This window comes from Equus asinus, chromosome 7 (genome assembly GCF_041296235.1).
Source record: "Equus asinus isolate D_3611 breed Donkey chromosome 7, EquAss-T2T_v2, whole genome shotgun sequence".
Lineage (NCBI taxonomy): Eukaryota > Metazoa > Chordata > Mammalia > Perissodactyla > Equidae > Equus > Equus asinus.
This window is the reverse complement of record NC_091796.1, coordinates 70,618,307-70,762,485: the sequence shown is the minus strand read 5'-3', so window position 1 is coordinate 70,762,485 and position 144,179 is coordinate 70,618,307. Positions and strand designations below refer to the sequence as shown.

Genomic DNA, 144,179 nt, shown 5'->3' with positions numbered 1-144,179 from the left:
TGAAAACTACCTAGATGCCCATCAACAGTAGAACAGATAAAGAGTTTGTCATACATTCACACAATGAGGTACTCCACAGCAAGGACAATTAACACACTACAGTTACATGCAACAATATGGAGGAATCTCACAAATATAAGGTTGAATGAAAGCAGACAGACAAAATAATTTACATATTGTATGGTTTCATTTATAGTAAACACAAAAGCAGGCAGATCTATGCTGCTAGAAGTCAGGATAGTGTTTACTCTTAGGGAGGGGTAGTGACTGGAAGGGAGCATAAAAGTGGCTTCTGGAGTACTGGCAAAGTTCTGTTTCTCGATTTTGGTGTTGGTGACATGGCTGTATTTAGTTTGTAAAAATTCATTGAGCTGTGCATTTATAATATGTCCTTTGTGTATGCATATTATTCTTCAATAAAATTTTAAATTAAGCCCATATGACTCTCATATACTTGGAAATTTAAAAGCACTTACTAAGTAACTCATAAATAAGAGCATAGTCAAAATGGAAATTTGTAAATGCCTAGAACTGCCAGAAAGAAAATACTAAATCAAAATTCATGAGATAGAGCAAAAGCAGAGGAAAATGTCTTGTTTTAGAATGTTTACAGTATAAAGGAGGGAAGGCAGAAAATTAATGAGCTAAACATCCAACTTAAGACAACAAAAGATCAGTAGAATAAACTCAAAGAAACTAGAAGAGAAATAAAGATAAGAGCAGATATTCATGGAATAGAAAAAATAAGGATAAAATAGAGAAGATCAACAAAGCTAGAAGTTGGTTCTTTGGAAAGACTAATAAAATAGACAAACCTTTTGCAAGATTGATCATGAGGAAAAAGGTAAAACAAATAAGTAAACAATATTAATAATGAAAAAGATATACATAGTGCATTTTCAGCAGAAATTAAAAAGATAAGAGGAAGCTATGAACGACTTCATGCCAATAAATTTGCAAATGTAGATAAAATAGACAATTTCCTAGAAACATATAACTTGCCGATACTGATTTAAGAAGCAATAGAAAGCCTGAAGAATACTTAAGAAATAGCATAACCCCCTGCCCTCAGCTGCATGCAGAGGGTGCTCCCTGCAGGCTGCCACAGTGGGCATGCATGTGGTGTGTAGCCCCGAGTTCTGGCTGGACACCAATCCAGTGCCTGTACAACCCAGTTGATATAAGCTGTGATGCTGAAGTCCAGATAGGTGATAGGTTGCACTTTGGACTAACGTGGTGTCATAGGAGGCTCCTGAATTCCCCCTCCTCCCACTGATGCAGTGAATGTACAGCTACACAAGGAGCAACTCTCTGAGAGAAATCCAGAAGCTAGGTGAGTGACTCCTACACAACAGCAACTGAGAAAATAGCCACATCAAGTAGGAAAGGCCGAGACGTGCTCTTTCCATATACCCAACCCCCAGCACAGCACCATACAATAGGGAAGGAACCCCCAACTCCAAGCTTCTCTCTGAGGAGCAAAGGGTTTGGACCACATATCTAGTGCCCCAAGTTTTATGGCTGCCACCCAAGGGATGGGTCCCCAAATCACCTAGCTCTGATAGGCAACAGGGCTTGCATTCACAAGTCCCATGGGACCAAAGCAAACAAAGAAGCAATTTTGAAATGGGCACATGAGCCAAACCCCTGTGGCTATATATCCAGGCTCAGTGCAGAAAGAGGTGGCAAAAACACCCATCTCCCAGTTTCTCCCTGTAAGGGATTTGACTACATACTTTACAAGTTGCTGCCTGAGGGTCAAGCTTCTAATCAGTCTGCATCTAGATACTAACTGTGATCCTCCCCTTTTGGACACTGATGGGTCTTGGCATACCTTCAACTACTGGAAGCCAGTAAAAACAAAGACAGCAGATTAAACAATCACAAAAGTTTGAAAGGCAACAAGGAGCTTGGGCTGGGCTGATTGATGAGGCTCATCTCCTACATAGAGACCAGTCTATCAAGACCAAAGGAGGCGGCTGGTTCTCATATGCAGAAACCAACACAGAGAGTAAAGGAAAATAGGGAATGTATTCCAAACAAAAGAACAAGATAAATCTTCAGAAACCAATCTTAATGAAACGAAGAAAAGTGATCTACCTGATCGAGAGTTCAAAATAATTGAAATAAAGATGCTCATTGAGGTCAGGAGATCAATGAATGAACAAAGTGAGAGTCTCAACAGAGAAATAGAAAATATAAAAGAGTACCAAACAGAAATCATAGAGCTGAAGAATACAATAACTAAACTGAAAAAATTCAATAGATGGATTCGACATCAGATTAGATCAACCAGAAGAAAGGATCAGTGAACTCAAAGACTGGGCAGTGGAATGCAATCAATCGGAGAAGCAAAGAGGAAGAAGAAAGGAAAAGAGTGATGATAACTTAAGAGACTTATGGAACACCATCAAGTGGACCAATATATGCATTATAGAGCTCTCACAAGGAGAAGAGAGAGAGAAAGGGGCAGAAAGCTTATTTAAAGAAATAATAACTTAAAACTTCCCTAACCTGGGGAAAAGGAAGAGACATCCAGATCTAAAAAACTTAAGAAGCACTAAATAAGAGAGTCACACTGACAGACATTATAATTAAATTATCAAAAGTTAAAGACAAAGAGAGAATCTTAAAAGCAACAAGAGAAAAGCAACTTGTTACATACAAAGGAATCTCCATAAGACCATTAGTGGATTTTTCAGCAGAAATCTTGCAGGCTAGAGGGAGTGGGATGATATATTCAAAGTACTGAGAGAAAAAACTGCCAACAATACTCTATTTGGCAAAGAAGTCTTTCAGAATCGAAAGAGAGATAAAGAGTTTCCCAGACAAACAAAAGCTGGAGTTCATCACTATTAGTCCAGCCTTACAAGAAATGTTAAAAGGAATTCTTTCAGCTAAAGTGAAAGGATGCAAATTAGTAACAGGAAAACATATGAAAGTATAAAATACACTATAAAGGTAAATATGGTGGTTAAATTCAGAAAACACTAACATTGTAATGGTGGTGGGTAAATCACTTATTACTCTAGTATAAAGGTTAAAAGACAAAAATATTAAAAATAACTATAGCTACCATAATTTATTAATGGATATACAACATAAAAAGATATAAAGTTTGATGTCAAAAACATAAAGTGTGGGAGGGAGGAGTGTAAAAATGTAGAGCTTTTGTATGTATTCAAGGTTAAGTTGTCATCAGCTTAAAATAGACTGTTGTAACTATAAGATATTTTATGTAAGCCTCATGGTAACCACAAAGCAGAAACCTATAGCAGATATACAAAAAATAAAGAGAAAGGAATCTAAACATACCACTACAGAAAATCATCAGATAACAAGGAAAAAAGCAAGAGAGGAAGAAAAGAACAATAGACAGAAAACAAATAACAAAATGACAATAGTAAATAAGTCCATACCTATCTACAGCTACTTTAAATGTAAATAGACTAAATTCTCTAATCAAAAGACACAGAAAGGTTGATTGGTTAAAAAAACAAAACCTAACTATATGCAGTCTACAAGAGACTCACTTCAGCTTTAGGGACACACACAGACTGAAAATGAAGGGATGGAAAATGATATCCCATACAAATGGAAACCAAAAGAAAGCAGGGACAGCTACACTTATATCAGACTATTATAAAATAGACTTTAAGCCTAAGAAACAAAGAAGGTCATTATATAACGATAAAGGGGTCAATTCATCAGGAGGATATAATAATTGTAAATATTTATCCACTCATTATTGGAGCCCCTAAATATATACAGCAAATATTAACAGATCTGAAGGGAGAAATTGGCAACAATAAAATAGTAGTGGGGCACTTCAACATCCCACTTTCAACATTGGATAGATCATTCAGACAGAAAATCAACAAAGAAACATTGGATTTAAACTACATGTCAGACCAGACAAACCTAGCAGACATATACAGAATATTCTATCCAACAGCAGCAGGATACATACTCTTCTTAAGTGCACAGGGAATGTTCTCCAGGACAGATCGTGTTAGGCCACAAAACATGTCTTAATAAATTTAAGAAGACTGAAATATCATGCGTGTTTTGCAGCCACAATGGTATGAAACTAGAAATCAATTACAAGAAGACTGGAAAATTCACAAATATATGGAGATTAAACAACATACATCTGAACAACCAATAGGTAAAATAAGAAACTAAAAGGAAAATAAAAAAATATCTTGAGACAAATGAAAATGGAAACACAACGTACTGAAATTTGTGGGATGTAGCAAAAGCAGTTCTAAAAGGGAAATTTATAGCCATAGACGCCTGCATCGAGAAAAAAAGAAAGGCCTCAAATAAACAACCTAACTTTACACTGCAAGGAACTTACAAACTATGCCCAAAGTTAGTAGATTGAAAGAAATGGCAAAGATTAGAGTGGAAATAAATTAAATTGAGATTAGAAAGACAACAGAAAAAAAATCAATGAAACTGGTTTCTTAAAAAGATAAACTTGACAAATCTTTAGCTGGACTAACCTAGAAAAAAAGAGAAGACTAAAGTAACCAAAATGAGAAATTAAAAAGGAGACATTTTAACTGATAATGCAGAAATACTAAGGATTACAAAAAACTATTATGGACAATATGGACAATTAGATGACAACAAATTAGATAACCCAGAAGAAATGGATAAATTTCTAGAAACATACAACCTACCAAGACTGAATCTTGAAGAAACAGAAAATCTGTTCAGACGAATTGCTAGTAAGGAGATTGAATCAGTAATCAAAAACCTCCCAACAAAGAAAAGTCCAGGACCAGATGGCTTTACTGGTAAATTTTACCAAATATTTAAGAAGAATTAATGCCAATCCTTCTCAAACTCTTCCAAAAAAAAGGAGAGGAGGAAGTGTTCTCAATCATTTTACAAGGCCACCATTACCCTGACACCAAAGCCAGACAGGGGCACTACAAGAAGAGAAAATTACAGGCCAATATCCTTGATAAACATAGATGCAAAATCCTCAACAAAATATTAGCAAACTGAATTTAACAGACCATCAAAAGGATCATACACCATGATCACGCAGGATTTATTCTTAGGATGGAAGAGTGGTTCCACATACACAAATAAATCAATGTGATACACCACATCAACAACATGAAAGCCAAAAATTATATGATCCTCTCAATAGATGAAGTAAAAGCACTTGATAAAATTCAACATCCTTTTATGGTAAAAACTCTCAATAAATTGGGTATAGAAGGAATGCTTCTCAACATAATAAAGGCCATATATGACAAGCCCACAGCTAACATCATTCTCAATGGTGAAAAGCCTGAAAATTTTTCCTCTAAGTTCAGGAACAAGAGAAGGATGCTCACCATCAGCACTTTTATTCAGCATAGTACTGAAAGACCTAGCCAGAGCAATTAGGCAAGAAAAATAAATAAAAGGCATCCAAATTAGAAAGGAAGAAATAAAATGGTCTCTGTTTGCAAATGACATAATCTTATAGGTAGAAAACCCTAAAGGCACCATCAAAAAACTGTTAGAACTAATAAATGAATTCAGTAAAGTTGCAGGATACAAAATTAATACACAAAAATCATTTGCGTGTCTATATATTAAGAGAAAACTATCTGAAAAAGAAATAGAGGAAAACACTTCCATTTACGATAGCATCAAAAACACTAAAAAACTTAGGAATAAATTTAAGCAAGGAGGTTAAAGATCTGTACACTGAAATCTATAAGATATTAATGAAAGAAATTGAAGAAGACACAAACAAATGGAAAGATGTCCTGTGTTTGTGGGTGGAAGAATTATTACTGTTAAAATGTCCATACTACCCATAAGCAATCGACACATTCAATGCCATCCTTATAAAAATTCCAATGACGGGGCCAGCCCCGTGGCCGAGTGGTTAAGTTCGTGTGCTCTACTTCGGTGCCCCCCGGTTTTGCCGATTCGGATCCTGTGTTCGGACATGGCACTGCTCATCAGGTCATGTTGAGGCAATGTGCCATATAGCAGAACCAGAGGCACTCACAACTAGAATATACAACCATGTATTGGGGGGCTTTAGGGAGGAGAAGAGAAGAAAATAAAAAGATTGGCAACAGATGTTAGCGCAGGTGCCAATCTTAAAAAATAAAATTCCAATGGCATTTTTCATGGAAATAGAGAAAACAATCGTATGCCAATCTTTAAAAAAAAAAAGAAAAAACAATCCTAAAATTTGTATGGAACCAAAAGACCCTGAATAGCCAAAGCAATCCTGAGAAAGAACAAAGCTGGAGGCATCACACTTCCTAACTTCAAAATATATTACAAAGCTGTAGTAATTAAGACAGTATGGTACTGGCATAAAAACAGACACATAGATCAATGGAACATTAGAGATTCCAGAAATAAACCCAAGTATTTACGGTCAATTAATTTATGACAGAGAAGTTAAGAATATACAATGGGAAAAGGATAATCTCTTCAACAAATGTGTTGGTAAAACTGGGCAGCCATATGCAGAAGAATAAAACTGGACCCCTATCTTATACCACGCACAAAAATCAACTCAAAACAAATTATAGATTTGAATGTACGACCTGAAACCATGAAACTCCTAGAAGAAAACATAGGCAGTAAGCTCCGTGACATCTTGGCAATAGTTTTCTGATTTGACGCCAAAAGCAAAGGCAACAAAAGCAAAAATAAATCAATGGGACTATATCAAAACTAAAAACCTTCTGTACAGCAAAGGGAATCATTAAGAAAATGAAAAGGCAATCTATAGAATGAGAGAAAATATTTGAAAATCATATATCTGTTAAGGCATTAATATCCAAAATATATAAAGAACTCATACAACTCAATAGGAAAAAAACCAAAGAATCCGATTTTAAAAAATGAGCAGAGGAACTAAATACACATTTTCCCCAAAGAAGACATACAAATAGCCAACAGGAACAATGAAAAGGTGCTCAGTAGCACTAATCATCAGGGAAATGCAAATCAAAATCACTGTGTAATATTAGCTTACACCTGTCTATTTCAAAAAGACAAGAGATAGGGGCCACCCCAATGGTGTAGTGGTTAAGTTCCTGTGCTCCACTTTGGTGGCCAGGGGTTTGCAGGTTCAGATCCCAGGCGCAGACCTAGCACCACTTGTCAAACCATGCTGTGGCAGCATCCCACATAAAATAGAGGAAGATTGGTACAGATGTTAGCTCAGGAACAATCTTCCCCAAGCAAAAAGAGGAAGATTGGCAATGGATGTCAGTTGAGGGCCAATCTTCCTCACACACACACACACACACACACACAAAGACAAGAGATAACAAACGCTGGTGAGAATGTGGAGAAATGGGAACTGTTGTGTATGTTGGTGGGAATGTAAAATGGTATAGCCACTATGGAAAACAGTATAGAGGTTCCTCAAGAAATTTATAAAAATAGAATTACCATATGATCCAGCAATCCCACTTCTGGGTATATATCCAAAGGAAATGAAATCAGGATCTGAAAAACTTGTACACACTCTCATGTTCACTGCAGTATTATTCACAATAGCCAAGGTATGGAAACAACCTAAGCATCTATGGAAGGATGAATGGATAAAGAAAAGGTGATTTATAGCTCGAGTTTGACCTACAGCTGCCCAGGAGACGATGGCCATCCCAGCGGTGTCCAGGCTGTCCTGGCAGGTGCGATGCTTCAGTACATCTGTGGCCAGGCCATTTGCCAAGCTTATGAGGCCACCTGTTCAGATATTGTATCAAAGGTCACTATGCCACTGAGCTTTATTCTGCTGCATCTAAACAGAATAAACTGGAACAAGTAGAAAAGGAATTGTTGAAAGTAGCACAAATCTTGAAGGAACCTCGAATGGCTGCTTCTATTATGAATCCCTACATAAAGCATTCCATTAAAGTGAAAAGCCTAAATGACATGACAGCCAAAGAGAGGGTTTTCTCCCCTCATGTCCAACCTGATAATTTCCTTACTGAAAAGGTCGCTTGAGCAATACCCCTGCAGTCATTTCTGCCTTTTCTACCATAATGAGCATCCCCCAGGGAGAAGTACCTTGCACAGCTACCACTGCATCTCCTTTAGATGAAGCCACTCTTCCTGAATTACAAACAGTCCTGAAGAGCTTCCTAAGTAAAGGCCAAGTACTGAAATTGGAAGTTAAAACTGATCCATCAATCATGGGTGAAATGGTTATCTGTATTGAAGAGAAATATGTTGATATGTCTGCAAAAACCAAGATTCAGAAGCTGAGCAGGGCTATGCAGCAGATTTTCTGAAAGTCTTGATTTTATGTCAGTGAATATTCTTAAACTTCAGCAGTAACAAAATACTTCCTGAACAGAAAAAAAGAAACAGGAAAAGAAAAGGTAATTTATATATGTATATAATGGAATATTATTTAGCCTTAAAAAATAATTGAATCCTGCCATTTGCAACAACATGGATGGACCTGGAGGGTGTTATGCTAAGTGAAATAAGCCAGGCAAAGACAAATATTGTGTGGTATCACTTATACGTAGAATCTAAAAAAACGCTGAATTCATAGAACACAAAGCAAAAGGATAGAAAAAGACACATTGGACAGAAGCCACGTGAAAACTAGTGTGGCCATGTTACTGTCAGATAGAATGGACTTGAAGACAAACAGTTCTTTTAGGGATGGGGAGGGTGATAGTATTATGAACACACAATGATTTTATACATGTATGCACTGAATAAAATAGCCTCAAAACATAGGAAGCAAGTCTACAGAAAAAAATAGATACAGAAGTCCATCGTCATGTGGGAGATTTCAAGTGACTGCTTCTAATTTTTGTTAGATCAAGCAGACAAGGAGCAGCGAGATATAGATAAACCTGACAGCACAATTGACTCAATCTAATGCACAAACATAGAGTTCTGTGGCCAACAATTAGAGATTACACATTTTTATTAAGCACTTTAGTAATATTTTCAAAATTATTCATGCACTAGGCCATTAAGAAAGCCTCAATAAATTCGAAAGACTAATTATCATGTACACCATGACCTCTCGACACAATGCGCTTGTTAGAAGTTAATTACAAAAACATAAAAAATTTAAGTCCCTGCATATTTCAAAATCTATAAAACACTTTGCTAAATAACTTAGCTTTTTTTTTAAAGTGAAAACTTCAAAGAATACCTAGAAATGAATAGTGATTAGAAAACTGTGGGATACAGGAAAAATTATGCTTCTGGAAAATTTAGCAAAGCCTGAAAATTGATGAGATAAATATCTGTTTTAAGATATTGATAAAAGAGTAACAGAATATATCCAAATAAAATAGAAGGAAAATAAAATAAAAATGAAATAGAAAGCAAAGATTCAATATAGACCAACAAAACCAAAGTTGATTTTTCAAAACAACTAACAATATAAACAAACCACCGACAAGATTTATTAAGAGGAGAAGGAAAAAGATGTAATCTTATGAATGAAAATGGGAACATAACTATAATAAAGTAGAGTTTAAAAAGTTAGAGAACAATGGGGCCAGCCCGTGGCTGAGTGGTTAAGTTCGTGTGCTTAGCTTCAGCGGCCCAGACCTACCTGGTCTGGCCTGGCACAGACCTACACACTGCTCATCAAGCCATGCTGTGGCAGCATCCCACCCAGAACAACTAGAATGACCTACAACTAGGATATACAACTATGTACTGGAGCTTTGGGGAGGAAAACAACAAAAAAAAGGAGGATTAGCAACAGATGTTAGCTCAGGGCCAATCTTCCTCACCAAAAAGCATACCTTTAAAAAAAAATTAGAGAACCCTACCAACAACTCTGTGCCAATAATTTTGCAAATGTAGGTGAGAAGGACAAAACCCTGGGGGAAAATTTACCAGAAGAAATAAAAGGCTTGAATAGTTCTCTTTTTTTTTTTTAAAGATTGGCACCTGAGCTAACATCTGTTGCCAATCTCTTTTTTTTCTTCTTCTTCTCCCCAAAGCCCCCCAGTACATAGCTGTGTATTCTAGTTGTAGGTCCTTCTGATTGTGCTATGTGGGACACTGCCTCAGCATGGCTTGATGACAGTGCTAGGTCCACACCTAGGAGCCGAACGTGCAAAACCCTGGGCCGCCAAAGCAGAGCGCCAAACATAACCACTAGGCCACGGGGCCAGGCCCTGGCTTGAATAGTCTTATGCTATTACCGTCATTGAAGTAATTGAGACAATAGTTAAAATCTTCCCACAGAGAAAACATTGATAGTTTTATAGGAAATTCCTGGGAAATTTTTAAAGAACAGATAAAATATGCAAATTATTTAGCACAATAGAAAAAGAGAGGGTACTACCCAATTTGTTCTATGGGGTCAATATAACTTTCAAAATAAAACCAGAAACACATATGGGAAAGACAAATTACAGGCCCATTTCACTAATCAACAAAAATACAATAATCCTAAACAAAATATTAGCAAATTGAAAAAACTATAAAAAAAAATATACTGTAATCAAGTTGGATTTATCCCTGCTATGCAAGGATGGTTTAACAAATGTGGGAAAACTCACTACATTCATACATTAAAAGATAATAATCCATATGATCATCTCAAAAGTTGCAGAAAAAGCATTTGTTATTAAAAATAAACACTTAATAACTAGAAATGGAAAGGGACCTCTTTATCCTGATAAAAATGTTTATCAAATAGCCAGCACAAATGATTCAAAATTGGGAAACATTAGAAGCAGTCCCTTTAAAATCAGAAATGAGAGAAGTAGGCACATCATCATGATGTTGTAATCCACATTGCATTGGGGAGGGGGCGTCCAAGCCAGTGTAATAAGACAATGAAGAGACAAGGGAGGAATAAAGACTGGCTTCAGCTAGTAGAATATGGCAAAAGTGACTTTCTGGGACTTCGAAGCCCAACCCTTAAGAAAGCTAGCTACTTCCATGGCCCGCCTCTAGGAGTCCAGCCCCTGTAAAATGTCCAGCTCCCCTACTAGAGACAGGAGACATAACATGGAGAGGCTGCATGGAGAGAGAGAGGCCTGAAACTGAAGGAATGGAGAAATACAGCCAATAAGAACTGGGGCCCCACAAATATGACCCTAGTAGGCCATTCCAGCCAGCCCCCAGCCACTTGAGCCATCCTAGCTGAGGCTCCAGATGTGTGAGGAAAGACACCATCTTGGATATTTCAGTCCCAGCAGACATCAAGCAGGAAAGAGATAAACTGTTTCTGTTCTACTCTGATCCATGCTCCAGAGACCCACAGTCTCATAAGCAGGATATAATGGTTATTGGTTTAAGCCACTAAGCTTTGAGGTAGTTATGCAGTAACTTATTTGATATTTGAGACACCAGGAGTCTAAGTCTATACAAACACTTAAGCTCCATGAGATATAGGATGTGTGTGGTACATATACGAGGGAGAAATGCTTGAGGCCTTTTATCTGAACTCTTGCTATAGAAAAGTTTTCATTTGGTTGACAATTTGTATGCTATAATATGGATTGTGTGGCAGACAGATGCCAAGGTGACCCCCAATGATTCCCACCTCCCAGTGTTCATGCCCTTGTGTAATCCCCTTTCTTGTAGGCAGGATTTGTGACTTGCTCCTAACATGTATAGTCATGCGTGCATAACAATGGTTTGGTCAACAGTGGACTGCATGTACAACAGTGGTCCCATAAGATTAGTACCATATAGCCTAGATATGTGGTAGGCTATAGCATCTAGGTTTGTGTAAGTACACTCTGTGATGTTCGCACAATGATGAAATTGCCTAACGACATTTCTCAGAACATATCCCTGACTGTATATAAAAAGGATGTCCCTTTTTCACTGCCATGATTACGTTATGTTATGTTGTGAAGGTCATGGGATGTCACTCCTGTGATTATGTGACATTGTATAAGATTGCATTTTAGCAGACTGGAGCTAGAGATCCTCCTTACTGGATGAATAACAGCCATATTGAGAAGCCCACATGAGTAGCCTCTAGGACCTGAGGGAGGCTTCCAGTCAATAGCTAGCAAAAATCTGTGGCCCCCAGTCCTATAGTCACAAGGAAATGAAGTGTGCCAACAATATGAAGAGCTTGAAAGTGGATTCTTGCCCAGTTGAGCCTCCAAATGAGAATGCAGGCTGGCCAATGCCTTGATTGCAAGCTTGTGAGACTCTGAGCAGAGGATCCAGTCAAGCTGTGCCTGGACTCCTGATCCATGGAAACTGCGAGATAATGAATGTGTGGTGTTCTAAGGCACTAAATTTGTGGTAATTTGTCACATAGCAGTAGAACACAAATATGGGAAAGTTTGTGTTGGGTTGAGTATTCATGGAGCATCACTTATGTGTCCAGCAAAGTAGAGCATTATCAGAGGTTGTACTAGATTTTATACATTACTTCACTCACAGGATATAGCTGGTGGTCATCAATATGCCTCCCGATTTTGATTTAGAATTGAAGAAAATAGTGAAAATAAATGATTCATTGCAGTGGGTTGAAACTTTGGAATTGAGTTCTGGTGGGAGTTGGTATAATGTTAATGTGTTTTTTGTTTGTTTGTGGGTTTTGTTTGTTTGTTTATTTGGTGCTTAGTGCATAAACAGTTGAGTAAGGCACTTGCATGGACCCTTCTGAGGTTCTGTGATGGCTTACCTCTTTCTGATTTTCCATGTCTCCATGCTCCAGAACCGAGAGGGATTTTTATATTCTGGCCCATGACATAGTGGATGCAGAAACCCATACCTTCCTGGTTTCCACCAGAAAGCCACTAACATCAAGTGTTTCATGGCTTTTTGGAGGAGTGTGAGGAGTAATACCCTCTTATTGAGAGTTTGGAGAGAATCCAAGTGGGGAGTCACGATGTGCAATGCCCTGTCCAACATCATCTTACCGGCTCTTCTCCTTTCTTCCTCTCAGTCTCTCCCTGTCTGCTTTAGGAGCAAGTAAATACTTCCTCCCCTCCTCTCTTGCAGGGCAGTTCTGCCCTCCTTCAGGTCCACTCAAGAGCTTAGCTTCCAACTGAACGGACTAATCAAGAGATTTCTTCCAATTAAATATTTTGTGTGTGGCAGACTCTGCCACTCGGCTACCCAATATCTGTTTATTCCTTTTCCTTACCAACAGAATCCAGACAAAATATTGGCTTTCCAAGAGCCAATAAGATGTATGTAGGCTGTATGAGGCTTTCAGGAAAACTACGATTTCCTATGTAAAGGGACAGACTCAGCTGGCAGTACCCTTCTGCTCTTTCCCCTTCTTCCTGCCTGGACAGACACGGTGATTCACAGGGTGGCAGCCGTCTTGTAACCTTGGCGGTGGATGGCAGCACAGGAAAACAGCAGGACTACCTAGAGACTTTGTTGAGCTGCTTCACTTGCCCTGGTTATCACCCTCTGGACCTATTGTCATGAGAGAGAACAAAACCTCACATTTAACTAAGCCACCGTTGATTGGGTTTCTGTTACACCATCCTGGCTAATACAGAGCTCTTCCTGAAGGGCTTTCTGAGGAGTTTACTTTCCTTTCTAATTGTATTTTTATGTTTTCTGAGGGGTTTATTTTAAACAACTCAAATAAAACTGGGCCTTTTTGCTGCTTCCTCATGCATGGTGATTTATGTCAAAGGAACATGAATCTGGCTTTCAAAAGCAGTGACGGTGTTCACGGGAGCCTCCTGAGCATGGGGAGAATTGCCGCATACAGCTGACAGCAAAACTCCCCCCAGTCCTTTTACAAACTCACTCTCTAAAGTCACACACTAAGCTACGTTTCTCCCCTTCCCTCTTTGCTAACTCCTCCTCGAAACTCTCTCCACCTCTTTCATCCTCTTCCTTCTGCCTTTGAGTTGAATGTTTTCTTCAAGAGAAACTTCACGCCACTGCTTTGACATGAACAGGCACGATACAGAAATCAATCTGCCCCCTTCTCTTAATTTTTCAGCTTTACCTATTAGCCCTGGAAATGAATCAAAGAATCCATGTGCAGTCACAGACCTGTCCTTGGAAGGCAACCGAGGAAGAGAATTGTGAATAGGGACACTTGAATATTTTCCCCCATATATTAGTGTGTGTGTATATATATATGTGTGTGTGTGTATATACATATACACAAATATATCTATGTATGTATATTTGTCAGTGTTCTCCAGAGATCAGAACCAATAGGATTGATTGATTGGTTGGTTGATTGATTGATTATAAGAAACTGGCTCAAGCACTTGTGGAGGCTGAGAAGTCCCAAGACCTGCAGTTGGCAAGCTGGAGCCCCAGGAGAGCAGAGGATATAGTTCTAGTCTGGTGGCTCAAGATGAAAGAAGAGTCAATATTTCAGTTTGAGTTCAAAGGCAGAAAAAAACTGATGTCCCAACTCTCAGGAAGTCAGGCAGTCAGGCAGGAGGAGCTCCCCTTTATTCAATGGAGCGTCAGCCTTTTTGTTCTATTCAGGCCTTCAACTGATTGGGTGAAGCCCACCCATGCTGGGAGGGGCAATCTGCTTTACTCAGCCTACTGATTCAAATGCTAATCTACCCAGAAAGACCCTCACAGACAGAACCAGAATAATGTTTGACCAAATGTCTGGGCACCCCATGGCCCAGTCGAGACAGCACATGAAAATAACTCTCATGTCCCATCACACTTGTATCTCTCATACAGTTCTCCACAATGCGGGCCAACTCTCCACCCTTACTCCCTTCACACTAGGCTATTGGTTCCACATCCTGGAGTAGACTCTTTCCTCCCCAGCTTTCTCCCCTTCAAACCTCTGTTCATCCTTTAAGACTTAATTCACATGTCACTTTTGTCCTTTAAGACTTAGTTCACACGTCACTTCCTCTGTAAGGTCTTCCTCTGTTCCCCCAATCGACACAATTGCTGCCTCTTTTCTGCATGCCCAGCCCTTTGTGTGACTCTCAGCCAGGTACTTTCCACAGGTGACTTGTGTTGCCTTCATGTCTGTGCCTGAAATGTCTGTGTCCCGTAAGTGCTCACTAAAGAGCTGAGGGTATGATTGACATGGTGGGAAAGGGTCAGTGATGTCATGTTTGCATAGAAACGATAGCAATGATTATAATTTGGCATGTGAACTACTATTTTCACTTTATTAAGAGAGACACTGTAGTTGGAAATAAGTTTTAAAATAGAAACGTTGATCACAACACTACAAATAGTTAATCATAAAAAGCCCCAACTGCGTCCTGGGCAATACTCTAAATGCTTTACATATGTCACCTTATTTATTCATCACATCAATGCTATGAGGTAAGTCTTAATAACTCTGTTTTACAAATGAAGAAACTGAGGCAGAGAGGGGCAAAGTAACTTGGCAAGGTTGCTAAGATAGTTGGTATGGAGCTGGAGTTTGAACCCGGGCGTAAGTGTGTAACACCCACATGCTCACTGGGCAGAGGCAGGAGTGTGTGACGCTCCAGGAGGAAAGCAGCCCACATGTAATCTATTATACACCTTCCCTCCGCCCCACCCCACCCCCGACAGCATTCCTTGTATTCTTGCCCAACAACCAAGGTGGGTTTTTTTTTGCTCCTTTTCTCCTGTTTTCTCTTTAAAAAATACTATTAATTATTATAATAAAAATCTTTCTGAAAAAGCAACACCAGGCACCACATGCATCCCAAGTCTGGTTTTTGTTACAGGTCTGCTCCCCACATGTGCTTCTCACCAGGAGCATGAAGTCACGGTGCCCTTCTTGTGACACGATGCAGTTGGCTATGTTTTGTGGTTGGTGCTGCCAACCTCTGGATTAAATAATAAAGAGCCAATTGTATATTTCAGGGCTATTATACCATTTAATCAGGATTTGCAAAAAATTGCATAGAGTAATGGAATCTGCAAATGTATTTCTAATTAATGCTATTTTCATTTCACTAAAGTAAAAACACATTATGTGGATTATCAAGGAAGGACTATCCTAATTTTTCTTCTCTAGAAATGAGCAGTTTTCCATCCAGAGTCTCCCTCCTCGATACCAAAAATTCTATGTTATTATAATTTCTTATTGGAAAAAGTGAGATTGATCAAGTCTAATAAAATACATATAAAAAGATAAAAATATATAAAAACTAAATAAATAATAGGATGGTGCCCACATTACCATATATAAACACACTTTAAGTTGCATACATTGCAATATAAGGAAAAGCTACTGAAATGATGTAAGTATTCTCATAATTTAGTTCCCTTCTCAGGAGTTTTCTCACAGGAATCTTGTAAAATGTGCTATTGGAGGGATGGACATTTACCTTGGAGGAAAATGAACCATCAGCACCTAAGTAGTCACTATCTATAAATCATGGTGTTTTCAGAACAAAATCACAGTTCTTTCTCGATTTTTTTGATAAGCAAACGAAATTGAAGAAAATAACCATTTCTCACAAAGCTCTTTTTGATGGAAGAGCACATAAATAGGGTATTTAAATGTGAAAATGTGGAAGTTTTCCAGATGATTGCTCGGTACCAGACTTGTCCATGTGCTGCCGTCTTTGGGGCCAAGAAGCTGAACTTGTGAGTGTTTTGCTTTGAGGGAACAGAATGAGCTGTAGCAGCAAACCACCTATCATGAAACAGCTTGGGGAAGGCTTCCAGAGAAAACAGGAGATGTCTGCTGTGTATTTAGAAATGCTTTTTCCCAGATATGGAAGGGACATTACTCGCAAACCCAAAATATTTTGGAAGACAAGTCATTGGCTCATATCCACTTAATTAGGACATTTCAGGAGAACTTACCCTGGTTGGCGTAGAAAAGAACTTCTATTTCATAAAAGTCTGATGTTCCAGTCAGAAGAAAAGATGTCCCTTCTGCCTTTTAAATTCTTTCTGGCGACTTGATTCATTAATTCAGACTATTTTGAGAGAGAAGAATTAGAGCTATAGAATTAGAATAAACCTTTCTGGGGCCAAATTCGGATTGACCTTGGGCAAGTCATTTACCATTTGGGTCTGGGTTTTTTCCCCACTCCTGCATTTAAGTAAGCTGGATTGGATCCCAGATTTACTGGTCTGGTAGAAGAGGAAAATGTGTCCTTGGCTGGAGAAGTAGAAGGTGATGTGGTAATTTGATGTTTTATTTTTAGCTATTAAAGACTTGTTTTCTTAATCAGAAAGTTAGGATGGTGACATGTATTTGTCAAGAATTTGATCAATGAATGAGAAACAACGACAGACATGCAATTACTGCTTCTCTGGCTTTCTTCTCTCAAGGATCATAAGGACAAACCTGCCTCTAATTATATGTCACTTAGATATGGCACTTTTCATTAGAGGATGTCAAAGTGTTTTGCAAACATGAATTAAGACTTGCAGCTTCCCTGTGAAGTGAATATGATTGTTTTCCTGGTACACAGAGCAGCAAACTGAGACACAGAACACTAGAAGCTGCCCAAGATTACCCTGCTGAACAGCGGCCTGAAGAATCCAAGGGACTGTTGTAAATTACTTGCTCTAATCTGCAACAAAGTGATAATATGGTCCCCTGGCGGAGGTCAAGTAATTAAGCAACTTTTGAAGGAAGGCCAGTGAACATTAGTGTCACTGGCTAAAGGTCTCAGACCATGGCAATGTTTACCTTCTATGTAGAAATGAAGGCAACCCCATTGAAGTGAGGCAGGGAAAGTCACCATGAGACTGGCCGCGTCTTCTATTCCGAGTTACAGACTTCGTTCCTACCTGGTATGTCGGGTAGATTCTAGGGCATTAGGTGGAGCTTGTAAAAGCAGGGTTTCTGAGGAACGGGGATACTCTCCAAGGTATGACTGTCGATTCCACTGGGAGTTTCAGGGTCTAAGTGGAGCTGGCTAAGGGTTGGATAAATGATCTCTCTGCAGCCTAACTTCACTTTTCACAAAAGAACCAAAAATCTGAATCACCCCAGAGACTGCTGGAATAATCTCTGAATGCTTTCGTAGGATTATTAAACCCTATTTTTACAGGTTCTTAGCATGGGAAGATTTTGCTCTCATGAGTGTTCACTTGGTGGCCATGTGGCGAAGAGTGTGACAGACAAAAAAATAGCAGTTAGGGTGGAATTTATTTTGTCCTCCCTCTTATTGCCTCACTCCTGGACCACTGCCTCCTCATTAATTTTGTCACATTCAGTTGTTCCTTCTGCAGTCCAGCCTGTGCACCGCTTCCAGATCGGTCGAAAGCACTGCTTGCATGGTACGTCTCTTCTCAGAAATCTCTCGTGGCTCTTCATTGCACGACATCAACAGTAACAGCAACAAATAGAAGCCAAGTCATTAATTATGGGTAGACATTGTGCTAAGGACTTTACATTCCTTATTTTTATTGAATTCCAAGTATTTCTGTGTAATTTTGAAGACCCCTCCAAAATTGGATCCTACCCTCTGTTTCCAATGGTATTTTCCCCTCTCCTAATATGAACTCTCAGCTCTGGTGAGACTGTGTCTCATTTCTGTGCCCATCTCCACCCCTGCCCTGAATGCCATTCTCATCATCCTTGGCTCATTCTGTTTCCCACTCACTGAATGGGCCCACTTTCCTCTGCCCATTCAATTTATCTTTCAAGGAGCAGCTTGAGTCCCACTTCGGAGCTTCCATCGACAATTCTATTTTCCTTCTACATGCTATTCGCTGTTGTTGTATTATATAATTATCACTCAATTACTGGCAAATCTATTTTCTGATAGACCATCAGGACACATTGAGTACCAATGTGCAAGATGTTCCTTGACCCCTCCATTTTCTCTTGGATCATCATCTCCTTCTAGACTTGACTTCTATCTCACGCAGGATAGACTAAGTTATGCTGCAGTAATAGATAAGCCTCAAGTCTTAGTGGTTTATGAGAACACAGGTTTATTTGTTACCTACAATATACATCTATTGTGAGCTGGCTGGAGCCTCTGCTCCATGTCTCCTTGTTCTCGGACTCAGGCTGAGGGAGGAGCAACATCTGGAGCATTGCCTAAGGCAGTGACAGGGCAAAAAGATGTGGCTAACAGTGAACTAGCTCTCGAAGCCAGACTCATGTCTCCTGCTCATTTTTAATCGGCCGAAACAAGTTACAGGGCCATGGCTGATTTCAAGGAGTGCAGGGAAGTACAATTCTACCATGTGCCTGACAGAAGGGAAACCAGAATGCTTGCCAGAAACTCTGCTGATAGTACGACTTCCTCTTCTGTAGAGCCAAGACCAGTTGTTTTCAAACTTTTTGACACTAACCCCTTGAGAACTACCTTTTATATCACAACTCAATATACAATACATATATGCATATGCTTAACTGAGACAAAAATTACCAAAAGTGATTTACTCTGTTATTTTTTTGTTCCATTCCATTTAACTTCATTTTTTAAAAGTGCTGGATATCATCCACTAAATTGATTTTATGATCCACCGATGAATTGTGACCTGGGATTTGAACAACATTGGCCTAGAAACCATGAGCCCAGCACCCTCAACCCTTTCTCACTGAAATCCCAAACCATACGTCCACCTTCTCTATCTCTATACCCATGCGGCCAAGTACTGCTGGTGAGAAATCATACACTTATGAATACTCCATGCAGGTTGGAGACAGTACATTTGTAGAAGTCTGATCCCCAGAATTGTGCAGTTTCGTCCAGCAGCTCTTTATATGTCCTATCCCATTACCCTCTTCTCTCTGCAAATGCCTCAACACACGCATATAATTGAGGCCATTTAGGGGCATGCTCCTTCAACTTCTCACCTCACGTGTGTAACCTTATCAATATCTGCATTCTCTCTCACTGCCTTCCATCTGGTCTCAGAGAAGGAGGTGCTGCACGATGACAACTTAAGTGCTCTTACCATTGATTCAGGTGTTCATCTGCTTCCTCCGGGAGCAGTTCTTTGTTATTGGGCTTGCATTCTAATCGTCCTGCCTGTTCCCTGTCTTTCTGGCTGCTGGAATACCTTAGGTAACATATTGTTTTTCTCTTTGGTTCATCTGGGGCTTAAGCCTGATTGCTGGTATATTCTTAAATGGCAGGAATTCTGCAGGAAGTGCACGCAAATAGATCTTTGGCCCTGCACCTAGCGCTTACTGAGGCACCTCTCTGCCTTCCTAGCTTGGAGGTCAGGGAAGATTAACCTTACCATTGGCTCTGTCCTAGCTTTTGGGGGTCAGAAAGACCAGCATACTCAAATGTGGGGTCAAGATTGGCTATCCTCAGCAGCCATAGTTTGCTGAATGCCATTCTCTTCCCAGTATCCACTGCCTCTGGTCCTCACCCCTAAGTCCAGTTCACAGGGAAGGAAGCCCCACACCAGGTCACTCCCCTGGGAGCCTCCATGGTTATGGCCACAGCTATACCCAGTTGCCTGAAGGTCCCAGCAGCCCTGTGACTCAGGAGAGGCCGAGAGCTTGTGGGAATGAACAGGAAGAAGCTCCTTCAGGACGCCCTTTCCGGGGATCCAGACAGCTATTGTGTCTCTAGTTACCTCCTTATTGATCTCTTTCACTTATTGCCAACCTTCTCAAAAAATAAACTATACCTCTTTTCTCCCTTTCCTATCTCACATTTGCTTTCAAAACGACTGCAATGAAACATTGGTCCCACCACTTCCTTGAAACTGGTTTGGCAAAGATGACCATTGACCTCCTAATTGCCACATCCATTGGAATCTTATTCTCCACGTAACCTGGGTAAATTACTGCCCTCAATCTTCGTTTCCTCACCTGAAAATGAGAATAATCATATTAACTGCTCAAGGTTTTTTATAGTTTAAATGAGATAAAGCATGTAAGACATTTGGCACAGTGCTTGACATATATTACCACATAAACCTTAACTATTGCTGTTTCTCCCCAAACTCACTCCTCCTCTTGTTTTTTCTTTGTGACAGCTGCATGGTCTACTAGCCACCTAAGCCGGAAACTTGGGAGTCGTTTTAAGCCTTAATCCTATTTGTTGTTGATTTTACCTCCACAAAATCTAAGATGTCCACTCTTTTTTCTTACATCCACTGCTACTGCCTTAGTTCACACTCTAATCTTCTCTTACCTGACTGTCTCTTAATTTGTCTCCCTGGTTCAGATCCTGTCCCCATTTCTCTGTTTTCTATACTACAACTTTAGTATTTGAAAACAAAATCCTTATCATGTTACTCTCCATCTTAAAACCATTCAAGGACTCCCCACTGTCTTCCTGATAAAGCCAAATCTCCTTTCACCATCCTCCATGGTCAGTTCTCCACTCAGACTTAATTCTCACCATGCCTTCCTTAGACACCATGTACCAGCATTATTATTGCTTGAAATTTCCAAGGCAATCTAGAATGTCCTTCCCCACTCTGTCAATCCAGGCCGCTTCTGCTTCACTTTCAACATTCAACTCAAGCATCACCGCCGCTATGAAGTCAGTCTTTCCTTACTTCTGACCTCCCCCTGGTCTCCTGTAGAACTGAACACTCCCTTCTTTGGGTTCTCGTGGACCCTTCTGTCCTTTAGGCACAGCATGTAAATTATGATTCTGGGTTACAAGCTCCTTGAGAGCAGGATACATATTCAAATCCCAGAGTCTGGTACAGTGTTTGACACGTTGTGGAACCTTGTGAATGTTTATCAAAAGAAAGAACAAATTCCTACAAATATATAATATAGACACATCATAGATATTCAAATGACCGATTATCTACCTATCTTTTCCCACTGTGATTTTTCAAAAAAATTCTCAAATTTTTTATTCTCAAAGTGTGGTCTCCCTGGACCAGCATCACCTGGAAATTTGTTAGAAAGGAAGATTCTTAGGCCCCATCCCACACTTCCTGAATCAGAAACTCTGGAGGTGGGGCTCAGCACAGTTTCAATAAGCCCTCCAGATAAGTTCCATGCATGCTAAAGTTTGAGAATCACTGCTCCAGACTAGTTTTTCTCAAATTCTGACTGTAAACCACCTGTATGAGAATCTCTTAGGCAGATTGTTGAAGCCAAAGATGCCATGCCCCAACCCAGAGTCTCCAGGTGCTTGAAATCGCTGTAGTTTCAACCTCGGCTGCACATTAGAAGTACCTGGGTGAGATTAAAAAAATAACCAGCGCTCTGACTTGATTCCAGAGACTGATTCTGTGGAACCCAGCACAGGTTATTTTAAAGTTCCCCAGGTGATCCAAGTGTACAGCCAGGGGAGGGGACTGCTGCCCTGTGCTCTATAAACAGGGCTCTGGGCCTGATGACTCGCCGTCTACTCCTAGCAGGGTGACCTGAGCAAGTTGCTCTGTTTCAGTTTCTTGTCTGTCATGAGGAGTAAATGAGGTAACATTTGCAAAGTGCTTAACACTGGGTCTAGCCCACAGCAAGCTCTTCGTAGATGTTAATTATATTTTCATGAACGAATAGAAAGCCCCATGATTCTTTATGCACACCAGCACTTAGGAGCCCTGGGGCTGGAGAGTATCCCTAGTCTCTGAAACCAGTTGGGTGCTAGCGGAATTACTTCGCTCTTCAGACAGCTTGATCAGGAGCCATGGAAAACTCTCAACTTTCAGGTGTGCTATTTCCTCCAGACACTCAGTCCTGTCTAATCCTGACGGTGGTGACAAAGTGCAGGGGTCCCTGCAGAGACACAACATTGGAGGTACTGTAAAAGTGGATATCATGACCTCTTGTTCACAAATGGTTCATTGTGTGTCTTTCTTTCCTAATAATTTCCAGTTCTTGTGGGTAGGGAGGGAACCTTCTATTTTGTCTTCCTATCACAGCGCCCAGCAGAGTAGTCGATGCACAGGAGACCCTAAACTTCACTAAAACGCGAGCTCCACACGTGCGGGTCTCAGTCCCACCTCGTGTAATCCTCATTAAGTTTTCTGAATTCCTTGCATCTTGATTTCCTCGTCTTGGAAAGAGAGGGAGTTAGTTATTTCAATTTACTTCCCAGGGCTGTTATGAAAAAAAAAATGTTCACATAGCACCTCAGTATGTCTAGTGTGCCTTTAATTTGCAAAAATTCAAAGAAACAGACAGTTTCCCTACAGCTGGTGCCGGAGCTCTGAGTATCTGTTTTAGGTTGACATTGCTGGTCTCACCAAGTATCTTAGTACAATCTTCCCTCGCCATAATATCTCCTTGTGAAGGGTCATTTTAATAGGAATTGTATAAATGCCCAATTATGAAAAAATCAAGTTTTTAGATACAGCTGCTTTTTAGGCCTCATTGTTGCCCTTTTATTTTCCTCTGTCTGAAATTCCAAAAGGCATCTATTCTATAAGATTTAATTGCTACCTTTAAAAAGGAAAATAATAATTAGTTACAGAAGTGCAGAGGGTCACTAAATCTCATATACTTTATGGACTAAGAGTATGTTGAACAGATGAAGATTCTGATTTTCATCTATGATGAAGTCCATGAATCTTGTTTCCAGGATATTGGTGTAGTTTCAGTAATCAGGGTTTCGTAATGCTGCCATCAACATGATTTGTATCATCGAACCCATTAGGGAATGATTGTCACTTTTGAAGAGTTTCGGTCTGAAAGCAGAATACTTTCAGAGAATACTCCCTCTGAACTGTTGTTAAAGCAGAACTTTGAGAGTCAGAAGCGGGCTGGAGTTATCTTCAAACACCTCTTCTAGCTGCAATTATGTTCTGTACCTTTCTCTGTCCTTACTTAAATGACAGAGCATTGTTCTTACATTTTTATATGTAGTTACTATAGTGTTTTCGGCAGCTGGTTTTCATTTTAGTTAAAATTAGTCACACTGTTTTCTGGCCTTGGAATTTGTAAGAGTTTTGGATGGAGACACTGTTCTTGGAAGCTGAGGCCTGTGTAATTTTGTTAGTGTTTTTGGCCTCCTGAATTCACTGCTGTGGTTCTCAACAGATGAAGGGTATGTGTAATTTCTTTGTTGTATCAGGCAACACTCTCTCCTGGGTGACTTTTAATAAATCAGTTTTATTTACTTTCTGAATGCAAGAGAATTGCATAGGACTCCCGGGAAGAAGGTGGGGTTATGACGAGTGCTCTTGGATTGTTTATCACTGTAAGATCCCCCCAAATACCTCTAATTGTGTGTTGATATAACATATAAGATATAATTTAGGTTTATGAGCACTTGTAGGATGATTCTGGCGTATGTGTTTGAGTGTTAGGGCTTGGATTACCTATTTAAGAAATTCTCATTTATATCATAATTTATCTTTCAGATAAATCAACTAGGAATCAATTTTCCACCATTGGAATTTCCAGTCACACCAATGTACCTTTGTATTTCAATGTTGGTTTAATTTCTTGTACTTGCTCAAATTCTATTAGTAAGGTTTGCAATTCAACCTGTAGAGTTAGTTGGAAAATACTTAATATTGATGTTATGGCTGATTTGTTTTCCCATCTAAAAATTCCAGTGAATCCGTTCATTTGTAAGACATTTGCTGAGTGTCTGCAGTGTGCCCACCCCCGTGCTAAAGGCTGGGATGTCCTGGGAATGCAGAGAGGGACAACAGTCTCTTCTCTCAGGAGCTCACAGTCAAGAGGGTGTCAGGTGAGTAGACGAATAGTCCAATTCAATTTGCTAAGGGCTGTCCTGGAGACTGTGTTCACAGCATACTCCCTGTAACAGCTGCTTCCTTCTTGCCAGAGAAAATCAGGGATGGTCTTTCTGGTCTTTCTCCAACTGTAGCCTCTCCTGAAAACTAGTGAAGACTCCAGGAGTCAGAACACAGAGGGATGTAAGCTTCCAGTGGGATCTCGAAACAAAACAAAAAGATTTTGCTCACGAGGTGGTGCTGCTGCTCTGTAGCAAGAACTGGCCGTCGCTCTTAGAGGCTGCTGGGGGTCTCCTATAATCTTTTAGCTTGTGCTGAAAAGCTGAGTTCTTCGGCTTTACCCTCCTCGGCCTTCTAGAGCTTTTAATTCTGGGGTGCGTTTACTTTCTGAATGAAAAGACCTCCTTCCTGTCTGAAGCGTTACTCATCTCCCATCTGACGAGGGAAGGCTTTTGCTTTCACTAAAAGTTATCACAGCTTTCCTAGGAGTGTTCTTGAGAAAATATAGTATTTACTATCCAAATGCACTGGATTTTTGTTTTGTTTTGTGATTTTGGTTAGCCTGACAAACTTTTGGAATGGCCTTAGCTGTTGAACTTTTCTGGAAGGGTGGAACGGCGGGGGAGGGGGAGGCCCCAAAGCACCGAATTGCGTTAGAGCCTTTTACAATTGCTGCAGTATTTCTGGTAAGAAAAGTTATTAGGTGTTTATGGATGTTTCAAAAGACCAAGGGAAAAAAAGCAGATTCCATGGTAAAATATCCACTTGGGGACTCTTAACACTCACAACAGAACCTAAGTTGGGAACGCTCAGGGGTGTGATCGGTGTAAAGCAGCAGTTGTTTCTAACATGGGGGCATTAGCTGCCTGTCGTCCAGGAGAAAGGGGCTGCCAAAGGGGCATTCCCAGAGGAGGACGGGTTGGCTTGGCCAGGTGGATCAGGAATACAGGTTTCTGTCCCACTGAGTCACACCCAACTTTTTCCCAAACAGGCAAAACCCAGCTCAGTTAATGGAGGACTCTCTCCTCATCGGCCTCCTCCAGGAAGTGGTGGGAAGCATGCTTATAGGAAGAGGTAAAAAATCAGAGTTGCACGAGGGCCACGAGAGGAAGGGTTCTAGGCTAATAATTTTGGGTTGCTGTTTTAGAATAAAATGATGTTTCCCCCGTCAGAGGTTTCTTTGACTCGGTTTTCGCAGGGCAGATGAGGGAGTGGCCTTAACCTGTCCACTCTCTCTTGGGATCCACCCAGGCCACATCTGCTGTTCAGAGTCTAGCACTTGGTCATGGGTTCCTTTAGTATTCAAGTTTTGGAATATTCTGGGGAGAAATTCTATAAGGTATGTTTAAAAGGTAATGAAAATTTTATCAGATATTCTTTTCAAAATATTGTTTTGCATAAGTGGTATGAATAAGGAAACCCAATTTTCATATCCTTTATCCTCTTGAGAACAAAGATGGTAAAAACAGAGTGTACTGCCACATAACGTCTCATGATCCTCTTTGTTCCTAAATCCACTGTATGTAATTTTAAATATATATATATTATGGTATATTATATAATGTACACGTAATGTATACATATTATATGAGACAATTATATAATACATTGTGCATGTGTGATGTATGCAACATTAATATATGTATAATGCATACTTTAATTATGCATTAATGTATGCAGCTGTTTTTTATTGTATATTGTGAGCCACAGCAAGCAATAAAAACACTACCACTTAGAAAAACTATGGGTTATATAAATCAGTAATTATATATTCTAAAGTTCAAATCAAATTAAATATTAATTTGGCACCTACTCTATGTAAAACTCTTTCCTAGTCACTATTTGAGAGACCCATATGTTCAGGACAAAATTATGAAAAATTAAATGAATCAGCCAATACCCAACTTATAAATGAATTGTGTTCTAAAAGTTTCTTTTAAATCTTTATTTGTAATTCAGAACACATTCCTATTAACAGGATCATATACAGCAATTACTTTCTCTGAGTCCCCAACAAAAGTTCAATTAAACCATGATGACTTTTATAATGACTCCAATCTGATTTCCGTGGCCTGGAGCGAAGGAGCCACGTGGTATAGAGATGACAAGGAAGTAGAGTTTTTCTGCTTTTATGAGGCAGAGTCAACTCTAGGCAAAATATTTTAAAATAAGGAAAATTTATATTTAGCCAATGCCAACTGCCATTTCTCCACCTTTCTCCCAAGGATCTAGGACCCCCATGCTATCCAAATGCTTCCCACCTTGTGGCTCCCCACTCAAGTCTAACACACTCCTAATATGCTCCATGTTCTGGAGTTACCCACCCCATCCACTGCATCTGGAATCACCCACTACATCCACTACACAGTGATTTGGGAAATACGGTCTTTGTACCACCCGCATCAGAATCAGCAGGGGTCCCACTCTGGACCTACTATGAATCAGAATATCCAAAGATGGGGACTGGGAATCGAACTGGATTTATAACAAACTCCTTGAATCACAGTTAGATTGGGCACCTCTGAAATGAAATCTCTCAGCCTTAAAAAAGGAGATTCTGCCATTTGCAATAATACAGGTGAATCTGGGGTGGGGAAGTGGGGAAGTGTTAGGAGATGTTGGTCAGAGGGTACAGAGTTGCAGCTATGTCAGATGAATAAGTCTAGAGATCGAATGTACAGCATGATGACTACAGTTAATAACACTGCACTAAAACCAGAAATTTGCTCAGACAGTAGATTTCAGGTACTTTCACCACACACAGAAAAGATGGAAATTATATGAGGCGATCTATATGTAAATTAGCTTGACTGTGGTAATCATTTTAATATATATATGTATATCAAAACATCACGTTGTACACTTTAAATATATCCAGTTTTCCCTATAAAGAAAGAAAGAACAATCATGAGGGGAAAAAAAGAAGAGCTGATAGTGTCAAGCAGTGTTTCTCCAGCTTTGGTGGGCATCAGCATGCCATGGTGGGCTGGGTAAAGCACAGATCATGGGCCTCACCCAGAGTTTCTCATTCAGTAGGTCTGGGGTGGGCTCCAGGATTTCCATTTCTAACAAGTTCCCAGGTGGCCTTCATGCTGCTGGTTTGAGGACCACACTTTGAGAACCATTGACTTATTATCTAAACTCTGTGGAATCCAGAGATACTTGCATTTTTAAAAGAGGATGCTTACTAACCCAAATGGATCTCAAGCAGTGGAGCGTTAGAAAATGAAAATGGGAAGGAGCAGAGGGTTTAGGACTGTCGGGTAGAGGCTGAGATATGTGTGTGTGTGTGTGTGTTGGGAGCGAGTTGGCATCTTGAGATCTAACAAAGAATCTGACTGGATTTTTTCCCCCTTAAATCAGTCCCTGTTTTTCACAGCTTCTTCTCTCTAATTTCTTGGAATCTAACCCTGGATCTTTCCCTAGCAGTCCCAACAGCAGTGATAATAAGAGGATTAGCCGGCTGAGCATAGGGGGTGCATGGAAGCTAGCCTCTTCTGGAAAGGTTCATTTCTGGGAATTGTCTAGTGTGCTCCATTTACTTAAATTTGCCAACATTAGAATTTTACTTTGGCCACCAGAGGGCTCTCCTAACATTCTATAGACAGGTACCGCCGCGGTGGAAGAGAGAAATAGACTGAATTGTTTGACAAAATTTGGCATTAGGGAGTTTCTACACTACTTTAATTATGGAGTTTTCCCTGAAATTGTAATGAGATTTAAAAATTACTAGTTGGTAAATAGAAGAGACAATGATAGATAAGAACAGTAAGTAAATGGTGGCTTGGATGTTTGAGCCTTTACTATGGATGTTGACAAATGGAATATGTAGTGTAGTAATTGCCAGATGTGTGGGGTAGGGATGTGAGAATTCATGAGGCTGGTTTGTTTTAAATTTATTTTTGTTTTTTACAGATTTCTTTTTTCTTCTTCTTCTCCCCAAGCCCCTCTGGTACCTAGTTGTATATTCTATTTGTAGGTCCTTCTGGCTCTGCTATGTGGGACGCCGCCTCAGCATGGCATGATGAGTGGATCCAAACCAGTGAAACCCTGGGTGGCCGAAGTGGAGCGCACAACCTTAACCACTTGGCCACGGGCCGGCCCAAATGTGTGAGATTTTTAAAGAGACTAACTGTTCCAACCTCAGGGGTCTTTTTGTTTTGTTTTGCTTTCTAGACCAAGAAGCTCTCATTCAGAGTGGATATTTCATAGGTAAGATGTTTCTTCTGTTGTGGGTGGGGATGTGAAGTGCAAGTCCCAAATGTCTCTACACACTGGTTCTGTAGATCAACCTTTTATTAATCTCAACAAAGTGAGGGAGCTTTCAAGGCAAATCAACTTGTTTAAATAGACAATAATATCGTTTCAGATTAGTTATTTGTGGGATTTTAGAGACACAATGAACGCCACATTGAGAAAAGATGGCATATTTCCTAGCCATTCCAAAGAGACTTGTTACTAAAAAATGCAGTAAAATGGTTTGGTTTAGTAAAGAGTTTCATGGGTGTGTGACCTGTGCAGTCGCAGGGGCCCTGCAGTTAGAAGGACCCCACACTTGGTTTAATGCTCTTCTGTTGTCATCTTGAAATCTTAATAATTTTTGAACAAGAGCCCCTCATTTTCACTTTGCACTGGACCCTGAAAATTACGTAGCTGATCCTGAATGGAATAGATGATTGTCCTCCATCTTCTTGCTCGGCTTTTCTTTTAGAAAAGTCGTTCTTGTCCTTGGTTGCACTTTAGAATCACCCGGGGAGTTTGTGAAAGTCCCAGTCCCCAGGCTGTCCTGATTACATCACAGTCTTCACAGGTGGATTCCAGGCACTGGGATTTAAACAAATTCCTTAGATGATTGCAATGTGCAGCCCAGGTTGAGAACCACTGTAAGTTTGGAGCCTAATGTCCAGAACCTTCCTTCCCTACCAATCTCCGGCCCCCCCCCCCCCCCACGGGGATTGCTCTTGCAGTTTAATGGGCTTGTAAAATTTTAGGTTCTTCACACAGGCTGTATGTGTTAGAAGAACAAAAATGTGTGAAATTTGAGCACTTTATATGATATGCTTTATTTTTATTACTCTTACTTTAAAGAGTTACAGAGAAAACCTTCTTTTTAAAACATAGGTCTAATCACCCTTGTATTCCCTTTAAAGTAGCAAATTAACATCCTCTGGAAAGAAAAACCTTGGATACTTAGTGAGATTAAAACTGAAGAGGGAAATACGCTGACTTTCCTCTCCTTTGCTGACGGCTGGATCTGCACTGAGCGCCTCGCCCTGGCTGCACCTGCATCAGGTTTCCTTCACTGCCTCTTTCTATCCGAAGGGTTTTTGGACACTAATTGTTTTTTCGTTATGAGTCACCTGTGGGCTTTGGCAATAATCTGGAAGCGTCTGGTCCCAATCCTTCTGGATTACAGGAATTGAAGTTCTCAATTAGAGACGTGGGGTCCTGCAAGGGCAAATCCTTTTAACCTCAATTCACCGGGGGCCTCATTTGTTTTGCTGCCTCCAACTTCTTGCTTCCTTACAAAACAGCACTCAAGGAATTGCTTTCTCCTTAGCATGTCTTCTCAAAGTTATATCTACATACAGGTAATTTAGGGATTAAGTCCAACCCTAGATACTTTACTTGAAGAGTTATATTAAATCTTTCCACTTGTTTAGCTTTGAATTGAGCATTGAACAGAGAAAGAGTCACTTAAAGGAAAGTAATTAAATGTTTAATGAAAATATTAGTAAGCTGAAACCCAAAGGGAGATGAGAAACAATAATCATTTGACTCTTGGAGCTCAGAGATACAGACCCACAGGGAGGCAGCGTTTTACTGCTATGCTTTATGGTCAAATTAGACATAAGAGATGACGGTGACGCTAAAGTTTGGAATAAAATATTTTGATATTAGACAGTTTCTCTTTAGCAAATAGTCACTGATAAGAGTACTCCAAAAAATTGACATACATAACTTCAAATTTGGAAAAGTGATTTTTTTCTTTACATATATCATTCTCTGAATTGTAACGTGTGTTTTTTTAGGTTTATAAAATATCATTTTATGAACACCCACTCAATATCAGATATGGTGCGGGGTACTCTACATACATTATCTCTAAACGTCAGAACAACCACAACAACACGGGAGGAATTATTGTCCCTTTTTAGAGATGAGGAAACTGAGCCTCGGAGAGGCTAAATGACTTTCTCCGGGTCACACAGCTGTAAAGTTCAGAACTGGAACCCTCAACTACCTTTCATCTCTAAACTCTTCCTCTTTCCACTATACCACACACTCTCTAGAAGTTCTAGGTATAAATTTTTTAGAAAATTGTGGTAAAATATACACAACTAAAATTTACCATTGAAACCATTTTAAATGGTATGATCCAGCGGCATCAAGCACATGCACATTGTTGTGCAATCATCATTACTATCCATTCCAAGAGTTTTTCTTTATCCCAAACTGAAATTCTGTACCCGTTAAACAGCAACTCCACATCACCCCACCCCTCAGCTCCTGGTGACCATCAGCAGACTTTCTGCCTCCATGACCTTGACTACCCTAGGTGCTCCCTATAAGTAAAATCATACAATATTTGCACTTTGAGTCTGGCCTATTTCACTCAGCATAATGTTTTCAAGATTCATCCATGTTGTAGCACATACCAGAATTTTATCTCTTTTAAGGCTGAATAATATTCCATTATAAGTATAGACCATATTGTATCTGTTTCATTGTTTGTTCATCCGTTGACAGACACTCGATTGTTTCCACCTTTTGGCTATTGTGAATAATGCTGCTTTGAACATTGATGTTCAAGATCCTGCTTTCAATTCTTTTGTGTATATACCTAGAGGTAGAGTTTCTGGATCATATGGTAATTCTAGGCTTAATTTTTTTGAGGAATCACCATACTGTCTTGAAGGCATAGAACCTTACATTAGGGCATTTGATTAAAAAAACAAATCCTCTACATCAAATGCTGAGGTGAAATTCAGCTTCTGAATGGACCAACAAGATGAGGCCTGTCTCCTTGGTTTGCGGGCTCTGATCCAGGCACAGAGTTAAGGGAGCAGGAAAGTCGTTGAGGGAGGACGTGGTGGGAAGAGATCTTCTTCCCCTCACTGTGGGCCCTTTACCAGCAAGTGGCTACCCACATCTGCCTGGCTCTTGCCCTGGGTATGCCAGCAAAGAGGAAGTTCTTTTGAAAGTATGCGCTTGCAGGGTAGGCTTATCTTTCTCAATAAAACTGAACCCAAACATCTCTGGACTCTGGAGGGAGCAAGGCCTAATCTCTGATCATTTTATTATTCAAATTACAGACATACAGAACCACCTGGCAACCACAGATATTGAGTAACCCCATTTATAAGCCAGTTGTCATATTTTCATATCGTAATAATGCTAATAGATACAGCTGCTGCCAGGCTTCTTTTTCTGTCGGGCCAGGCCAACTAAGAACCACTGGGAAAAAAAAAAAGTAGAACCAGCATTTGGCGGGGTGGATGTTGGTCAACTAATGATGACTTACTAGCAGATTCCAGCTATGTCTCTAACCCCTGTGTGTTAGTGTACATTTAATGGCATCCTATGAATTTGCCTTGGCAATAATTATTGTGTGCCCATGTTCAACTCCACAAACGTTTATTTTTCTCTGCTCTGTCCTACTATTTGGAGTAGAGGAAGAAAGAACTAAAGGGCACACCTATGATTACCCATGTACTCCATCCCAGACATTCCTCCCCATTTATACAACTGTAGAGCTGGAAGAGGATCATAGAATTTATCCAGCCCAATCTCTCTTTCTCAACTCAACTTCCTCAGTGCATTATAGAGGAAGAACCTGAGGCCCACAAAGATGGAGTTGTTGTGAACACAGTTAGAGATCTGGGTTTGAACTCCTACCTATGTGTGTGTATCTTAGGGTAATTTACTTAAGCTTTTGGAATCTCAGTTTCTTGTCCATGAAGATGAGCTTCAGAAACTCCCTTCATTCTGAAATATTCACTCCACTTGGCTTGTGTGATACCATACCTTTCAGCTTTTCTTTCTTTTTCTCTGGTTATTCATTCTCTCCTTTCCTGCTTGTCTCTTAAATATTGGAATTCTTAGAACTCTGCCTTGGGCCCTCTTGTCTTCTTATTCTGTCCTCTTTGTTTGAGCAATCTCATCCATCCCCATCCAAGGCTGGTAATCTCTACATATGTATCTCCTGACCTCCAAACCAATACACCCATTTGTCGGCGGGGTATCTCTGCAGGGATCCCGTAGGCACTTCAAACCCTACATGACCAAAACTGAGCTCAGGATCTTCCCCATGCCTGCTTCTTCTTCAGTATTTGCTATCTTAATAAAAGGTACCACAATTCACTGAGTTTTCCAAGTCAGAAACTGAGGGACCTTTTATATCCAATCAAATTACCAAGTCATGTGGCTTCTGCCTACTGACTATATCTGGTATCCATCTACATCTCCATCCCTACCAACACTTTACTGCCACCATCCTTGTTCAGATTGCCACCATTTCTTACCTAGACAACTACCATTGTCTCCTAAATGATCTTCCAGCTTCAAATCTCACTCCCCTCTGATCCATTCTCCACACTACACTCAGAGCAATCTATCACTCAGACACATCTTAAACAAAAGAACACCTCTATTTAAAAGCCTCCAGTGGGAGCCAGCCAGTGGCATAGTGGTTAGGCATGCTCTGCTTCGGCAGCCCAGGGTTTACAGGTTTGGATCCCAGGCATGGACCTACACACTGTTCATCAAGCCATGCTGTGGCAGCATCCCACATATAAAATAGAGGAAGATTAGCAAGATGTTAGCTTAGTGACAATCTTCCTCAGGCAAAAAGAGGAAGATTGGCAACAGATGTTAGCTGAGGGCCAATCTTCCCCGCCAAAAAACAAAACAAAACAAAAACCTATCCAATGAGGCTTCCAGTTGCCATTAGACAAAATCCAAATCTCTAAACCTGTGTAGGAGGGTGGAACATTTATTATCCTAACAACTGGAAATAGAATTTCTCTTATTACAGAGAAAATGGTCTTTGTTAAGAAAAATACTTCAGAGAACTACTGGGGGTGGGCTGAGAGAAGCTCTAATGACGTGAGAAGTCAGAAGCCAAGGTAAGAAAATAATTGTCAATCAAAACAAGTAGAAATATGAAGGTGGTGAAAGTCCTGAAAGTGAAGTGGTTGAGGACTTTGGAGAATCAGAATTCTAGTATTCACTTTAATTTTTACATTGCAATGTTATAACCCTCTCATAAGCTCTGTAAAATCTACCACTTACACAAATTACCTGGCTGTGTTGGTGATTGTGTGTGTGCATATGTGAGTGTGTGTGTAAGTGTAAGGAAAAGAAAGGGCTGGTCCCATGTCTTGGTAAACATTGTGGAAGAATAGGACTGGTACTCATTCGTGGCAGTGATAATCCTTTAACTGAATTAACAGGAATTCATGGTCAGCAATATAAACCTACTGAAATTCAATGGAATCCTGGGGAGGCTTTGGACTTTGTCCTGTGGAACAGGGTAGACCTGGCTCATCTACACCTTTATCTAGCTGACACTGGGTGGCACTTGATTACAGTATTTTCCGTTCTCTCTCCATTGCTTTCTTTTCAGACTCATCTCTCATTTTTCTTCCTCCTGGATTTTATACTCCAGGCATGCTAGACTTCTTCCATTTTCTCAAACGTGATATAAATCATCTCTAACTTCCTGCCTTTGCAAGCGAAGCACTGCTCTCCCCTTTTCTAACTGGGCTAACTTCATTTTTCTTGCAGATTGCAGCTTACATGTCCTTTTCTCTGGAAACTTTGCCTGATCTCTATCTAATCTGTTTACAAGGTAGGCTGCAGATAGATTAAGTACCTAACCTATATGAGAGAGGTAAAACTATAAAGTTAGTAGAAATAATATAGAAAAAATATCTTTATGGCCTAGGGTGGGGAAGCAAAAATCACAAGGGGAAACACTGATGAACTTGATTCTATCAAAATTATGTGTTTCATTCAACAAATAAAAGTATAGACAAAGGTAACAGGCATGACAGATTGAGAGAAAATACTTGTAGAGACCTACTATATGAATATATAAGCTACTTGTACAAGTCCACAAGGGAAGTACAGGAACTACAACAGAAAATGGGCCAAGGTTATGAACAAGCAATTCATGGAAAAGGAAACCCAAAAGGTGAACAAGCATGTGACGAGAGCTCGAACCTTAGTAAGGAGAAAAGTGGGCGTAAAATAATGAGGGGCGGTTTACATGCATCAAACAGGCAACACTTAGCTAGTTAGGCGAAGTCAAGTATTGTCAGGGCGTGAGGGTAGAGGGACCTTCATGCCCTGCCTAGCACCTTTTCAGGGAGCAATTTGGTGCTACCTGGTCAAATTAAGTGTGGCTAATACCTATGAGCCACCAGTTCCCGCCTACACATCTATTCCAGAGAACTCCCTCCACAGGTCCAAAAGGAAGCATGTTTGGGGATGTTAATTCTTTTTTTTTTTTTAAAGATTGGCACCTGGGCTAACAACTGTTGCCAATCTTTTTTTTTTCTTTTTTTTTTCTGCTTTATCTCCCCAACACCCACCCCGCCCCCGCCCCCGTACACAGTTGTATATCTTAGTTGCAGGTCCTTCTCGTTGTGGGATGTGGGACGCTGCCTCAACGTGGCCTGACGAGCGGTGCCATGTCTGCGCCCAGGGTCCAAACTCTGGGCCGCCGCAGCGGAGCGCGCGAACTTAACCACTTGGCCACGGAGCCGGCCCCGGGGGATGTTAATTCTTGAGTTATTTGTGTACTGGGAAACTGAGGGCAAATTAGGTGTCCACTGGACAAGTAGAAATGAAAAAAAAGAACGTGATAAGTGTTGACCCAGTGGTGTAGTGGTTAAGTTTGTGCACTCTGGTTCAGCAGCCCAGGGGTTTGTGGGTTTGGATCCCAGGTGTGGACCTACATATGGCTCATCAAACCATGCTGTGGCAGTGTCCCACATACAAAAAAATAGAGGAAGATTGGCACAGATGTTAGCTCAGTGACAATCTTCTTCAAGCAAAAAGAGTAAGATTGGCAATGCATATTAGCTTAGAGCCAACCTTCCTCACCAAAAAAAAAAAAATGTGTAGTAGATACATACTGTGGAATGCTACAAAGCCGTTAAGAAGCAATGAATTAGATGTTCATACAGCAATGTGGAAGGACCTTTAAACATGATGCTGAATGGAAAAGTAGGAAATAGGATAAGGTCAATAGCACAATACCACTTAAGAAAACTAAAACTATAAACTAAACACTACATGCTTTATAAAAACACATATCAAGGGACTTCCTGTTTCCAGTTCCACATATAAAGAGCTTGGAGATTTTCACTCCTTTCCTCACAACAACAAAAAAAGCTGAACAACTAAAAATCAACAACTCTGCTTAGATTCATCAGAGAATTGAGCTCACAGAATAGACAGCTGCCCCCAAACCACAGAGAGAGGTAGGGACCGAGAATCACTGCTTGACAGATGCAGAAGCCCACAGCTGAAGCTAGTGTTCGCAGAAACACATTACGTTTCAACTGAGAATTGCCAGGGGTTCAGTCTAGGGAGAGAAAAACTCCGAGGGGTCCCATCCGGGTCTTAGGGGTACTACACTTTCATGAGTTTTACCTCCAGAAGCCCCACCATGTTCTCAGGCTACAGACTGGAGAAAAACATCCCCTGGTGATTTTAGCAGGAGAAGAGGAAGAGTAACCATTTTGAAATGCTCCCAGGGCTCTCTCTTCTTCTTAACAAGTCCTGTGCTCAAGGGAAGCTATTTTACCAGAACCTAACCAACTGAGGTTTTATGAAAACCTAACCAGTCTCAGGGAAGGGAAATACCCAAATCCAGCCCACACTACCTTTTAACATGGGGGAAGAGAAATGCCCAACTCAGGCTCACCAAAAGACTGCCGCCTAATCATAGGACTATGGAATGCTTCCCCTCCACCAACACCTCAGTGGGGCTCCTGTATAACAACAGGATTACAGCTAAAAGAACTCAAAGTCCCAGACCCCATTTAAGGAGGGAGTCCTTAGAGAAAATGAAAGACAACAGGGGAGACAAAAACAAGGACACCAGAGGAAAGTTTAGCCTCTGACACCACAGCTACAGCAAACAGCAAACAGCCTAACTTCTAACCAGATAGGCTATGGGATACAAAACGGCACAGCCACCTAGGAAGACAGTTTGGTGGTTTCTCACAAAGTCAAGCATAGTCTTAACATACACTCCAGCAATTGTACTCCTAGATAACCCAAATGAGTTAAAAAAACTTGTGTCCACATAAAAACTTGCATACAGATATTTATAGTGGCTTTATTCATAATTAGCAAAACTTGAAATAATACAAGATGTCCTTCAATAGGTGAATGGATACACAAACTGTGGTATATTGGTACTATAGAATACTATTCAGTGATGAAATGCGCTAGCAAACCATGCAAAGACACAGAGGAAACTTAAATCTATATTACTAAGTGAAAGAAGCCAGTCTGCAAAGGCTACATACTGTGTGACTCCAACTATATGACATTCTGAAAAAGGTAAAACTATGGATACAGTCAAAAGATCAGTGGTTGCCAGGGGTTTCGGGCAAGGAGGAACGAATAGTTAGAGCACAGAGAATTTTTATGGCAGTGAAACTATGCTGAATGATAACGTAATGGTGGATATATGTTATAATGCATTTGTCACAACTCATAGGATATCCAACATAGTGTAATGTAAACTATGGACCTTAGTTAATAATAATGTGTCAATCTCGGTTTGTCAGTTGTAACAAATGTACCCACCAATGCAAGATGTTCTTAATAGAAGAAACTGAAACCAGGGGTGGGAGTAGGGGCGGAAAGAGGATATCTGGGAACTTTTCATACTTTCTGTTCAACTTTTCTGTAAACCTAAAAAGCCTCTAGGAAATAAAATCTATTATATTTTTTTAATGTCTTAAACACACACACACACACACACACACATACACACATGCAACATCCAGTACAGGGAAATGGAAAGACCAATATACTTGGGAGATTTTATTTTAAGCGCTTTCCACTTGGAGGTCCTGCAGTCGATCGTGATAACCTGGAAGATACTAAAGAGGCAGGTGGTGCCAAAGGACACCCCTTGCCCACTTGGTGAAGATAGATAACAATTTTGTATCCAAAATCTCTAGGAGAAGGGTTTCAAACCAAAAGCCGCCAGTGTCTGGGGGATTCCTTTAGAGGGGAGGGACAGGTAGGTGAGTGAGAATCAAATCTGTGGACCCAACCTGCATCCCTTGCGGTATGTGAAGATACGCCCATAGAGGAGTGAGAAAGTCCCCAAGACTCCGACCAGAGTCTGTGATAAAAAGATGATGGGATGATAAGAGACTGTCACATCCCTGGAGGCCGTTCTGCCACTTCCCAGTGATTGATATGCATCTTCAGAGCCAGAGGATTCTGCAACGGAACATGAGATTTGTGGCAACTAAAATCCACTCTTCTCCTCTTAGAATTGGTTCTCACTTGGAAACACTTTTAAAATACATTTTGATTTAATAACTGATTTTTAAAGTTTGCACATATATAATCCTGGATGTGGCACCTAGAGAAAAAAAATTAACTGCTTTTAATACTTTATTAGTAATAACTGATTAAATCTTCAACTCTCAAAAAAACCCCACCACCTGTGATTATAAAGACACACATCAAACACATTAGAATGGTTACCTACTGGCAGAGAGGGGAATGGGAGTAGGAATGGGAATAAAACGTCAAAATAAATCCAACCAGAGATGACCTTGCACAGACCAATGATAATGGTAAGTCCTGAACAGAGGATGATTCCCTTAACCCTCTATGATGGTTTTAAACAATTATCAGTGATTCTTATTTGGGGTGGAGGGGGGCATATCAGAATCTCTCAGGTGTGTTAGGGTGGATCAAAGGCTGAAGAGGAATGAATTAGATGGTCTTTCCAACTCCACACTTGTTCAAAGTAGTTTGATGTGGCGAAAAGAATGTTGGACCGAGAGTCAGAAGTGAGTTCTGCTTAGGCTACTGCAACAGCACAGGCATGAGATGAAAGCCAGGATCAGGCAAGTGACAGCAGCAGTGAGTACAAGAGATGCTTTGGAAGCAGAATTATTAAAATAGGAGGTATTATTGGGTGTGGGGGGGTGAAGAAGAGGAAGAAATCAAGGATGATTTCATAATTTCTGTTTAGAATAACAAGGAAGGTAGGGAATACAGGCAGAGAGGGACGCTTGTGAGCCCAGTCAAAGGGATTCAGTTTGGGTGTATTGAGACTGAGGTTTGTGGAGGTCAGGAAAATGCACCTCACAGAAGCTGATTAGCAAGGGCCCCAGGTTCTGGTGTGCTCTGACATCTATTGCGTCAATCAGGCCCAGGTCACGCCTCCCGGGGGGGGGGGGGTGTCCCAGCCAGTGACTGGGCGCGGTAGGAATACTGAACAGGCCCTCGAAGTCGATTTAGAATTTTCGTCCTTTAATCAGCAACATTGACTTGAGGACTCTCCATCAGCCCTGATGAAATTTCTTAAAGCTGCGGAGCAATCTGAGGCTCTTCCCCTCAACCTCCCCTCCTTCCTCCTCCCACAAAGGAGGGACTACTCTGACCGCTTCCTCCCGATTTTCTCTCACCAGTATTTGCCCCAGTTCATCTCTTCCGTGTCTAACCTCTTGCCGGCATCTGCTTCTCAGACAACCCGAACTAGCACAAGGTGTTACTGGGACATCCATTTGGAGACACCTAGGTGACAGTCACAAATATAGGTTGAGAGATTTGGAGAGGTTATATCACTTAGAGTGCAGGCAATAGAAAAACCAGCTCAAATAGTCTTAAACAAGAAGAAAATTGATAATCTCACTCAGCAGAAAGTCCATGGGTAGATGGTTTCTAGGCGTGGTGTGGTCAGGGCTCTGGCTCCATTTCTCTGAGACCATTTAGGTTCTTCCCAACTGTGTGTGTGGACTTTGTCCTCAGGCGTTGTATCAATCAAAAGCCTGCTCTTCCAGCCGCAGCTCGAACGTCTCACACTCGGGCAGGCTTCTCCAGTCAACCCAGGCAGAAGCCGTTTCCCTTTCTTTCAAGCTGGAATGTCTTAGTTCAGTCTTCTATAACACAAAACTGTAGACTGGCGGTTGTAAGCAACAACATCTATTTCTCACAGTTCTGAAGTCTGGAAAGTCCAAGATCAAGGCACTGGAAGATCCAGGGTCCAGTGAGAGCCTGCTTCCTGGCTTACCGATGGGCACCTTCTGTCTGCGTCCTCACTTGGCCTAGAGAATGATCAACCCTCTCGTGTCTCGTCTTCTAAGGGCACTGATCCCATTCATGAGGGCTCCACTCTGAGGACCTAATTGCCTCCCAAAGGCCCCAAATACCGTGACCCTGGAGATTAGGACTTCAACATAGGAATTTGGGGGACACAAATATTCAGTTCAACACTTGAATCTACTTGGTACCATTTTATTCTGCTCGTCAAGGTTAACTGTTTACATGGCTGCCTCCTCTAGACTGGAAGGGAAAGTAGAGACCATATTATCTTAACTTCTATCCCTATTTAGTGCTTTGCATATGGTTTGTATTTAGTGAGTATTTATCCAATTAAACTTACTGTCATTTCTTTGGATACAGAAATGGAAATGGAATCTGTGCTTGAATTTATTTAACACTTCAAAATAAGTTAGAAAAGTAGGTACAAAGAAAAAATTTGGAATTCATACATGGCACTTAGTCCATTAGATAGAGCAGCTCTGCACTGATGTTGATACACTGCAGGAAGATATAATGAGGACATAGGCAGACCAGTCAAGTACAACACTTGAAATTTGGGAATGATGCACATGGCTAATGAGTTCCAAGCTATGGTTTGCAGCATATGGACAGGATTTAGGAGTCCATCTGGATTATTTCCTGAAGGTTTTGACCTAATATGTTGCATCACCCAGAAAATCAAACAAACAAAAGTAAAAAGAAATAAAATTGTAAATATAGAGGTGAAAAATAGTAACACATCCTCACACTCAAAATGACAAGTGAAACAGAAAACATGATCCTACCTGTGCACAAACTCCTATCTGTTTGAATCTTGACAGGTGAATCTCAAATAAAGAACTAGAAAAGATGGTAAAGGCTGTAAATGATTAAGAGAATAAAAGAATTGCTGAGTGAAGACAGATTGACAATACAGAGCTCAGGTATAGAAATACAGTCTGAGAGAAAATGTAATCAAATAAGAGGCACTGTTTAGGATGAAAACAGAGCATTTCTATCAAATTCCAAAATTCAAAAACTTGGGGGTACACTTCAGTATTTGACAAAGCAATTTTAAACCCAGTAAGAAGAAACAACTTTTACACACTTTTTTATTTGGAGGAAGCTTGGCCCTGAGCTAACATCCGTGCCCATCTTCCTCTACTTCATATGTGGGACGCCTGCCACAGCATGGCTTGACAGGCGGTGCCATGTCCGCACACAAGATCCGAACTGGTGAACCCTGGGCCACTGAAGCGGAATGTGTGAAATTAACCGCTGCGCCACCGGGCCGGCCCCCAGAAACAAGTTTTTCCAACAAGCTGTTATTAAACTCAGTACTCCAAGAGGTGATATGGACTAAGAGTTGTATTAAATTCAGAGCTATTCAATTCACACCAAGTTATAAAACTTGGGCTGATTTAGAAATACACAGAATATTTTGAAGTTCATGTCAGGGGGAAACATTATGCTCATGCTTATTATGACCTTGGACTTCCAGCCTCCAGAACTGTGAGAAAATAAATGTCTGTTGCTTAAGTCCCCCAGTCTGTGGTATTTTGTTATAGTAGCCTGAGCAGACTAATACACCCACTAAGTGGGTCACTAAAATTAAGTGAAATAGTAGAATGTAGAGTCCATCAAAAAAATAGTATATTACCAAGGAGATAGATAGATATAGATATAGATACAGATAGTGAACATGTAGTGGCTGCTTAATATATGCTAGGCACTGTTTCATGTACTTTACATATAAAGATCCCTTTAATCTTTACAATCATGTAAGGTTGGTGCTATTACTAACTCCATTTTACAGATGGTGAAACTGAGGCCTCCCCCAAAATGAGTAATTTGCCTAACAGAGTTTCAAACTGACTCCAGATTGTGCTCCTAATCACTGAACATGGTATAAAACACTGCTGTTCAATAGAAATATGAAGTTAACCATGTACGTAATTTACATTTTTCTAGGAGCCACATTAAAAAAAGTAATGAGAAACAGGTAGAATTAATTTTAATAATATCTTTCATTTAACGCAGTGTATCTAAAATATTATCCTTTCAATGTGTATTTAAGATAAACAATTACTAACGAGACATTTTAATTCTTTCGTTAGTACTCAGTCTTCACACTTCAGTGCGTGTTTTAAACTTACAGCCCCTCTCAAGCTGAATTTGTATTACCTTTCAAGTACTCAATAGCCACGTGTGGCTGGTGCCCACTGTATTGGACAGCAAGTGTATACAAGGCAGAACAGCTTAGTAAGATGTCCGGACAAGACACTGCAAAGATCCTACTTTATATATGCCCATATAGTTGGAATTCTTCCAGTTTTTCACAAGGATGTCTTATTATCACAGTTCATTACTGGTTTTGTCTTGAGGTGGTTGCGGTTTTAAATTGCTCCTATTGGTATATTAATGAAAATATTTATAGAATTGCTGTTATTTTTTCTTGTGAATTTACGGCTGTTTGACATTCTGTTATTGTCAAGGCCTTTTTTCCCTGGAAAGTGGGATCACGTAGAGTAGGAGGACTTTCTGACTTTTTCTCCATCCAAATAGGTGAGATAGTTAGAAAAAAAGGAAAAGAAAACCACTGAGATAAATGGACCATTGGCTTGACCTAGACTAGCATTGTTTGTTTGTTTGTTTTTATAACAAGTAAGATACAATTGTAAATCAAACTAAAGGAATTTCTTTGACCATGACATAGAGTAATGCTGACCAGTTTACATAAGTCCATTATGTTGAATGCAGTGGAACTGTCAGTCGTCTCATGACCTTGCTATATTGGTTTGGTTTGGAAGCGTTTCTGAAGCGGTCTTTTCCCTAACATTATCCTAACTCTAGTCTTAGAGAGAAGTGGTTATTTTTAAACCAAGTGAAAAAGAACTTCATTATGTTATAATGGCTACATGCCTTCAAGACTTAAAAAAAAAAAAGATTTTAGATAATCTCCTTCTGTTTCACTATATACACATTTATTGTCTCTAGATTCCAAGGATAAGTGGATAAATGTGATGGTTCACATTTGCCCTATAACTAGTTAGAATTGGTTCTTTAAGGCAAACATTTCTACCCCTTTGCTTTAGCTCTACCAAAGGATCTGAGCTGAAGCAATCTTTTAAAATGGCTGTGATGCACTCAATGTTTTTGAAAGCAAAGCATCATGACCATTTAGATCCTTCATTGTTATTACGATGCATCCAGTGGCTCTTCTTGTAGAATTAATGCATGGAGGTTCTATTAAGTGTTCTCTGAATCCACTCATGAATAGGCCAATCTATTGTCCTCTCAACTAAGTATTCATATATAAGACTTGAAAAATATTCAGAAACATCGCCAATCAGGGAGGAAAAAAATCACCCAAGTCAGTTTAACAAGAAAGAGGTACTCTCTAGAGCTTCAGAGGGCTTCCCAAGGGAGGCAGAATAAATAGACTATCAGAAAAAACAGCCAGGAGCTTGGAGATCTGATAGTAGCCCTCCAAAATCCCCAAATGTTTGTCAGTTTAGAAAAGATCTGTTGGAGAAAAGATTAAGAAAAATAAACTGACTAGACTAATAAAAAAGGAGAAATAATATTGCAACCTTCAAATATATGAACTGTGTATTAGTCAGGAAGCCTGAATGCAAGTGAAAGAAGCCTAATTCAAACTAGTTTAAGTAAAAAAGAGACTTTTGGGGCCAGCCCCATGGCCCAGTGGTTAAATTCGCGCGCTCCGCTTCAGCGGCCCAGGGCTTTGCCGGTTGGGATCCTGGGTGCAGACTTGGCACCACTCATCAAGCCATGCTGAGCTGGTGTCCCACATAGCACAACCAGAGGCACTCATGACTAGAATATACAACTATGTTCTGGGGGTCTTTGGGGAGAAGAAGAAGGAAGGAAAGAAAAAGAAGATTGGCAACAGATGTTAGCTCAGGTGCCAATACTAAAATTAAAAAAAGGAGACTTTTATCTGTTCACATAACTGGGAAGTCTGATGGCCATCTGACCTTGGGCATGCCTGGGTCCAGGGTCTCAAATGATGCTTTCATGATTCTCTTTCCTTATCTGGCTCTCTGTTCTGCTCCTTTCTGCTTAGTTTTGTTCTTTTCTACTGTTTGTGGCATTTCTTCCCATGGCAGAAACATGGCCTCTGGCAATGCAGGTGTCGTTCCCCTACAGCTTCAGCTCCAAAGGGACAGAGAAAACTATCCCTTGGCCTCCAGTTGGGAAGTTTTCATGAATATTGATCCTTTGGGGGGATTACTTGCCAAACTGGCCACTCAGACCAGTCACTGTTTCCAGGGGCTGTTGTCCTGTGTCAGCTCAGCCCAGCTCCCACGCCTGCCCCTCAGTGGTGGTGGGGAGGGCAGGTAGGACACTGATTGGCAGCTCCACCAAATCCACACAGAATGGGGGAGAGGTGGTGTCTCAAACTGGAATAATGCAAAGATAAAAATAGTTATGTGTTTTCCAAAGCTATTGAAGAAAACATAAGTAGTTAAGGGTTCTAAGTGTTCTGGAAAAGCGCTTTTCGAATTTGGAGATTTTGTTGAATTAGTTTCCATTCAGTAGGTAGCTGAGATTCTGTATTCTAACAAGCTTCAGGGACCACCCTCGAGTAGCAGTATGATAGAAGACATTTGTAGATTGGGTATAATTTTATAGCATCCGGTCAGCAGAAAACTGAAGAAGGTAACCTATGTGAGGTTGAGTTTTGAAGGTTTTAGATTTAAATGTTTGAATTATTTTTCATCTGGAGCACTCTCAAGCAAATTGTGATGTTCTTTTGGGCCATCCTTTCTGTGATCTGTTAAGTGCTCTTGACTGGAAGGAGAACAATGATTAGCATGCTTGCCTTGAACATAGTTTTGAGAAATACTAAAGTAAGGTACATCTGGAATATGTTGTTCGCCTTAAGACATGATATAATGTGAGAAAGAGAAGGGTATGGGGCTAGGTCTGGGACTGTGGTCTGCAGTGGGATGACACACCCACAGGGCAAGGCTGGGGCTGAAGAGGACGCCTTGCTGTGGGCAGTGGAAAGAAGTCCAGCTGGGCAGAGCTTGGCTTTTAGGTGCTCAGGTGACTTGTAAGAGGGCTCCAGCCCCAGGACTGGAGTTTAGAGACAGTATTCAAGTAATGTGGGTGGGGTTGGGGGATGAGAATAGACACGGGCAAGAGCAAGGTAAAGAAACTGCGAGAGTGGGCAGATTATCAAGATGAGTATTTAAGGTACTAGAGCCAGGAAAAAAGCAAGGGCTTAGTTTTAGAAGCACAGTTGAACTCCATTACCAATTCTGAGGTCTGAGTTGGAAGACAGGCTCACTTGATGTCTATTCCATTAGTGCTGAGCTAGAGCTCTTCAGATCCCATACTGGAGGGAGCAGACGTCCTGGAGCTTGAGAGAGTGGAGGGATAAGGCCATGGGTCTCGATGAAAAGGGCCCAGGTACAAAGGAGGGATGTATGGATAGGAAATCAGGCAAGTTATTACAGTTGGAGAAAGTTCCGTGGCTTTCATGGGTAACTCTCTATTGTGATTTTGCAATTACTGAGTCTAGTCGTTGTTGATTAACTCACCAGTTGAGAAAGAAATGTGTTCTCTCCACGAGAGTGGTAGTGATAGTAAGCAGATAAACAGATTTGTAACCCAAAGTCTGTATAATTGCCCAGAGGTCCTGCAAAGAGGAGTCAGCCCAATCAGTCTATTGAATCTGAGACACTTAGTTTAAACTGTAATATTTCCTTTCAGCCTTTTGGTTAGTTGCAAAGGAACCTACCTAAGATACAGATTGAAAGCCTTACTAGTTTTTACCTCTTTGGCTTTATTTCTTAAAACAATAGGTTTGGGATCAAAAGGAGAAATCTGATTGGTTATCTACCCAGAGTGTAATACAAGTAACCAGAAATGTAATGTATTTGTCTTTAAAATTCAGGAATTTGGGGGCCGGCCCAGTGGCTGAGTGGTTAAGTTCGTGCGCTCTGCTTCAGCAGCCCCGTTGGGATTCCAGGTGCGGACGTGGCACCGCTTGTCAGGCCACGGTGAGGCGGTGTCCCACACAGCACAACCAGAGGCACTCACAACTAGAATCTACAGCTATGTACTCGGCGGCTTTGGGGAGAAGAAAAAATAAAGAAGATGGGCAGCAGTTGTTAGCTCAGGTGCCAATCTTGAAAAAAAAATTCAGGAATTTCTACACCCAAAATTTATAGAGCAAGGAGAGTCTCTAACAATGTATCAGAACGCATGAGGACTTTAGACTCCAAAGGGACACTTGTTTTCTTCTCTAATTCCAGCTTCAAAAGATCTGTCATTGCTTATGTGTGCACTGTTGAGTCTCTCTCCAGTTAGGACTGACTGGCAGTGAGCTCCTTTTGAAACTTGCTCTGAGATGGGGAGGGGCCCCAGGACTTCCCTCAAATTCTGACTCTGCATAATAAGGGGAGAAAAGAATCAGGAGTAGTCTTTATTGCCATATCTTACTCGAGATACAAAGTAGTCATGAGTCTTTGATTTCCTCGGAATAACTACTAACGCCTTTTAAAGAAGGACAGCAAAAGAAGCTATGCAGAAGACAATAGCAGTCATTCAATTTAAGAAGTTCAGAGGCAACAGTGTGTTGTATTTTGTGGCAGAGATTCAAGGGTGAGAAACTAGATTTTAAAGGATCCTAAAAAACATTGATTAGGGAATGCCACATTAATGAGTACATACAAATTAAAAAACAATATGCCCGTGGTGATTTATGGTGACTCAGCTAAAGCAATTTGGTAATCTTAATACAGGATGTTCTTTGATGTTCCCTCAGTTTCTTTCTTTCTTTCTTTCTTTTTTTTTTTGATGAGAGGAAATCAATTTAATGTTTTTCATTTAGGTGAATTAAAATTATGCAAAATTACTTACTTTTCTTGGTTTTTGCAGGTTGATTTAACAAATGAATAAACACACATCTATTTGACACTCTACCACTCACACCTGGAAGCACAAATGTGCTGGAGCCTTCCTATCATAAAGAATATATTGACTCCAGAATGGATGATGACATTTTTTACTTTTTATTTTGTGATAATTTTAGACACAGAAAATTTGCAAAAATAGTACAAAGATTTCATACATATGCTTCACCCAACTTCTGTTAATGTTAATTATTTCCAAAACCATTGTACAATGGAAAAACCAGGAAATTAACATTAGTACATTACTGTTATCTAAACTATGAACCTTATTGAAATTTCACCACTTTTTTCCCAATGGCTTTTTTTCTGTTTCAGGATCCAATCTGGGACCCCACATTGCCTTTAGTTGTGTGTCTCTTTAGTCTCTGCCGATCTGTGCCATTCTTTAGTCTTTCCTTGTCTTTCATAACCTTGATCCTTTTGAAGAATACTAGTTAGTTTGTAGAATGTCCCTCAATTTGGTTTGTATGGTGTATTTTCATGATGGGTTATACATTTTTGGCAAGAATATCATACAAGTCATCTTGTGTCCTTCTCAGGACATCATAACAGAGACACATGATGTTAATATGTCTTATTACTGGTGATGCTAACCTTGATCACATGGTTAAGTTTGTCATGTCAGGTTTCTTCACTGTAAAGTTGCTATTTTCCCTTTTGTAATTGATAACTACCTTGGGATACTTTGAGAGTGGGCTAATATTCTTTTTCTCTTCAAACTTTTGCCCACTGATTCTTGCACCCATATATGGATCTTGTCTGCAAAAATTATTGTTGCAGTATTTGCCTAATAGTGACTTTGTATTTCTTATTCTCTCTGCATTTATTAATTAGATGTATTCTGTAAGGAAGAGCTGTCCTTTCTTCCCCATTTATTTCTTTATTCAGCAATTTATATTAGTATGGACTCATGGATATTTATTTTACTCTATGGATTATAATCCAGTACTACGATTATTGGCTCAAATTGACCCAAATTTGGCCATTGCAGGACTCCTTTGGGTTGGCCTGCATCCTTTTGACTTGCCCTATCCTTTTTGAGAGCCTCCTTGTTTTCTGGTACCGTAAGATCATTCAGGCTTGTTCTGCCCCAGCTCTGAAATCTACCACTTCTCCAAGGAGCCCTGTTCCTTTTAGTGGCTTTTACCCTGAGGTCCTGCCCTAGGGAACAGGCTTTTGGGTGTGATGTCCTCATATATTCAGTTTTCTCTCTGACTTTGCCTTTGGAAGATGAATCCCCAGACATAATCTGTCCTGAGAAATAGCTAATGAACCTCTCCTGATGCTTTCATTGTACCCCGAGTTCCCCTCTGAACCATAGACTTTTTTTCCTTTGGCTCTTGGTATCTCCCAGGGACCTTTTCCTACTGTCTTATCTGGCCTGGGACCCATGCGTCCCCATATTGGAGCTTACTCTTTTGTTTACTGTATTGACTGACCCTGACATCTCAGGGCTCAGTTTCTACCAAACCCACATCTCACTAGGTGGCATAGTTGAATGCTATGGAGACCTAAACTTTCCAGCTACCTGTAACTGCCGATTAGACTGAAAGGTAGAGTAGGTGAACTTGTTTCTCTCTCTGGGCCTTGGGTAGAATGTAGCTTGAACTCTCACGGGTAAAGAGATCAAAGCACTCTCAGTGAGCGGATGGTCCAGGCAGGAAGAGCAGGCCAGGAGCTCTTCCAAGGACCGGGTGGTGGCTTAGTCCATGGGCTCTGAATAGTCACTTCCGGTTGCAGCTGTATTTCCTGCTTTATGCTTCCTTTCTGTTATCCTCTAACCCTTAAGTAAAATTTTATTCAGCAGTTGTGGCTTCACATTAGCTGCACCTCAGGGATTTTAGTGGAGAGTCTGCCCCACATGGGTGGAGGTGAAAAGGGGAGAACAGAATCTTTTTCCTTGAGGCCAGAGACGAAGTTACAGTGGGAGGATCGTAAGCAGAGACAGCTGTTCCCGGTGGCGTGGCAGTCTCATGCAGTAGCAGGAGCGTGGCATCATGACAAAGTGGTCATGGCAGAACAACGTAAGCACACTGTACCACAACCTTGGGAACTGTCAGGTGGTTTGCTTCAATCAAGCAGGAGTGTCTATTGTAATTTCCAAATTTATTGGAAGTGTGACCTGTGGCCTTATTTTGTAGTCATAGTTTGTTAAAGTCTGGAAGTTTGGGAAAGACTTATTAAAGCTTAATCTTGCTAGTTTGGGTCCAATATTTCAGAGCAGTAAGATCATCTTGAATTTTATTTCTATCATCCATCATATTAAGTATTCTTTTGTGTTATAATTCTGTTCATTTCAAAATGTGACTTTTTTTTAACCGTCCTCCAAGTCCAGAATAAAAATGTTGACTTAGGATGGTGACTATGGCACGGCACCGTGGTCCTCCCTGCGGTTACAGAACTATGGCTCATTCTATGGTTTCTAAAATCTACCCTTTTTCCCCTTTCTGAGCTAAGGAGATTATCTTCCCATTCCAAGATTCTGGCATCTCTCCCATTGTCCATTGATTAAGATTTCTGATAGTGACTCAGAGACCACCTCAGCAAGTTCCTTCTGGGTCTGAGAATTTAATTTAGCTGAGTTTAGAAATTTGAACTCATTTAACATGGCTAATTGCTCCTTTCTGATCTCTGCGTATTGGACAGTCATTTGCTGATAATTACTTAAACTGTTAAAAGCTGAAGAGATTTTTAGTGTGGGTAGAAAGGTGAAATATGTTATGTGCCCAATACATGTTGAATGAATGAATGTGTGATTATAGGATGATTGAATGTGTGGGTGGATTTCTGACCAGTTTGAGTACTTGCAATAGTGTTAGTGATACCGTTGGGGTGTCAACAGTGAAAGTACTTCTTCATGAGAAGAATGGAATTTCTGATTTATACAAGTTAAGATATTATAGTTTTACTAGTTACGATGTTAGAGATCAAATATCAAGCTGCTTCCTTGAGCTAGCAGAGATGCTATTTTAGCTAATCATAAACTAGTACCTAAGTAGATTGTGTCAAAAGACCTGACTTTCAACTTTTAAACCAGCAGAATGAAGTTAAGACTTTTTTTGTCTATAAACCTACTTAATTTTATTGCTGATTAGCATTATCCATCAGAGTGGTTTATATGATTTCATTTAGGTCATAAAATCTTTCAAGATATGGGAGTCCATAATTGAAAACAAAATAAATGGAATCCTTGGATAAAAGATTGGCAATGACTAGATAAAATCTCTGAAGTCTCTTTCTATCTAACATTTTACGTTTTTAAAATCAGTTTTATTGAGATATAATTTACATACAACAAAATTCAGCTGTCTGAAAGTATAAATTTCAATAAGTTCTAAGAAAAGGACCTTTTTTTTTACTGGAAAGAAAAACTCTAATTAGTAGATGAAGAATTCTTTTTCTGTTACCCTTTACTTTTTTATATGAAACAATTTTGTTTGAACACTTTGCATTTATCTTCAACATTAGAGCATTATCATCAGCAGAGGTGTTTGCTCCATTTGTCGAGAACTCTAACAGAATTTTCTGGGACGTGTCATTTTCATTTCTATATAACTGATTTGAGCTATCACACTTTTAAAACCAGAGCGTGGTGCTATCACTGCATGCACATTACATCAGGAAAGTAGGTTTTTCCTTTCATCTTGTAGGTGAATGATCTCCACAACAAAACCACTTTATTTAGTTATTTTATGCATTTAGTTTTAATTTAACTTTTTAATGGGCAATGATTTACCTGGTTAAAAAATTAAAATATACAAAGTATACAGTGAAAATCTCCCTCTCATCTCTGACCCCCATCTGCTCAGTTGCTCCCCCAAACTTGAAACTGCTGTTATAGTTCCTTGTATATCATTCCAGAGTTTATTTATTTAGATATGAGTATCTATCTACGAGACCTTAAATAAATATAAGGTCTCATTTTCCCACCTTTTAAAAATCTCTGGCACCCTTTAACATTCACCATCTTTCCCTAGCAATCAGTGGGCCATTCCTTCTTTGTTTTTTCTTTTGGGAAAAAAATATTTTTTTCTTAGAACTTCAGATTATTCAGACTAGAATTTCCTGAAATGAAACACAGAGATTCCAGATATCATTTACTTATGTTCATTCATCCATTTAATTCACTCATTCAGCAAAAATTATTTTCTGCTGTGTCTAAGATCCTGTACTCAGTTCTTAGAGAATTACAAAGATTAGGGATCTTGCCCTTGAAAAATATATAGTATAGTAGGAAATATAAGACATGAAGCTAAATAACTATGAAAGATGTACAAAATGCCACAGCAGTTCAGAGAAGGGAGAGATCAGTTAAATCCTATGGATCAAGGAAGTCTCTGGTAGGAAAATGGCCTTTGAGCTAAGCCGTGAAAGTTGGGTCCGTGTACCTGTGGAGATGGGGTGAGAGAAAAGGAAGAACTTCTGTGTAATATTTCAGCACTCCAGTTTGCAAGTGACAGAAATTCAAAGTAGCTTAAACAGAGAAAGAAAAAGTAGGAGGGTAATATATTAGCTTCTGTAACCAAGACCAGAAAAGATGAGGCTGGCGCTAGCTTCAATGCCAACAGCATACAAAGACTTTATTAGCTTTAGCTTTTTCTGTCTCTCCTTCCTCCATCCTGCTGCTTCTCCTCAAGGCTCCTTCTTGTAGCAGGTGATATGGCTGCCAATAACTTTGGCATCATATTCTTACTGCTCTCAATCCACAAGTGAAGAAAGAGTAGCCCATCTGCTTCCAATTCAGAAATTTTTGGAAAGGCCTGGCTCAGCTTGGTGGTAAGACTTGCTATGAGTTGGGGAGGGAGATATTGTGTTTGACACCCCACCAGGAAAACACTTAATTGGTTAGGAGCAATTTCCTAAGGGTGCTGCTACCAGAAGGAGGTAGGAAAATGTGCAGGACAGGCACACAGCATGGAGGTCCATGCTCACCTGCAGCGTGAGCAAAGGCATGAAGGCAGCAAATTGCAGGCGATGCTCTGAATACAGTGAGAAGCTCAGAGATGTTTCGGAAGCAGGGCTGGGGCTAGTGTGAGGGAAGCAAGGCATCTATGGTGCAAAATTTAAGGAGGTAATCACTGTCAGATGGCAACCTGAACTTGTAGGACTCTGAGAGAGAGTGCCTCCTTAAATTTTGTACTTAATGCACCTTGCTTGCCTCAAGCTAATCCTGGCCCTGGTTGGAAGGAAGGGATCCTCACCAGTATTGAAGATCAACAGGTTGAGCAGTTTGAGGACCAAGTAGGGTCTTTGACGGAACAGTTTTGATGGAACACTTTTGATGGAATGATGCAAGTAAAAGCCAGGTTGCAGGAGGTTAAGGAGTGAGTATATAATGAAGAAATGGAGGCAGAGAATGTAGCTGACTCTCTCACAAAGTTTAGTGGTGAAGGGAATGATAGAGAAGGAATTGCAACTTGAGGGAAAAGCTGGGGGCCCAGCAAGTTTATTTTACTTTATTTTATTTTTAGTATTGGTGATAGCTGACCCAAAAAGCAGTCGTCTACTTCCCTGGAATGACTTGATGGATTCCTGGCTCCCTTCCAACCAAAAATAATTTTCTACCAGCCTACTAGTGATGTCTGAATTGCTACCATTAGAGATTTGGAGTTATTAAATTAAAGGATTATCTCCTAGCAGTTAGTAAGTACCCTCGGAGGACCCCATCTGTAGGTAATTCATTAAGCTTTTAGTAGCTATTTGTACGTTGATGTGAATTGGTTTATCTGACATTTTGGCGACAACTGAGAATAGATTTTCATGAAGGGAGGGTGAAGAGCCCTGAAAGGTTTTTGACAGTTTGGGAGGTGGCACCTGTAAGGAGGCAAGGTGAAGCTCCCCCAGAAAGAAAGGTAACCTAGTCTAAGGGGTAATCTGTCATCTCATAGTTCTATCCAGGGCCAACTCTTCCCACAGTCTTAAACTCCCTCCCTCCATCAATGAACCATTTTTTAAAACAGATTTGAGTAGAACCGTGTCAGAACTTTCTGGGAAATACATGATGTCCCAGATAACAGAAAAGAGTACAAGACTTGGAGTCAGAAAACCAGTTCTCGTCGACAGTCGTTGGGCCAGTGCAGAGGCAGAATTATCTTGAAGCAAGTGGTGCCCAGGTTTCAAAGATACCTCACTTGCACAGGCCACTTTCAAGGCCCTGGGAGGGATCCTAGCAATATGTTCACATGATCATGCCTTTTTGTAAAATTTGCAAAATAAGATAATTTAACTGCAATAGATCACTGTCTCTTGCCACTCCTATTTTCACCTTGTCACATTTTCCCTAGTGCTGGGTGGCACTGGAGTAACCACAGTCGTTTTTGTGTTCCAGTAGCTAAAGGGAACTGGAGTTGAGATACAGTTGGTTTGGGTATAGTGGCATATATTTTTATGGTTTGCTGTTACTTCTCTGTACTGTTAGGCTATTGTTAGCTGTTTCAGTGTGGAGATGTCTTGTGGGAGTATTCCTACTGCCTACTGTGCTGATTTATGGATCACAACATGAATGCGGTGAGGCTCTTGATCACAAACTGGTTAATGAGTGTTGTCATTGCAAAAATTATTTAAAGTGGGTCACTGTTCAAGGAAGCTTGAAATGTACTGAAATCTTACTGCTCATATATGAAAGGAACTTCATAGAGGCTTTCCCTAATTTCATACCAATCTTGAAAATTATATTACCAATAATGAGCTATGAAACTGAAGGATTTTCTAAACTATGAATACAAAATATTGAAATCAACCCATAATAGAGGAAAGACTAAATTATCTTTCTATTTGAGATTGTACTACAAAATTATTGCCACATAAAGAAGTAATCAAAGAACATACAGCAAAAAAAAAGTAGCGAAAAACCTATTTTAAGGGTACATGTGACAGTTAATTAATAAAATGATTTTATTATTGTTTGGATTTTGTGATATTTGTTGTATTTGCCAGGTTTTAAAATTTCGTAATTGTTGTGATTTCTTTTCTTATACCCAATTTTGTACTTATAATTTTGTGTCCTTTATCCTAAAGAGTATCCTCCCCTCAAAATTGTGTTAATTTCAAGTCCTACACAATCTAGATTCTTCCCTTGGTCCTGTAACTTTGAGCAAGTCATGTGAGCCCCCAGTTTTCTTACCTGGAAGGTGGAAATCACCATACCTGCTGACTTGCCTCACAGGGTTCTTGTGAAGAAGCGAGGTAGCGCAGATGCAAAGACTTTATTTTTAGCTACAAAGAGTCATACAAATTTAAGTAAAGTGGGACCACTACATCCTGGAAGAAACAGACCATTGGAGAAAAGAGCATTTTCACCAAGAGGTTATGTTGTCTTTTTGGTGATCATACTTTATATTTGGGATTATTCTGACGTGCAGGAAGGGCCAGGATCTCTTTGGAGAGCTTCATACAGAGGACAAGCAGCTCCAGGCAGAGTAAAAAGTGGAGGAAAGAATGGTGGTGCATTAGCACAAGCCCATCCATTACCACTGTTGGGAAACCAACACACTGGGTCTTCCCTACCGGGAGTGGTGAGTAGAGCTGCTTCTGGTACTAAGGACAATATTTAGCACTTAAATTCAACAAAATTCCAAATTATAGATGACATCTATTAAAAATTGTTTTAAAGGGTGTTGTACAGCCTATTTCTTTGCCCTAGCATTTAACTAGGAAAAATGGGAAAAGGGAGGTTTCATTCACTGAACACCTGTCATATGTGAGTCTGTGCTAGGTGCTTTATACACATTATTCCAGACACTCACGATATCCCTGGATATTATCAACCTCATTTTGCAGAAGTAAAAACTAAGGCTCAAAGAGTTGAGTGATTTGCCCAAATTCACAGTGATTAGGTATTTTAAATAAGTTGTATTTGATGCCACCCTCTCAGGTACCAATCCACTGCTACATGCTGCGTACAGTAAATGTAGTTTTCCTGTTCTTACTTGCTTGTCTACTGTAAACTGATGAATCTAGCTCATACACTCACAATTGGCTGCAAAAATAATTTTGTCGATCAGATCAGATGTCTAGTATATACACATAAGTCTTTACTTGAAATGTACACTTTATCATGAATTTATGGAAAGTAAGTATATCCAATGCAATAAAATATGCTTTAAATGGTGCTTAATTTAAATGGGCAAATCTTTAACAGGAATTCTGAATATCTAAAAATGTTTGAAATGCAAAATACACTAGTTTACCATCAACCAGACTGTTCGTGTAGCAAATTAATACGCCCCACCTGAACTTAGATATGTAATTTCATGCTAGAAAATTCCAGACTAATCTCTTTAGCCGGAAAAACAAATAGTAAATCAACATTCTCAGGTTGCAGATTGACAGTGCCAGACTAAAATGACTTTCCAAGAAGTAGCTTTATACATATTTTATCGGAATTCAAAATTACAGTTGGCTTGCTTCTGTCCATTAAATTTTTAACATTGAGATGAGTTTGGTAGCCCGTAGATTTTCACTTTTGTGATTTAAGATTCTAACGAAAACTGTGTTTCCCCCCTGGGTTAGCCTGAGCATGGAGGTGCAATGCCAATCCACTGTCTTAAAATTGGACACCTTGTCTGAGTTTGTGATTTCTTTGTGTGTTTACTTTTTAATTTGTAGGTCAAGACTAAAGTAGGGGATGGAGGGAGAGAGAGCGAGAAGGGAAAGAATTTTCTTGGAAGGGGAAACCACTATCATTCTATAACAGACAAAAATATTTGGAATTATATTTTATAGGGTTCAAAGAGAGTAATAGCTACAATTTTTGAAACCTAAGGGGATGACTCACTTTATTGTCTGGGAAAATGTGTGAGAGATAATTTTCACGTTATGAACCCAAAGCCACAGGATTCTAGAAAACCGTATGTCTAGCGGGAGAATCATCCCAGAGAACCTGACAAGTCGGTGAGAGCAGTAATCTGAGCTGGGAGGATTTAAGTGAACTTTGGGTTCAGCCAATATTAGTCATCTTCACTGTTCAAATGAGCTCAGAGCTAGCAGCGCTCCTCCACTAATTCAGGACAGACAGGCTTCAAGAAGGATCCATTCATTCACTCAGTTTTAAAATATTTATTGAGCACCTACTACTCCGGCCAGCGCTGGGAATATAAAGATGAGCAAGATTCAGTCCTCGCCCTTAAGGAGCTTACACTCTAGCGAGGGGAGTCAAACATAGACAACTAAATGCACAAATGTATTACAAACTTCAAAGCAGACGTTTAGCCGAGGTTAAGCGGGGAAGAGTCGGTCGGGAGCGCGCTGAACCAGGCAAGATCGCTCCGAGGCGGCCCGGCTCGCCGCACCGGGAGGCCGGCAGCGAGGCAGGGCGGCGTCCCGGCCTGGGGAGCGCGGGCGCGCGGAACACGCGTGGCCAGGCCGGGGGGCGCCCTCACGCCTCTTTGTCTCCAGACAAGGGGGCGAACCGGGAGAAAAGAGCTCGTCCTCACGGAGGGGTAGGTGTAAAGAAGCGTGGGCGTGCAGATCCTGGCAAAGAGCGCTGCACGGCCGGATCCGGCCTGCGGAGATTTCTAAGAGCCGAACGGCGAGCCGGCCAGTTTCCCAAAGCAGGCGGCTGCGGGCGCGCTTCCTCGGGGCGCCCTGCTCCCGGGCCCGCCCCGACGGCCGCCGCCGATCTGCGGGGCGCGCACCGCCTCCCCGGGGCCTCAGCGCCTGCAGATCCCGCTCCCTGAGTGTGGAGCCTCCGCGCTCCAGCGCCTCGCTCGGCGCCGCCGACAGTCTGCGGTGGGACCGCTGTTCTGCGGCCGGGCCGGGCCGGGCTGCCGCGGGGACCGACGCAGGCCCCTCACGCGCGGGCCCGGCGCCGCATCCTCCCGGCCAGGCTCTGCGAGCGCGGCGCAGCCAGCCGCCGAGGCCGAGCGCGCGGTCGTGCGTCTGTCCCCCAGCTTGGTGTTGCTCTCGTTTGACCCCGGTTTGGGCGGTTTCCCTCCCGGAGCTTTCTGAGCCAGGCAGTCGAACAGTGGGAGTGGCTCGAGGCCTGCACGCCTCCGAGCTCCCAGGGCGCTGGGCGGAAAGCTGGGTGTGTGGAGTTGTCACCTCCCGGGGCCGCGATCGGGCCCTGGAGAAGGCCCCACCTCCCCGGGACCCGTGGGCCCACTCCGGGCTTCTCCCGGGGACGGAGCTCGGGCCCGACCTCCTCCCGGGGCCGCCTCCCCTCGGGGCCGCCGCGCCCGCCGCCGTTTCCCAGCCGGCCTGCAGGGGGCTCCCTGCCGCCTGCCTGTCGGCCGCCGGGCCGGGGGCGGCCGCGCGGCGGAGGGACGCGCCTCGGCGCCCGGGCCGTGCGCGGACAATGACCCTTCTCCCCTGGCCGCCGCCTCCTGGCCGACGGCGCCCCCCTCGCCGCCCCCGGGCAGACCTATTAGCCATTCAGGCCGACAAAGCCCCGCGGCCCGCGCATTGTCCCGCCGAGCGCCGGCCGCCGTCATTAGCCCTGATTACGCTGAGCCGCCTGACAGCCGCGGCCGCCCGGCAGACCCCCCGCTCGCCGCCGGCCCGGCCCCGCCTCACAAAGGGAGCGGAAACCGTCCGGCTCCCGCGGCCCCGCTGAATGAGGCGGGGAGCTGCTTCTCCGCTGCCGCCGCCCCTTTCGCGTTCCCTTTGGATACAGTATTTTTTTCCTTTCTGTTAAAATTAGGGAGAGAGAACGAGGTCAAGGAAGATTTTGCTTGAGCTCTTTGCCTGTCATTTGTTTAATGTAAACAAAGAGCACGTCCTCCCCCCTCCCCAGCCCCTCAGCCCCTCCCTCCCAGATTTCTGTACCCGGGTGGCGGCCCGGCGGCGGGGCGGGGGGCGTCGTTCCGGGGGAGGAGAGAGGCATCGCGGCGACGGAGCGGGAGCCGCCGCGCTTTGGGTGGAACTGGCGGGTGGTTGAAATAGTGACAACCGGTGAAGGAGCCTGAGCTGGGGCTGGGGGTTAAATCCTCCCATTGGTCAGGTCCGTTGAGATGGAAAAATGCAGCTTCTTTCCATTCTGCTGGGGTAACTGCTTTTTGGGAAATTGTTACAGGAAAAGAATTTCAAGAAAAGAAAGAAAGGAAACCCATCATATGAAGAGTTCTCCAAATTCAGAGACCTTCAGCATTGCTACTACCTGGAATAAAAATAAAATAAAATAAAACCCTTTCCAGACCAGGATAAAACTGATAAGGAAAAAAATCTTCAAAGGAAAGCAAAAACCTTTACAATACCTGTCCGTGGGGAGATTTGGACCAATTAAAATAAAATAAATCTCTGTGTTAAGATTTGGACCAATTCCCAACACATGATCATCAAAGAATAGAATATTCACAAAAGCAAAAGCCACCTAACTGATAAACATTTAAAAAATAAACATTAAAAAAATCTTTTAAATAATACACCACTCCTTAAGATTCTAAAGTGAAATTAGATAAATCTACAGATTGGTGAAACAGAAGAGTTACTTTATAATATAATCCTTAGGCAGCATGTTACTTTTAGCAAATTAGATGTACTGTAAAGGCTTTCACCAAAGTAGCAAGAAAAATCCTCTGTCACACTGTTTGGCTTTCTTTTTTCTGCCAAGCAATTAAGCATTATTTAAAAGTTATTTGTAAAGAGAAAGCTTAGTTCTTAGCAGTGTTACCCTTTTTCTTGAGAATGCAAAATGGACATTTCCTTCTGCCTTTAGGTACCATTGGAACTGGTGAGGGGGGTAGGATTTTTGAAGTCTCCAATTCCTTTACATCCTTCCACTAATTAGTCCTTTCCCTTCCCTCTTGGACCTGGAAGCATCAGCTTAAGAGTAAGATAAAATTTGCTAACTATCTTCTCCAAATGCTGATTCTGGAGAGCTCCATATTTAGGATGGGCTGGGGCTGGGGAACAAGACTGGAAATTCTATGATTTTTCATTGAAGTGCAATACTCCTTGGCAGAATAAGGACTATAGTGAAGCAAGGGAGGCACCGACAAGGCAAAATTTAAGGAGGCATTCACTCCCAGATGCCTTGCACTTGCTGCACTTGCTTGACCTTGAGAGTGAAATGCCTCCTTAAATTTTGTACTCTAGGTACCTCCCCTGTCTCACTCAGACCTGGCCCTGCTCCTCGGCATTCTAGGAACTACCAAGGGCTCTAGGAACCAAAATAGAGTCTTGAGGAAGCTCTACCATCCTAGCCTTTCAGGACCCACAGAAGAGTATTTGCTCCCTTTCTGCAAGAACACCAGCTTGATCACAAAGACTTCCCCACTCCTTCCATCTAGGGCTCTTGTGCAAGAGAGTTTTGATTGTCAACAATTCTCTGGATAAGGGCTGCTGAATATAATGACAATCACTTGCAAAACCCAAAATGAGGCCAAATCTATTTAAGCGATTCAGAAACCAAAAATCAACCCTTATTCATGTTCTGGGTTTCCTCCACATATCTTGCCATTTGACTGCTTTTTGTCTTCCATGACCTCACTTATCTTTATTTGGTTTGCACGTCGGCACTTCTACATGAATAAGTGAGGAGGCTTCTGAACCAAAGAGTGTCTGTTAAGGACAGAGAGGCAAATCAAAGGGGGTCCAGTGGGGTGGGAGGGAGCTTGAGGAGGGAAGTTCAGCTCAAGTGATTTAAAGATCAGTGTCAAATTTTTAATACGCAATCTGTTTCACCAGGAAAAAAGCTTAGAGACTCTCTGGGTAGCATTTACTTTTTTTGTGCAAGGACAGTGGGTGTGTTTTTTTTTGGTGTCTGTATGTCTATGTGCCTGCATGCACCTGCATACTTTAGGAGGACAAATTAAATCCTAAGAATACTTTATATTTTTAGTTGAGGCTATATTAAAGGACAATGAGGCTCTGAATTACTTGTTTCATGTTTAATACAGAGATCAGATTTTTAAAATACCGGTCATTTCTCTGCAGTCTTCTATTTCACCTCAGTATGTGACATGATTATGTCCTTTCCCCATCTCAGTATCCCTTTTGTTGAAAATAATGAGTTTGATTAAAAACCGCTTCTGCAGCAGGAAGATGCTAGTTTAGTTATTACAACCTCTCCTATCTTCTTTTGTCTTGTGTTAACAAGCGTTCAATTCTAAATGCAGTATATGCTCGCTCTACCACCATCATGGGTGCCTACTGCTTTTGTGTGGGAGGGGCCTCAAAGGAGATGGAAAGCCTTTCTCATTGCAAAGCCTGTGTCAGAATAGTCTTGCGTTTTTATAAAATGGAACTCACTATTGAGTCCCCGAGTTTGGCTTCCAAAATTGTTCCTGAAAGCCACTGACACTTCATAAAAGTGAGTGTCAGGGGGACAAGCCATAGTTACCTGTGCTAGGGATGTGGGGAGTTGCCTTATAGGGGTGCTCATATTGCCAATTTCTAGGTTTAAATATAGCATACATACACACATACGTACATACACACACAGAATTTGACGAGGAGGTGGTTATGGACCTACTATGGGTTGTTTTAAAAATATACCGGGAGACATCAGAGAAGGCAAAAAATAGAGAGAAGACTCTCAGTGAGACCATTTGCACAAAAGCCCCTGCCTGCCGGGGAAGAGGATGATCTTTTTTTTTTTTTCGGGAATCTGAGAGCAGCCCCCTTAGTTAAGAAAGCTTGCTCACCAGGTTTTTATTGTTTGGTTTCTTCACACAGAACCCATCAGCTCCACCCTGCCGCTTTAGCAACGGCAAGTTTCCAAGATATAGAGAAACCTACCACGGCAGTCTCTTAAATAAGTAAATAAACAGCATATATATATGTTTTGTTTTGTTTTTTTAAAAAAACTTTAAAGCAAAAGTTATACATATATAACACCGTCCTTTCAACGTGAAATACCCACGGGAGATTCAGGGCAGGCTCTCAGCGTGCAGTTCGGGTTCCGGAGGTATCTTTCCAGCAAAATCCTTGGGAAAAAGCAAAGCAAGAAGAACGTGGCGCTGGGTCGGGCCTCACCGCAGGCCCGTGTGGTAGCAGCGGGAGCGCGCCAGGGGAGCCGAGCCGCGGGGCGGACACCGCAACCCGAGCCCGTGGGTCCCTGGCCCCGGTCCCTGGCCACCTGGCTTCGCAAGCCCTAGGTTTGCTTGGTCTCATCCTCCCTCCCTCCTTCATTTTGTTTGTCTTGTTTTTCCGCCGGATTCTGTTTCTAAGCGTGTTGGGTGGCTAGCTCAGATGTCGCACTCGCTGTCGCTGGACGTGATGGAGATGGCCGAAGTGGCTGCTTTGCTGGATAGGCTGGCGGCCGGGCTGGCGGCGGCGCCCAGCACCTCGGGCGTGCCCTCTTCCTCGGCCCTTAGAGCCCGCCCAGCGCCCTGCGACATGACCTGCTGCTGGAGTCTATGGGGAAGGAAAGGGACACGAGTCACAGCAGGTAACATAGCCGCCTGTGGCCCCCCGCCCCCGAGTCCTTAAGCCCAGCTTCAGCGGCTCTAGCTCAGACCCGAGTGGTTAAAGCGGGTAAGGTGAGGCAACAGAGGCAGGGCAGGAGTCCCCGGCCGCCTCTCCACGGGAGCCTTGCAGCCCCATTCTCCTTCCGAGTCCTTTCTCGGCTCCCCATCTCCCCAAGTCTTTGGGATGTTGGGCTCGCAGGGTCATTCCCGGTTGTAGGCCACCTTTGGGAGACTTACAATACTGTCAGGATAAATGAGTTGCACGGGGCGTTTGGGCCTGGGGGCAGAGGCTGGGTTATTGGCCAAAACGTTTGGCTAATTGAGACCCACACGCTGGGGAATGAAAAGCCTCAGCCAACTTACTAGTTTGCTCTTCGGAGACAAGGCCGCCCTTGCGAGGGAAGAGGAAAACTCGACTTCCCACTTCTTAGAAACAGAAGTCTATCGAAAACTATTTTCAAAGCATTAGAGAAGGATGCATCTGGTCTTTAAAAATGACAACACTGACCTGCCACATTGCTAATAAGCCAGGCTTCACTTAATAGGAGCCTGGGCCCAGGCTGACAAGAATTGGCTTTGGGCCTTGGAGTCCTTATTGTTTCCGGGACTTTAATTTTTATTTCTTTCCCTCTCCCAATGCAGTCTTGGTGACTGGAACCTGCTGCTGGAGCGACCCCCAGGCGCCGAGAACGAGAGACAGAGGGTGAGGAACCGAGAGCCCGGAAGGAAACCCCCTGCCCAGGATCCCAGAACGCAGTGGGCCCATAACCGGAGACAAACCGCGTTCCCAACCCCTGCCGAATCCAAGTCGCCAGGCCCTGGGGAAGGGCGCTCGCCCGCCCCTTCCCCAGTGAGCGCAAGGCCCTGGAGGCCTCCAGGTACCGACCTGTTCTTGGCTGCAGCCGCCCGGTCCCTTTGTCGGCGGTTTTTGAACCAGTTGCCCACCTGCGTAGGAGTAAGTCCGGTCGCCTGGGCGAGCTCACGCTTTTTGCTGGGGTTGGGGTATGGGTCCTGCAGGTACCATTCCCGTAGCAGGTGCCGCGTGCGCTCCTTGAAGCAGTGTGTCTTCTGTTCACCGTCCCAAATGGTGCGCGGCAGCGGGAACTTCTTCCTCACGCGGTACTTGTCCACCGGCCCCAGGGGCCGTCCACGCAGCTTCTCAGCCTCCTGGTAATGCGCTTCGAGCCACAGCGCCTGCAGCTTGGCGTGCGACTCCTTGGTGAACTTGTGGTTTTCCAGGATATGGTAGAGCTCGCGGTAGTTGCCACCGTGAAAGGCCACGATGGCTCGCGCGCGCAGCACCGATTCATTCTTATTGAGGGCCTCGCAAGCCGCAGGGGCCACGGGCAGTGACCAGAGGAAGCGACCCAGGCGCTCCACGTCGCCGCTTTCCTCCAGAGTCTCGCATACCCCGGCCACTTGCTGGGGACTGAAATTCAAGATAGGCAGCTGGAACATCGAGGCAGCCCCGGCGGCAGCAGGGACGCTGAGCCCGGAGCGGGACACGCAGCAGACGCCCGCGAGCCCGGCCGGGTGCGCCAGGCTCTCCTCTTTGAAGAGGTTCGGGGCAGCCGGGACGTGCGGCTGGGGTGGCGGCTGGGAGCGAGCGAGCGTGCGAGCGCAGGGATGGGAGGAGGTGCCGGCTCCGCCGCTCGGTTCGGCTCGGCTGAGTTAGGGCACGCAGGCCGGCGAGCGGGCGCCGCTACTGGGGTGGGCGGATTGGCGGAGCGGGCGCCATGGAGACCCCCTGTCAGTCACTGGCCTGCTCTGCCAATCAAGACAGCGCCCAGCGCTCCCCGGCCTTTTCAGCACCTCCCCGCTCTCGACAGCGCCCGCCGTTCGCCCGCGGACTTTTCCTCAGTATTCTGCAAAACCTGGAGGAGGAAAAGACGAGCGAGTGGCTGGAAGAAAAAGAAAGGCGAGAGCGGCAGCGTTTCGATACCCGCCCCACTCCAGCCTTGTTCCTCCCTCCTCCTCCTCCGCCTCCCACCCCGCCCCTCCCCCGCCCCCCTCCCCCGCCCCCTGCCCCAAGCAGTAGTCCTACAGGAATCCACTTTGGGGCAATGCGCTGCTTGGGTCAAGAGGTCTCCAGAGGACAAAGCGGACTCGGCCAAATCGAAATCCTCCGAGAATTCGCCAAGTTTAGTTGTAACGAAACAGAAAACCTTGCAGGAAACGCACTAATGGGGAGGGAGGGGAAGTGAATCGCCTCATTTCTTCCCAGCACTCATCCCGGCAAGCCCTTCCCCCTTTTCCTGCTGCCAAGGCAGCCGAGTGGGAAGCGACTCTGAAGCAGAAGGAACGGGACCGGGCATCTGTAGAAGAGGTCAGTTTGGACTCTAACCCCACCGCCTTCAAAAGCCTCTGAAATCACTTTAGATATGAGCTAGGACACACACACCTGATAACACGGGTGCTGACCATGAAGTCACACACTCGCAAGAAAAGGGGCATCGCACCCTCCAAAAGTTTATACTTTTCAGTTTTTCCCCCCAGTTTAATGGACTTGAACAAGAGTGCAGAATAGACACATCTAGAGTGAGAAGTCATTCGTAGGTCAGGACAGCAACTTAAAAGCTTATTTCAAAGATCTTTTTTAAAATATCGATTTGGTCTTCCTCTTGCAGGCTAATTTTGCCCTGCCCTGTGTTAGAACATTTAACTCTTGAGCTGGGGATGAAAACTCTGACCTTGGCCTTTTAGCCCAAAAGTAATTCAGTAAAAGAAAAATAGAGAAGGGGGAACCACAGAAATTGGCGGGGGGGGGGGGGGGGAGGGGGGGCGGTGCAGAAAGCGCTTCCTGAGCCGCTGAGCACCGACCCCTCTGCAGAGAGGAAGGGCCTGCTGGGGGCCTGCCTTGGGGCCAGCAGTTTGAATTGGCAACTTTTATTGATTCTCCATTGACATCCACATCATAGCGTTTTCTGAGGCCTCCTCAAAATAAACCACTGTCTCACCTGGGCCTTCGAGAAGGGTTTGTTTAGTTTGAAGAAAATCGAGAGAGGGGAGTCCAACGAAAATGCCAGGAGAACCATCTTTGGAGGTCCCTCCCTAGAAAGGAGTCAGACAGGGATGTTCGCCGAACTGGACCGGGCCGGCTGTCTTTTCGTTAGTATCAAGTACAATTTGTATGCCGCTTGTACAGCTCTGGTAAATCAGAAGGCAGATAGATAGCACAGATGGTTGGAGGTGTCGGGTCAGATCATGCTACGCCTGAGTGCAGGGCAAAGCTCGTTCTGACGGAAAACCCTGATATTATTTTCACAGATCTTCACAGTTCACTCGAAAAAAACAGGAAAGGGGAAGATAAAAGCCCCGCAACCATTTACATCATTTCTGTGAGATTGCCAGCCGCCTCAACGGAGAGGCTTTCTTTTCTAAAAGCTCATTTTCTTGAAATGCGACAGGGCAGGGCCAAAATAGAGAGGGCAATGAAGATAATGTCAAAGCACAAATCTTTTCTACCTTGGGGCGACTTCCGAATCCGCCAGAAGGACAACTTTCCGTGAGAAACGTCGCATTCGAGGGCCCAGGACACGCAGTGTAGAAAACCCGGCGGCCGTGGGGCCGGGGCAGGGGTGGGCGGGACCCGGGAGGGCTGGGTTCCCGGCGCCTCTGGCCGGGGAAGGAAAGCAGTCCCTGCTCCAGTTTGCAGTTTCCTAATTTGCCCTCTCAGAGGTCTCCCGGGCCGCCTCGCCCTAGCACAGGCGCTCCCCGTGGGCCCTCCCGCGCCGGAGCCAGGAGCGCCGGGGTCGGCGAGACCTCCCGGCCCGCGCGCCAGCCGGCCCACCGCGGCGCCCGGCCGCCCCGGGCTAGAAGCTGCCGGTGCCCCGGGGGACCGCGCCTCCCCGCGCGCCTTTGCTGCAGGGTTTGAAAGCGGCAAATTCGGGGAAAGGTGTCTTCTTACCCTTAGTCTTTGTGAACAAGTGTTAATTTTCCCAGTCTAGGTGCCCTATCCAGGAAATGGAACAACTATCCCATTTCTTGGACAATAGTTCTGCAAATATTAGATGCTAGGGCCCTTTGGCTTCCGCGTGTCTGGGGATCTCTGGCGACCGGGACCGAAAGCCTGAGCCGCCGGAAAGGGGCGCCGGCTGCTGGTGGCAGAGTCCGAGCCCCGCCGGACGCGGCGTCCGGGCGCCGGGCGGGCGGGGACCGAGAGGTGTCCGGAGGCCCGGGGCTGCTGCCAGGAGAGCCCGTCTTCGCTAGCGCAGAGGCCTTGGTTTAATTTTATTAACTCAAAAGAAAGATGCTGTCTCGGGGCACGTATTTGTTCATCAGCTTCACGCGGGAAGGGACAAACGGAAGAAATACGTGAGCCTCTCATCCCTGGAAGGGAGAGAACCTCCGCCGGTTTCCTTAGAAATAACCCCATTGTGAGAAGGCGGTGACTCCCGCCCCACCCTTAAAGCGCACTTCTCTCGGGATTGCCAGGCAAAACTGGACCTTCGAGTTGACTTTTCTTAATTTTACGGAAGGATAGATTTTCACCGATTTTGAAACTGCGCCAACCCTCCAGGCAACCTCCTACTTGCCTCCCCCGACTTTATTTTTCTCCTGCGCTTGACCAGGAAACCTGGAAAGCGCCGCGGCAGCCCTTGGCCTCGGGCCTATCTGGGCAGCTCTGTAAGTTTCTGTGGTTGGTTTGCAGTTAGATGTGGGAGGCCTGGGGCAAACGCTGGATTCTCCCTGGGAATCCACAGACGTCTATTCTGCTTTTTGCAGACTCAGAGTTTTCCTTTATGGCGAAAAAGCATGTAGAAGACAATGCCTCCGGACAGATTCTGTCTAGTTCTTCAGTGCGGCGGCAGCAGGGCAAAGTGCTCCTAGCGGGTAGTGAGGGTCAGACCAGAAACCTTCAGAGTTCGGTCTGGGACTTCTTATTGGTCTCGCCCTCCTTTTGCCCCTTGTGATTTTCCTCGCTAGGGTAGAGGGACGCGAGGAGCCCCGCTTACACCCTGCGGAATGAGTTGCCAGTGGACAGCGCTGCTTCGTGTCCACACATTCTTACCTTTAGGTTCCAATCTCTTGTCTTGTTTTGTCTTGTCCTCTCGTCATGTCTTACCTTTTCTTTGACTTTATTCCTAAATCAAACGCCTGTACTATAAATGATGTGTCTTTGCTTTCTTTCCTACACAATTTCACATAGTCAGGGATTTTTTAAGAATGTAGTGGTTGCACACGTCTGAATTCCTTGATAAAGACCTTTGTGCTGATGTGAGTCACAGACTAGGAGACAATGAGGTCCCAGCCTTTTGTGTATGTCCCTTTCGACTTTTGGGGGAGAGATCTTGGTTTCCCTTCCGCGGGCCTCAAAGCCCTGTGTTGCCATTCATGAGAATAATGTAAAAAAGTTAGAAAGTTTAAAGACATTTTACTGTCTTTGAAATTACAGTATTAAAATTTCACACTCTCAAATATTTATTCATGAATCTAGTGTTCTGATTTTCAGATGACACCATATGCATAAATATAGCTATATGTTTGTTTATGTATTTGGTGGTCCAGATCTTTAGATTATGGAATTAATTCAATACCCTAGTTTTAAAGTACTAAATATCCTAATAAGTTCCTCAGGTAGCTTGCTCTGTTTCATGCATTCCTCCTCTGCCAGTATGCACCTTGCAACAAAGAACAGAGATGCCTCTTTGTTGTATATTCCTGAGAACAAACATCATTTGAGAAATGTTTTGTAGATTTCCCGGCACTGTAAAATTAACTGGCAAAACGTATTACAATTAAAATATTGATCTAGTTTTAAGAGATTAGGATATTTTTGTTGCTATTTGAAAAATTGTTCAATAGTTATTTTTTAAATGATGCAAAATTGCTTATGTCATTGAGGAAATTTTTATAAATTTAAATGTGGGAAAATGTACCATTTGAAAGTATTGATTAATTAGCAGTAATGTTCTTAAAAAATGTTAGCCTGACTATGCAACTCTGTTTTGACCTCTGGTTTGTGGTTGCTCCTAGGTATTTGGATGAGAATTTGTATTTAAGGCCAAGAGTATATTACAAGTCATACTCCCATTTAAACTGTGGTCCTAAATTCACTTTTCTCTTTCCCTTCTGCTTCTGTGGGGTGAGCTTGAATCTGCACAGGGCTAACCACACCACAGCATAGCTTGCCTAGGGCTGTGTGTCAGTGGTTCTCGTGTGAAGGATTAATGCTTAAAAATGTAACCAGAGTGTCACTTATAAACACATTATTATGAGTAATGAAACATTAATTGAATGACTGAAAGAATGATCAATTCCTAGTTCTCTTCTGGAACTTTGTTTTTTTCCAGCAGGTTATTTTTGACCATTTTCAAATCCAAGATCAAAGTGTCTTTCTCAAAGACACATAGAAATTTTAAAATTCAGTGAAGTAAAAGAATGTAAGTTTGTTTATGTCCTCTGGAATGAGCCAAACATTATTTACATTAAATTGTGTGTATGTCATATATATGTATTAATTACACGTATTGTATTTGTAGTAAATAATAATCCCCTTACAAGTACTGTAAAATCAAATAGAAGCATTAGTCTCCAATAAATACCTTAAATTCTCTGCATCGATCCAGTTGGTTATCAGAAAATAATTTTTAAAAATTGCATTATAAAAAATACATTTACATGGCATCTTACCCTTCAAAGCAGCAAATCTCAACGGAGGGCAATTTTATTTCCCCCTTCCAAGGGACATTTGGCAATATCTGAAGACATTTTTGGTTGTCACAAATGTCATCTAATGGATGGAGGCCAGAGATGCTGCTAAACATCTTACAGTGAAAAGGACAGCCCCCCACAACAAAACTTCAATAACACCACTGTTAAGAAACGCTGCTTCTTAAATTTTACTGTAAATGATACTTATGGTGACTGAATACTTATGAATTTGGAAATATCTCTGGGAAAAGTGGAGTTTTGTTTCTGTCATATTGGAATCTATGTTCTTTGAATAATTGGTGGGATAGAAAACATTGTTTGAAAGTTATTGTTCAGTCCGTCTCCATTTTACAAATGAATAAAATATGAAGACCAAAGAAGTTAAATGATTACTCATATTACACAACTACTAGTTAGTTGTAGAGATAGGTTTAAAACACAGATTCAAACCTCTACTCATTATATACCTTGCTTTCCCTACCCAAGGGAGATGGTATAATTCCAGTTCAGTTTGAGGCCAGAGGATCTGATCACACCTGAGTACTTATTGGTGGCTGCCTTGTGTGAGGTCCTGTGCTGTTTCCTGTTGCTGTGACTTGCAGAGTTTGGTGCACTCAAGTTCATGGATCTCAGAGAGGCTTAAACTATTCTGGGTCTTGTCAAATGGTGCACACTTGCAAGCCCTAAAAAGTCCTTGAATCTCAAATGTGGCTCTGGGACTTCAGTTATCTTTTTTAGGGGATGGGAATGTTGGAGTCTGATTTATTGAAGACATTTTTCTGAGTTACCACACAGTATACTAGCAGAAAATAGAACTGAATCTGGCCAGTTGGAGAGGAGAAGATTGGATTTGGGCTGCTGTGAGGCTTGGTTTAAGTAAAAAAGAAAAAACCCTCTGAACTCTTTTGTCGAGTCTTTCAAAAGAATAACAGTGATGCTCACTAGCATTTCTATAATTAACAAGCTGTCAACATTTCTATTACCACCACAGAAGTAAGTCTATTACAGACCACAGAATTGTGATAAATGTTTCTTTAGGTCTGAAATGTTAGCCTTCATCTTCTTTTCAGCCTAAGGGCAATTTTTGAAACCAATTTTGTTTCAATCATTTTGGATCAGTTGTGTGGTAATTTTGGAAGTGCAGATGCTCTAGGCCCACCTATTGAAATAAAGATTTTTAAATGGAAACACAGAGAGGAGTCTGCTTAAGCCCCAGTAGGGACCAGCTGCCAAGCTCTGGCAGGGAATTACATAGGCAGACAGTGGGAGTAGATTTAGACAAAATTAAGGGACAGAGAAATGTGCGCATGTTTCCTTTAACAGCAAATTTTTTCTCTCAGATCCTTCAAACTATGGAATTTTAATCCTCCCTTTTTTCTGTTTTGTATTTTGTCTATTATTACCTTCTCTATTATCCCTAGGTTTTGGTGAAATTAATGTAAAAGAATTTCTCATAATAGCAACTAAAATTTGGAGCTGAATTAATTTTTTTGAATTTTAATATTTAATTTTTCCCCTTCATTTAGTTAATTTTTCTTTCTACTTCTCTCATCTCTTTTCTGCTTGTCTACCTTCTTGTCTTAATCAATCCTTTTTGTAGACTCTGAAAGTTCATATTTCCCAAAGACTGTAGTTCTCTGTATTGTAATAATTTGTATTTATTTCCTCTCTTTTCTTTTCTATTTGTTGTGACTCCATGACTTCTTCCTTCTGCTCCCCATTTTCCATTGCCAAATACCTCCTCACTAAACTAAACCTTGTTAAAATTGTGGGGTAGACAAAGACAAACTGCTCACTCCTGAAAGTAGGTGGGGGATGAGAGTGGTTCTCAGTGAAGATGAGTATAGTGTCACTATCATGATGTTTTAGAACAATGATGCTTCTCAAACTAAACTTTATAGAAAGAGATAAAATAGTGGAAACAACGAGGACTCTCGATAATTATGCTAACTGCATGGTTTTAGGCCCCAGTTTCCTTATCTGATAAATAGTAGAATACTTATCATACAGAGTAATATAGGGCTTAAATGAGATTATGAATGACTATTCCTTGCATAGTGCCTGGCTCAGTAAATTCTCAATGAGTATTAGTTCCCCTGTTGTGGAAAACCATCCACTTAATCTATTAGTTCAACCCTCTGTAGCAGTGATCGCTCACTTTCCATCTGGTCCTTGGTCTCATAATCCTTTGGTGTTCTGCTTAAGTTTCTTGAAACTTTCCAAGCAATAGGTTCTTTGGAAATAGGCCTGCCTGTTCTGTGGACCACTGTTCTTACCATAAGTTAGTCTAAAGAAGTCAATAGGTAGCTTACATGAAATTCCCCAAATGCTTACTGTATTAGTTTCCTGTGGCTGCTGTAACAAATTACCACAAATTGGGCAGCTTAAAACAACAGAAATCCATTCTCTCACAGTTTTGGACGCCACCAGTCTGAATCACGGTGCAGTGCTCCTTCCAGAGGCTGGGGCGGGGGGTGGGGGGTGATGATGATCAGTTCCCTGCCTCTTTCAGCTTCTGGTGGCTGCCAGCATCTCTCAGCTTCTCAGGCCACATCTCTCCGAGCTCAGCCTCCTTCTTCACATAACCTTCTCTTCCCTTCCCTTCCCTTCTCTCCCCTCCCCTCCCTTCTTTTCTCTTCTTCTCTCTCACTGTCTCTGTGAAAACTCCCTCTGCTTATATTTTATAAATGCGTGTGATTGCACTTAGGGCCTACCTGTATAATCCAGAATAAGCTCCCTCTCAACATCCTTAACTTAATCATATTTTTTTTTTTTTTTTTGCCAGATACGGTGATATTCACAGATTCTAGGGGTTAGGAAGTGAATATTACTTTGGTGGGGTTTTGTTTCACTCTTTTATATGACCAAGGTATAGTCTCAAATGTTTCTTGGGAGTAAATCGGAAGAATAAAATATTGTAAGTGGTCAGTCCACAAGTAGGAAAATAAATCTTTTGGCTTTATTTTTATAAATTATAGACTTTTCATCTCAACATTATTTAATGTAAAGATTGGCAAGATCTCAAACAAAGGCAAATTTTCATTAATTTCTTCATTTTCATATTCAGCTTTGCTTTTAAAGTTTCCCTTGGGATGTTAACTGAAATGAACAGCTAAGATAGTAGATTTATGTCATGGGGTAAGATAAAAGAGAAGATTTCATCTCTTCTGCGTGAGTTTACTGTAGTACAGAGTGAAGACATATTATGCTATTATGTTGAAGTACAATTCACAGAAGAAATTTGCAGTTTATTTGTATTGTTCTTCATTTCAGTGAGTTGAAATAATAATTTGGAAGTTCTGAGTATTTTCTAATGGTTATCTTTCCTTTCCCTGCTCTCTTAAGTGTTACATATGACTCTACTATTGTTTATAAACAAGACACTTAATATTTCTCCCATCAAGATGCATTGTTTTTCCTACCATGACATTACTTTCCCCATCTAAATAGGACTTTAGAGTGTTTTCATTTACCCACTTTCCTCCTCCTCTGTCACCCCAATACCAAAGTTTTCCAAAATGGTGTAGTACCTAGAGTTTTTCTTGTAGTGTGTTCCTTCTATTTCAACAATACTTATTTAACAATGTGTCACACAGTTCTAGACTGTCTGTTCTTATTACACACGCACACACAGACACATACATACCTCTTCACTTTTCCCTCTGCTCTGGTTCATTTATTGATATTTAGATTCTTTTCTCATGTATTTTCCTCATCTGTAGTGCTGGGTTTTTTCTTACTGGAAATATCTTTTGTGTTTTACTCCTTATAAAAACAATACCTGTTCATTGCAATAAATATCCATATACGAAGGTTATATGGAGTCAAAAGTGAAAGTTTTTTGTAATACCTTTATTCCAGAGATAATTGCTGTTAGTGTAGGTACATATCCATATAGACCTGTTTTTCTACACACACAGATACACATTTTTTTCCTTTTGACAGAAATGCCATCATATTATCCATACTGTTTTATAAACTCCTTTTTTCCATAATGTTTTGTAAACATTTTTCCTGATAATAAGTACATGTTATCATTTTGAGTGGCTGCATTGTATTCCATAGCATACATATCATAACTTATTTAATCAATCCCTATTGATGTTTGTTTAAATTGATTCCAGTTTTTAACCATTATAAAGAATGAAGCAATGAATATCTTTATGCATAGTACAATTTTTTCCTTCAATTTCCTGGAAGTTAAATGAATGGGTTAAGGGGTTTACACATTTAAAAAATTGATAACGTATTTCCAAATTATCATCCAAAAGGATTTTTACCAATTTTTACCTCTACCCAAACTGTATGAGTGTGCCATTTCCATCTACACCCTGGCCATTATTCTTCTTTTAAATATTTGCCAGCTTCTGGGGCCGGCCTGGTGGCACAGCAGTTAAGTGCACACGTTCTGCTTCTCGGCGGCCTGGGGTTTGCCAGCCCAGATCCCTGGTGCGGACATGGCACCGCTTGGCAAAAGCCATGCTGTGGTAGGCGTCCCATGTATAAAGTAGAGGAAGATGGGCATGGATGTTAGCCCAGGGCCAGTCTTCCACAGCAAACAGAGGAGGATTGGCAGTAGTTAGCTCAGGGCTAATCTTCCTCAAAAAATAAATAAATAAATATTTGCCGGCTTGATAGGTACAAAGTGGTTTCTCATTTTTAAAAATAGACATTTCTTTGATTATTAATAAAATTATGTATTTTCACGTATTTATTGGTCATTTATGTCTCTTCTTTTGAGAATTTCTCAATTACACCCTTTGATTGGGATCTTTGTTCTTTTTATTCATTTGCAATATCTCTTCAAATGTTAAGGATTCATTTTGTCCTGTGAATATTTCTTCCTAGTTTTTCACTTGCCTTTTAACTTTATGGTGTTGTTTGGCTAACAGTTTATAATTTTTACATAGTCAAATCTATCGAATGTGGTCCTGTTTTGGGTATCACACTTAGTACAGTCTCCCTTTCAAGTTATAGAAATAACCGCATTTTCTTCTCCTGGTCTCCCTAGATTAGAAACATTTTAAAACTTTTTAATCCATCTGGATTTGTTTTGGCATCTCATGTAAATTTGGAATTTAACAGATTTTTTCCCTTTCGAATCATTTTCTAATTCTCCTGCTGTTAGTCATTGATTGGTACATTCTTTTCTCATGCGTTTGAAATGCCACCTTTATCACATACTAAAATTCTATGTGCACTTAGATATTCTTCTGGACCTTCTATTGTCTTTCATTGATATGTCTGTTTATTCCTATGGTTTCACTACTGTAGTTCAAATACATTTTAATATATGATAGGGAAAGTTATTCTTCAGTATTTATTAGGAAAATTCTTTGGCTGTTCTGTGAATTTTTTCTTCCAAATAAACTTTAAGGTTGCTTTTGTCAAGAGTCTTTTTCACCACCCCAAAGAGTCCACTGGGAGTTTTCATGGAATTGTGTTGGTTTGCAAACTGACCCCATACATGAGGGCAGAGAGAAACTGAAGAAAGAGGCAGACCACTCTAGATTGGTAGGTGGCAGGTTTAATAAGCAAGGGAACTTACTTAAGAGGCTTGTCTTGGGCAGCTGCAAGATGAGCAGATCTGTGCACCTGCCTACCAAATGTTAAACTTTGTATAGAGGCCTTAACTAAGTTCGGTCACGTATTCAGTCTAGGTGGTCTCAACAACACCTTAATCTCTCAAGGTTACATCCTTGAAAGTGGCTCCTACTGTGGGTATGGCAGGCAGAGTGTACATTTCAAGGACAGGGGATGAGGTGAGGAGCCTCCGATTGCCCAGGTTCAGCTTGCAGGTCAACCAATCGTCAGGTCCTCTCCATGACCCCTTCAACACTCCACTCCTGTGACCAGCTCTTACAATCTTACACAACCGTCTCTTCTGCAGTGTGCCCTGAGTGGTCAGTAAGGGGTTTCACTAGCATGGAAGTGGCTAGTTTGGTGGTTGTTTGGCCATCCCAGTGGCACATCCCATTGCAAATTCCAGTAGATGTCGCCTTTCCCAGGCATGGTGGGGCTTTGGTGTTCTCAGCAACATAGCACATTGATGTATGGTGAGAGTCTGGGCAATGGCTGTTTCTCAAAACTTCTCTATCTTTACTGTATTGGGTGTCTTGGCAGGGGTCTCCAGTATGGCATATGGGGCAACAGACCCTACTGGTTGATCATTCAAAGGTATTAAAGCCTGGGACAGTAACTTAGTCCACCTGGCTAAGGTGGTTTTACCTGTTAGTAATTTAATCTACTAATTTAATATTCTATTTTTCCTTTCTACCAATCCTGCTGCTTGCAGGTTGTAGGGGAAGATTGAACCTCCATTCAGTGTCATGTTCTTTTGCCCAGTCTTGCATATCCTGAACTTTGAAATGTGACCCTTGGTCACTGTCTATTTGACGAGGGTATTTGTACATGGTACTCTGCTTCTCTAATCCCCTATTGGTGACAGCCTGGTTTGTGCGGTGACAGGAGAAAGCTTGGGTTAGCCTGACTCAGTGTCCACACAAACCAAGGCATATTTAGAACCCTTACTCAGAGGGAGGGGGCCAATATAGTCAACTTGCCAATCACTCAACAGTTGGGAACTCCAGTGGATGGCCCCCATACTCCTTTGACAATCGCCTTGTGTGTTGTTTAGAACACACAGGAATGTTGTTACTACATTAACCAAATCACTGTATTTCAAGGGCAATCCAACGTCCTTGGTAATATGCCATCCCACCTGAGTGCTACAGTACCACTCTTTCCATGCGCCCAATCTGCTGTATCTACTAAAGGGTCAGTTGCCAGGGCTTGTACCCAAGCTAGGGCATCAGCTTCCTGATTGCCAGAGGGTGTCAGCACCTTATGAGCTGGGGCTGGAAGACAGTGAGGACTGCCTTGGGCTCTTGCAGGTGAACCTGAATGTCTTTCCACATATCCTGACCCCATAACGGCTTATTCATGCTCATCTGCCCCTCAGCTCCTCATTGTCCAAGCCATTGGGTTAATCCCTTTAGAATGTGCAACTATCAGTGCAAAGGGTTAATAGCCAGGGCTCATGAGTGAGACCAGCCAAACTGCTCTGAGTTCAACCCACTGGCTGCTGTGATTTGTCCCTGTTTCTAGACATCTGTATACCAGGCATCAGCAGGTATTTCCCCCATTCCCTCTTTATGGACTCCAGAGGCCACCAGAGGATTAGGGGAAGGGGTATTTGGAAGATCTACATACTCTACAAGACTTAGTATCACCTGCATTTCGAGATACAGTGGGCTGGCAGACAGGGTGCTCCTCTGCTGCAAACAGCCATGCCGCTTAGTCAAAGTGGGAGTTTGAGCCATGGCAGAGGTGAGTCAATGGAACATATTCTCCATCCACCCCTTAATAGCAAAGGAAGTTCTTACCATGATATGCTGTTCCTTCATGATAGGTTCTACCTGAAGGAGCACTGGGTACGCTGCCAGGAACTGTTGCTCCATGGGGGGTATATTGGGTTTCTGCCCCCTTCCACAATGAAAGCTATTGTAGTCCCTCAGAGCTGGGACCACAATCCTAAGGATACTCTCTCATTCTGTTGTCTCTGCCACAGTACCCAGCCCATCCCATACCTTCTGGAGTCATAGACACATCTAGCTCAAATGGCAGCCCTGCTTGGGAGATGCTCAGAGCTTTAATCTGTTTCAGTAGTATTTTTGCCCTTTCAAGGTGGCTTGTGGCTCTGGTCCCCAGTCCCACATATGCCCTTTCTTCACCAAATGATATAAGAGACAGAAGCACTGTGCCAGGTGGGGAATAAAAATCCTCCAAACTCCCCAAATCCCTGCAAAACCTTGCACCTCTTTCACATTCTTAGGGGCTAGGTGGGCTTGCACCTCTTCAATCACAGCTTTTGGGACAATGTGTACCTTATCTGACCAAATAATTCCCCCAAACTTTATGGCAGTGCCTGGGCCTTGAATTTTCTGTGGGTTCACCACCCATCCTCTCCCTCACAGATGTTCCAGCAAAGTCTGCAGAGGCTCCTGCAGCAGAGGTGAGTCTTCACATGTTAACATATCATCAATGTCATGGGCCCATTTTACTGATGTGAGGAAGGAGAACAGGGACAGGTCTCAGGCTACCATTCCGTAACATATTGGGGGGCTGTGCAGGTAGCCTTGGGGAAGCATTTGAGAGGTCTTTTAATACCCCTCCCACATGAAGGCAAATTGATCTTAGCTATCAGAAACCTGTACTTGTCAGAGTCTTTTTCCATAGGTCTCCTTGAATATGAAGCACTTTTGCAGGAACACTTCTATGAATAAAATATATTTATACAAAATAATACAAATAACCTAAAGAAAGTTTAACATCTCTTCTTATTTGACAATGATTCTCATGTAATTTAACATATCAGTAAGCCTAGTTAGTTTAATATCTCTCTTTTATAAGGAGAGAGAACATTTCTTTTGAGATATCCCAGGGGCCCTCTTGAAAATCCTGAAGTTACTTCAAGGTCAACAAGACTTCATTTAGAATTTGATTTTTTGGAAGTTTGTCAAAAATATCAAAAGGTTTAAAACTCTTGATTAAATAGGATCATAGGTCACTGTGAAGCAATACTTAGTTATCCACTTAAACATAGTGACAGCTGAAGGCTTCAAAGGTAAAAACAGAAAGTTACATAGTTTTTAAAAAAACTTAGCTTTTTAGTAAAGAAAACTTAGTTTTTCTTAAGTAATCAAAGGCCTGATAAAGACAACACGAAGCATAGGAAATTATTTTGATAAAAGGTAGAATCTTTGTTTTCTAGGTAGATTATTTAAAAGGTAAAGAAAAGCCTTTCACAATCCCATCAAGAACAGACCAATAGTCCAAGAAAAATCTGTCCTTTTATCAGATGAAAAAAAGTTGTTTCAGTTTCACATAAGTATACTATTGGTAAGAAAGCCTATTTTTCTTTAAGCCAATTAAATAGAGCTCTTTTACAAGTTAACTTTGGCAATACCCTCTAGAGGTAGAAAAACATCACATACACATAACATATATTTTATAGACATATAAACATACAGACATACACAGAGACCTCATAGCTTCAATTCCAAAACTTTAGCTATGAATCAGGCATAACAATATAAAACTCACTGCAGTCATGTGCTGCATAATGCTTCAGTCAATGATGGACCACATATCTGACAGTGGCCCTATAAGATTACAGCTTTAACTTGAGTGTGGATGAAGATGACATTGAGGAGCTGCTAGAAGTGGTTCCAGAGGAACTGGCTAATGAGGAGTTGTTGGAACTGGAACAGGAATGCATAGCTGAAGAAGCAGCAAAAGAAAATGAAACTGCAGTAGAAGAAAAAGAACCTCCAAGAAAATTCACAGCAAAAGGTTTAGCAGAAGCTTTTGAAGACCTCCTCAAGGTCCTTAAAAAGTTTGAAAACATGGACTCTAGCACCAGAAGGTTTTCGTTAGTAAAGAGGAATATTCATGGTGCATTATCTGCTTACAAGCAAATCTATGATGGAAAAAAAAACACACACACAAAGAAACCAAGCAAACCACATGGACATATATCTGGAAAGACTGACACCTCTTCAAGAAAAGTCTCAGGTAGGTCCTTCAGGAGGTATTCCAGAATAAGGAATGGTTATCATAGGAGATGACAGCTCCATACATGTTATTGCCCCTGAAGACCTTCCAGTGGGACAAGACATGGAGGTAGAAGCCAATGATGATGATGATCCTGACCCTGCGTAGGCCTAGGCTAATATGTGTGTTTGTGTCTTAGTTTTTAAAAAAAGTTTCAAAAGTAAAAAAATAAACAATTTTAAAAATAGACAACAGCTTGTAGAATAAGGATAAAAGAAAGAAATTTTTTTTTTTTAAAGATTGGCACCTGGGCTAACAACTGTTGCCAATCTTTTTTTTTTTTTCCTGCTTTTATCTCCCCAAATCCCGCCCCCCCCCCCCCCCGGTACACAGTTGTATATCCTAGTTGCTTGCAGGTCCTTCTAGTTGTGGGCTATGGGACGCCGCCTCAACATGGCCTGATGAGCAGTGCCATGTCCACCCCCAGGATCCGAACCCTGGGCCGCTGCAGCGGAGTGCGCGAACTTAACCACTCAACCACGGAGCCGGCCCCGAAGGAAAATATTTTTGTAAAGCTGTACAATGTGTTTGTGTTTTAAGCTAAGTGTTATTACAAGAGTCAATAGTTAAGAAAAATTTAAAAATTTATAAGTAAAAATGTAACAGTAAGCTAGGGTTAATTATTACTGAGGAAAGAAAAATATTTTTTTATAAATTTAGTGTAGCCTAAGTGTACAGTGTTTATAAAATCTACAGCAGGGTATAATAATGTCCTGGTCCTTCACATTCACTCACCACTCACTCACTGAGTCACCCAGAGCAACTTCCTGTCCTGTAAGTTCCATTCACGGTAAGTACCTTATACAGGTGTACCATTTTTATCTTTTATACCATATTTCTACTGTACTATTTTGTATGTTTAGATATACAAATACCATTTATTACAATTGCCTACAGTATTCAGTGCAGTAAGATGCTTTACAGGTTTGTAGCCTAGGAGCAATAGGCTACAACATATAGCCTAGGTGTGTAGTAGGCTATACCATCCAGGTTTGTATAAGTATCCTCTATGATGTTCACACAACAACAAAATCGCCTGACAATGCATTTCTCAGAATGTATCCCCATTGTTAAGTGATGCATGACTGTAGTTTATAAAACAGTTGAATCCAAATGTGTCTCTGGCAGACAGAACAAGTTAAGATTACCCATTCACATGGCTAAAGCTTTTTGCTAGTATTTGTGGGGAAGACTTTTAAGATTTGTTTTTGCCCTTTACCAGTAATCTTATGGAGGCTGTGGACTAGATTTTGGGCAAGGGAGCTTCTACAGCAGCCCATACTTGAAGAATCTTCTTTTCTCTTTTTTCCTTCAGTCGCAGGCAATCATGGGCAGTGTTTTAGTTATCTCTTGGGGTGTTTACATTTCAGACATGATAAGAGTTACAACTTCAAGGGATGGAGAAACAATGAAAGTTTTCTCCTAGGAATTTTGGGGTATATTTCTTTATTATGAGAAGTCTAGGGTAATTGCTATTTAAATTTTCCTTTGTATTAGGGATTGGACAGCATGGGGCATTCCATCCGTTTCATTGTCAATTACCACTCTCTTTTGCTCTCCTCACTTTTCCAGGGATTCTATTTCTTAGCCTCCTAATCAGGCTTTGCCACAAGCACCCAGACTTTTATCCGTTGTCACTTGTGACCTCCTAGCTTTGCAAAATGGCATGCTAACGTTTCCAACTTATTATTCTGTTCTTCCATTTTGTCTGCCCAAATCTAGCAGCATAGTGGACTTCTGCATGTCCTTCTCTGACTTCAGCTCTTCTTCCGACTTTCTAACTGGAGCTTCAGCCTCTAGTTGGGCATCAGGGTCTAACCAAATTGCCCACAGTAGAGGCCAGACCACTGTGGCAGCCATTCATTTCCCTTCTTTGCTGCAGTGTGCTATGCAGAATTTCTCAAACACATTAAAGCAGCCCGTGCTTTGGGGGCATCCCCTTACTCACATGGCAGTCGGTGGCCAGCTCGGGATTTCCCCTGTGGATGTCTCTTTTCTAAGGCCATTTCTTTGATCTCCTGGCTGGCTTGCAGACTGTTGGTTTTCAAACTGACCCCCATTCACAGAGGGCAAGTCGAGACTGTAGAAAGAGGCAGACCACTCCAGATTGATAGGTGGTAGGTTTAATAAGCAAGGAAACTTACTTATGAAGCTTGTTTTGGGAAGCCACAAGATGAGTAGATCTCTGCACCCACCTACCAAATCTTAAAATTTATGTAGAGGCATTAACTAGGTTCAGTCATGTATTCAGTCCACGTGGTCTCAACAACACCTTGCTCTCTCAAGGCTATGTCCTTGAAAATGGCTCCCACTCTGGGAATGGCAGAATGTACATTCTAAGGACAGGGGACGGGGGGAGTCTCTGATTGCCTGTGTCCAGCTCACGGGTCAACATGTGGTCATGTCCTCTTGATGACCTCCTCCAACAAATTGCATTACGTAAATAGATTAATTTGGGATAAATTATATCTTTACAATGTTGAATGTTCCCATTCAGGTACCTGGAATGGCTCTCATTTATTCAAATGTTCTTTTATGTCCTTCAATAAAATTTTATAGTTTTCTCATGTAGGAAAAGCAGACATGAGAACTGAAAAAGCATCATGGTTTGAGGTTATGATTGTAAAGGTTTTAAGTCCTATACAACACCGTAGATTTTGAAGGCATCATTGTACTACAGCATGGTACAATAATTAACATTTACTATTGTTTAAAATGAATGAGGAAGTTTTTCCGTTGAGTCTCCCTGAGTTGGTAGATACGGATAATTGGAGGGGGAAGAGGAGCAGAAAATGAGGTTAGAGCTTGAAGAATTGTCTAGAGCAGGGCCATGATAATTGGCTTCTTCTTTCCCCCCTGCTCCTGTGAAAGCACCCGGCTGAAGCCTAAGAAATAGTCTTTAGTGAAATTGAGTGATTAGCCTGGGAAGGTATAGGTCTCTCAAAGTGGAGTGTTTGTGCTCACTCTGGGCTTAGAAATTACGCTAGTGCATTCAGCAATTAGTAAGGAGCCTGAGGGGATTTAACTTATGGTGAAGAAACTTATGATTCTTCTGTAGGGGGGGGAAGTGCAATTAGAAACTACAGAGAAAACAAAACCTGTACAAGAAATCATGGATCAAATATAAAACAAACTAAAACATGACATGATTATAATCAATTGACAGAGCTAAACAAAGAAAATTTAATTGACTTTGATGCTTGGAAATTTGATGCAAGTAAATTTTCAAACGGCATGTATAGTGACACAAAATTTCATCATCTCTCCTTTTCTACGTTTAAAAGGATTCCATAGGTGCAGACAATATAGACCTAACTTAGACTATCTTGAATAAAAAGGGAATCTATTGACTTACAAAAGTGAAAGTCCGGGCTAGCTGACTCCTCTACATCCTGCTTCTGCTTTCGTCTGTGTTACCTTCATTATAGGGCGGGTTTTTCCATACAATGAGATAGTTAACAGCTGTCCCAGTCTTAGAAGGTTTTTGGAGTTCAGTGGCTCAGGGAAACATTTTTCTTCTACCATTCTATGCCTATCGTTTGAGAAAAGACTGGCCTCAGAGATGGAGTGCAGTGATTGGCCAGGCCAATCCTGGCATGGTTCACACGTCCAACCCTGAGATCAGAGCCCTGTGGGGGCTAGATATGTGGTGTTGTTGGTTCCTATTAGGAAAGAGGAGTTCTGTTGTCCGAGAAGGGACTCTTGAACGTCCTGAGCCCTTATTTCTCTATAACTGGTCTTATTATTCTTGTAAGCTTCTACCCTGCTGGACAGCAGGAACCGTGGAGTATGCAGGGGGCAACTTTAAACTTCTGAGAGATAACTTAGTCACTGCCATTTTAAAAGTTTCTTTTAGATAACTCAGTCTTTTTCAGATAGACGCCAAGTCTTTTAGATTTTCTCTGCCTCCCTTTGCCTCGCTAAAATGGCATTTTTACATTTGGAGAATGGGGCAAATGTGTCTTCATGGTAGGGTAGTTAGGATTTTGGATACATTTCACATTCTTTGGATCCTTTCTGGTCTCTGCTATGGAATGGATGGTTTTATAGTATGGATTGGCCCCCATATGACCTTTGGAGAGTTGTGTAGGCACCTATTGCTAGAATCTGGGCTTCTAGACATTTACCTTCAGGAGTAAAGTACTACATACTTTGTCCTCTGCCCATACCTCCATAAGTAGTCTCTTCACTAAAGTCTTATCACTTGAATCATCTGGGGTGATTTTGTTTCCTACTGGGATCCTGACTGATACAGAGTTGCTGACTGACTTTGATCTAAGGTCACTGAGGTCATTGATTTAATATCCCCAAACTATTATCCCAATCATATATGTATATCTGTATTATAGTATTCATAACCATCTCCACTGTCAGTTGGTGAGGTTTTTTTTTTTAAAGATTTTATTTTTTCCTTTTTTCTCCCCAAAGCCCCCTGGTACACAGTTGTATATTCTTCGTTGTGGGTCCTTCTAGTTGTGGCATGTGGGACGCTGCCTCAGCGTGGTTTGATGAGCAGCGCCATATCCGCGCCCAGGATTCGAACCAATGAAACACTGGGCCGCCTGCAGCACAGCAGGCAAACTTAACCACTCGGCCACCGGGCCAGCCCCCAGTTGGTGAGGTTTTTGAGAACAAGGACTTTCTTCATCTTTATAATCCCAGTGTTTAGTGCACTGTGTAATTAAGTAGTACACACAGTGCCATAGACTTCAGAGAAAAGGGATATTTATAATAGTCAGGCTAGGTTTCCTGGGTAAGTTAGGACTTAAACTCTGAAGAATGAATAGATCTTTTCTGAGTCAAGAATAAGAAATTTTCCAATTGAGAGGCCTGTTGAACACTAAGCCATGGAGCCTTAAATAAGCATAGTGTCTTTGTGGATCAGTGAGGGAACTGGCCTGTAAAATGGAGAAATTTTGTTGGGAAATAAAGTCGAGGTCAAATTATAGAAGGGCTTAAAAGAGTGTAGAGGCATTTCTATTTGAAACAGAGGAAAATATAATCATTAATTCTTTTGAATTAGATGAGAACCATGATGAAACCGATGTAAGAAAAATCAGTATTGTTATGGATGGAATAGGAGGAATATAGGTTAGATCAAAGGGAAAAGGTTGTCCCCAGTCTGTTACAGGAATCTGGAAATGAAATGATATAACCAATTTTAAGCATTTCTCATTCATTCATTTATTCATTAATTAAAGAATCTGTTGAGTTTTTATCATGTGTCAGGCACTTTCCAAGGAGCTGGGGATACAGAGATGAGCAAAAAAGGAAGAAAATTAAAGAATTTTATGACATAAAGGATAGAATAATGGGGAGTAAATTAAAATTTAAAATCTAACTTACTAGGATTGTAAAAATATGTAGACATATTGGAGGGAAACAGGCTCGCACCAAAAACAGAATCAAAGGTACATGAACAGTAAGACAATGGGGGGGTCATATTAACATTAAATGGTGTCCGCAAGAACAAAAATGTCTGCTTTTTTTCCCCATTTTCCTAATATTGTTTGCACACACTTAGAAGGAAACCTGCTAGCATTAGGATTATTCTCAAGAAGGGTAGCAGAGCTGTCAGACAACTACCTATATTTTATTGACTTGGTAATTCAAGGAAATGATGAAGGTGCAAATTTAATTTGGTCAGGAAAGTTAGCAACACTACTTCTAACATGGGGGATCAAATGAGGAAACAAAGAAGGAGTTTTTGTTTTAATATTAAAATGTAAATTTAATAATGTGCATTTGAAAATCCTGGCATATTTTAAGCCTGCTGTTTTTCCCACTGACCTGATTGCCATTTATGTAAATACACTCGTGTTAGCAGATTCACATTGCTTCACTTCCTTTCCTATGACTGTTTTTCCTATAAGGACTGTTCTTAGAATGACATGGCATTTATTACCTTGGAATTGCTTGTGAATTGAATTGAGAGTATAGTCATTGTGGCAAACTACTGCTGTAACCTATTCATTGTGGCTGCCAAAGTGTTTGTGTGTGTTGGGGGCAGGGACATAGAGGGGGTTAGGTCTGTTCTCATAGAACCTACAGTATAGTGGATGACATATTTATACAATAATTACACAAGTAATGTAGAATTATAACCCTGTTAAAGGCTATGAAGGATCAGTACAAAAACTTTATAGTGGGCATTGCTGACACTGTGATACTTGAGGTTGGGTTTGAAGAAGGAGCAGGAGGTTATTAAAGGAAGAAGGATAAGAGCATTCCAGGCTGAGGAGCCAGCAAACAACGTCTCTGTGATGGAAACGGCATGTTAAGAATGGAAAGAAGGTCTGTAAGACTGGATTGCAGGGAGGATAGAGTTGGTATAATATGAAGAAGCAGAGTAAGAATTTTGTCCTTTATTCTCAGAACAATAGGAAGCCATTGAAGTGTTCTAATGTGTGTGTGTGTGTGTGAGAGAGAGAGAGAGAGAGAGAGAGAGGGAGGGAGAGAGAATATTAAATTTGCATTTAAGAATCACTCTATTGAAGGATGGATGGAGAAGGGACAAGAGGGCCAGAATAGATATGCAGCAAAACCAGTTTGGAAGCTATTACAACAATTTAGGTGAGAGAATGATGGTAACTTGGACTAAGATGGTGGCAATGCAGATGGAAAGAAAAAGGTGGATTTGATAGATATTTAAGAGGTAAAATTGGTAAGGCGTGTGATGGATTAGATATGGGAGATGACAGGAGAGGAAGATTGTCAAAGATGATGCCTAGGTTTCTGGTATGTACAAATGGATTCTGGTCCCATTAATGAAAAAAGAGATAATGAAAAAGGCCCAGCATTCGTGGGGGAAAAGCGTGAGTTGTATTTGGCTTATCATGGAGGCAATTAGATAGGTGGGTCTGGAACTCAGAGGATATGTATCATGGAAAATTGCTATTATTTTTGACTTCCCAGCACTTAAATCCACTTCCTGTGTTTGGAGAATTTCCTACCTTAGCAGTCTGAGAGGAAGAATAGATGGAACATATGGCCACACTTCTCCAATCAAATGTGCCCATCCAAAAATTTGAGTAGGGAAAAAGTGACACAAAGAAGTGTCTAGGAAGAATCCCCTCTGGCAGTAGTAGCAGTTAACATAAGATCAAATCTGTAGAGCAGTTGTGGTAGTGGTGGTAACAGAAGCATTTCATGCTTGTGGTAGTAGTGTGAGCTGCAGCTCTTGGTTGTGGGTATGGTGCCTTGACCACCAGTTCTATGATATAAGTTTGGGCATTGCTCCTTGCTCTGTTGCCTCTGAGCCTGGGGATTTTGTAATAGCAGTATCCTTTTAACAAATCTGATTTTTTTCTTAAATCAGCCAGAATCAACTTCTGCTGTTTCCCACTAAGGACTTGGATTGATATGAGAAGTCTGGGCTAGAGATATACATTTATGAGTTATCTGTATACTGATTGTATTGGAAGCTGTGGACAGGAATGAGATTACTTAAAGTTGGAGGACAAAATGAGAAAAAGGCTAGGATTGAGCCTAAGAAATTTATAACATTTAATAACTAAGTAGAAGAAGATGAACTTGAAAGAGGAGATATAAATTATTAGAGAGAGGAGAAAAATCAGGTAAATACTGTATCTTAGAAGCCAAGATGATGTTGATTCTCACTTTACGTTTGAGGAGATTGAAGCTTAGGTTAGAAATTTGCTCAAAGTTTTGACTTAACAAATGACAGAACCAGAAGTTGAATTTGTATCTGACTAAAAGACTTTATAGAGTTGATTGGATGTATACAAGGGATGTATCAAAGAAAAAAATCAACAAGACTTTGTGAATAATTATTTATAAGAGATGAAGGGAGTAATGAGTCATATAAGATACCAACTTTTTGTGTATTTATTTTGGGAGAATTATTTGTCACTGAGACAGGTATGTTAGAGGAAGAGGAAGAGATAATTTTGCATTTGGATCAGATTGAACCCAGGTTGATGAAAAGCATGTAAATATAAATATCTGGATAACTCTCAGATAATAGGATAGGACTGTAAATATGGATTTGGGAGTTTTAAATGCAGAAGTGATAACTGAAGTCATTATGGATGTAATATCCGAAGAAAAGAGTATAGAGAAGGGTAGAGTTAAAGAAAAAGCTTTGATACGAATCCATACTTGGGTACTGATGGTCAGAGGGAAAGAAGTAGAAGCCAAAATCAGGAAGGCAGGTAGGAAAAGTAGGAGAACTAGAACAAGTTTTGAAAAATGCTGAAGGCAAAACTGAATTTTGGTGATTGACGCGAGTGTTTTTTACTACGACGTTCAAGTTAATATTAATTTTATTGCTGTTCTCCAAAATACTTTTTCAACTCTTACGTTACAAGAGGAATGAATAGTCAAAAAAACACTTGTCTTCGACACAACGGGAGAGCACCTGCTAGGCTCGCTCCTCCCGTCGGGGCCGTGCTCTGCCTCCAAGGCCCGCTCGGGGTCGCGAGGAGCGGTGCCGGCTTCCCGGCGGGAAGGGGCGGTCCCCGCACGGCTGGTCTCGCGGGGAGTTAGATCTCGCTCTCCGCGCGATCTGCCGCTCCCGCCGCGGGCGTCGCGTGGCCGAGGGGGCGTCGGGCCGGTCAGGGTCGGGACCTGTCGTCGCGTCCCCTGAGGTCGGGACGCCGAGTGGAGGGAGCCTGGGAGGGCAGGGCGTGGCCGTCCGAGTCCCAGAGGGGCGGTGAGGTGGGACAGGGAACTGCGTGTGGCGGTTGCTCCCTGGACAGGGGCTGTGAGGGGCTGGGGGCCAGCCGGCCGTGTCCCTGGAGGACGGCCGCAGCTCGCGCGTTCTGGGCGCTTCCCGGCGCGTGGCCTCGTCGTCGGCCACGCGGTCCCCCGAAGCTGTGGGCGCCGCCGTCGCGCGGCTGGGGTGTTGGGGGCGGGCTCGGGCGAGGGGACGCGAGTAGCTGTGGAGTGTCGTCCGCGAGCGAGCTGCCCGCTTCAGAGCGCGCGGGAAGGCCCCGCCTCGAACCCGCGGCGGCGAGCGCTCCGCGACCGGGCGGTCCTGTGAAAACTCTGCTGTCTGGATGTTTGGCGGTGAACTCCTAAGTGTACAGCTGCGCTGTCCCTGTAGGGTTTACCTCGCTGTGGGGGTAGGACTTTCTTTACAATCTTGCTACGCCGAGAAAGGACCATTCCGAGTGGTCTTCATTTTGAAGGGCAGATCCTCTTGGGAAATCTGGGCGTCTGTGGAGCCCGGACTACGCGGTAACATTGCAACACCACGTCCCCGCCCCCGGTCTCAGCCGGGCCGCGACGAGTTTAAGTGGGGACCGCTGGCCCGCGCCGGAGGGCCTCCCCCTCCCGGTGCCCCTCCCTCTCCCGCCTCCCCTCCCCCCTCCCCCTGCCGCTCCCCTCTCCCCTCCCGGCTCCCCTCCCCCTCCCCGTGCCCCTCCCCCCTCCCCGTACCCCTGGTCCCCCTCCCCCTCTCCCCCTCCCCCCTCCTGGCCCCGCCCACGTGCGTTTGCAGCGGCACCGGGTTCACAGGGTGGGTGGTGAATAGTAGCTGCTGTGCGTACAACTTCAGAAAATCCTTCCTTATAATTTTTTTTTTTAAACATAGTATCCAAGATGGATGACAACCTATTTGTCAGTTTGGACAGACTTTTGCTAGAATTTGGTAGGTATGAAAAGAAAATAAAGAAATAGATAACTATTTGTATTATCACTTGACATTTTAACAATGAAGTCACAAAAGAATTATTTTAGTTTTCCAGTATGAGCAAGATATAAGTACTAAAGAAGATATGATTCAGCGAATTAATAGTAAGTAGTTTTGCATGATAAAGATATTTTAGTTTTTAAATTATTTATGGCCTATAAGATAATATGCAGTTGCCTTGTTTAGGGCAACTTATCGTTGGTGTTATAACTTCTGTGCCAGTTCTATCCAGTGACTAATAATGAGCTATTTACCCTATCTGTAGTTTTTCAATAATCAATTTTTGTGTTCAGCATTTAATTATTTTATGTTGAAGAATTTTGCTTTAAGCAGAAATGACCTCTTAAGTGCAATTGAGAATGTTATTTTTCTCAAATTACACAGATTATTTCAAACATTTGAGTAAAAATTTTAAATCTTTTTAGAAATCACCAGAGGTCAGGAGCCGGGATTGATGGAAGCCACATTTTCAGGAATAATAATTCTGAAAAATAATATTATGAGTGAAATGGCAAAGTATATTACATATTACATAGTTACAAATTATGATTTCTACCTGAGGAAAATAAATATTTCTTCTTTCCAGAATGTGTTGAAGATATTAAGGAAAACAAAGCAACTATTTGTAAGATACATGAAACTATAAATACAACAGATGAAGAGATTGGTCATTACTGTAAACATAGTAAGGAGATCAAAGACAACTGTAGTAAGTAAGTATTTGAAAGAAATGAGCTTTCGGTAATTGTCACTAGATTCTTTTATTCAAGGTTTCTGAGTTTATAGTTGAAGACACTGTTGCTTTAAAGTAGAATTTTGTATTAGAAAAATGATGAATCAGATCTTCAGTTGCTGTGTTACGTGCCACTGTGGAAAGGGATCCTGGGAGGTTCAAAAGAAAGATAGAAGTGAGTACTGTATGATCTAATTCAGATCCAATTAGTCTAAATACATAATTTTGAATAATCTGGACTCAGTATATAAAATTCCTACTAAATAGATAAATTTGAAATAATTTCTGTCTTCGTATTTTCAAGATCTTATTTTTGTTTGGGGAATCTAACCTAAAATTAGTAGCTTTTCAAAATAAAAGTTTTCAGTATGTTACGAATTCTTTCAACATGGCTTCAGCTTCTGGATTCTGCTGGTTAAATCTGTTATAAAACAAACACATTTTGAAACAAAGACTTGTTAATGTAACTTTATTGTATATTACAGATACTTAGAAAAATAAAACGTGGCAGTTTTCTATACTTAATTTTATGTGGACCATTGTCTTTGTATTTAGTACTATACTTTAGAATCATACTTGTTTCAAAATATTTTTTTACTCTAAATTTTAATAAGCCTTTTTGGCTTTTCCCCGTTACCTTTTTTATACTGGTTTAAAAATTTTATAAAAGTAGCACATACCTAGTATAAAAGTTTAAAAACTATACAAATATATGGAGTAAAAAGCTTTTCCCTGACTGCAGTCCCCATCCCCACCCTGTCTTCTTCCTTAGAGGTGATCACTCTTAATGGTTGTACCGTTTCAGAACTTTTTCAATGAATATTCAACACCATTATTACATATACTTATATACACATCTATTTACATAGCTATCTTTCCTTTTTACCAAAGTGGGATCATACCATACTTATTCTTCAAATTGTTTTTTTTTTTTTTTTTAAAGATTTTATTTTTTTCTTTTTCTCCCCAACGCCCCCCGGTACATAGCTGTATATTCTTCGTTGTGGGTTCTTCCAGTTGTGGCATGTGGGACGCTGCCTCAGCGTGGTCTGATGAGCAGTGCCATGTCCGCGCCCAGGATTCGAACCAACAAAACACTGGGCCGCATGCGGCGGAGCGCGAGAACTCAACCACTCGGCCACGGGGCCAGCCCCTCAAATTGTTTTTTTAATTTAACAATATACAATGTAAATGATACTGCATGTATAATGATTATGTATAGATTTCATTCTCTTTTAACAGCTCCATAGTATTTTATTCTGTTGATGTATCGTAAGTTATTTAACTTTGCTCTTATTAACAGACATTTAGGTTGTTTCCAGTTTTTCCCTGTTATAAGCAACATGTACAGGTAATCCTTCCACATTTATAGACCTGTTGCTACAGAATGAACTCCTAGAAGTGAAATTGCTAGATCAAAGAGTATGCACATTTAAACATTTGATAGATAATGCCGAACTGCTCTCCAAAAAGAGCATACCAATTTATAGTCCCACCAACAGTGTGTGTTCCTATTCCCTCACACCCTTGCCGACAATGGAGTTATCAATGTTTACATGTTTTGGGAATCTGATCAACAAAAAACTATATATTGTTGAACTTTTCCTTTTATTTTCATTTAGATTTTATTGTAGTAGGTTTTACTAGTGGTTTCTCTCAATTAGCTGCATTGGGTCCTGGAAAAGTACTCATGGTTTCCACTTAGAACCTGCTTTGTCCAAATGCACTGTACTTTATACAAGCTTAATCTCTGCTGGGTTCTGAGGACGGTTAGTAGGATCTGTTCATTTTAATACCACGAATAACTCTAGTTCATGATTTCAGCATGCTGGTTAAGAGATTTAAATGAGAAATATGGATTTATGAAAGTACTAGAGGAAAATATAGGTGACTATATAATCTTTGAGAGGAGAAGGCCTAAGTATGTCACCAAAGGTAGAAACCACATAGGAAACTGGATAAACACGGCTATATACAAACTAAAAAGAAAAACGTCCCGAAATGATATAAAAGGCAAAATGATAAGGTAGGAAAAATGTCAAATAAGGGCTAACTTTTAAAAATATAAAGTACTGGTGGAAATTAATAAGAAAAAGCAAAAGCCCCATTAGAAAAATGAGCAAAGACAGTAAACAGGTAGATACCAAAATGAAGAGATGTATGTCTAATAAACATGTAAACCAATGCTCAGTCTTAAAATCAAAGACACCCAAATTAAAGCAATAATAAAATGCTATTTTTTTGCCTTTAAGTTTTGCAAAAATTTAAATTAAGATAATACTCAGTGTTGTCCAGGGAGTAAGAAAATTACCTCTCTCATACGCTGTAGGAATATACAGTGGTGTAGACTTTTTGGATGACATGTCAGTATAGTTTTTAAAAAGTTATAAAAAATAAGCATGACTTTTGATTAAATGGTTTCATTTCTGATAATTTTTCCTAAGGAAATAATTAGGCATTCTCTCAAAGATGTAATGTACAATAAGGTATTTATTTCAGCCTTTTTTTTCTGATAGGAAAACACTGGCAGCATCTCTAATGTTCAACATTAAGTGATTGGTTAAATGAATTTTGGTGTATCAGTATGAATAAACAGTAGGCAGCCAATAAAATTATGATATGTCTATATTTATTGACATGGAAAGATGTTAACAATATATTACAAATTGAACAAAGCAATAAAACAACATTCATAGTATGAGCCCAATTTAGTAATTGTATATTTATATATAATTAGAAAAAGTCTAGAAATATGTATATCAAAATGCTTACAGTGAATATCTTTTCAGTGAACATGTATTACTTATGGAATTTTTTAATACTCGGAATATATGTATGTATAACCTTTGACCTTACAATTCCATTTTTGGGGAATATTTTCTAAGGCAACGGTTAGATTAGACAAATATTTAAGTTCTGTTTACAATAGAGAAACTTAGTTTAAACAAAAACGGCCCAGTGGCCTAGTGGTTGAGTTTGGTGCACTCCACTTTGGCGGCCCAGGCCTGGTTCCCAGGCGTGGGCCTACGCCACTCATCTGTCAGTAACCATGCTGTGGCAAGGGCTCACATACAAAAAGGAAGACTGGCAACAGATGTTAGCTCAAGCGAATCTTCCTCAGCAAAAATCAGCAAAACAAAAAAGAGGCCAAGAATATGAGAATGGTTAGATAAATTATGGAACATAATGTATTTATTAAAACCTTTACAATGAATTCTTAGTGACAAGGAAAATGTGTATAATTTAAAAGCAAGTGATAAAGGAGACTATATTGTTATATGTGAATATGATCTCAAAGATGTTAAAGTATATACTTACAGTAAAATCTGGAAATAATTTATTAAAACAATAGTAATTATTGTTTAGTGTTGAGAATATGGATGATAGTTATTTTCTTACGTATACTTTTCTGTGCTTCCAAAATGGGCATGCGTACTTTTTGAATCTGAAAAAGTTAAAAAGATTAGAAAGGGCTAGAGGAAATATTTGAACAATATTTAGAATGGAAGCTGCCATGGTGTATGCTAACTTTAGATTTCTTACATTGGTAACATTCTTAGAGTCATAAAATGAAAAATGTATAAGATGAATCTTCGTTTTATTTTTACTATCTGATTTTATAATTCATTTTGGCCTAGTTTCTTTCTTTTAGTTCAGGAGGGTATAACAACCTAACTTTCTAAGTTTCAAAGGAGAAAAAAGCCTCTCTTTACCTTTATCCTAACTCTTTGAATGCTTACTCCAAAAGAATTTCTTAGCCAAGATCTTAGAAGTAAGATGAGAAAGAAAGCCTGATGTTGGAGTGTTGCAGAGTATAGTCTAGAAATGCCATAGCAATGCACAGTCCAGCCATGTCACATTTATTTCTTTCCTAATCATGATTCCAAAGCAGGTTTTATGCAAGAATTCATGGATATTGATATTTGAGCATATGTATGATTGCGTGAATGGTGGTAGTGGTAGTGATGGGAGATGGGAATATTTTTCTTGATGTAAGCTTGTTTACTCCAGGAAGAGAAAGATGTGTTTATCTTTAAATGGTTACATTCATTTCTATCTCTTAGAATTTGTTTATCATTCTGAGATGCTAATTACAATATTTTTTTTTCTGTAGCTGGAAGCCAACATGTGATGTTTTTCATAAACATGAAGACTATATGCAGGACCAATTTACTATTTATCAAGAAACTGTTGAAAAAGACAAGTACAGTACATATATTAATTTAAACTTATCAATTCTATAAGTTAGTATTAATAGGATATGCTTTATAAAAATGTTAATTGAAAAATGTAGAAATTTTGTACACTGAGGGAGTGTTTTTGTTTTTTGCTTTTGATTTTTAAAGTAAATCCAAGTGTTTTGGACTCTTTGGGTGCTGTTGGAGGCCTACTTATTTGTTATACAGCTCCAGCGAACCCTGGATATGTTTAGATATGTCCTTAGATAGAAACTGTTTATTAGTAGCAATTATTATAGCAGAGTACTTAAATTAATAGTCTTCATGACTGAATTGTTATAGACAGACTTCTAGGGGAACAATTAGCTGTAGAATTACCTTATGAAAAATTTTGATTATTGACTTTTGAAGGTTGTTTTATATTAAACTTCTGTTTTTCAGAGTGCAAATTTAGTGAGGTATTATATCCTGATGGAGAAATACCTATATTTGGTTTGTTTTATTATGTGTAAAATCACCTGGTCTTGGGGAATAAACATAATATAATGAATAAATATATAAACGAATATAAAATAAACAAGTGAATATAATGAAAGAAGGGGAAGGACTTTGAACACATAATATAACATTATAATTTCACTTAATTTAAAAAATTGAAATGTTTTTATTTTTAACATAATTGGACAAGAGCAGTATCTATTTTTATTTTTTATTGTATTTTTATTTATTTATTTTTTACTACTTTTCCCCCAGCTTTATTGAGATATAATTGGCAAATAACATTGTTTAAGTTTGGTGTACAACAGGATGATTTGATACATGTATATATTGTGAAATTATTACCACAATAAGGGTTAAGTAACACATCTATCACCTCACATAACTTCTATTTTTTTTGTAGTGAGAACATTTAAGGTTTAGCCTCTTAGCAACTTTCAAGTATATGATACAATATTATATTCAACATGCTGTATATTAGATCCCCAGAACTTATTCACTTTATAACTGGAAGTTTGTGGCCTTTGATCAACATCTCCTCTTTCCTCCACTCCCCAGCCCCTGGCAGCCACTGTTCTACTATTTCCATGAAATTGGTTTTTTTTTAGATTTTACATGTAAGTGAGATCATATGGTATTTATCTTTCTCTGTCTGACTTATTCACTTAGCATAATACTCTCAAGATCCATCCATGTTGTCACAAATGGTAGGATTTCATTCTTTTTTTGTGACTCATATTCCATTGTTTATATTTACACCACATTTTCATTATCCATTCATTTGTTGTTGGGCACTTAGATTGTTTCCATGTCTTGGCTATTGTTAATAATGCTTCAGTGAACATGGGGGAGCAAATAGCTCTTTGAGATTGTGATGTAATTTCCTTCGAATATATGCCCAGAAATGAGATTGCTGGATCATATGGTCATTCTATTTTTAATTTTTTGAGATATTTCCATACTGTTTTCTGTAGTGGCTGTACAAATTTACATTCCTACCACCAGTGCACAATGGTTCTCTTTTCTCCACATCCTTGCCAACATTTATCTTTTGTCTTTTTGATAACAGCCGTTCTAGCAGGTGTGAGGTGATAGCTCATTGTGATTTTGACTTGCATTTCTCTGATGATTAGTGATGTTGAGCATCTTTTCATGTGATTTTTGACCATCTGTATGTCTTCTTTGGGAAAAGGTCTATTCAGGTCCTCTGTCCATTTAAACTTAGATTATTATCTTTTTGCTATTGGATTGTATGAGTTCCTTAAATTCATTCCTAAATATTTTATTGTTTTTGCTGCTATTGTAAATGGTATTGTTTTCTTTATTTCTTTTTCAGATGGTTCATTGTTAGTGTATAGAAATGCACCTGATTTTTGTATGTTGGTTTTGTATCCTAAAACTTTACTGAATTTGTTGATTAGTTCTAATAGTTTTTTGGTGAAATCCTAGAGTTTTCTATATATAAGATTATGTCATTTGCAAACAGACACCATTTTACTTCTTTTTTTAATTTGGATGCCTTTTATTCCTTTTTCTTGCCTAATTGCTCTAACTAAGACTTTTAGTACTATGCTGCATAGGAGTAGTGAGAGTGGAACCCTTGTCTTTCCTGATTGTAGAGGAAAAGTTTTCAGCTTTTCATCATTGAATATGATGTTAGTTGTGGGCTTGTCATATATGGCCTTTATTACATTGAGTTATGTTCTTTCTATACCCAATTTGTTGAGAGTTTTTATCATGAAAGGGTGTCGAATTTTGCCAAATGCTTTTTCTACATCTATTGAGAGGATCATATCATTTTTATCCTTCATTCTGTTAGTGTGGTGTATCGTGTTTATTGATTTGTGTATGTTGAACCATCCTTGCACTCCAAGGATAAATCCGACTTGGTTATGGTGTATGAGCCTTTTAATGTGCTGTTGAATTCTGTTTGCTAGTATTTTGTTGAGAATTTTTGCATCTATATTCATCAGGGATATTGGTCTGTAGTTTTCTTTTCTTAGTGTCCTTTTCTGACTTTTCTTTTCTCTAGTGTCCTTATCTGACTTTGATGTCAGGGTAATGCTGGCCTCATAAAATGAGTTGAAAAGTGTTCCTTCCTCTTCAGTTTTTTGGGAGAATTTGGGAAGAATCCGTATTAATTCTTCTTTAAATGTTTGGTACAATTTATTAGTGAAACCATCTGGTCCTGGGCTTTTCTTTGTTAAGAGTTTTTTAATTACTGCTTCAATCTTCTTACTAGTAATTGATCTTTTCAGACTTCTATTTCTTCATGATTCAGTCTTAGTAGGTTGTATATTTCTAGAAATTTATCCATTTCTTCTAGGTTATCTAATTTGCAGTCATGATTGTTCATAGTAACTAACCTCTTATGATCCTTTGTATTTCTGTGGTATCAGTTGTAATATTTCCTCTTTCATTTATAATTTTTTTGAATCCTCTTTTTTTTCCTTGGTTAGTTGAGCTAGCGGTTTACAAATTTTATTTATCTTTAAAAAAACCCAACTCTTTATTTCATTAATTGTTGTTTCTATTGTCTTTCTTGTCTCTATATTTATTTCTACTGTAATCTTTGTTATTTCTTTCCTTCTGCTAATTTTCAGCTTACATTGTTCTTTTTCTAATTCCTTGAGGTGTAAAATTAAGTTGTTTATTTGAGATCTTTCTTTTTTTTAATGTAGGCATTTATTGCTATAAATCTCCCTCTCAGAACTTCTTTTGCTGCATCCCATAAGTTTTGGTATATTGTGTTTTCATTTTCATTTGTCTCAAGATATGTTTTGATTTCTCCTTTGATGCAATGTTATTCAGTAATGTGTTGTTTAATTCCTATGTATTTGTGAGATTTTCCATTTTCCTCCTGCTATAAATTTCTAGTTTTATATCATTGTGGCCAGAACAGATCTGAATATAATTTCAATCTTCATAAATTAGTTAAGCCTTGATCTGTTGCCCAATATATGATCTATCCTGGAGAATATTCCATGTGTACTAGAGAAGAATGTGTATACTGGTGTTGTTAGATGGAATGTCCTGTATATGTCTCTTAAGTCCATTTGGTTTATAGTGTTATTCTGGTTAATTATTTCCTTATTAATTTCTGTCTGGATGATCTTTCCCATGTTGAAAGTAGGGTATTGAAGTCCTCTACCATTATTGTATTGTCTTCTCTTTCTCCCTTCAATTCTGTTAATATTTGCTTAAAATATTTAGGTTCTCCAGTGTTTGGTACATATATATTTGCAATTGTTATATCCTCTCAGTGATTTGACCTCTTTATCATTATATAGTGACCTTCTTGGTCTCTTGTGACTGATTTTGACTGAAAGGCTCTTTTATCTGATATAAGTATAACCACTTCTGCTCTCTTTTTGTTACCATTTGCATGGAACTTCTTTTTCCATCCCATCATATTCAGCCTATGTGTATCCTTAAAGCTAAAGTGAATTTCTTGTAAGCAGCATATTGTTGGATTTTGTTTTTTTAATCCATTCAGCCACTCTATGTCTTTTGAATTTAGTCTGTTTACATTTAAAGTAATCATTGATAGGTAAGGACTTATTATTGCCATTTTAGTTATTTTCTCATTTTCTTTTTTAGTTCCTTTCTTCCTCTGTTGCTGTCTTCCTTTGAGACTTATTTTTTGTAGTGCTATGCTTTGATTCCTTTCTCTTCATCTTTTGTGGATCTACTATAGGTTTTTTTTTTCATAGTTACCATGAGGCTTACATATAATATTGTACAGATGTAACAGACTATTTTAAGCTGATAACAGCTTACCTTCAATTGCATATAAAAACTCTACACTTTTATTTCTCCTCACCCTACCGTGTATGCTATTGATGTCATACTTTACATCTTTTTATATTGTGCATTCATTAAAAAATTATTGTTGCTATAGTTATTTTTTATATTATTGTTTTTATACTTTAATACTAGAGATAAAAGTGGTTTACATTTATCATTTTTTATATTATTGTTTTTAAACTTTTATATTAAAGATAAAAGTGAATAACACAGTATCATTACAGTATTATGGTATTCTGGATTTGACTATATATTCACCTTTACCATTGAATTGTTTACTTTTATATGTTTTTGTGTTGTTACTTAGCATTCTTTCCTTTCAAATTGAAAAACTCCCTTTAATATTTCTTTTGAGGCAGATCTAGTGGTGATGAGCTCCCTTAGCTTTTGTCTGGGAATGTCCTTATCTCTCAAGGACAGTTTTGCTGGGTATAGTATTCTTGGTTGGCAGTTTTTTCTTTAAGCACTTTGAATCTATGATCCTGTTCTCTCCTGGCCTGCAAGGTTTCTGCAGGGAAATCTGATAATGTTATGGGTGTTCCCTTATTGTGATGAATCATTTTTCTCTTGGTGCTCAAAATTTTCTCTTCATCTTCGACTTTTAACATTTGGATTATAATGTGTCTTGGAGTAATCTTTGGGTTGATCTTGCGTGGAGTCATTAGAGCTTCCTGTACCTGGATGCCCATCTCTTTCCCAAGATTTGGGAAGTTTTCAGCTATTATTCTTTAAATAAGTTTTCTGCCTCTTTCTCTCACTCTTCTCCTTCTGGGACTTCCATGATGTGAATGTTCACTCATGTAGCAATGTTCCAGAATTCATGGAGATTTTCCTCACTCTTTTTCATTCTTTTTCTTTTTGTTCCTCCAACTGGCTAATTTCAAATGAACTGTATTTGAGTTTACTGCATCTGTCTTTTGCATAATCAAGTCTGTTGTTGATGCTTTTTATTGAATTTTTCAGTTCTATCATTGTATTCTTCAGCTCCAGGATTTCTGTTTGGTTCTTTTCTATGGTTTCTTTTTTTTTCTTTATTAAACTTCTCATCTTGTTCATGCATTGTTTTCCTAATTTTCTTTAGTTGTCTGAGTTGTCTTCCTTTTATTGAGTTTCTTTAAGATGATTATTTTGAATTCTTTCTAAGGCAAATTGTAGAGCTCCATTTCTTTGTGGTCAGTTACTGAAACTATTACTTTTCTTTGATGCTGTCCTGTTTGCCTGATTCTTCATGATCTGTGTAGACTTGCATTGATGTCTGTGCACTTGAATGAACAAACATCTCTTCCACTCTTTAAAGACTGATTTTGGCAGGTAAAGACCTTCTCCTGTTGGTTTCCTGGGCTGGTGGGATTACCTCTCGAATTGCAGTCATGCTAGGTTGAAGCTGGTTTTGAGGCTGTTGCTGGGTCTGCAGTGGGATCCACAGTTCGTGTGCTTGTAACCAGCGGCTCAGGCAGGTATGAATCCTGTCTGGTCCCTGGGTAGATGAGACTGCCTCTAGTACCTTGGTTAGTAGGATAGCACTGGGACAAGCAGACAAGGGTTCCATAGTTGAGTCCTCAGTTAACAGGCCTCTTACCAAGTGTGTGGACAGGTGTGGCTCCCATCGGGTCCCTGGAGGGGCTTCTGCCTGGTCACTGGATGGGTCCATGGGTGGTCAGCACTGGCCCTGGACTGTGGCTGAGAGGGGCTTGAATTGAGCCTGAGGGCTGTTTCAAGTTCCACAATCAAGATTGAGGCCTGCAGTCCTGGCTCTGGAGGCACAGATAAGAATATCTCCCACCAGGTCCCTGGGCAGGCTGGACTGATCCCTAAGAGCAGCTGGAGGGGCTGGAGCCAAAAATAGGGCCTTTTTGAGATGTCCAGGGGTAGATATAGGAGTATCTCCTTCAAGGTCCTTGGACCAGAAGGTCTGCTGGGGGCCCTCAGCAATGAGGGGCCGAGAGCCAAGGATAGGGCCCTGCAGGATCTGTGGGGGTGCAGATGGTAGTATCTCCTGCTGGAACCCTGAACCCTCATTACTGCTGACAAACCATAACTGTTAGGGGCTGGAACCAAGTATAGGCCTTTTTAGGATTTTCAGGGGCAGAGGCAGGATTGTCTCCTGCTGGGTCCCTATGCCAGCAAGACTCCAGTAACTGTGGCTGGGTTGGGCTGGAGCCCAGTTACAGGACCCTTTCAGAATCTACAGTCTGATGAGTTTGCAGGCTTACCTCTAGGGGCTCCCAGACTGTGGCCACGAGGGGCTGGAGTCAGTTCATGGGCCACTTCAGGGTCTGCAGCCAGGACTAGGGTCTGTATGCTTATGACCTGACACATGGGTGGGTATGACTCCTCCCAGGTCCCTTGATGTATGGTGCTGGTGACAGACCAAAGCCAAATGGGACTGTAGCTGAGTTCTCTGGGATACAGAGCTGTTTCTAGGTCTCTAGCCAGGACCGTAGTCAGTGAGTTAGCCACCAGGATGCGAGCTTGCCTTCTCAAAATGGCTCTCCTCAGTCTGGGACTGTACCAGGGTTTCACAGTCTCCTGCCTGGATCCCAAAGCTCCCACAACCTTTTGTCCCTGGATGGAGGCCACATTATTATTGTTGATGGACTGATATGCACAAGCAATGTTTTATTCTGCCATTTTGCTGACATCACTTCTATTTTTATATTTTAATTAAAAACACACACACAAAACTTAGAATGCAATTCTCTTTATATTCAAAGATGGGTCTTAAGAGAAGGTAGGGACTGAAGGTATAGATTTGTGCTTCATTGGCATTTGAGATCATAGAAATAGATGAAATTCCAAGGGAAATGTATAGAGCAAAAAGAAGTAAAAGCTAGAGTATACAATCATCCAAGGAATAGGCAGAGGGTGGAATTAGTGAAGGAGACTGTTACTTTGTCATTATAGACCCTGTTCCAATCCAAAAAAGGATTCGAGATGATTTGTATAAATAATACCGTAGTGTTAACAGAAAACTAGATATAAAAATCAAAGCTACAGGGAAGTAAGGATAATATAGGAAGATGAAGCCTTTGCTTAGGATAGAAATTCATACTGTATGGTCTTGCACATTTCTTGGATATAGGCACAAATTAGGCTTTAAAATTCCTCGTAGTAGACAAGGCATTGTGGAAATGTGATAGGTTTGAGATTCAGAGTATTCATGTAAAAAACAGTTCAATTGCTTAAGATAAGCAGAGGTTTTTCCTGGTACTGAGACTTGAAAGAAATTTCTCCCATGAGTTCCTCACAAAGGGGAACTTGTGCAATGTGGTAGTGAATATCTGCAGAGGCCTCCCCCAAATAAACACAATATATATTACTGCTTCTTATAATGTCTCTCAATGCAAGCCATGGCTATAAAATATTGTTTAAAAAATGCTTCTATGAAGGACTCAAGCAAACCAGTCCAAATACTACCTCTCTGATAATGTTTTTGTGGATGACTTAGCCAGAGGTATTAAGGTGAAAACAGCTGTATCTTTCTTTTTTAAAGTAGCCATGTATCAGTTGATTGACTTGATGATGGATACCAGGCATTTATAAAAGGAAAAGTGTCCATTTGTTGCTATTATAAGTAATGAAGGAAGTAGAAGTACCAGCTACTTGTTTTTGCTAATCTCCCATTCCTGTCGCAGGCATTTGCAAAGACTAGTATTGCTGGCCACAGATGAGATAATAGTGGTTCATGACTTGGCTATGCTGGGATCTGCCAAAGTTTGTGTACAGAGTATCTTAGAAGAGAGGGCGTGAATATACAGTAGGAACAGGATAGATGTGATATGCTAATCTCATCTGGAACTGGTGACCCAGACTTAGTTTTCTTATATTTATTTCCCTCCTCCCAGGACCATTTCTTCAAGAGGTGGGGGCTTAATTAGCAAATATACATTTAGAGGAATAGGAGCTTGTTTTGGGCTCAACTGCCTTATCTTGCTAAAGGGGACAGAGTTTAGTAATATTAAGAAATTAAAACATTCTGGGGCCGGCTCTGCGGCCAAATGGTTAAGTTCGTGTGGCGGCCCAGGGTTTGGATCCTGGGTGTGGACATGGCACCCCTCGTCAGGCCACGTTGAGGCGGCGTCCCACATCCCACAACTAGAAGGACCTGCAACTAAGATATGCAACTGTGTACAGGGGTGGTTTGGGGAGATAAAGCAGGAAAAAAAAAAAAAAAGATTGGCAACAGTTGTTAGCCCAGGTGCCAATCTTAACAACAACAACAACAAAAAAAATTAAAACATTCTTAAGATTCAGACCTGCTGACCAATATAAGGTTGTTATTCTTACTTTTCTTCTGCCTCTTCAGGCAGTTTATTAATACTTCTTTTTCTTTTCTCGTCTGCTAATGAGATAATCATTACAGTATCTTTTAAGAAATTCCTCTATATAGTATGGCTTGATTTAGAAAATTTATAAAATTTTGAGGAACATAAGGGCTATATATTATTAGAAAAATTTCTATGAATATTATTTCTTGAAACTAAGTATTTGATAAGAATTGGGTAAAAAGAGGATCCAAGAAAATGTTTTCTATGGTGAACCTGGCTTGAATATTTTCAGTGTTGTAGATCAGAATTGGCAAACTTTTATAACAGGTCAGATAGTAAATATTTTAGGCTCTGTGGACTATACGTCTCTGTTGTAACTATTCAACTCAGCTATTGTGTTGCAAGAGCAACTTTAGACAATACATAAGTGAATGACTGTTCCATTAAAACTTTATTTATGGACATTACAGTTTGAATTTCATGTAATTTTAATGTGTCGTGAAATATTCTTCTTCTTTTGGTTTTTTCAATCATTTAAAACTGTAAAAACCATTCTTAGCTCATGGGCCATACAGAAACAGGTGGCAGGTTAGATCTGGCCCTTAGGTTATCGTAACTGACCCCTATCGTAGATCAAGCAAAGGTCAAATGAGAAGGAAGAGTTAACATTTTTTTATTTTTATTTATTTATTTTTGCAAAAATAAATTTTTATTTATTTATTTTTATTTATTTATTTTTGCAAAGAAAAAAATTAACCATCCCACTCAAGACTTGTGCCTAAGTAGACGACCACTCACCTCTACGTGAGTTGAACTGGAGGAGTTCCTCCAAACAGTGCTGAAGTTTTCTTCATAAAATACTTACGGGGTGTACAAGAATGATTGTGAACTCAGAGTTCTAATACACAGAACATGACTTCATGTGATAATTTTAGCGTAGAAAATTGAAGGAGATTTAAGAAGCATAGTTACAGAGGTTGCTGATCTGGGGAGAGTAGAGACTCAGAACTCAGGGAAGATAGAAATTCAAGAAGTGATGAAAAGAACCAGGTTCTGCAGTGTCAATTAGGATGAGAACTAACAAGAGATCACTGAATTGGACAAATTAGATCATAGGTGACCTTGGGAAAGATAGTTTCACTAGAGTGGTGGGAGTGGAAGTTAAATGAAGAGGATTAAAGAGTGAATAACTGAGATAGTGAATAAAAACAGTAGAGAGTTGAAAAGTGTGATGGAGTTAAGGAAAATCTGAAGGGCAGACAGTATTGAGGGAAGCAGGGATAAGTAGATGTTTGACTTGTCTTTCATGCTTAATTTAGTAAACTTTAACAAGTGCTGTTTAGAAAGTTTTAAATATACTCTTCTTATAGTTCATCATTTATTTTAATTTTAACAGAAAAATGTACCATGGTTATATATGTCAGTATAAAGATGTTTTGAAGCAATACCAACTAAAATACTCAGAAACACCCTTTTCACGTGAATATTATGAGAAGAAAAGAGAACATGAAGAAATTCAAAACAGAGTGTTGGCATGTACTGAACAACTAAAAATGAATGAAACTATTTTTATGGAATTTCTAGGTATTAACATTTTGTTATATATTATTTTAATTATGGCATTTTTGTAATGAAAAGAATATAATAAATCAGTCTAAAATATAATTTTTTTTTTCAGTTCCTGCTCCCTTTCCATCACGTACTAAATGGACATTACATATGTATCCACAATAGTATTTCTACTTAAAATTTTTATTAGATAAGTATTATTTCTGTATTGTGTTATTGTGTTTCCCTGGTAAGAATCACATGGATTTGTTTTTTAATTCAAAACTTTTAGAGGTTACTTTAAAGATCATCTGGAATTAGTTTTCATATATGTGCATGTGATCAGAAACAAAGCAATTTTAATGAGGTAAAGTGGTATATGGATCTGCCTTTAAGTGGCATGTCTTAGCAACCAAACCAATGAAAAAGTCATCTTGCTCTGTCTTACCAAAGAAAGAGTACCAATTAAATCAATTGATCATTACTTGTTAGGATGGAAGGTGGTGAGGTGAGTCACAATTATTCATTCATCTATAGAAATTCATTGGGTACCTACTTCGTGCCAGGCAATACTTGAGAAGATACAGAGCTTTCTTGCAAGGAGCTCACAGTTTAGTAGAGGAGACAGACATGTAAACAAGTAATTCTAATACAGTGGCCTTGTATTAGATGCTTAAGCAATTCTTAATTGGTCTTAGTCTTGTCTCTTTGTCAAGATGATCTTCCCTCATGATGAACTTGGAACTTTAATCCTCTTGCAACCGCCACAATCCTTCGTATGCTCTCCTATCAGATTATAACTCCACAGATTGCACTAAATCTTCTTTATCCCTGCATTCTACCTTGCTTCATTCTGCTTCATCCTAAATCATCCTTTTAGCTCCTTTGCTGCTTGCTCTCTCGATGTTTGGGTTTTAGCTTATTCTGTTCTTAGTTGTTCATTTGCTGCCCACCTGTATTTTAACTTCTCAGTGAAAAGGGGTAGAGGCTGGTAGATGCTGAAGGTACAGCAGGGGTTTAGGGAGTTGGATGTAGGATGGGATGAGATGTAGGATTGTATGACAAACAAGAGGAAGTGAGGGAGATAGAATCGAAGATTAGAATTTAAATGTCTATGTATAAAAATTTAAATTGATACTTTTGATAACAACATAGCATTATAAATAATGTTCATCTGAAATTTTATGTCCTAGCATATAAATCACTTTGTGAGGCAGAATAGGAAAGGTCTGACAGGTTTTGTCTGGAGATTTTCCACTAGAAGATCACTACCAGTATCACTAGAAATAGTTCAGTAACCTATTCATTTTCAGGTTCTCCTAAATGGATTGTAGAGTAACCTGGGAAATTGTAGTAGCTAATAACCATGCAAGATGTCTGTTAACAGCTGAGAAATTCTCTACTTGAAGTTCAGTATAAATCCACTTTAAGCAGAAAGTCCAGGTGGGAGATCTAGCTGTCTTCTGAGTTCTGCAGGGTGCCCTGAATAATCTTACACAGCAAGAAAAGGGAAATTGGGTGGACTTTTTATGTTGATTTTGGAACAAATAAATAATGGAAACACAAGGAGTTAAATTTGGACCTGAATTGATTATGTATTATTAGTCATACCAAATGACTAATAATAGCAAAAAACTACCCTATGAAAATATTTAACTGAAAGAAAAAATCCAAACAAATATTTCAGATGAAATGTTATTTTTAAGCTCAATATATAACATAGATAAACAACAGATTGTCTTTGTCAGTTTGCCATATGTTTATATTAGCTTTACTTCTGTTTTCAGATACTGTTGTTATTATTGCTTATTGCTTATGTGGAAAACATATAAATAATGTTTCATAATTTTATTTCTGATATAGTATATATACTATAAATGTAAAATTTACTTGTGGAACAAAGTTCCTTAACATAAAAGTGTTAATTTGAGATATAAAACACAAGATGTTCTTAAACTTGCCAACAATTTTTCCAAAAGTTCATCTGAATTGAAGAAAGAAGTAGATGAAATGGAAATAGAAATTAATTATTTAAACCAGGTATATATATTGTTACATGTTTCTAGTATTTGTATTAATGTGTAAGTGTAATGATATGTTAGTTGACTGTCTGAGAAGGGCTATTTCTAAACAGCCTGGATATGGAGGAAAGCTTATGATAATTTATTTGTGTCAGATTACCTTTGGAGCCAAAATGTGTCTTAGCTATTGGGTATACTCAACTCTTGAGTTTTGGGGAATAGTTTAACTTTATTTGGGTGCCAAGGAAAGAAGATGAGGAAAGAACAGCATGTTGCTTAATAATAGGAATTTAAAGGCATTTAAAAAGCTACAACAGTGTTGTCATAAAAGAGAACAAGACTGTAAATGGTTTCAAGAACTTAATCTTTATACAACTAGGCTAGAACTAATATAGCCTTTAAGATTGATACTACATGATATTTTCTTGAATATATTTTAGTTCATCTATTGAAATGTAGCTTTCATTGACAGGTATGAGAACCCATCAAAGTCACTTCCGAATTTTGAGGAAAAAACAATAGCTAATTTTCTAATTTTTTGAAAATTGTGTTAAAGATGATATATTCATCATCATTGGTGTGAGGTTCCAAACAACAGTAATAGCATTTTAGTAATGAGAAGAAATTATACTTCCTTTAAAATATATGGTAACTAGGTCTCTATGTAGGAAATCAATGCTACTTGGCTTCTATTGTGTTTAAAAAAGAGGATGGAAATTCATTGAAATCTAGGTTTGCTAGTGGTGTTGTAAGGAAAAGTTAAAGGAGTATGACTTATTGTTAATTTTGACTCTGTTAATTGTTAATTTATTGTTAATTTTAGCAACTTTCGCTAAAAGCTAGCTAATACTACCAGAAATATAAACCTAGTGATTATATAGAAAAAATCATATTCATTAGTTAAGATAAAGCATATATTCCTTAATGCTTTGCAGGTAATTACTTTGTTTTGCTTTGTCATTTTTCTTTTTAGCAGATTGCAAGACTTTATGAAACTAAGAATCTCTCAGAAACTTTGGAAGAAAAAAATAAAAATATAGAAAAGAAAAAGGAATTGAAAGAAAGGTATAGGTAAACTTTAAAATGGGATTTTATGTGAACAGGTATTCTGCATCTAAAAATTTGATTCTCTATTCTAACCCAAGCCACTAATATTTACACAGCATCTATATACATTTTTTGTGCAGGCTATTTTCTATTTATTTCTTAAGAAAAATATTAATTTATACCTTTAAGTATTATGGACTAATATTCAAATCTGCTTGTTATTTAATGAGGCCAAGCGTAATGTATAGAGAGAAATAGGGTAGCAGCAGCACACTTGCTGTTCTGTAACCTGTCAGTTGTACATCTCATTCAGTTTTCCATGATGGGTCACCAAGAGGAGTAAAATAAGAGAACAATGGTAAGAACAGGCATGTATTTACCTTTTGATCACCCTGTCACCAGCTTGACCAGTTCTTCCTTTGCCTCAGAGAGTGAATGAGACAAAATGCTCCTGCATCTGTGGCATCATATGTTTCTTTGTCTTTCATCCTAATGGTGATGAAATAGACATCAGTGGTGGAGACATTTTTTTTTTGAAAAGGTTGATTTTGACTGTTACTGTGTGACAGAAAAATAGATGTATCGCTGTTGTTTCTGATAAACTTTCTACTTTTTTTCCTTCTGCCTATACCCTTTTTCATTCTTCTTAAATTCCTCTCCTCAGGCTCCATTGCTCTTATCCTCATTTTTCAACATACTCTCCCAAGTTAATTTCCCTGATCCCACTTCCTTGGATCTGTTATTTTCTTGATTCCCCCACTCCCACTTCTCACATCCATGATAAGATGTCTTTAATTTTGCAATGAAATTGATTAGAAAAATAGGTAAATGTACAGAATTTCACTTTGTTGACAACTTTTTAACATTACAAAAATTCTGTATATTGAGAGGAATTTATATAACTAGTCATTTTTACTTAGTATGTATTTTGATAGTTATTATCAAATAATATCATTATTTAAATTATTTAACTATGAATAATTAAAATTATTCCTTTAATTTAGAAAGAATTTAATGAAATTATTCTTCCAGTAAAAAACTTAAAAGACCCATTTATGATTGTAGTATTGCTTTAATGATTTCTATGTTCATGCTAGTTGAATAAATCTTTTTAAAGTTGGAAGTACTCCGAAATCTAAGGTGTGCTATTTATGGATAAAGTTTTGGTTTAAAATGTTTTTGACATATTTAGAACATCTTTTAAAATGATTATATTTTAAAAATGAGAGTGCAGTATACTGAGAAGAGCACTGGGCTTAATCAGGAAAAGTGTGTCTTAGCTGTGACACTAGTTAAGTAATTTAATAATATTGGAAAGATCTGTTAAATTCTCTCAAACTCAGTTTCATTATTGGCAAAAGGAGGAGTTTTAACTATATATTAACTAAATATTTCTTCTAGCTTTAAAATACATTTTTTACTTAGCTAATATTTAATGTAATTCACTCTTCTCTTTAGAATTTTTGAAAAAGATGAACAACATATACTTATATTGAATAAAGCCCCTCAAAAAAGTCAATTATTTCTTCCATATGAATCTCAGAAATTGGTCAGACCAATAAAAATGCACTCTTCAGAACCAAAAGTTATAGGTACAGTATCTGTTTATTATTCAAAAACTTGGTTTTCTTTGCAAACACATAGAAGAAGAAATAGAAAGAAGCAATTTTAATTATTATTTGGTGTAGACAAGAACTAACTATACTGAAGAACTATAGACTGGGGAAAGTACTAGTTTGATTCTATGTGAGAGCAAACAAGATATGCCTTCTATATTTAAGTTCTTTCTCTTTAAGAGAGAAATTACTGACATGGTCTTAAAAAACAGTGTTGTGGTCTGGTTACACAGTTGTCAGAGGAGGATGAATAATAATATATTTTTCATCTGAGAAGTTTTATTGTCAGTCTGATTAAAGTGGGTAGGAGACTTGTGTTAATGATATTTGTGACTTAGTCACTGAGATATTTGAATCATGTCTCATTCAGTGAATCTGCAGATTAGATTAACTACATTGTATTAGAGTAACTACATTGGCTGGTTTTTCCCCCTAGTCGTTAATAGCACCACTCTGTCTTCTTTGGTTTCCCATTATAAAGATGTAGTTTTGTCAGCTGGTTTTCATTTTACATCATAGTTATTGTAATAACTATTGTATAGTAAGGCATTAAGAGTTATGTAACAATTTCATAATTTTGTGTTTTAAATTAAATACTCATATGACTTGATTTTTTAAATTACAAGGTTAAGTTAAATATTGGGGCATGACATTTGATTCTGTCTCTGGAATTGATTTGAAGTTATATAATTTAATAACCTAGATAAAAAGGAAGAAAGTTCTGTGAAGCAGTCAAAGCTTGCCAATATTGACTTCAGACAAAAAGAAAATGATACACAGGTAGGTATTTCTTTTTTAATAGTATAAATTAAATACTTTCTTGCATTAAATGAGGTATTGAATGTACCGCATTTAGGACATGGGTTTGTGTGTGTGTGTGTGTGTGTGTGTGTGTGAGAGAGAGAGAGAGAGAGGGAGAGAGAGATATGTTAAATCAGCCGTCAGTACAACCACAGGACCTAAAAAAACTTAAAAGAGTTTCAGTATGGCAGCCTGAGCATACCGTAGCTTTCTCATTTACTTCTAAAAATTATAGAAAAGATATTTTAACATACCAATCCCTGTACCCAGTAGACCAAAAACTGTGAGACATTTCTAAAGGAGGAAAACAAGATTGGATTGAAGAGGGAAATTGTGGTCCAGGACTTGCATAGAAGAATACTCATTGCAGGGACTGTGAATAGAGTAATTGTTTGGGTTACTTCAGTGGGAGTTAGTTTAGTTAACACCTATTCATCTCATGTCTACTCTACCTTTGGCCAGGCATCAGCAACTGGATGACTGTCTCCAGGTGGAAGCAGTGAGTATAGGAGCTTGGGTTAGAGAGATAGATGGAACTCTGGGGGTTCATGATGCTCATGAAGAACAATGAGCATACCACCCTGAAAGCTAGCTTCTGCTGTGGCAGATCTCTGTCTTCCCCCATTCTTCCTGAAAATAGTCCAGAGGGAAAATTTCTCAATGAAAAATATAATTGCTTCCTATTAATTCACAATCAATACAGCTATGGGGTAGTGGAGACCAAAGTAACTAGTGAAACTTATTAATTCTAAATATGTATTAATTATAAAAATTTTAAAATCTGATACTAAAATTCCAGATGGTATCAACGTGGGATGAAGGTGGGAAGATAAATGAGGGAAACAAAAGTTTACTCAAGTACTTTTTCACTTGGGGGTGGAGGTAGGGAGAAGATATGAATACTGATTAACTATAAATTGTTGGAAAAATGTAAATTTATGCATGTATGTTGAACATTTAAGGATAATCAACAGAAGAGAATTTAATGTTAAGTTTTAAAACAATAGGAAAAAAAGATGAAACGAAGAAAACTTAGTCCAAGAAAAAGCAGGAATTGGATGGGGCAGGGAATAAAACAGTAAGAAAGCATTATAAATAGAAAACAAATAAGATACCAGAAATAATTGTGAACAAATCAGTCAGTAATCATAAAAATGTGACAGAGATGCTTCTGTGGGATGTATAAACAACATATAGATATATACTATTAGAACAGCTGAAACAACTGGACAAATGAAGGCTGAAAATAAAAGGATGGGAAATATGTATCAGACAAATGCAAACAAAAACAAAACAGATAGAACAATACCATATAAAACAGAGTTCAATATAAAAAATGTTAATAGGGATAACATTAGTAGGATAATATTAATAGGGAAAATATTTTATGTTTTTCAAAAGAATAATTTCAAGAGCTGGCCCCGTGGCCGAGTGGTTAAGTTCGTGCACTCCGCTTTGGCAGCCCAGGGTTTCACCAATTCGGATCCTGGGCGCAGGCATTGCACCGCTCATCAGGCCATGCTGAGGCGGTGTCCCACATAGCACAACCAGAGGCACTCACAACTAGGATATACAACTATGTACTGGGGGGGTTTTGGGGAGAAGAAGAAAAAAAAAAGAAAAAGAAGATTGGCGACAGAGGTTAGCTTGGGTGCCAATCTTTAAGAAAAAAATAATTTTAAAAGAATAATTCACCAAGAAGTCATACGAACCATGATGCACCAAATTACACAGTTTCAAAATATATAAAGCAAAAATTGATAGAATTCCAAAGAATCGATTGAATCCACAGTTAAAACAGGATAGCGCTCTCAAGAAAAGTACTGACCCTCAGTTTGGGGGTTGAGTTTGGCTACAAGTGAAACAATACAAAACTGAAGCAATGAAATAATAGCGTCTTAAACAAGATAAACATTTATTTTTCTCTTACTTGCCATGAAACTCTAAAGTATGTGACTCAGGTTCACTTATCAGGGTTGACAGCACCATCTCCACAGTGTCATTATTTCTCAGATGCCATCTATGCTTTCTTTTCCTGCTATCTTAATGCTAAACTTTCACCTCAAGGTCACCTAATGGTTGGAGGTTAACCATTGCAACTTTTCCATCATATCTGCTTTCCATGCATGAAAAAAGAAAAGGAGGAAGGCTAGCTGAGTCAGCCTCATTTTTGAGGATCTTTCCTGGAAACTCCTTAAACAATTTATGATAATGATTCATCAACTGGAACTTAGTTACATGGCTACCTCTAACTGTGGAGAGGTTGAGAAATATAGGGAAATATAGTTTTTTTGTTTTAAAAGTCAGAAAACAAAGGGAAAGTAGATTTTGGATGGGATAGAAAACTGGCAGTTTCTGCCCGAGAAACAAATCAAGTAGATGAAAAATAAGTAAGGATGTAGAGAATCTGAATAACACAATTAGTAAACTTTTTGCCAAACATACACAGAATTCAGTTAAATTTTTATTTGCTGTATTCCCCAAAATTGATCATTTACTAGAATAAAAAAGGTATCTCAACCAATTCTAAAAAGTTGCTATCTTCACTTACCACAATGTAAAAAAATAGAAATTAAACCACAAGATAGCCTCTCCTCAAAAAACTATGGCTGAGGAAAAAGAAATTCACATACTTTCAAATTACTTTTGGGTTATAGAAGAAATCAAAATAGAATTTAAAAAATATTTAAAAGAATACTATAAACCAAAACCTGTGGATTGTAGCCAAATTGGTCCTCAGAGAGAAATTTATATTTGAAGATAAATATAATTTTCTAATTATATATGTTATATACATTATATCTACATATCTATATATTATCAATATTATATTAGAAATATATTTAATATATATTCATTTGGTTAGAATATTGTGAATATTCTAATAGTATTTTCTAATAAAATTAAAATTAACTGAACTTTATGAAAAGCTCAACTCAAAATATGAAAAGAACAAAATAATAAATGCAAACAAAGTAGAAATTAAGAGAGAGAAAAGCATAAATTAATGAAATAAAAAGTTGGGTTAATCAATATAGCCAAAAGATAGTAACTTCTAAATATCAATAAAATTTCAGCAAGTATAAAGAAAAAAAGAGAAGCACCCCCCAAAAGAAAAGAATAAAAAGAGGAAAAAGTTCATTTCACTACACATATGGAAGAAATCTTTTCAAAGTCCTAAGAGAATACTATGTAAGACTTTATACCAATAAATTTGAAAATTTAGGTGAGATAGACAGTTTTCTAGGACAATATAAGTTGCTGAATAGACTGACAAAGAAAAACGTGAATAGATCAGTAACTTAGAAGAAACTGAAATGTAATCACCTATATCCTTCTTTCCTCACTTACTTCCTTCCCTTCTTCCTCTGCCACACACACACTCTTCAGAACACACCAGACTCAGTTTTTCAAGTGAATGCTACCAAACTTTTAAGGATTAGATCAGAGTTTCTCAACTGTGACACTATTGACATTTTGGACCAGATAATTCTTTGTTGTGGGGTCATCTTGTGAGCCAGTAGAGGACACTAGCTCCTCACCCCCAAGTTATGACAATCAAAAATATCCCCAGACATTGTCAAATGTCCCCCAAGAGATAAAATTGCCCCAAGTTCAGAACCACTGAATTAAATAATCTTTTTTCTTTCTTTTTTTTTTTTGAGGAAGATTAGCCCTGAGCTAACTACTGTCAGTCCTCCGCTTTTTTGCTGAGGAAGCCTGGCCCTGAGCTAACATCCGTGCCCATCTCCCTCTGCTTTGGGTGTGGGACACCTACCACCGCATGGCATGCCAAGCTGTGCCATGTCCGCACCCGGGATCTGAACCGGTGAACCCCCGGCCGCCGAGAACGTGCGAACTTCACTGCTGCGCCACTGGGCCGGCCCCTAAATAATCTTTTTATGTAAACAATTCCAGAGAATAGAAAAAAATTGAACACTAGCCAGAAAAGTGTATATGCCTAATCCATTAGATAGCAAGGACAAGAATAGTGAAAGAAAAGAAAAATTATATGTTAGTCTCAAGAATGAACATGGATGTAAAAATCCTAAATAAGTCATTTGCAAACCAAACTTGGCACCGTAACATTAAAAGAATAACGTATTATGACTAACCTTGGTTTTCCCAAGGAATGCAGTGATGCTTTAGCTTTGGAAAAATCTGTCAATATGATTCACTACATTAACAGATTAATAAGTGATTTTAAATAGAGATTTAAAATAAAAGGTTTTTTAAAAGAATATTAGGGAGATTCATACTATTAGATGTCAAAGTGTTTATTTTCTTACTTTTGTTATTAAGATATAATTCACATATCATAAAATTCACCATTTTTAAAGTGTACAATTCAGTGGTTTTTAGGTGGTGTAACCATCACCAGCTTCTAATTCCAGGACATTTTCATCATCCCTCAAATTTTTAAACATTACCAAAATGCAATAATTATATCAGTGTGGTGCAAGAAAAGACAAATTGATCAATGGACTACATAAAAATAAAAAATTTCTATATGATAAAAGACACTAACAAAGTTAAAAGACAATGACAGAATGGGCAGGGGATTGGTATTCAGAATGTATAATAAAGAAAGATATAATAATTCTTACATATTAATAAAAGCAATAAAAATGGGCAAAAGATAAGGCAGTTTGCAGGAAGGGAAAGACAAGGGGTCATTAACATAACAAGATACCTGACCTCAGGAGTACAGGGGAATGCAAAGTAAACCAATGAGATACCTGGTTTCACCTATCAGATTTGCAGACATTAAAACATTTGATGATATCTAATGAGGTCAATGATAGTGGAGTGTTATTTAGTACAACTGCTTTGGAAGACTGGTTCACAAGTACTTATTAAAAATAAAGTGCACATACTCAGCAATTTCACTTCTTGACATCTACTCTAAACAGATACTTGAAATACTTGTACAAATACTTGTACCAGGAGGCATATTCAAATGTATGTTATTTAAAACATACATCAAAACAGTGACAACACTTGTTCTTTAAGGAACAAGGTCTTTTTCTTATGATCTAAAAGCACAATAAGATGACAGAATTAAGGCCAATGGCTGTTATAACAAAAATAAATAGGATAAACTTTCCTATTAAAGATATTTTCATTTTGGGTCAAATAAGAAAAATCAGGAACTCTTCAAAATGAGTCACTCAGGAAGAATGAAAGACTTGAAACAATACAAACATTAGTAAAGCAGTGGTTTAGATATTAATATTTTTAGAAATTTAATTAAAGTTAAAAATGAAATATTAGCTCTTTCATACAAATATAAAAAAGAAAATTTCAGGCTTTAATCTTTTAACCCAGTGTTTTGCTTTCCTTTGTTAGTTTGAAAGGTTATACAGGATAGATACAGAAATCAGGTAATCAGTTGAGAAAATGGTGAGATTCATTTGATTAGTCATGAATATGGGATAACATTTTAAAAGGTTTATCTTAATTGTAGAAATACTACCAAGCGTAGTTATTATACTTGTCAAAAAATCAAATTCCTTGAGAGTCTTAAATGTTTTTTGTTTCCCAGTATTTGACTTAGTGTTTTGTGTGTAGTAGTTTCAGTTCATGTTTGTATTTGTTGTTGATATTGATGATGATGATGACGAGGATGACGATGCTCTTGGAGAGCCCTGAGTAGCCTTGGCAAGCAAAAACTTTTTATTGTTTTGTGTAGCCAATTCTAATGCTTAATTTCTTTTGTTCAGGTATTTAATGACTCTACTGTGAATAACCATTCAAAATGTTCACATGTTGCAGCTATTAAAAGTTCACAAAATTTTATGCAGTTCAGGTAACTTAAAAAATAAGAAAATGCTTTAATTTCTGAAATAATTTAATTCAGAAAATTATATTAAAAAATTTTTCATTATATTTTAGATTGTTAACCCCACAGAAACAATCAAATTGCAATCAATGGTTTGAAAAAGGAGATACAGGTATTTGCTGTTTATAATTTTCCTAAGAAGTGAGAGTAACAAATGGTATCAGGCTTTTATGCTATTCAAATAAGTTATTTGGATTGTTTGCATCTCTAGTAAACTGACAGTGCATGCCTAGTTTTTAAATACATTTTCCCCTAAACATAAAACAAGTACATTTCATTGTAGAAAATTTGGAAAACAGAGAAAAATAGAAAAGAAACAAAAATACCACCACCCAGATGTAACCGACATCATATGTACTGGTGTATATTCTTGTCTTTTTTTTCTATGCATAAGTATGTTTTGTTCTTTTATTTTTTCCCCCAAATTTTAAGCATACTGTGTATATCATTTTGTATCCTTTTCTTCCCACTTGATACACCATTGAGGGTATTTTTCCATGCCATTTAATAGATTTTATTTGTAATGACTGTATAATATGCCATTGTGTGAATTTGTTATAATTTATTTAGCCATTCTCTCACATTGAATATTTGTTGTTTTCAGGGTTCTTTGCTATTATAAATAATGCTACTATATTCTTTTACATGATTCTCTTACTATCTTTGATTATTTTTGTTGAATAAAATCATAGAAAGATCACAGGATATGTATGTGTATGAGTTTGTTGGAACTTTGACACACCCTTGAAAATATTCATTCTCTCTCTATGTATATATGTATGTATATGTGTACATGTATGTATATGTATATATAAAATATATAATATATCATACACACGTATGTACATATTTTGGTAACCCAGTAATGAATAACAATTATTTCACTCATTAGGCTACATAAAAGTCTTCACTTCTTCTTGTCTGTAGCATGTGGATTACTGACTTTTATTTTGAAGTTCTAAAAATGGCTCATTCTTGCAGTATAAAAATTCTGTAAAAATATGCATATTCAGAATGGTCATATAATATACTGTGAGTCTGTTTCTCCCACTCTCAGTATAGGATTCAGCCAACACAATGTGCTTATTCCACACAGATGGATTTTCTTCCTGATTTCTTCTGGAAGAAAGAATTTTATTTGCACAAGTGATCTGTTCCACCTGTTTATAATCCTCTATAGATGCCAAGCTGACAGAGTGTTAAGCAAGGGAGAAATGGCTGATTTCTAGGAACAGTACACCCCTGATACAGCTATGTGGGGAAATACATATATCTGGCATAGTCCTAGCTGCCATTGAGCATATATGGTGAGGCTTCATATCCGAGAAAGCATATAATTATCTTAGAAGAAAAAAACACTCTTTTCAACAATCTCCAAGACTATCTTTTGAAGAAGTTAATGTGCAGTGAAAATAATAGCTGTGACTTAAATGCAAGAGTCAAAACTATAAAGCTTTCAGATGATCACATAGGAAAACATTATTCAAGATAGGAAAGGATTTCTTAAATAAGAATTTAAAAAACCCAATCATCAAAGAAAGATTGATAAAATTGGCTGTATTAAAATTAAGAATTTCTATTCATCAAGAGACACTGTAAAAATAATGGAAGGCAAAAGGATGTATTTTCAGTACATAAAACTGTTAAAGGACTAGTTTCCTAAAATTTATAGAAAATTTCTACAAACCAAGAAGAAAAAGACAGACAACCCAATTAGAAATATGCACAAAATACATGAATAGGAACTTCAAATACAGAAACTTTTGTAGCAAGTAAACATATGAAAAGGTGCTCAGCGTGATCAGGAAACTGAAAAATAAAATCACAATGAGATATCATTACACATCCACCAGATTAGCAAAATTCAGAAAGTCTGACACTACTAAGTGTTGATGAGAATGGAGGACTATAGAAACTCTCATAACTGTTGGTAGGAACTTTTGTTTATAAATGACAGATGAGATTACACCTAAATTACAATTGGAGCTAGTAATTTTGTCTGGGGAAATTGAATGATTTCCTAGGGTAGCTCAGGATGGCTAGTTCCCACAACAAAAATTGGTAAGCAGTTTGGAAACGAAACCTTGGAAAATAGTTTAACATCTGGTAAAATGAAAGATACACATATCCTATACCTCATAATTTCACTCCTATCTATATATCTAGAGAAATACAAATATGTACAGGCAAGTATATATGTAAAAAAATGTTCATAACGTCATTGTTTGTAATACCCTCAAAGCAAAAACACCCGGAATGCTCATTTGTAGTAGAGTGGATAGATATGTGTTTGTGCAGTCAACTGCCTTACATCAGTAAGAGTAAGCAAACTGTCTATATGCAATAATACAGATGAATCCCACAAGCATCTACTAAACAAAAAAAGCAAGATCCTGCACATATATATTATTATTTCATCATATAACATTTTAAAACAGGAAAAATAAACTGTATTGCATAGGTGATAAAACTATATAAAGCAATCAAGGAAATGATTATCACAGAAGTCAGGATAGTGGTTACCTCTGAGGACATGGATATGGGGAATATGAGGCTTTTGGAGTACTCATAATGTTCTGTTTCTTTACCTGAGTGGTGGTTACATGGGTGTTCTCTTTACAATTTTGTTTGTTAAACTTTTCATATAGGTTTTATTCTCTTATCTTTATGTATTGGATTGACCTATATGAAATTGCCGTTTTGTTAGGTCAAAAAAATTTAAATATTAGCAGTTTCATGTGGTTCACCTGATATGTTTTATTTACAATGAAATTGCAAAAAGAAAAACAATTTTTTGTTTTCACATAACGAACAGATGCTGAGTGTGGAGATAAAGGGACAGTAAGACAATTAAGAGAATCAAAATGTACTTCACAAGTAAGTCAAATGTTTGCTTTCTAATTTCTAAGCAAAATATTCCAATTTAAAATATTATGTTTTCATTTTAATTTCAGATTTAGTATAATGAAGATTATTTATCTGAGTTCTAGATGTTATTAGTTTGGTAGTTGGGTTGCTATGGTGTTACAGATTCTATCCCTTAGAGAAGTTTTAGATTAAAAAATGAAGCCACAAAAAGTTTACATGAAAATATACAAAAAGAATTGTCTTTAATAATTGACTATATATATTGACACCAAAACTAAATCATCACTGAAGAAAACAATTTTGTTTGGTAAGATTGAGTGATTTGCCAAGCAAATTCAAGATCAGTGTTTGCCACAAAAATATCTCTGAAATATTTTTTAATAGTGGAAAGCTTTAATGATGATAGATGTAGACAATGCATGTTGAATTTACCATAGCTACTAAGGGTTAAAACAAGAGAAACAACATAGTAGTATTCTGCTGTAAAGAAATTCCGGTAAAAAGCACATTTTAATTATTTTGGTAGAGGGACCCAAATTGTTTCTGTAATGGGATTTGGTATAACAAACATATTTGAGAAATCACATTCCTAGCCTACAAAATGATATAAAGAAAAATTAGTATTCAGATTTTCAATCTTTGCAGAGAAAGTAGTATAATGAATTTATAAGGGAAAAAAAAATGCAAAGAACATAACCAGTGAGAGCAACATTGCTTAGACATAAATTACTTTTCTCTTTCAAGAGATATCATATACAATTCTTGACCCAGAGCATGATGTGGAAATTTTAAAAGAAAAATAATTTCTGACCATTTTCCATCAATTTTAGTATGTTCTGGTTATCATTTTCTTTTTCAGGTATGGATAGGGGAGGTGGATCTGGGAAGAAAAGAAAAATTAGATAATTAAAAATTAATTATTTTTCCCCTTTTTTGGCAGATATGTTTTGGTATCCCTTTCATCAATTATTCTTATTTTGCCTAGTTTGTCTATGAAAAGATAACATCATTGATTAAAATGGTGTTTTCCACCTCATACGTTTTTACGTATGTGAGTTTATTAATGCACTAGCACTCATTTATATAGTCTTCTGTTACTTTGAATTTGCAGGTTCTGTATGAAGAACATTTTGGAAAGCCAATAGAAGATAATAGTGATGAAGTAGAAGAAAGGGCTGAGAATTTTCCACGAACTCCTGAAATTCCTTTATTTTTAAGAACTCCTGAAGCTGTGAAAACACCTGAATCCTTGGAGAAATTAGTGTTCCCCAAAACTCCCACATTTGAAATGTAAGACTTTAATTAATAATTATAATTAAAGAATCTGCATATTGAGTTATATAGTATAAATAATCGATAGGAGTAGTAAAATGCTTAAAACTGGTAACTTTAAAAAGTTTTTACTATGGAAAATTTCAAATATACAGAGGAGGGAGAGACTGGTACAATGAACCTCCATGTGCCTATCACCCTCTTTGAACAATTATTAATATTCTGCCATCTTGTTTCATATACCCTCTTTCCCATTTTTCCTGCAGCATTTAGCTGAAGATGACATAGATTCTGAGTGCTTATCCAGTGCGATGATATACAGATTTATGATTTTCAAAAGGATAAAAAAAAAGTATGAAAAAATTTAAAATGTCAAGCCAAAAAGCTACTATCACGTATGGTAGATTGTGGGCATCATCAAATAATGTTTCAGCAGTTACTTTTCCTGATGTTGTAGTGTCTAAAGCAAGAATTGTCATCTGTTAAGTAACCTCAGTAGGCATAAATATCTCTAACATGATAATTTAACTTTGGAAGCCACGGGTTGGTAGTTTGCAGCCAAGAAGATAGTGCCACATTTATTTAACCTTTTTGTTTAGTTAAATCCGTTCCTTAATGCTGAAACCTTGAGATTCCTCTAAAACATATATCAAATAGATTTTGCTTTATCAGGGATCTCTCGCCTGTCTTCTACTTCTGTATTTTAAATTAGTAGTAAGAGTTTTATATATATGATTGTCATGCTTTTGACTCAAACACAGCATGTGCAAAGTGGAACTCACCATCAAATCTGAGAACGGTAAAAGGATGTGGCAGTCATATGCTAAAATCTCTCTTTATGGATGAGAAAACTGATTTGTAAAGTTAAATGACTTATTAATGGTCATGGAGGTAGTTATGGAAGTATCTTCAGACTTCCGTTATATTTAACAAATGCTTATGTAACACTATGTCTAAGCATTTTATAAATATTGCTTATTAAATATTCACAACTTTATGAGATGCAAGTACATTATTATTATTATTTTATAGATGAGTAAAGAGAATCACAGGTGATAAAACTCGTCAGTGATGGAGTTGAGATTCAAACCCAGGCGATTCTGCCTCCAGAATCCATGCTTTTGACTACTGTGTTCTGTACTGTCTTGTCTAATTACTTTTCCCACATCATCTTACAGTTTCACTCTCTTTTGCAACAATCTGTAATGGCTGGCTTCTTATCAAGACTAAAATCTTGTGACTGGCTTTCACGATCTTGTGAGAAGTATAGCGTCAGGGTTAACAGCTTACATTTTGAATCTGGATTGCTGCATTCAAATCCCAACGCTGGCACTTAAATTCTTTTGAGTAAATCATTTAACCTTTCTATGCTTCAAAATCCTCTTCTGTAAAACAGGTGATAATAATAGAACCTATTTCATAGGGTTATTATGATCAATAAGTAAGTCAATGCCAATGGAAATACCTGGACTAGAGCTTGACAGTTTATTCTCAATAGGAATTCATTATTATTATTCTATAATTGATTGTTCTACTTTACTTAACATTATTCTCCACCCAAAACCATCTTTTTCTTCATAGGTTTGTCACTTCAGTGATTACATCCTCCTTATCCCTACTCTCCTAATTCTTACCTCTATGACATTGCTTATGGTGCTTACGAGTCTGTAATATTTAATAATAGATTTTTAACATCTTGATGATTTCTTATTTCTCTATAACAGAAATAGAAATACAGTACCTGACGGTCAAACACAAAAGGAATCCCCTGGATTTTCTTTCATTATGAGTTATACTTCTAGATCACCTGGATTGAATTTATTTGATTCTTCTATATTTGATTCAGAAATCTCATCAGACCAGGTAATATGAGAAGCTAAAGTTTTATTTCTAAAAAATTGTATACTGGAACCTCAAGTAATTTTAATTCTTTTGTACCAAACTGTCTTGGGGGAGAGTAAAAAACAGGCAATTTTTTAAAAAGATACCCATTATCTTTTTTATTTTTATTTTTTTTGCTGAGGAATATTCACCCTGAGCTAACATCTGTGCCAATCTTCCTCTTTTTCGTATGTGGGATGCCTACCACAGCATGGTTTGTCAAGCAGTGCCATGCCCGCACCCGGGATCCAAACCAGTGAACTCCGGGCCACTGAAGTTAATGTGCTCACTTAACTGCTGTGCCACCAGGCCTGCCCCTCCATTTCTTTTTATAATAATCAATCATACTTGAATAAATACTGTTATGCACAGATTTACATTTCTTTGACAATTAATAAGGAAAGCTGTTTTTCCCAGAGATTTTGTAAGTCAGTTGAATTTCTTTTTCAGTGAATTATCTATTCACCAAATGGACTTTTCCATACCTCTACAGAGGCAGTAGTTTTTCTTATTGGTACATATAAGCTCTTTATATATTAAAGATATTAATTCTTTGTCATTACCGCAAATATTTTATATTACTATCATTTTGCTGTTAAAATTTTTTTAACAGTTAGAAGTTTAAATTTTGTATGTAACCAAACCCAAACTCCAAACTCTTTTTTTTTCTTTTGGCTCTTCTTCCACTGTTTTTATGCTCAGAGAATCCTCCTCTTAAGAACCAGTAAATATTCACCTGTATTTCCTTTGAAATATCTTATGGTTAACATTTTTAATTTAATACATCTACTTGTGTACAGTGTTGAGTGCCTAATTTATCCCTATTAATTTGTGGTCCCATTTTTATCACATTCCAAATTCTTTTGTTTCAAGACCTGCTAGCTCATACCACTGGTTAGTCTATCAATTCTTGTATCAGTATCACCCTACTTTGCTTGCTCTAGGTTTACAGGATGTTTTAATAATTAGAAAGTGAAGTCCCCCCTCGCCAGTTTCTATTTCATAATATTCTCATATTATTAATGTCTGTAGATCCATAATGATACCAATATAGGTATCTTTCATTCCTAATATAGGTAAATTGACTTATCTTTTTCTTTGTCAGTCTATGAGAAGTTTATAAATCTTGTCAATTTTTTTCAAAGAACAAACTTTGGCTTTGTTAATTTTCTCTCTTCTTTGTTTTCTGTTCATTGATTTCTGTTATTGTTTCACTCTACTTACTTTCGGTTTACTTTGTTCTTCTTTTTCTTGTTTTTCAAGGTGGAACCTTAGGTCACTGATTTTAGGCCTTTCTTCTTTTCTATTATTTAAATTACTAATTAAATTACTTAAAGCTGTCATTTTGTTCTGGTTTTGGCAGCATCCCATAATTTTTGATATGCTGAATTTTCATAATCATTCATTTCAAAATCTTTTCTAATTTCTCTCATGATTTCTCCTTTGATCTTGTATGGCCTAAATATTTAGGATTTTCCTAATATCTTGTTATTAATCTCTAATTTAAATCTATTGTGCTCAGAGAACATACTCTGTATTATTTTAATCCTTTTAAATTTAGTAAGTCTCCTTTTATGACCCAGAACATGGTCGTTCTTGGTGAATGTACCATCAGCAGTTGAAAAGAATATATATGCTGCAGTTGCTGGATATGGTGTTCTATAAATGTCAATCAGGGGAAGACAGTTGGTGGTGGTAAAGATCTTATAAAAGATCTTTACTGATTGTATTGTCTAATTGTATCAGCTGCTGAGAGAGGGGTATTAAAAATTCCAACTATGCTTGTGTTTTTGTCTATTTCTCCCTTTAATTCTGTCAATTTTTGTTTCTGTATATTGAAGCTATTATTAGGTGCATACACATTTGTCATTGTTAGATCTTCCTTATGAATTGACCCTTTTATCCTTATGCAATGTCCCTCTTTATCCCTAGCAACATTCTTTGTCTTGAAGACTACCTATAGCAATACCAATATAGCCACTGTGACCTTCTTATGCTTTCAGTTTTCATGACATATGTTTTATCCATTTACTTTCAACCTGTCTTTGTCTTTATATTTAAAATGTGTCTCTTGTAGTTGAGTCAGGCTTTTTATCCATTCTTACAATTACTGCCTTTTAATGGAGTGTTTAGCCCATTCATGATCGATGTAACTCTTAAAAGTTCATATTTTAATAATGGTTTACTATTTGTTTTCTGTTTGTTCCCTTTGTGTTTTGTTACTGTTTCTTCTTTTCTGCCTTCTTCTGGGTTAAGTATTTTTTAGAATTCCATTTTAATTTATTACCAATATTATTGTTGAACATTTGTCGATTATTCTTGATCAAGAAACTTAGTAATTATTTGCCAGTCTCCTTCCCCAACCCCACCACTACAAAAACAAAACAAAAAATTAAAGATAAACAGTGTTGTCAGGATTCCAACTAGATTTGAATCGGATTACATTTATAAGTTATTTAGAAAAGAAATACATATTCACAATATTTTTTCCTATACAGTTCCTTCATATACCTTTCTTTCTATGCAATAATTTTTTAAAGTAATTTTTGTAGTTTTCTTTATCCAAATATACATTTCCTGTTAAGATTACATATACGTATTCTGCATTTATATTACTATTGTAAATAAGAATTAAGTAACCTTAGTCTATTTTTTCATGCCCAGGATACACCTTCCAAGAATTATCTGTCTTTGAAATAAACATTTAAACAAAAATTGACAAAAGCTGAAGACATGAAACACTATGAAATGTATATGGCACTACACTATCCGTCAACAAATTTCTAATTTCAAAAATTTAACACAAGCTGTGGGATGCAGGAATAAAATATTCCAGTTCACATAACATTGACTAAATGCGACTAACTTCAGTAAGCAATAACAATATAATACCTATGATATTACATCACATTTCTACTTATTACAGTGTTAAGTGGTTAGAACTTTTCTAAGTGCTCTACATACACTCATCTAATATTCACAAACCCTAGGGTAAAAATTATTTTTCCATTTTACCATAAGAAACAGAGTTACATACCCCAAATTCCACATCTAGTACACACCCAAGTAGTCTGGCTTCAGAGCCCCGTCTTAATCACTACACTATGTTGTCTCTACTGATCAAATACAGCATGTCTTAATTTTCAGTTTCAATTGCTAAATACAGAAATAAGCCCTTCATCATGATTTCTGTCACTGAGCAGGGGAAATCACTAGTAGAAGGAAATTCTTTAGGGCTTTTGAAACTAACCAGTGATAATGCTGCTATGTACACACATGCAGATGAAAAGACCAACTAATAACCTGGAGCATTTTTCACACTGAGAATATGTAGAAGTTTGTTTAGAAGTTAGACATGTGAACTATGAAGCCAAATAAATTTTTAAAGTGCCTTTAACTGCAATTTAACTCATCCCTATAGTGAGATTCTTTTTTTATGAATAGATGTCAATTTAGGGCACCTGAAGTTGAAAACAAAAAAAATAATGGGGAGAGGGCTGGCCCTGTGGCCTAGTGATTAAGTTCAGCATGCTCCACTTTGGCAGCCTGGATATGGTTACCAGGCATGGACTTACACCACTCATTGGCAGCCACGATGTGGCGGCAACCCACATACGAAAAAGAGGAAGATTGTTAGCTCAGGGCTAATGTTCCTCAAAAAAAAAAAGGAAGCAACGTAAATATCCAAAATAAAAGAATGATTGAAACTCCATGGTATGTTCATATGGAGGACTGTTATAGTGCTATAAAAAGAATTAGATTTTAGAGTAGTGAGAGAAAAATGTTCATAATGCAATATTAAGAGACAAAAAAGAAGACAGAAAACTATGTTGTCATGATCCTATTTTTCTTAAAGCCTGTTTACAGAGAACACAGACTCTTTTGGTAGCAAAACTTGGTCTGACCTGACGTGAGGCTATCGTACTTCCTATTACTCTTATAGTCAAGAAAACAGTACCAAGGACCTGGCTTGTAAAAGGGCTTCAGAATAAAGCAAAGGTTATTAGAATTTTAATTGTATTAATATTCCAAAGTAGGAACCATCCTTAGTACAATATATATTGCCTATTAATCTTTTATCTGTTACCAGAATCAAATCAGTAAGCCTTATTTTAATATAAGTAAATGATAGGTTTTGAAGATAGATCTCTTTTTAAATACAATAGTGTACTATGTAGAGTGTTGCCATTTTGTCTGCTCTAATTATGCTTATTAGAACTAAACTTTAGATTCAAATATAAATGATATATATTGAGTCTACTGATTTCATGAGTAGTATTTAATGGAAATTATTTTTCAGTTTAATGAACATTCTGCAGGAAATTTAAATCCTCTCTCATCACAACAAGAAATTGGTAAGTGATTTGAAGTTTCCTGCATATAAAAACATGCCCCTTTGTATTTAGTTTCTCACTAATTGATTTCCTTAGGCATTCAGTTTATTCTTTAAAAATTATTGTTACTTCTGCACTACTCATTGATTGTTACTATTTTTTTAGCTATTAGCTTCTTTTCTCACTATTTAACTGAAACTTGCTTTCTCTAATATTACTAATGACCTCCCAATTATCAAATGTTATGGGTATTTTGTATTTAGCATATTCAGTCTTTTTGCAGCATTTGATATAGTTGACTATTCCCATCTTCTTTCTGGAGTTTTTGGGTTTCCTCCTCTCTCTCTCATGCTTATTTTTTATTGAATCTTCTTTCTTCTTTTATCCCTTGGTGAATTAATTCATTTAATGTATAAATATATATGTGTGTATATATAGTATATTTTATATCAGTTACTGCTTTTGGCTCTGGCTATAGAATAGTGAACAAGAATGCAAAGTTCTTAATAAAGTTTGTGTTCTAGTGGGAGAGACTGAAAATAGACAAATGATTATATAATACATTAGTGCACTAAACAACAGTTGATAGGGTTTGAATTTTTAATCTAATATTAGGCTTACTTAGCTTTATAGAAAGATGCAGGATAGGAGATAACGGCATGTTATCTTTGTCTCATTGAGAGGCCCACTAGCTACCCAAATAATAAGCTTTCTTTTGCCACCTCACCTATGTGGGACATGTAAGACTGATAGGCACAAAAGGCACTGTGCATGTGGGTTACCTTGACACGCAAAAGCTGCAACCTCAGTTTCCACCAGTGTTTTATATCATTCTAATCATGAGGCCCAAGGCCTGTGTACTAACTTGCAGCTCCTCTAATTCAGGTGCAGTCCCACACAGTAGATTAGGCAGACACATTCTACATTTACCTAAATTCTGTATTTTCTAAGAGAACAGTGTGGTGAGAAGTCAGACCTCAAAGTCATTGTTCCAGGTGGGCCTGGATCAGCACAGGCTTGATGTTAACTCTTTACTCACTGATGGTAAGTATTATGAAGAAAACTAAAGCAGAGTAAGGGAAATAGGGAGTACTTGGGTTGGGAGGGTGGTTGCTGCGTTATAAGGAAGTCAGGGAAGGTAAAAGGCAACATTTGAGCAGAGACCTGAGAAGGTGAGGGTCCAAACTACTGGGATAAGTGTTCTAGGCAGAGAGTGCAAAGGCCTTGAGATGGGAGTGTGCTCAGCATGTTTCATTGAACAGTTGGTAAATTGGTATGATTGGGATCAAATAAGGGAGGAGAAACTGGTAGGAGATTAAATCAGAAAGGTTGGAGGGGAAGCAAACCATAGGGGGCCCTTAGACCATTAAGGACTTTGGGGTTTTTTCTGAGTGAGATGGGAAGCCATTGGAGTTTTGAGCAAAGGACTGAAGTGATCTCACAGATTTTAAAAGAATTACTTGGCTGCTATATGGAGAACAGACTGCATGGAAACAAGGATGAAATCAGGGAGATTGATCAGGAAGCTATTAAAATAATACAGGTGAGAATTGATGATGGTGAGGATGGTGGGATTGGAAGTGGCGAGAAGAGGCCAGATGTTGATCACTAAGTTTTCTGAAGATAGCATTTTAAGGATTTGGACTGAATGTAAGGATTAAGACAAAGAAACAAGGGTGATGCCAAGATTTTTGACATGAATAACTATAAGAATGGAGTTGCCATTTATTGGAATATGGAAGGCTATAGAAATTATTTTGAGATTGACAGGAGCTGGAGGTTAGTTTTGGAAGTGTTATCATTGAAAAGCCTGTATTAGATATCCAAATAAGAGTAAAGTAAGGCGCTGGCCTTGTTGCCTAGTGGTTAAGTTCTGTGTGCTCTGCTTCGGCAGCTCTGGTTCAGTTCCCAGGTGTTGACCTGCACCACTCATCAGCGGGCATACTGTGGCAGGGACCCACAAACAAAATAGAGGAAGATTGGCACAGATGTTAGCTCAGGGTGAATTTTCTTAAAAAAAAAAAAAGTAAAGTAAGAAATTATATATATGAATCTGGAATTCAGTGGGGTAGAAAAATTTTGGAATTGTCACAACTGTTGTTTAATGCTGTGAGATCAAATCAAATCTATCAATTGTAGACATTCTTTAAATATTCATCATCTAAAATGTTAAATCTATTTACATTCTCTCCTTTGATGCTCTCATTCATTTAACACTCATTCACTTCAGTGCTTTCAAATATTATAATACAAGTAATGACCAGATTCATATCTTTCCTCCCTGACTTCTCCTAAACTCTAGGACCTTATTTCTGATGATGTAATTGATATCTCTTTATATCTAAGACATCTTTTGACATTAAAAACTCAGAATATCTGAAAACGAACTTGTTCTCCATCTGATATACCTAATGGTATTTCCATTATTCTAGCTGCCAAGACTCAGAACATCAATGATAATTATAACTTCTCTCTGTGCCTGTGACCACATTCAGCTAGTCATCAAGTTTTATCAGTTCTCTCTGAAATATTTATTTCTTTTTCTTTTCTATTTTCGTTGAAACCATTATATTTCAAACTCTTATTACCATTCACTTGGGCTATTACAGTAACATCATAAATGGTCTTTTCATCCTTTCAGCTTACATATAGATCACAGTCCAATTAATCTTCCTTTTACATAATGTTGGCCATTTCACTCCCCTGGTCAAATTCTTTTAGTACCTCCCCATGGAGTACCAAATTATGCTCCTACTTTTCTAACCTACTTCCAATATACGTTTTAAACCTTTTCTCTTATAAGAATATCCTATGCTTGTCCAGACTGAAGAACTCATTGGATCCCAAATATGCCTACACTTTCTTACCTGCTTTTTTCTTCCTGAAATTCTCAACTTCCATCTCTTTCTAACCATCTTTTCAAGACCAAGTTCTCTTCCATAAATCTTTTATTTCCCCCTTCAACCTTCCATTCCAAAACGATTGTTTCCTCACTTTTCTGAATCTCTTCTTTTTTGTTCTTTTTTACATTCTACCATCTGTCATTTATGAATATATATAAAATCTCTTCTAGTTACAGGGTCTTTTCGGGAAGGGACTCTGTTTTATTCATGTTGGAATTCTCCACAGCACCTAGACTACTGCCTTGCACAGTAATTTATTATTTTATTTAAAATGAGCATAGGAGTTTTATGAAGACTTCTTATGAACCTTCTTTTCTTCTGAAATAAAAAGTCCCATCAAATTCATTTATTCAAAAGGAGATTCAAGATTTTAGTTTTCTCTGGATCTAGAAGCTATATTATAGCTATTTTCCTTTGTTTAAATCTTATGGATGTGTGCTTAAATCAATGGAAAAATAAAGTGAGAAAGGGCGAGAAGAAGAACTTAAGTCTCTGGTAATCATTCAGTCCATCCATCTGTCCATCCGTCCATTCATCCACCCACCCACCAACCCTACTGCTGGTTGGCTCAGCTTTATTTAGGGTGAAATAACTGAGATGTTTAAAAATATATGAAATTTCAAAATGGCACAAAGTAAATTCTTTTGCTTAATGTACTACTTGAATTAGCTTTCTATGGAAAAAATATAGATGTGTTAAAAGATTTGTTTCAAGTAAGTCTTTGGGTTACTGTATATTTTTAATTGTTTAATAGTAATTAAAAATTATAATTAAGATGTTAAATATATTTTTATATTTAGAGTCTTAATGAATGAAAAATAATATTTTTTAATGGAAATTCTGAGAATCATAAGCTAAGTAATTCTTTAAAGTGGATTTCAAAAATTCCTTTTAAAACTATAGAACTCTTTTCACTGTTCTGCCAATTTCCTTGAACAGTGCCATGAACAGTATATTGTAGTTACTCAGTAAATAATAGTTGAATAAGTTTGACTTATGCAGTATCTCTCAGATCCAGCATTTCTTTCTCCATTTCCTTTGCTACGACTGTAGGTAAGGCCAAACTTTCATCATCCCTTTTCTGTTATCCCCACTTCTAGATACTCTCCTGTTCCAGACTTTCTACACATTCTCTCCTGAATAATCCTGATAAAGCAGTTCAAATCCTGCCATATCTCTGCTTGAAAACTTTTAATGGCTTCCTGTTAGCTACCAAATAAAGTCTAGATTCTGTAGTTGGACAGTCATCAATCTTTCCAAGCTCATCTTCATTACTTCCCTTTTAATAACTCTTTATTATTTCTCAGTACTCTTGACGAGCTCAGTTGGTTTCTGTTGCCCTTATACTTTCTGTGCACACCTGTTTCTTGCTTCTGTGCTGTTCTCTTCAGTTGAGGTGTTTTACCCCTCTTTCTACCTTGTATACTGGTTCTTTTTATACTTGAGTTCAAATTACTTGTAAGTACAGTTTAGGTTTGAATTTTTTAACCTTCCATAGTACCAAGGACAATACTTTACACATAAGAGGAATATAGTTAAATATCTGCTTAATAGATAAATGATTCAGTGTTCCCCTATTTATTGTATGTAGTATACTGTAATTCAGTAGGTTATGTAAATTATGTAACATGAATAGCATGATATTGTAATATTTATCTTCCTCAGGAAACTTATTTGGGAAACCAGAAGGAGAAGATGGCTTTACATTTTCTTTTCCATCAGATTCTTCAACTCATACATTTGGAGCTGGAAAAGATGATTTTAGTTTTCCATTTTCATTTGAATGAGATCAAAACTCAACACCTTCTTCTGTCAAAGGTTTTTCATCTTCCTCACAAAATACAACCCAATTTACTTTTTTTTGAACTAGTTACTAATTTCTTGAATTATTTTACTGCTCTGTAATTATCTAGGGTATGAATTTATGTTACTTAAGATATGAAGGCTACTTTCTTTTGTTGATTAAAGCATAATGGACTTCCATAGTTGCATTATTTGATTATATTTATTTAAATATTGAAAGAAATGAAGCTTATATCATCTAATTTAGTTTGTATGTGTGGCATTAGCTATCATTATTCATTTTGGTTTTGATTTTGCAAGCCATATTCAATCAGAACTTTTATTAATCTTAATAGAATTTGATGCTTTTCCTATTAATCTTTATTGTAAATGTCAAGCCTGCCTCTTCCCAGAACCTAAGTTTAATTCTGGTAGTAATTTAGGTGCTTTGATAAGAACAAGAACTCCTTCTGGCCCTGAGAAGACCTTTTAGCAGTAACTGTGCAGAATTAGTATGTACTTTAATGAGGTGTACTTTGTACTTTAGCTGCTAAAAAATGCTTTTAAAATTATTGTGTTTCACTTGTGCTTCATTTTTGCAGTATGCGGAGTGTTACTTTAATAATAATCTCAAAGGATTTATGTTACTGATAGTGAATAAAATGTGTTATTTTATTCTAATACAACAAATGGTAAAATTCTAATTTTATTAGTTATTCTAATATCTTTGATGGAAGGAAATTAAACATGAAGGGCTATTGTAATTTCTTAAAATTGGATTGTTGTATTAAAGATGATAACTGTTAAATATGTGTTTTTGCTTAAACTTTTTTGAAGAACATTTAAAATTTTGTTTCCTGTCTTCAACAAAAATATTCACATTTTTATTTTGTATGCAGTATTTTCCTGTCAATCAATTATATAGCTTAAATGAAGATATTTAAAATTTGATGAAATTATATAAACATATTGCTCAATATCTTTGTATTTTGTGCTTTTTAAATTAGTTGTAGTCAGTTATCAAGTAATAAAGAGTCTGACTCTGTATTTTGGTTTGTGATTGCTGACAGATTTTAAGCCTTACTTTCTTTTTTCCCCCGTTCTGCCCCATGTCTGGTCAAGCTGATAAGAAAGCCCAGATGCTCCCTTCTTTGGCACCAGTGGGACATTCAAACCATGTATAGGAACTCTTGCCCTGGCTCCACTCCTCACCACCATAAAAACCCAAAGCCAGTCTCCTTTCTCTGCTCTCTCAAGCCATCTTCAGCCCAGCTTGGGAAGCCTATCCTGCTCTCCCCAGAAAACATTATTATATGAGTAATAAACCTTTTAATATTCTTTTTGAGGGGTATATGGTGTCAATCAGTTTCAATGTCCAAAACAAATTTGAGGTGAGAGTCTGTCTTCTTCAGGGTGTCCACAACATATCACAACTGTATTAAATTAAGCCTTCCCAAATACCTTGTAGAAATCAGAAGGATGAACTAGCTAATGATAGAATTTAAGAAAACTTTGGACTGTGTTTTTTAAAAAGAACCTTCAACAACTAGTCAAAAGATGAAAATTTCAGTTAAAAAGCTGGAGTTTTTGTTTTTATATCGAGTGTTTTATTGACCCTGTGATTGAATTAATTGGTAGTTTTGGTATATAGTCATGCACAACATAACGTTTTAGTCAACGATGGACAACATATATGACAGTGGTCCCATAAGATTAGTACCATATCACCTAAGGGTATAGTAGGCTATAGCATCCAGGTTTGTGTAGGTACACTGTATGGTGTTCACACAGCGACAGAATTGCCTAATAACACATTTCTCAGGACGTGTACCTGTCTGAAGTGATGCATGACTATAATAAAGACATTGACTATATATGAGAAAGGAGAGAAATGTTGTAATTGGTTTATTTGTTATTAGAAGTTAACTAATTTTAGCCTTAAGAGATCCAGTGATTACTTAGTTTATTTTTACTTTAAATAGAGACATGCCTAGCATACCAGTATGGTTAGATTTATCGTATATCAATAAAAGGTAAAATAAAGTATTTTAAAAATATTTACAGTGTACATGGCATTTTGAGGGCATATAGAAGAGCTAAAAGACATAGTGTTATATTCAAGGAGCTTATAATTTAGTTGTTAATAAACCAATTACATTTTTTATAACTTATGAAACAACAAAAACTAAAATGGTTTCTAATCAAATTCTATCGCTTATAACTTGATTTGTGGTAGAGAAGAGATTGAGTGCTCTAAGAATTAGAAGAAGATAAGTCATCATGGACTGGAAAGCATGGGAGAGAGTCACTGAAGAGGGAGGATTTCAATTAGGACTTTAAAGTTGTTTAGATTGTAAAATTCTTGAGTATAATCCTGATGCCTTTTTTGGCTTTGCATTTTTTATTGCCTAACTGTAGTGGCTAGTGTTTTGTAGGATTTCATTGAACACTTATTGAATTAATTGAATTAAACAATTGGTAAAGGAGGCAAGGAGGGCTTTCTAGGTAAGGAGAACAGTATGGGCAAAAGAAAAATGCAATCATAAATTTAGTATGTGTGGAGGAAATTCAAGAATAGGCCTAATTGGAGTGGAGAGTAATAGTAGGCATTTGAATTTAATATATATGGTAGGACTGATTTATAGAGGATCTGTAAGTGTTTTGATTTAATTTCTGAGCCCAGTAAGGATCTTGTGTCTTAAATGCCAGAGTTGCAAGAGAAAAGGAATGGCTAAGAAAGATTAAACTGCCAATACAGTCAGAGGTGGGAGAAATTAGACTTAGATAAACCAATTAGGAGGGAATTGCTCTGGTCCAGGTATGCCGTGATAAGCTCCAGGTGATAACAACTAATTGTCTTGTGGTTTGATACTGCTGACGGTTAATATTGGGAAAGTCTACCTCGTCTAAAAGAATTACATTTGATTGAATACCATCTGGGTATAAGATAAAAGGAGAAAGGAACCAGAGTTATTTGGTGGTGTTTGAATATCATAGGTATTGTGCATGTGCAGTGTTTGTAATACAGATCACAAAAACAAGGTTGTATAATCAAATAGCCTTCTAAAGATAATTTTTTAAAGAGCCATATTTCCCTAAAGATAAATCAAATCTGCTGCTATCTTCAAGGCAGGAATTTGTCTCTACTTCTACTCAGTAAGATTTCAGAAATAATGGGGTCTAGTCCCAAAGCCCTCTGTTACATTTAGAAGAAAAAGTAATACTGCCTATCTAATTATGTTTAAGAAAAAAGCTATTTTAATGTGATTAGACTAATTTTCCTCTCAATGATTAGGAATGGTATTCCAAGAATACTAGAGGAATATTCCAAAATCAACCAAGGCTCTGATTTATTCCCAAAGGAAGTCTAAGCACACAATAGCTGCTGGGCTATTACTGCTTCTCAGTGGACAGAGGTAGGCTCTCTCAGTAGACAGAGCTAGGAAATGTGTGTGTATAGTATACTAATCTGTACATACATGTGTCTGTCTATCTTATCTATCGTCTATATGTAAAACAAAACAAAAAACGTGAGCTTATACTTATAACTCCAGCAACATGAGGGTCATTTTAGTATTTATTCTCTTTTTGCTTCTTTCTGACTTCTTTGACAGTGAGAAACCTGGCTTTCGTTATGTACAATTTATTTACTGCATTGTTCAACTGTAGGATACATGTAAAGTAGTTTCAGAATTGTGAACCTAGACCCTGTAAGAAACACAGTTATTAATTTGGGTATATTAGTTTCCTGTGGCCACTGTAGCAAATTACCACAAACCTTGTAAATTGAAACAACAGGAATTTATTCTCTCACAGTTCTGGAGCCAGAAGTCCAAACACCAAAATCAAGGTGTTGGCAGGACTGTGCTTTCTCCCAAGGCTCTGGGGTAGAATCTGTTGCTTGCCTCTTTCAGATTCTGGTGCCTGCTGGCATTCCTTGGTTTGTGTCCACATCACTGCAGTTTTCAAGGTCATTGTATTAGTCAGGGTTCGGAGAAACAGAACCAGCAGCATCCATCTCTATCTATTGATTTGTTTTAAGAATTTGGGTTTCATGATTATGGAGGTTGCAAATCTGAAATCTCTAGGGCAGGTTGGCAGGCTGGAAATTCAGGTAAGAGGTGATATTGCAATCTTGAGTCTGAAATCTGCAGGGCAGACCAGGCAGGCTGAAAACTCAGGCAAGGTTTCTATGTTACAGTCTTGAAGCCAAATTCCTTCTTCAGGAAACCTCAGTCTTTGCCTCTGAGGCCTTCAACTGATAGGATAAAGCCCACCCACATTGTGGAGAGTAATCTGCCTTACTCAAAGTCTACTGATTTAAATGTTAATGACATTAAAAAAAATACCTTCACAGGGTCCAGCTGGTAGTGTAGTGATTAAGTTCATGTGCTCCACTTTGGCAGCCCAGGGTTCGCAGGTTCAGATCCTGGATGTGGACCTACACACCGCTTGTCCCACATACAAAATAGAGGAATATTGGCACAGATGTTAGCCTAGGGCCAATCTTCCTCAGCAAAAAAGAAAAAGAAAAGAAGAGAGCGAGAAAGAAATTTTAAAAACCCACCTTCACAGGAACATCTAGAATGGTGTTTGACCAAACAACTGGACACCACAGCCTAGCCAAGTTGACACATAAATTTAACCATCACAGCCAGCATCTTTAAATCTCTCTCTGCTCTACCTTCAATTGGCCTTCTCTGTGTGTGTGAAATCTCCATCTTCCTCCCTTTCATAAGGGCACGTGATTGTATTTAGGGTCCACCTGGAAGGATAAGACCGATAATCTCCCCATCTCCAGATCCTTGACTTAACCACATCTGCAAAGACCCTTTTCTTGCCATGTAAGGGAACATTTATAAGTTCCAGGGAGTAGGACATGGATATCTTTTGGGGGATCATTTTCCAGCTTATGACATAGGGTATAGTATTTGTGTACTTTCTTATAGCCTCTAGCCTTAGAGTATCCAGTCAAAACACTGTTTCCAAAGTTACTTAGTGAAGCTCCTGTCTTCTGCACCTCCTTAATCATGATTGTGTTGCTCATTTATAGTACAGTTAGATTCATTTGAAGCCATCTGCATTCCATCTTGTGTTTATCTGAACTCCTGGGTAGTTTTTAAAAATTTGTCTGTAGTAAAATTCCCTCTTTGTGATGTGCAGCTCTATCAGTTTTGACAAATAGAGTCATGTATCCACCACTGTAGTACCATACAGAACAGCTCCATCACCCCCAAAATTCCTAGTGTTGACCCTTTGGAGTCAACCGCTCTCCGTACTTCCAAAGCTTGGAAACCATCTATCTGTTTTCTGCCCTCATAGTTTTGTCTTTTCCAGAATGTCATATAAATGGAAACATACTGTGTATAGCCTTTGGGGTCTGGCTTCTTTCACTTAGCAAAATGTATTATACTTCATTCATGTTGTTGCACGAATCCAGTTTGTTCCCTTTTATTGCTAAGTACTCTACTGTATGGATGTAGTGCAGTTTGCTTATTCATTTACCTGTTGACAGGCGTCTGAGTGGGTTTTGGTGATTGTGAATAAAGCTGCTATAAACAATCATGTAAAGGATTTTATGTGAATGTAAATTTTTATTTCACTTGAGTAAATACCCAGAAGTGGAATTCTTGAATTGTATAATTAGTATGTATTTAACTTTATAAGAGACTGCCAAGCTGTTTTCCAAAGTGACTGTACCATTTGGCATTCCCACCAGCAACGTATCAGAGTTCAGTTGCTTCACGTCCTTGTCATTCCTTGTGTTCCAGTTGCTTTACATCCTTGTCAGTACATGCCAGCTTTTAAGATGTCGTCCATTCTAATGTGTATGAAGTGGTATACCATTGTAGTTTTAATCTGTGTTTCTCTAATGTCTAATGATGTTGAGCATCTTTTCATATGCTTCTTTGCCATCTGAATATCTGTGCTTATTTTAAAAATTGGGTTGTTTGTTTTCTTATTGTTGAATTATGCAAGTTCTTTATGTATTTTGGATACAAGTCTTTTATTAGGGATGTGTGTGATTTACAAATATTTTCTTCTTGTCTGTGGCTTATCTTTTTATTTACTTAACAGTGCCTTTAACAGAAAAAAGTTTTTATTTTTTTTCCAGTTTTATTGAAAAAATAATTGACATATATCACTGTATAAGTTTAAGGTATACACAGCATGATGGTTTGATTTACATATGTTGTGAAATGATTACCACAATAAGTTCAGTTAACATTTATCTTCTCATATAGATACTATAAAAAGAAAAAAAAGGGAAAAAAATGTTCTCCTTGTGATGAGAACTCTTAGAAGTTCTCTCTCTTAATAGCTTTCCTATATATCTTACAGCAGTGTTAGCAATAGTCATCATGTTGTACATTGCATAAGTTTTAGATTTGATAAAGTCCCATCTATCATTAGACTGTGCTTTTAGTGTCATATCTAAAAGCTCTTTGCCAAGCCAAGGTCATAAATTTTTCTCCTATGGTTTCTTTTAAAAGTTTTAGAGTTTTGCATTTACATTTAGATCTGTAATCCTTTTTTTTTGAGGATGATTAGCCCTGAACTAACATCTGCCACCAATCCTCCTCTTTTTGCTGAGGAAGGCTGGCCTTGAGGGAACATCCATGCCCATCTTCCTCCACTTTATATGTGGGACGCCTACCACAGCATGGCTTGCCAAGCAGTGCCACATCTGCACCCGGGATCTGAACTGGCAAACCCCGGGCCACTGAAGCAGAATGTGCTCACTTAACCACTGCGCCACCGGGCCGACCCCTATGATCCATTTTAAGTTAGGTTTTGTAGAAGGTGGGAGGCATGTATCAAGATATATTTTTTTTGCACCGTTTGTTGAAAAGATTGCCCTTTCTCCATTGAAGTGTGTTTGTGCCCTTGGCAGTAATCAGGTGACCATGTTTGTGTAGGTCTACTTCTGGGCTGTCTCTTCTTTTCCATTGATTTCTGTGTCTATCCTTTCACCAATACCACATTGTCTTGCTTACAGTAGGTTTATAATGAATCTTGAAGTTGGGTGGTGCAAGTTCTCCAACTTTGTTTCTTTTAAAAAATTATTTTAGGGCCAGCCCCAGTGGGCTAGTGGTTAAGTTTGGTGTGCTCCACTTTGGCGGCCCAGGTTCAGTTACTGGGTGCAGACCTGCACCACTCTGTTAGTGGCCATGCTGTGCTGGTGGCCCACATACTAAAAAATAGAGGAAGATTGGCATGGATGTTAGCTCAGGGTGAATATTCCTCACCAACAAAAAATTATTTTATCTCTTCTAGTTCTTTTGCCTTTCATATATATTTTAGGATCATATATATTTTAGAATAGTTGATATTTTAAAAAATCTCTGTGGGATTTTAATTGGGATTGCATTAGACCTATAGATTCAACACCTTCCAATCCATGAATGTGGTATATCTCACTATTTACCTACATCATCTTTGATTTCTTTCATTAGTATTTTATAGTTTTCCTAATACAGATTCTGCACATAGTTTGTTGGATTTATGCTTATTTTTCCTTTCTTCTTTTTCTGTTTTTTGATACTATTAGTATTGTTTTACTATTTTTTATTTTTATTGCCAATTGTTTATTGCTGGCATGTAGAAATACAGTTGATTTTTGTTTATTAACCTTATGTCTTGTGATCATGCTAAACTCACTTAGTAGGTCTAGTAGCTTTTTTGTAGATTCCTGGGGATTTTCTATATAAGCAATAATGTTGTCTATAAATAGAGGCAGTTTCTACCCTTCCTTTTCAATATATATAACTTTTATTTCTTTTTCTTACATTATTTCATTGGCTAGGACTTCCAGTAGGATTTTGAATAGGGGTGGGGAGAGAAGATATTTTCACTTTGTACCTGATCTTAGGTGGAATGCATTCAGTATGATGTTAGCTGTGGGTTATTATATAGGTGCCTTTATCAGGTTAAGAAAGTTCCCTTCTATTCCTAGCTTGCTGTGAATTTTTAAAATGAATGTTGAATTTTGTTCAAATTCTTTTTCTGCATTATTGATAAGATTGTATTATTTTTCTTTTTCAGTCTATTAGTATAGTGAATTACATTGATTGCTTTTTAAATGTGGAACCAGCCATATATTCTCGGGATAAATCCTGATGTATTAGCCTTTTTCTGTATACTGGATTCAATTTGATAATATTCTATTGAGGATTTTTGCAATTTATGTTGATGAGAAATTTTGATCTGTAGTTTTCTTCTATTGTCTTTGTCTGGTTTTGATATTAGGGTAATGGTGGCCTCATTAAATGAGTTAGGAAGTGTTCTCTCCTCTTTTATTTTCTGGAAGAGATTGCATGGAATTTTTTTTCTTAAATGTTTAGGAAAACTTACCAGCAAAACAATCAGTCTGGAGTTTTCTATGTTGGGTGGTTTTAAATTATGAATTCCATTTTTTTAATAGAGGAATATTCAGGTTTTCTATTTCTTCATGAATGAGTTTTAGTAGCTCGAGTCTCAAGGAATTAGACCATTTCACCTAGATTGTCAAATTAATGGTCATAGAGTTGTTCATAATATTTCCTTATTAATCTTTTATTGTCTATGTGGTCTGTAGTGATCACTTCTCTTTCATTTCTCCATTTTTCTGTTTTAAATTTCATTGATTTTCTCTTTTTTCTTTTTCTTTTTGTTGGGGGGGGAAGATTAGCTCTGAGCGAACATCTGCCACCAATCCTTCTCTTTTTGCTGAGGAAGATTGGCCCTGAGCTAACATCTGTGCCCATCTTCCTCTACTTTATATGGGGGATGCCTGCCACAGTGTGGCTTGATAAGCAGTGCATAGGTCTGTGCCTGGGATCTGAACTAGCAAACCCTGGGCTGCTGAAGCAGAGCACACAGACTTAACCGCCGTACCACTGGGCCAGCCCTTTCTCTTTGTCTTGTTTTCAGCAGTTAGAATATGATACACTGGGGCTGGCCTGGTGGTGTAGCAGTTGGGATTCATGTGCTCTGCTTTGGTGGCCTGGGGTTCACCAGTTGGTTCAGATCCTGTGTGCAGACCTAGCACTACTTGTCAAGCCATGCTGAGGCAGGCGTCCAACGTATGAGATAGAGGAAAATGGGCATGGGTGTTAGCTCAGGGCTAATCTTCCTCAAAAAAAAAAAATGTATGATATACCCAAGAGTTTTGTTTGCTTATTTGTTTGATGTTTATTCTGCTTGGAATTCTCTGAGATTTAGTGATCTCTTGGGTTTGTTATTATTAATTTTGAAAATTTTTAGTCATTGTTTCTTCAAACATTTCTTCTGTTCTGTTCTCTTTCTCCTTTCCTTCTGGGATTCCAATTACGTGTATGTTAAGCCTTTTGATATTGTCTAGCTCTTGAATGCTCTCTTTCTCAACTGTTTTTCCTTCATGTTTTATTAGTGTAATTTCTATAGACTTATCTTCAAATTCACTGATTCTTTCCTCTGCAGTATCAAGTCTATTGATGAACCCATCAAAAACATTCTTCATCTTTGTTACTGTGTTTTTCTTCTCTAACACTTGCATTTGATTTTTTCATATAGTTTCCATCTGTCTGCTGAAATTACCCATCTGATCTTGCATGTTGTCTATATTTTAAATTAGAGTCTTTAACATATGATTCATTGTTAAATTCTCTACATATTGTTCTAATATCTGTGTCATATCTGAGTCTGATTCTGATGGTTGCTTTGTCTCTTGAGAGTGTTTTTCTTTTCTTTCTTTCTTTTGTTTTTTTTTTTTGGGTGAGGAAGACTGGCCTTGAGCTAAACCTGTTTCCAATCGTCCTCTTTTTGCTTGAGGAAGAGCCCTGAGCTAACATCTGTGCTCATCTTCGTCTATTTTGCATGTGGGATGCTGCCATGGCATGGCTTGATGACTGGTGTAGGTCCATGCCTGGGATCTGAACCTGCAAACCTGGGCTACCAAAGCAGAGCATGCTCAACTTAACCACTACACCACTGAGCTGGCCCCTTGGGAGTGGGTTTTTATTTTTTACATGACTCATAATTTTTTTGCTCAAAGCTAGGCATCTTGTGTAAGATAGGAGTGGCTAAGGAAAATAAATTTTTATGCCTCAAAATGGAACATTTTTCCTTTGGCTACACCATTAGTATGGTGGTTTTAGTTAATCTAATTAGGATTTGGGCTTGGCTTGAGATTTGTCATTGATGTGGTTACCTTCAGTGCACCACAGACTTCAGATTCCTCTAGTGATACCTTGTGTTTGGGATGTTAGCTTATGTTCTAGAGAGCTTTGTTCCCCCAACATCTGCTCTACCCTCAGCTTTAGGTCTTCTGTTTGTGTGGAGTCTCCGAAAGAGTCTGTCTTATTACCCCACACTTATTAGCCTGGTTGTAGGGAGTGAAGGCAGGGGGAGGGTTCTCTATTGTTCTGATTAAGCCTTGTCATCGGCAGGCCCTTGGGTTTCAGGGGTGTGGTCTTCTTAGTGTTCCTTTTCTGCTCCTGGCGGAGTTCTGAGCCCAGCATATATTCTTGTCCCTTCCCTAACTGTAGAGGTTTTTCCCCTTTCTCCTCCCCCAGCTGCAACAGATTTTTGCTAGTGCTCTGAGTGACAGTGCTTGTTGCCTTCCCAACCACAGATTAAGGTGCCCGAGGGGGATGGAGGGACAGGTCACTAGCAGAGTTTGTATCCCTGTTGCAGCAGCTGATGTTCTCCCCACTTCTGTACAAGGGAGACTTTCTCAGGACTCTCTCCGACTTTTCTATGAGCACCTGGTGGGATGGTGGAGTAAAAGCCTGCAAGATAGTGCAAACTCCCCAGTCCCTCTTTGTACCCAGCTGGCCTCCTTCAATTTGCCAGTTTACCTGAACTCTTCATACAGTTGTGTCGAGCTGCATCTTGCCCAGTTAAGCTGGTGCTCTTATGTGGGATCTCCCTGCAGATCTCTTTAGATTTGGCCAGTTGGTTGTGCTCAGAACTTTGATCAGTTCAAGAAAAGTTGTGAACCTAGTGTTTGTCCAGCTTTTGTTGTTGTTGTTGGAAGGTGGGAGTGATGCTCCTTCTAGCTCTCTACATCCCTGAGTGAAGACAGAGAGAAATGATAAATTGTATTTTTCAAAGAGTTTGTCGATTTCATCTAAGTTATTGAATTTGTTAGTATAAAATTGTTCATAATATTCCCTTATTATCCTTTCAATGTTTGTAGTGATGATCTGTCTTTCATTCCTGATATGGGCAATTTCTGTGCTCTCTTTTTTATCAGTTCACTTTGGGGTTTATCAGTTTTGTTGATATTTTCAAATAACCAACTTCTGGCTTTGTTAAGTTTTTCTTTTGATTGTTTTCTATTTTGTTGATTTCTACTCTTTCTTATTTTATTCTTTCTACTTACTTTAAGTTTACTTTGCTCTTCTTTTTCTAGATTTTGAAGAAACAACTGTGGATCATTTATTTTCTTTCTTTCTAATATAAGCACTTAAAGCTATAAATTCCTCTCTAAGCACTTCTGACTACATTCCAAAAAATTTTGTGTGGTATATTTTAATTATCATTTAGTTCAAAATATTTCCTAAATATCTTTTTAAATTTCTTCTTTGACCTAACAATTATTTAGACATGCGTTATTTAATTTCCAAATATTGGGAATTTTCATAAATATCTTATTTTTATTGGTATCTAATTTCATTCCATTGGGATCATTCAGAGTATGATTTCTATTTTTTTTAATTTAAGACTTCTGTGGACCCACGTATGGTCTGTTTTTGGAAACAAATTATGTGTACTTGAAAAAGATGTGTATTTGGCAATTGTTGGATGTAGTGTACTAGTCTATAAATATCAGGTGAGGTGGTTGGTAGTGTTATTAAGATCATCTTCATCTTTGCTCTCAATTGCTAAGAAAGGGTATTAAAAATTATGACTCTGTTTTTGTCTATTTCTCCCATCAACTTTTTAAATGTATTTTGAAACATTTGCATTGTTTATATACATTATGATTGTTGTATCTTCCTGATGGATAAACCCTTTTATCATTATGAAATCTCTCTTTATGTGTACTAATACTCTTTTTCTTGAATTTTATTTTATATGGTATTAATATAACCCCTCCAGCATTTGTGTTATTGTTTTCATGATATATCTTTTCCATCCACTTATTTTTAACCTATCTGTGTCTTTATATTTAAAGTATATCTCTTGCATATAACATATGGTTGGCTCTTGCTTTTAAATCCATTCTGATAATCTCTTCACATGCTCCCTTTAATATTTCCATGTAACATTTTGGCGTTTGTCTCACTGGTCAGAATGAAGTTATCACGTGGCTCTACCTAACTGCAAGGGCAGCTGAGAAATGTGGGTTTTTAGGTGAGCCTGTTAACCAGGGTTTTGGTACTAAGGGAGAAGAGGAAACTGGATATTGAGAAGTAATTAGTCACATAGTATAAAAAAGTTTTGTTTATTTATTTACATAATAGTAAATTTTAGGACTTGTTGATATATATTCTTCCTTACTTCCCATATTTCATAGTATTTTTCTGGATATATTTCTTTTTATGCTCCAGTACTTCCTCCAGGAATGTTTTCTAAGAAGGTTCCTTAGCAGTAAACCTTCTGGGGTCTTTTAGGTCTGGGAACACCTTACTTTCCCCTTTCATTTATTTTTTAAAAATTAAATTTATTTTTCTAAAGGTTATTTACTCACATGGACACACAGAGACACGAAAGTAAACAATGAAAAGTCCCTTATCACCCCATCGCCTCTACCTATTTCCTACTCTCTTCACATGTAAACATTGTTATCTGTTTCTTTTCTATTCTTCTAAGGTTTTTATGCATAAAAAGAAAATAAAGACGTTCTTATTTTCCCCATGCTTTACACTTAAGATAGGACACATTATAGGATACATTATGTTGTACCTTTTTTCCCATTTAGTCTATATCAAAGATCCTTGACCTTGCATTTATATGAAAGTTTGACTAGATGCAAACATTTTTTTCTTTTAAGATTTTTTTTATTCTTTTTCCTTTTCTCCCCAAAGCCCCCCGGTACATAGTTGTATATTCTTCGTTGTGGGTCCTTCTAGTTGTGGCATGTGGGACGCTGCCTCAGCGTGGTTTGATGAGCAGTGCCATGTCCGCGCCCAGGATTCGAACTGACGAAACACTGGGCTGCCTGCAGCGGAGCGCGCGAACTTAACCACTCGGCCACGGGGCCAGCCCCTAGATACAAACATTTTTGAGTTGTTTTTGAAAACTAGGAATATAGGGGAGTAGAGGTGGAGAAAATACTCAGAGCCCAGCTAACTTGCCTGCACTTCTCAACTGCTCTCCAGACCCTGCCATTGCACATCAACAACATGCTGCCATCACCACCACAGTGAGATAAAAAGGCGTACCTAAAACCGCATCGCTGTGCTAGCTCTAGAAAATGGTTTTGTCATGGTTAATTTTATGTGTCAACTTGACTGGGCCACAGTGTGCCCATTATTCTGGGTGTTTTCATGAGCGTGTTTCTGGATGATATAAACACTTGAATCAGTAGACTGAGTAAAGCACATTGCCCTTCTCAACGTGGGTGGTACTCACCTAATCCATTGATGTCCTGAATAGAACAAAAAGGCTGAGTAAAGGAGAATTCACTCTCTCTGCTTGACTGTCCTTGAGTTGGAACATTGGTCTTCTGCTGCCTTTGGACTCAGACTCAGACCGGAACTTACCCCAGCAGCTCTCCTGCTTCTTGGCTCTTCAGACTCTCACTGGAACTCTACCACTGGCTCTCCTGGGTCTCCAGCTAGCCTACTTCAGATCTTGGGACTTCTTAGGCTCCATAATCATGTGAGTCAATTCCTTATAATAAATCTCATTTTATATGTATATAAAATTTCCTATTCGCTCTATTTGTCTAGAGAACCCTGACTAATGTAGGTATTCAGCCCTAATGGTTTTTATATTAGTTTGCCAGCTATCTCACCCTTTTTCTAGTTTTGTGATGTCTTTACCTTTAGGTTTTGAGGACAGAGCCAATGTTTGTTTGCCATCTTTGTTTTATAGTCTTGTTCAGTTTTTACTTGTATTTTTTTAAGATAGCCTTTAAAAGTTATTAGAAAATCCATAAAATCTGGAATAATTATGTTTGTTCCATTCAATATTCCTGGTGTCCCACTCACTATTATTTTCACCCATAGTCAGCAGTCTCAAATTATCTATTCAACAAGATAGCTTTTTAAACTTAGAGAGTCAAATATTTGGGGAGTAGTTATGGCATATCTGCCTTCTTTTCAAAAGAAGTAACCCTAGAGGCCACCTCAGTGGCAGAGTGGTTAAGTTCGCATGCTCCACTTCGGCAGCCTGGGGTTTGCTGATTCAGATCCTGGGTGCAGACCTATGTGCTGCTCATCAAGCCATGCTGTGACAGGCGCCCCACATATAAAGTAGAGGAAGATGGGCATGGATGTTAGCTCAGGGCCAATCTTCCTCGGCAAAAAAAGAAAAAAAAAAAGATCAAAAGAAGTAACCCCATAATTTTAAGTACTGACTTATTGAATCAGGTTAAATACAAATTTTAAAGAAAACATAGCAAAACTTTAAAAATGTGGAGGGGGGAAGTTGAGCAAGATGCTCTACAAAAGAGGAAATATTTATCTTTAGCAATGAAATTTAGGCAGCATTTTGAGACTCTGAACTAAAAGAAAGTTTATTTTAATTGAATTGACTTTCTTAACAGTTCTGAAACCATATCATCGCCATGCAAAAGTTATTTGATTTGGTTGTAGTTTAGTGTTTGATTCCATATAGGTATTAAGGCAGTTCACCATTTAACCGACGTTGCTTTTTTTCAGTGTTCTATTAGATTTTTAAGTGTACTTTAGATCAATTTAAAGCTCAGAAGAATGAAATCACTTTATACTTGTATATTATAGCATTAATGCACCTAAGCATAGTCAAGAAATAAGTTGTAAACACTACTCACTAGAAAAGATTGAAATGTGTAGACTTACAGTATTAAAAGCAGAAAAGATAGTACGCGCAAAGATGAACTAAATAAATGGAGAGATATTGCACGTTCAGGGATAGGAAGACCCAATATTGTCAAGACGTCAGTTCTTCCCAACTTGATCTATAGATTCAATGCAATCCCAGTGAAAATCCCAGCCAGTTATTTTGTGGATATCAACAAACTGATTCTAAAGATCACATGAAGAGGCAAAAGACCCAGAATAGCCAACACAGTCTTGAAGGAGAAGAACAACGTCAGAGGACTCAAACTACCTGACTACAAGACTTACTGTAAAGCTATAGTAGTCAAGACAGTCTGGTATTGATGAAGGAACCAACAAATACATCAAAGAATAGAATAGAGAGCTCAGAAATAGACCCACGTAAATTCAATCAACTGATCTTTGACAAAGGAGCAAAGGAAATACAATGAAGTAAAGATAATCTTTTCAACCAATGGTTCTAGAACAACTAAACATTCACATGCAAAAAAATGAATCTAGACACAGACATCACACTCTTCACAAAAATTAACTCAAATGGATCACAGACATAAATCTAAATGTAAAAAGCTAAAGTAGAAAACTCCTGGAAGATAACTTAGAAGAAATCTAGATGACCTAGAGTTTGGTGATGACTTTTTAGATGCAATACCAAAGGCACCATCCATGAAAGAAATAAGTGATAAGCTGAACTTTATTAAAGTTAAACATGTCTGCTCTGAAAAAGACGCTGTCAAGAGAATAAAAAGAGAAGCTGCAGACTAGGAGAAAATATTTGCAAATGGCATATCTGATAAAGGACTGTTATCCTAAACGTACAGAAACCTTTTTTTAATTGTGATAACCTTGGGTTA

The 144,179-nt window shown here is 38.8% G+C and overlaps 2 protein-coding genes, 1 long non-coding RNA gene and 1 pseudogene across 4 annotated transcripts; 3 read left to right on the top strand and 1 right to left on the bottom strand.

Moving 5' to 3' along the window:
• Positions 1 to 7,640: 7,640 nt before the first annotated feature.
• LOC106846065 (ATP synthase subunit O, mitochondrial pseudogene) lies at positions 7,641 to 8,279 on the top strand (annotated as a pseudogene).
• Positions 8,280 to 23,488: 15,209 nt separating this feature from the next.
• Positions 23,489 to 28,619, top strand: LOC123286855 (uncharacterized). The gene is made up of 4 exons (XR_011504877.1): positions 23,489 to 23,801; positions 24,316 to 24,452; positions 25,448 to 25,530; positions 28,436 to 28,619. It is a non-coding gene; the product is annotated as an uncharacterized lncRNA (long non-coding RNA).
• Positions 28,620 to 59,395: 30,776 nt separating this feature from the next.
• SIX6 (SIX homeobox 6) lies at positions 59,396 to 63,237 on the bottom strand. 2 transcript variants are annotated; one of them, XM_044773137.2, is made up of 3 exons: positions 63,093 to 63,237; positions 61,935 to 62,922; positions 59,396 to 60,995 (listed from the first exon to the last, which is right to left on the bottom strand). In XM_044773137.2, the coding sequence occupies exons 2-3, from the start codon at positions 62,504 to 62,506 to the stop codon at positions 60,827 to 60,829; spliced, it is 741 nt and encodes a 246-aa protein (XP_044629072.1). In that variant the 5' UTR covers positions 62,507 to 62,922; positions 63,093 to 63,237; the 3' UTR covers positions 59,396 to 60,826. The 2 variants fall into 2 exon arrangements, with proteins under 2 accessions (XP_044629072.1, XP_070369815.1); XM_070513714.1 differs by lacking the exon at positions 63,093 to 63,237 and having other exon boundaries at positions 61,935 to 63,026.
• A 22,542-nt stretch (positions 63,238 to 85,779) lies between these two features.
• C7H14orf39 (chromosome 7 C14orf39 homolog) lies at positions 85,780 to 129,417 on the top strand. Its single transcript, XM_044773693.2, has 18 exons — positions 85,780 to 85,926; positions 86,874 to 86,930; positions 87,020 to 87,076; positions 87,559 to 87,685; positions 91,820 to 91,909; positions 101,853 to 102,040; positions 102,135 to 102,177; positions 103,924 to 104,044; positions 104,999 to 105,090; positions 106,531 to 106,664; positions 107,392 to 107,468; positions 113,213 to 113,298; positions 113,385 to 113,443; positions 116,147 to 116,208; positions 117,311 to 117,489; positions 119,196 to 119,334; positions 123,653 to 123,707; positions 128,255 to 129,417. The coding sequence occupies exons 2-18, from the start codon at positions 86,882 to 86,884 to the stop codon at positions 128,374 to 128,376; spliced, it is 1,680 nt and encodes a 559-aa protein (XP_044629628.1). The 5' UTR covers positions 85,780 to 85,926; positions 86,874 to 86,881; the 3' UTR covers positions 128,377 to 129,417.
• Positions 129,418 to 144,179: the final 14,762 nt, after the last annotated feature.

Excerpts from the sequence above, each read along its gene's own strand:
- SIX6 (XM_044773137.2), bottom strand. The coding sequence starts at position 62,506 with ATGTTCCAGCTGCCTATCTTGAATTTCAGTCCCCAGCAAGTGGCCGGG. Across the intron at positions 60,996-61,934 it reads GCGGCTGCAGCCAAGAACAG|ACTCCAGCAGCAGGTCATGT; the intron begins GTCGGTACCTGG and ends CCTTCCCCATAG.
- C7H14orf39 (XM_044773693.2), top strand. The coding sequence starts at position 86,882 with ATGGATGACAACCTATTTGTCAGTTTGGACAGACTTTTGCTAGAATTT. Across the intron at positions 107,469-113,212 it reads AAAAAGAAAATGATACACAG|GTATTTAATGACTCTACTGT; the intron begins GTAGGTATTTCT and ends TCTTTTGTTCAG. Across the intron at positions 113,299-113,384 it reads CAAAATTTTATGCAGTTCAG|ATTGTTAACCCCACAGAAAC; the intron begins GTAACTTAAAAA and ends ATTATATTTTAG.